The sequence below is a fragment of the Grampus griseus genome (assembly GCF_964374135.1).
Source record: "Grampus griseus genome assembly, chromosome: 7".
In the NCBI taxonomy this organism is placed as follows: Eukaryota; Metazoa; Chordata; class Mammalia; order Artiodactyla; family Delphinidae; genus Grampus; species Grampus griseus.
The window spans coordinates 92,956,191-93,081,525 of record NC_139001.1 but is presented as its reverse complement, the minus strand read 5'-3'; the positions used below and the strand labels follow the sequence as shown (position 1 = coordinate 93,081,525).

The following is a 125,335-nucleotide window of genomic DNA, read 5'->3' as shown; positions in this document are numbered from 1 at the left end:
TATCAAGTAGAAGACAATCAACCCAATAAAAGAAACGAGCAAAAGATATGAAGACAGTTCACCAAAGAAGATATACAAATGGCCAATAAGGACATGAAAAGATGCTCAACATCATTAATCACAAGGGAAATGAAAATTAAAGCCACAATGAGATACTACTATACAACCACTAAAATAGCTTAAGTTAAAAAGACTGACATTTCTGGGACTTCCCTCATGGCGCAGTGGTTAAGAATCCACCTGCCAATGCAGGGACATGGGTTTGATCCCTGGTCCAGGAAGATCCCACATGCCACGGAGCAACTAAGCCCGTGTGCCACAACTACTGAGCCTGGGAGCCACAACTACTGAGCCTGCATGGCGCTACTGAAGCTTGTGCGATCTAGTGCCCGCGTGCTGCAACTACTGAAGCCTGCGTGCCTAGAGCCCGTGCTGCACAACAAGAAAACCCACCACAATGAGAAGCCTGTACACCACAACAAAGAGTAGCCCCTGCTCGCCACAACTAGAGAGAGCCTGCTCACAGCAGTGAAGACCCAATGCAGCCAAAAAAAAAAAAGACTGACATTTCTAAGTGTTGGTGATGATGTGGAGCAGCTTAAACTCTCATTCACTACTGGCAGAAATGTAAGATGCTACAGCTACTTTGGAAAATGTATGGCAGTATCTTATAAAGCTAAATATACCTTCTTATAGTTCGCAGAAATTTCACTCCTAGGTATCTACTTAATAGAAATGAAAACAGGCCTGCACAGACTTGCAAGCAAATGTTCATACCACCATTATTCACTACAGATTAAAAACTGGATGCTACTTATATGTATATCAACTGGTAAACAGATAAGCAAATTATGGCATATCCATCCTATGGAATACTACTGATCAATAAAAAGAAGTACACTATTAATATATGCAACAACATGGATGAATCTCAAAAACATCATGCTTAAAGAAAGAAGTCAAACACAAAAGACTATATATTGTTCCATTTATATGAAACTCTAGAAAAGATCTTTGTTGCCAGAGGTGGCAACTATAAAGATGCACTGTGGAGCTTTCTAGGGCAATGGAAATGTTCTGTAGTTTGATTAAGGTGGAGGTTACCTGACTATATAAAATTACCAAAATACATCAAACTACACACTTAAGATGAATGAATTTTGTTGTATATACTAGCAAGTCTAATTCAGTAGTACAGACACAAAATAAGACATCATAATCAAGTAGTATTTATTCCAGAAAAATAACAGGAATTTGTATTACTATCATCTGTCATATTCAAAACTAAAGGAAAAAAATTGCAGCAAATACAGAAAAAGTATTTGACAAACTCAAGACTCATTTTTTTTTTTTTTTTTTTTTTTTTTGCTGTACGCAGGCCTCTCACTGCTGTGGCCTCTCCTGTTGTGGAGCACAGGCCCCAGACGCGCAGGCCCAGCGGCCACGGCTCACAGGCCTAGCCACTCCACGGCATGTGGGATCCTCCTGGACTGGGGCACGAACCCGCATCCCCTGCATCGGCAGGCGGACTCTCAACCACTGCGCCACCAGGGAAGCCCTCAGGACTCATTCTTAACAGAAACTCTTTAACCTGATAAAGGGCACCATACACTGCAATGAAGAGTAGCCCCCGCTCGCTGCAACTAGAGAAAGCCCATGTGCAGCAACAAGACCCAACACAGCCAAAGAAAAAAAATAAATTAATAAAAGAACATGGATCCCAGCTTCAACTTAAAAAAAAAAAAATTCAGAAACAAGAAAAGCACACCCACATCACTGCTTTTATTCAACATTCTACTGAAGGGCTTAACTAATACAATAAGTAAATACGACACAAGAATTAGACAGGAAGAGCTAAAGCTGTCTTTATTTGCCAGACACTATTCTATGCGCCAGGTGTTGTTCTAAGAGTTTCATGCTTTTTAATTCCCACAGTAGTCCCATGAGATAGGATTATGAAAATAAGGAAAGTTGAGGATAAGCAAGTTACCCAAGGTTACATAGCTAGTAAACAGCAAAATCAGGATCTTAACCCTAACCCTAATCCAAGTAGTATAGCCACAGAATCCATACTTTTTACTACTATGCTATCCTTCCTCGCATCTGGTTGTCTACTTTGAAAATACAAGACACTCAATAGAAACTATAGAACTAGTAAGAGTTCAGGAATGTTGCTGCATAAAAAAGTAAATAAAAACTGATAACCGATAGTGTTCTTATGCCTAACAATTTAAAAAAGAGAAAAACAAGGTCCCATTTTCAATAGAAAAAAAATGGTAAGGTTTTCTAGCATAAACGAAAAATTAAAAAGTAATTTATTTAATTTAATTAAGTAATTTATTTTTGGCTGTGCAGCGCAGCTTGTGGGATTTTACTTCCCTGACCAGGGATCGAATCCGGGCCCTGGGCAGTGAGAGCATGGAGTCCTAACCACTGGACTGCCAGGGAATTTTCAATTAAAAAGTAATTTTGAAAGATATTAAAGAACATCACAATTAAAGAAAAAATAACAAAAAAGGAAGGAATATACCATGTTCACTCATTAGTAGACTGAATAGATGAAAATTCCAAGTCTTTTCAAATTATTTATAAATTCAAGGTAGCTCCATCAAAATCCCAGAATACACATATCAAATAAATCTGCAAAATACTAGACAATGTTTATAGAAACAAATATTTAGTTAAAATATAAAAACATGGAAAAGAGTTTTAAAAAACCCACTGAATTGATATAGTAGTTACACTAGGTAGGAAGGAATAGGATCAGGGTGGGTAAATGGGAAACCTTAACTGTATCCACTATTTTTTCTCTAAAAAAGAAAATAAAATATCTGAAGCAAATATGACAATGTTAAGATTTGATAAAGCCTGGTGGCAAGTATAGGGGTGTCCTTTTTATCATGCTCTAATCTGGTTGACATGTTTGAAATGCTTTATAAAAAAAAATTACATACAAAGATTACATCATTCTAAGATGTTATAAACCATTTATTTTGAAAGAAGCTATAATTCTATGAACTTGAGAAGAATAGCTCTAGGGCTGTTATTATTATACTATTTTGGGGCTTGGGGATTATGCAATACAGAAAAAAATAGGTATAGTTCATTTTATTCTTGGTGTAGCTTAAATGTATTTAACACTTCTGGGGTGCCTACCAAACTCAAGATACTTTGGTAGGTTATGAAAGAAAGATATAAAAATTGAGTCTCTACTCTCAAAGAGCTCATAATCTAGATGGTGAAATAAATTAACTTTAAAAAATAATGGGCAGGGCTGCCCTGGTGGCACAGTGGTTGACAGTCTGCCTGCCAATGCAGGGGACATGGGTTCGAGCCCTGGTCTGGGAAGATCCCACATGCCGCAGAGCAGCTAGGCCCATGAGCCACAATTACTGAGCCTGCACGTCTGGAGCCTGTGCTCTGCAACAAGAAAGGCCGCGATAGTGAGAGGCCCGCGCACTGCGATGAAGAGTGGCCCCCGTTTGCCGCAACTAGAGAAAGCCCTCGCAAAGAAACGAAGACCCAACACAGCCATAAATAAATAAATAAATAAATAAATAAATTTAAAAAATAAAAAAAATAATGGGCAGATATTTATGATCCAAGGATAATGTTCTACCTTTCTGAACCTCTTACTTTTTTCTGTATTATTTTTCCTTTTCCTGTAGGAAATATCTGCATTACATTATTTTGTTCCTCACCATTATGTGTGGTTCACCATAAAATTAACATCAGCATCAACATATTTAAAACTCTAGAGGAAAAGTGTTTCTAACTGTAATTCTTAAACAGAAATTTCATTTTGGGAGGGAAGTGGGAGTGCATTTCAGTGACATTCACGAAATGCCAGTACCAGTTAAAAACAAAAACAGAAAATTCTGCAATATTTTAAAAAAAAATTTTTTTTTTTGCGGTATGCGGGCCTCTCACTGTTGTGGCCTCTCCCGTTGCGGAGCACAGGCTCCGGACGCGCAGGCTCAGCGGCCATGGCTCACGGGCCTAGCCGCTCCGCAGCATGTGGGATCTTCCCGGACCGGGGCACGAACCCGTGTCCCCTGCATTGGCAGGCGGACTATCAACCACTGTGCCACCAGGGAAGCCCCTCTGCAGTATTTTTTAATCTATGTGAAATAAACTATTAAAGCAACCCAAGCTTTCAGCTTTAAGAACTGTATCCTTACACCCATCTGAATTTACCTCTTAATACATGTTATGCATATATCAGTTTTCATTTGCTTTTAATCATTTACATAAACGGGATGTCTATTTTTTTTCTTCTCCCAAATTATAAATGCCAAGAACCAGTTATAAAATCACATTGCCATGAAGTTACACAGAAACAACTATAATTAGCTTTAAAATTTTATTGAAATTCAGGTTTAGATTATTTAACAATGTATTATATTGTATATTTTCTAACCAGTATTCTCACCTGCTTTACATTTCTGAGCACAATTTTTAAGAATTGATATTTTCTGCCTAATTTTCCATGATATGCCAATTATACATTCATTAAAATCTCAGATACTCCCCTAAAATTCTTACCTCAACGTCAGAATTTAAAAAAATAAGACCAAATATTGAAAATGTAAGACATTAATATTGTAGCCACTGCAATATAGAAAAGAAAATTTACACAATATTAACTGTTTAAAATTGCTGTTAACATTTATTGTAGTAATGCAATATATGAACGTTTAACATAACAATATGAATTTTTCATTAAAATGTTCAACCATTTCCTACTGAAGCATGTCCAAAGTTATAAAAATCTTCTCTTTTAAAGTAACCTATACTGAATTAGTCCAAAAGTAATTGTGGCACTTTGGATAAGACATTTATTTTATTGCATATTTTAAGTACCTAAGGTACAGCCTGATTAATAGCAGGTACTGGAAAGAATAAAAAGCAACAGTTTCCTTAAGGAGTAAGTCGTTTGGGGTCACGTGGAAACATTGAGGTCTGACGAACATTGTGCAAGCCCAAAAACAGCATAGTCACTCGTTCCAACCCTGGAGAAAACAAAATAATCATTAATTCATTTTCTGAAAATCTCCCAGGGTCTTTACCTATTGAAAACTACCAAAATAATATCACTGATCAACAAAATGCTTTTCCTTGTTAGGAAGAAAAATGCCTTCTATTATTTTGAGTTTAAAATGGAATATTTTGGGTCTGATTCAGAAACAGATGATGCTGTATGTGGGAAGGACTAAATGAGATATTCTTAAGTTGTATGGATTCTGTGAAATGTGAACTACAAAAATCTATGTAAATATCCAAAATTTATGATCTAAACAAACAAAAAATATTTTATAAGCCTATTATTATGTTTTCAAATGAGACCAGATTTTAATTATGTAGTCCAGGCCATCAGTGTAAGACGAAAGTCATAAACTTGTTCACGGAAATTTGATTTAACAGAAGTTACCAGAAATTTATTATAATTCAATACACATGAAACATGATGGTTCCTAGCATAAAAGACTCTATAATACATTATTGTACTAAATGTTTTGAATGTAGAAGAGGCTGATTTTGACATGTGACTTAAATACTATATTACTGACAAGAATTAAGAACAAGTATCACCTGGGAAACACAGCAAAACTAGCAAATGAAACTTTTTGTGTGCAATATGATATATCTAGTTCACTGAATTGTAGCAGGCTAATACATCCCACAAAGAAGGCAAGGTCAAAGAATACTTTTATATATCAACAACTTTTAAGTTTAATACATTTGACATCTAAAAGTAATATAAATAAAAGAATTAATACTTATATTTCTATTCCTTACTCAAAAACATCTGCAGACGTAAATTTGAACCTTGTATTATAGTAACCTAACACTAATCAAAAAAAAAAGAAATCACCATATCCCATCTTCCACTCAAATATTAATTAACAAAAATAGGTAGTATTTTGATAACCATTCAAGTGTCTTTCTTCACAAGCACGATGAAAATTTACATAGTCAGTTACAAAAGTCTGTAAAATATCATGCAAAATGCGCATCATTCAATATTCTAAGAGAAAATAGCCATAAATTTCCCATTGAAATTTAAACTATGTATATATTCAATGTAGCATTGTTTGTAATAACAAAAGGCTGGTAATACCCTACATTTCTATCAATAGGAAGCTGATTAACAAGATTACCATGCACCCTTTCAATGGATTCTATGTAGTGATTAAAAATGAATGAAAAAGCTCAAGTATTGATAAGGAACAACGTACAAAATATAGTAAGTGAAAAATGCAAGGTATTGAACGGTTTATATAATATACTATAATTTGTATAAAAAATGTATTTTAAAAAGTACATGTAGCTTTGCATATTAAAGATTATCTTTGCAAAGGCAAAGAGGAAACTAGAAACAATAGTTTTCTGTAGGGAGGTGAATGTACACTCTTCTATATGCTTTGAATTTGAAATTTTTGTAAGTATATTACCTGTTTACCAAAAACCCCAAAACAAACAATAGAAAACTTAAGAGTTTTTGATACGGACATCCAAAAGTTAAGTTAAATATTTACTCATTTTCAATCACAGAGCAGCATCTTACATATACTCTAGAAGTGGTTCTAAAAGCCAATGAAATGTTACATTTCAACAAAAACATTTAGCAGCAATCTGAACTAACCTGAGGGAGAGCTTTAATCTGGGCTAACCTGAATGAACTCATGGGTACAGAAAGAAAAGAGGATACTCAAAATCAAATTTTCATTTAGTCGTAACTCACTTAAAAAATTCTTATAATTCAAATTTGTATTACACTTAGCACTTGTGAACTTATTTGTAAGCAATAACAATATACAGAATTTACTTTTTGGAGTCTAATGCTGAAGAAATTTCGTTAGAACTGAATGAACACTTTGACAAATGAAATCTGGGTTGGAAATATTGTCATAATACAAAGAAATATTACCAATGCCTCCACCAGCATGAGGAGGGGCTCCAAAGCGGAAGGAATCAATGTATGCCTTAATTTTCTCCAAATCTACAAAACAAACATAAAAAAAAACCCACATAATTTATCATCTTATTTAGCTTAAAAAAATTGCAAAAGCAATTACTGTACAATGAAGATTAAAACAAATGACTGTTTCTGAAAATTCTTTAAAGGGTTTTAAAATTTATTATTTTCAGAATATACATGGCCTTCCTCAATATATTTAAGTTGTTTACCAATTCCATGATGTAAGGCTCTCTCTGTTAGCAGCTGAGGATCATGTATTCTTTGAGCTCCTGACAGTATTTCTTCTCCTCTCATGAACATATCATAAGAGTTGGACAGTTTCTGCAGGAAAAACAAATAAAAAAATACCATTCAAGTGGCTATCACCCTATCACACATATGTGGAAAAACACCCTTTGTTGCATGAAGAGCAAGTCCATTTTTTCCTACAATTAATGATGGAACCTGCTCCAATAAACATGATTTGTTTCTCTAAAACAGGATTAAACTAGTGAGGGTTGAATAATAAGTTCTTCCTTGCCTCTATCAGATTTTATGTTCCCCTTCTCCCATACCTTCCAACAACAAATCAGAACATTATATCTTCTTTCAAGAAGTAGTGCTGATTCTTGTTTCACTTTATCATCTGAAATTTTTTAAGTGTGATATGATTTTGAGATCACTTTTGGAACTTCAAATTATCAACAGGTGTTAGTCTTTTTAACTTTTAAAACGCCATTATTTTAAGGAAAGTAAATTGAACATCAATTTACCATAGCTCAAACTATTCCTTATCAGGTTTTAACTTCTTTCCCCGTCTTTCAATAAACCAATGGTTCTCAAAGTGTGATTCCTGGACTGGTAGCTTCAGTATTACCTTATCAGAAATACCAATTATCAAGCCCCACCCCAGACCAACTAATCAGAAAGTCTGGTGATGGGGTCCATCAATCTGTGGTTTAAAAGCCCTCCAAGTGGTTCTGATGCCCACTAAAGTTGGGGAACCAGTGCAGAGGAAAAACAATGAAAAGCCACAAGACATTATTTAGATTAACTACCAGGATAGAATGTGAATTCTTAGTTCAAGGTCAATAATAAAATAATTTGGTAAAGTCTTCAAATCTATTAATAGTATTTGTTGTTTATATAGTGTTACTTCCTCATATATCTTTAAAAATGACATGAGGAACTTCCCTGGTGGCGCAGTGGTTAAGAATCCGCCTGTCAATGCAGGGGACACGGGTTCGAGCCCTGGTCCGGGAATATCCCACATGCTGCAGAGCAACTAAGCCTGTGTGCCACAACTACTGAGCACCTGCACCACAACTACTGAAGCCCACACGCCTAGAGCCTGTGTTCCGCAACAAGAGAAGCCACCACAATGAGAAGCCCACGCAGTGCCACAAAGAGTAACCCCTGCTCGCTGCAACTAGAGAAAAGCCTGCACACAGCAAAGAAGACCCAACACAGCCCCCCACAAAAATAATAATAATAAATTAAAAAAAGAAACACATGAAAATTATTTTTAATACAGGTTCTGTGGACTAATTTTCTAGAATATTCAAATTTCACAGTATCATTTTGATCTGACTGACAGAAACTAGTAGCAATACATATAAAAACGTGTCCATCAAAACTGCAAGTTACTAATGAAAACCATTATTCCCATTGTACAACTTGACACAGTGACAATAAAGTTTTCCCTCTTCCCCCAAACAGGTTATTTAAAATCAAATTACTTACAGGATTTCTTGGGTCAGGCATGGTATAGAAAGGTCTTACAGCCAATGGATATTTATCAAGAATATAAAAATCTGTATCATACTATAAAAAGAATAAATATGATTAAAACAGATTTTTAAGAAGTTTAATTAAAGTAAAAAGGCAACCATTTCAATTAACTGTCTTTTTTATACATGTTTTGTTCTTCAAAATTACTGTAATTACACTCTATATACAGTAACTATTCTGCTTCTTTCAAGTAACACCTGTATCCTACAGTATTTTGCCATGTTATAAATTCTTCCAATATACTTAATTTTTAGGAGTTGTTGACTATTCGATCATAGTTCAAATATGCATTTTTCGTTTTCTTTTTTTGGACTTGTAATATCTTTACAATTTCTCCTCCATTGAAAATTATGCTGTGATAAACTTCTTTGATTTTCATTTTTTTGCATTGCAATTCTAGCTCATTTAGTTTTTCAGATGCATTTTATAACTATTTTTGTTAAATTATCCCAAATCTCATTGGGTTTTACAAAAACTACATTAAATCTATAAATTATTTTGGGAAAAACTGACGTCTTTTACTATATTCATCTTAAAAAAACCTTGATTATTCCCCCCAGTAATTTAAATTTTCACTTAGATATCTAATATTTTAGATACTAATTTGGTAGTTTTCTTAGATGAAAACTACAATTGAAATAAATAACATTAACATGAAATTATGATACTTTTGTTAGAAAGAATATGTGACCTACATTTAGTTAAAAAGAAACCAGTCACGTTTCAACTGTTTTGATGTTAAACATTTTTCCTAAAACTGGAGCATAGAGAGAATGTCAACAGAGCTGACAAATTAGAAATGGCCCTACTGAAACATCATTTTAAAGGTATAAACTCAGTACTATGCAGTTTCACAAACAGGCTAGTTCCCCAGTCAGTTGAACAGTTTTGAGTGCAACCAGCAGGAGGAGCTCAAGGACTGTTTTTATTCAATTACACAATTTTCTTAATTTCTTTAAAGATCACACTAAGTTTAGTTTTTCTCTTCTTTGGAATTTTAGAAAATGAGATAGGAAAGTAGCTTTCATGTAAGAGGCATAAAGGAAATTCATTCACCCTCTACTCCCATGAATTAGCAAGGGTAGTGAGGGAAGACCATTTCTAAATAATTTAAAATCATCTTGAGGTCCTCTCTAACTAATCTGACAATCAGACCTAGACATCACTTTAGAGGTACCTCAGTACAACTTATACAAAAATCAAATACTGACCTAATCATACCATTTGGGCAAAGCCTGTCTGAGTACTTTTTATTTTCCTAAGAATTAAAAAAAATATATTATCCCCCTTGGTTTTTATTTATTCTGGAATATTACCATTCTAGGAAGATTAGCCCCCCTTACAACTGTTCTCTAGTTCCAGGGTATGTTTCAAATTTATAAAAAGAAATCCAGCATGTACAAGAGTCCTTACCTTTTCCTTTACCAAACGACCCAACAGTTTTTCATTTGGTGTACTGAAAAAGAAACAGGAAATCAGATGTTTGAAGATCAAACAGCAACTTAAAAGAGTTTTAAGTTAATAAGGAACCTCTTCTATTTGAAGTTCTCAAAGGATAAAAAATTTAGCCAAAATACATAGTTGTCTATTCTGCTCCTTTTTAAAAAGGCAACTACTACTGGAAACCAGTTATGAGTGCACCTGGTACAGTTAGTAGGTGCTGCTCAATAATATTTAAATAAATAGAATTTAGCAATTCACTGATTCACAAATAGCATGGATGAAGTAGTTTCCTACAATTACAGATAATGAAAGTTTACCATACCAACATAGGCTTTTCTTGCCATTAAATGGTTCTACTCCAAAATGGTCTCTCCTTTTTTACTCTTTATCAAAGATTTACAAAACAAAAATCAGTATTTCCAAGTAAAATGTTAACAGTGTATATATATAAACCAATTACATTTCTATAGCCAGGACTTTGCTACTTTAAGTTCTATCCTATTTAAGAAAAATTTCCAAAATACTTAAAAAAATATTATCCAACTTAAAGTAATTATAGGATTTATGGTTTTCCTTAAAATGTCATCTAGCAATGTACAGGATGATTAAAACAATATATATACATATGTGTACACACAAACACATATATATTTGTTAAACAAATAAAGGTAAATGAAGGGTTTTGGGTGAAATATGTTTTTAAAAAAACCCTAAAAAAAAAACCTTCCCTTCCTATATTGATATGAATTATTGTGTTGGCTTAAATATTTTAACTTAAGAACCCTTGAATAAAACATAAGTAGACAGAAATCTCTAATCTTTATTAAACTATATAATTAATTTCAAAATTATAAATTGTTTGATCTGAATTTAGATAATATAATACAGTTATATCAAAGATCAGTGACTTGTATAACTTTTAGAGATCTTTAAAAGTTTCATACCCTAATCCTGTATGGGGACAGATTTAGGCTGTTGTCTATACCCTCTAACACCACTGATTTAAAAAGAGAGTTCACGTATTAGATGATAAAATCACAGGCAAAAGGCCCTATATTTTCTTTAAAGCATTACAAATATGAAGCAGGGGGAAAAATGCACAAAAATGGTGTTTATAAACAAAAATACTGAAGCTTAGGCAAACCACATTAAACATAACATTTTTTTTTTTTGGCTGTACGTGGGCCTCTCACTGTTGTGGCCTCTCCCATTGCGGAGCACAGGCTGCGGACGCGCAGGCTCAGTGGCCATGGCTCACGGGCCCAGCTGCTCCGCGGCATGTGGGATCTTCCCGGACCGGGGCATGAACCCGTGTCCCCTGCATCGGCAGGTGGACTCTCAACCACTGCGCCACCAGGGAAGCCCTAAACATAACATTTTATTTCAGATCACACATTGAACAAAACAAGCATGATACTATATACCAAAATTAATAAAACTGAAGTTTATCAACTGGGTGAAAAAACCATCATTCATCAATATATTTATTCTTTTGTATCTTAAATCTAATTACTAAAGTTTTAAAAATCACAAAGACAAACAAACCTTAGATCATCTTCATCTCCCATTTCAATTCCAGCTTCCCTAAGCATAGCTAATGCTTCACAATACTCCAGTCTTAAAGTTGGCTCCAAAAATTTGAATGGCTCACATGGGAACTGTTTATTCACCGTCTGAATTTCAGTTTGAAACCTATTTGTACAATGATTAAGAGTTAATAAAAATGTGTGAAATAAATGTTTTCCCCACATGAGGTCACTGTGGCAATACATAAATGTAAAAAAATTTTTTAACCAATACTGGTGAAATAAGGAACATACAGCTTTTTTTCTTCCACACACTCAATACACATTTTTTTCTTAAACAAAGAAGCAACATTTTTAACATTTCATTGGAGTTATTATATGTGCAGTGATAAGGAAAGGACAACTTGAACAGGTTCTGGGGTAGAAACATGCCCTTTCCAGCTGAACCTGCTCATTGCCACAGATCTCCTAGCTGTCCCGGGAGCCTGTAGTCAAGCGGGCAGGTGACATGGACCCAAGAGCCTATATACTAGTAGTTCCACGGTTCCACTGATAACAATTTTGAATTCAGAGACAACTCAAAAGGAAATGCTTTTAGAGCAAAGCTCTTTCATGTAAAATCAGCCTCAGTATAGAAATTGCCTCAGGGACTTTTAGGCTCTTCAGTAGTAGAAACAGCAGCTAAGAAAAAATATCTGATAGGTATTGAATATCTGTTCATGTCACATAAAAATCATGCTTTGAAACAGTGTATGTACCAGAAAAAAACTGTTATCAAGAAATTAAGTTAAATAAGGAAATTTAAATACTTAAAAAATATTTAGCACCAATTCTCAATCTCATTTGTCATCACAGTGGCATTAAAGGATAAAAAACTTTTATAATTCATATCAGCTCACATTGTTAGAAACAAAAAATACCCATTTTATGAGGCATTAAAAAATCTGACTTTTTAATACTTTAATAACACTTGTTATCATCAAGGAAGACCAAATTAATGAACACTTATCTTCCCCCATTCCCACTATACCATAAGTTTGTTTAGGAGAGTGCCTATTTCTTTCTCATTTTAATAATCACTATAGTATGTTTATTGTCTACCTTCTAAACAAGAGGCACAAGACAAATGTTCACTGCACTAAACTGCTGCTGTGGAAGATGCTAAGATTGAAAAGGTATATTTTTACTAAAGTATTTATGGATGAAATGATAGCTGAGGTTTGCTTCAAAATAAGAGGGCAGGGGGGAAATGGGTAAAACAAAATTGGCCATGGACTGACAATGGTTGAATTGGGTGATGAGTATATGGGGTTTCATTAGGCTAGTCTATCTACTTTTGTAAGAGATCTAGAATTTTCCATGATTAACAGAATTGAAAAAAGTATGTTTACATTCTATGAAAACAGTAGAAATAAAAACACTACTACTTCCTGATTAGTCTTAAAGTTTTAATGGAAGTAATAAACTTTAGCCATTGATTTATTCAAATCTTGATATAAGTAGGGTTAAGATGACCCCAATAATTAATTTTTAAATTGCTTTGTTTTGGATATTAACCCCTATTCATGTTAATCAATGGTAATACAAAAATATGAATATCAATATTTTAACACATTATTGACTGGAGATGTATTAATACGTCTTTTGTTACCCATATGTCATTGACCAGAGAAGTATCAATATGTTTTTAGAGAGTGATACAATTAACATCACTGTGCGAAGTTGTTAGAGCTTAAAATTGATCAAGGACAGCTTATGATTGTCATTATCATTCACATTTTGCTCCATTAGGTTTTTGTTCCAACCTTGTGTATATTATAAATGCAAGTTTATTACCATAAAATTTTCAAAAATGATACATCACAAAATTTTGAGTGAAGAAGAATTTTTCAGTGAATTTTATGCAGATACTTTTTCTGACTATCCGAGCGACATATATACTAGTGTCTCAGAAGACGACAGTTCTTCAGAATGTAGTTCTGATTTAGATGACGTGAACATCAGACCAACAAAAAGACAAAAAACCTTAGTGATTGATCCTAATAAGGAAAGTGAAAATGAAACTCAAGGTGCTAGAGAATGCTCCTTTGCTTCTACAGAAGAGTGGATTGAAGACAACATTTCACAAAAATTATAACATTTTACAGATGTGTTAGATGTAACTATTAATGTAACAACACACAAAGTGTTAGTGAAATAACAGAATTAATTTTTGGTAACAACTTTTTCAAGCTGGTTGCTTCTCAAACAAACTTGTATCGTACACAGAATGAAAAATCATATAAAAAGTATGATAAGGCTTTAAAATGGACAGATGTAACCAATAGTGACATGATGAAGTTTCTTGGATTAATAATTTTGATGGGACAAATAAGAAAGTCACACTGGAAAGAATATTGGTTGACTGATCCCTTACTTGAAACACCTATCTTTCCAAAGATTATGACAAGAAGAAGGTTCGAACAAATAATGACATTTCTTCACTTTAACAATAACTCAGAAACTCTACTTCCTGCAGACAGAATTTCAAAAGTTAAAACTTTTTTGGATTATTTTCTACCAAAATTTCAATTGATCTATATACCCAAACAAGAGCTATCACTTGAGGAGGCAATGATAAAGTGGATAGGACGACTCAGATTCAAAACCTATAATCACGGAAAACTTACAAAATATGGAACTTTGGTCAGGATGGTTAGCAAAAGTGAAACTGGATATATATGCAACCTTGGATTTACATGGGTGAAGGAAAGAAACTGCAAGAAACTATTATTGGTCCTACAATCACCTTGGTTCATGGCACCATGTTTACCAAGACAATTATTAAAACAGTGTGTCCACATCTGAAATATTGTTGAAAAATAAAACCAGAGTTTGTGGGATTATAAGAGAGAATCGTGGTCTACCACACCAATTAAAGGAGAAATCTAAAAATCTACAGGGGGAGAAATGACATTCTTACGGACGGGAGAAGTGATTCTTCTTACGGAAAGACAAGAGGCTAGTCCACACAGTGACAACTATTCATGATGCCTACACAGCATCTACAGGAAAGGAAGACAGGAGGACTGGCCATTAGATAACTAAGCCCACCTGAATATTAGAGTATAATAAATATATTAAAGGAGTTGATCAATCTGGTCAGTATCTGGCAAACTTCAATATCCTCTGGAAAACTCAAAAATGGTATAAGAAAGTGGGTTTCTATTTGAGTAATTGTGGTTTATTCAATGCATTTAAAATTAACTGTAGCATTAATGCACAGAATAAAATGACTTACAAGCAATTTTTGTTAGCAGTAGGTAGAGAATGGGTAAGTGACCATTCTGGTGAATATAGTGGTAGTCCTGTACCTGGTCTTTCTGTGGCATTTCTAAAAGAGCCCCCCACAAAGATCCACCTTGTTGACTATCAGGTAAAAGCACATATTCTAAAGGAAATAATATGCACAGGACTAAAAATAAAAATGCCGCCAGAAAGTGTAGAGACTGCTCTTCCAGGGGAAAGTGCAGTGAAACACAGTATATTTGTAATACATGTTCTGTTCCCCTGCACAGAGTTGACTGCTATACTGCCTATCACACTCTAATGAAATATTAGAATGCTTTAGTAAGACATGTACAAAGTTTCAAATAAATACATTAAGTGCAGGGCTTCCCTGGTGGTAGAGTGGTTAAGAATGTGCCTGCCAATGCAGGGGACACGGGTTTGAACCCTGGTCCGGGAAGATCCCACACGCTGTGGAGCAACTAAGCCCGTGTGCCACAACTACTGAGCCTGCAAGCCACAGCTACTGAAGCCCGCACGCCTAGAGCCTATGTTCCGCAACAAGAGAAGCCACTGCAGTGAGGAGCCTGTGCACCACAACGAGGAGTAGCCCCCACTTGCTGCAACTAGAGGAAGCCCGCGTGCAGCAACAAAGACCCAACTCAGCCAAAAATAAACAAATAAATAAATAAATTTATTAAAAAAAATACATTAAGTGCAAAAAAAGTTGATATTTACTCAAACATGGGTGTTTCAATATTCACTTATATAACAAATCGCTGGCCACAGGCGTTCGTTTCTGCAGAAATCCCCGAGTCAATGATGTGTTAAAATACATTTGTATATTCTTCTGTGAGAGATAAGTACTAATGATAAACAGGAGAGGGATAGGACAAAAGCCAGATAACTCAGTTTACAACTGACATAGAAACTTAAAATTCCTAAATGCTATATAGAAGACAGAAAGAAGACTTTTATTTCCAAGTTGCCATGTTAAGTCTACTGAGAAAGCCCAGTGATAATGGTGTCTGAATCTCTAATTTGTAAGTAGAGAGTTGATTTTAATCCCAAGGGCCCAATTCATGCTTGGTCTGTTGTTACAAAAACCAAAGTGGAAATTTCATATTCCAATATTAAGTAGCAAAGATGTCAATACCTAAATTAATGAGTTTCACAAACCTCCTTGAATTATAAATGTAAAAAGAAAATGAGAAAAGCTCTATTCCTTCATTATAGTTTCGAAAGATATTTTGTTTTATAGGGAAACATCTGTCGTTCTGTTGACTATCTGAATGAAAAGTTGCTTAAAATAAACTCTATTGAAATGTTTCAGAGAACAAAGGTTAAAAGAAAAGGCTGGGAGGACTGGCCAAGATCGTAGAGTAGGAAGACCTTGAATTCACCTCCTCCCATGGGCACACCAAAATAACTATTTACAGAGCGACTATTGATGAGAACAACCAGAAGACTAGCAGAAGAGATCTTCTACAACCAAAGATATAAAGAAGGAACCACAAAGAGACGGGTAGGAAGGGCAGAGATGTGGCATAGTCCACAACCATACCCCCAACGTAGGCAACCAACAAATAGGAGGATAATCACAACTGCAGAAATTCCCCCCAAGGAGTGAGAGGTCTGAGTCCTATATCGGGTTCCCCAGGCTGCGGATCCTGCACCAGGAAGACAAGCCCGCTAGAATGTCTGGCTTTGAAGGCCAGTGGGGCTTGCATTTGGGAGAACTGAAGCCCCCACGGGAAACAGAAAATCCACTTAAAGGGTGCATGTAAAATCTCACATGCTCTGAGACCTGGGGCAGAAGTGGTAATCTGAAAGGAGACAGGGTCAGACCCACTTGCTGATCTTGGAGAGCCTCCTAAACAAGCAGAAGGCAACTGGGACTCACCCTGGGGACACAGATGTTAGCAGCAGCCTTTTTTGGGAGCTCATTCTATCGTGAGGACACTGGTGCTGGCAAGCGCCATTTTGGAATCCTCCCTCTAGCCTGTTAGCACATGGGCCAGGCCCAGCCACCAGCCAGTCAGCACTAGTCCTGGGAAGCCCCAGGCCAAGCAGCCAACCACACAAGGATAAAGCCTCATCTACCAGCAGGCCAGTAGTAGCTGTAGACCCCTTTCCTCCCAAGCCCCCAGCCACCCTAGGATCTGGCCCTGCCCACAAGAGGGCCCAGGGTTGGGCCCTGCCAAATAGTGGGCCAGCACCAGTCCTGGGACCTGTGCTGCCCACCAGTAACCAGCAGGCTCTGCACTAGGTAGCGCTTGGCAACCAACTGGGCTGGGGGCCAGCCAAGCCTACCAGCATGCCCACAGAAGTCAGCCCTGCCATAACAGAAGGGCCTACACAGCTCATACCGCAGGCACCCCCTAGAGCGTATCGCTCTGGTGAACAGAGGTGAGTGTGTTGCTGGGCCCTATACGATGTCTCCTACATAGGGCCACTTCTCCAAGATCAGGAAACATAATCGACCTACCTAATACATAGAAATAAAAACAGAGAATCAGGCAAAATAAGGTGACACTGGAATATTTTCAAAACAAAGGAACAAGATAAAACCCCAGAAGAAGAGCTAAGTGAAGTGGAGATAAGCAATTTACCCAATAAAGAGTTCAAGGTAGGGAATTCCCTGGTGGTGGTCCAATGGTTAGGACTTGGTGCTTTGACTGCGGGGGCCTGGGTTCAATCCCTGGTTGGGGAGCTAAGATCTCATAAGCCATGCAGCGTGACAAAAAAAAAAAAAAAATCAAGGTAATGGTCATAAAGATGCTCAATTCACTTGAGAGAAGAATGGATAAACACAATGAGAAGTTTAACAGAGTTATTAAATATAAAGAAGAACCAAACAGAGATGAAGAATATAGTAACAAATAAATACACTAGAAGGAACCAACAGTAGATTAGTTGATACAGAGCAACAATTCAGTGAACTGGAAGACAAAGTAGTCTAAACCACTCAAGTTGAACAGAAAAAAAGAAAGAATTTAAAAAAATGAGGACAGTTTAAGTGACCTCTGGGACAACATCAAGCAGACTAACATTCACATTATAGGGGTCCCAGAAGGAGAAAAAAGTGGCAGAGAATGCATTTGAAGACACAATAGCAGAAAACTTCCGTAACCTTGGAAAGGAAACAGATATCCAGGTCCATGAAGTACAGAGAGTCCCAAATAAGATCAACCCAAAGAGGTCCACACCAAGTCACAGTGTAATTAGGCAAAAATTAAAGATAGAGAATATTAAAAGCATCAAGGGAAAAGTAACTAGATACATACAAAGGAACTCCTATAAAACTGTCAGCTGACTTTTCAGCAGAAACTTTGTAGGCCAGAAGGGAATGGAACCATATATTTAAAGTAATTGAAGTTAATAAACCTACAATCAAGAATACTGTATCTGGCAAGGGAGGCTATCATTCAAATTTAAAGGAAAGACAAAATGTTTTACAGACAAGCAAAAGCTAAGAGTTCAGCACCACGAAACTGGCTTTGTAAGAAATGTTAAAGGGACTTCTCAAATGGGGAAAGAAAGGCCACAACTAGGGAATTCTCTGGCGGTCCAGTGGTTAAGACTCCACACTTCCACTGTGGGGGCCCGGGTTCAATCCCTGGTCAGGGAAGTAAGGTACTGCAAGCTGCGCAGAGCAGTCAAAAACAATCAAAAGGCCACAACTAGAAATAGGAAAATTACAAAGAAAAATTCTCATTGGTAAAGGCAAATATATGGTAGAGGTAGTAGATCAACCACATATAAGGCTAGCAGGAAGGTTAAAAGACAAAAGTAGTAAAATCATCTATATCCACAATAAGTAGTTAAGAAATACACAAAATAAAAAGACATAAAATATGTCAAAAACATTAAATGTGGGTGAGGAGAGTAAAAACACAGGGTTGTTGAAATGCATTTGAACTTGAGAGATCATCAACTTAAAATAATAATGTATGTACATAGGTTGCTATATATAAATCTGATGGTAACCATAAGCCAAAAATCTATAACAGATACACACACACAAAAGAGAAAGGAATTCATATTAACACTAAAGATAGTCATCAAATCACAGGGAAGAAGAAAGCAAAAAGAAGAAAGAACAAAATAGAAATACAAAAACAACCCGAAAACAAGTCACAAAAAGGCAGTAAGAACATACCTATCAATAATTACTTTGAATGTAAATGGACTAATGCTCCAATCAAAAGACACAGAGTGGCTGAATGGATAAAAAAACAAGACCCACAAATATGCTGCTTCCAAGACTCACTTCACATCTAAAGATACACTCAGACTGAAAGTGAGGGGATGGAAAAAAGTATTCCATGCAAATGGAAATGAGAAGGACATTACATAATGATAAAGGGATCAATCCAACAAGAAGATCTAACAATTATAAATATATATGCATCCAACATAGGAGCACCTAAATACATAAAGCAAGTATTAACAAACATAAGGGAGAAACTGACAATAATACAAAACAGTAGGGGACTTTAACACCCCACTTACATCACTAGACAGATCACCCAGACAGAAAATCAGTAAGGAAACACTGGCTTTAAAATGACACATTAGACCAAATGGACTTGATAACAGATGTATATATATATAGAACATTCCATCCAAAAGTAGCAGAATGCACATTATTTTCAAGTACACATGGAACATTCTCCAGGATAGATCACATGGTAGGCCACAAAACAAGTCTCAGAAAATTTAAGATTAAATTCCTATCAAGCATTTTTTCCGACCACATGCAATAAGACTAGAAATCAACTACAAGAAAAAAACCTGCAAAACCCACTAATACATAGAGGCTAAACAATATGGTTCTCAACAACCAATGGGTTACAGAAGATATGAAAGAGGAAATAAAAAAATACCTGGAGACAAATGAAAATGAAAACACATCAATCCAAAATCTACAGAATGCAGCCAAAGTAGTTCTAAGAGGGAAGTTTATAGCGATACAAGCCTACCTCAGGAAATAAGAAAAATCTCAAACAAGCTAAACTTACACATGAAGAAATTAGAAACAAGCAAAACCCAAGGTTACTATATGGAAAAAAGTAATAATGATCAGAGTGAAAAATAAATGAATTGGAGACTTAAAAAAAAAAGGAAAGATCAATGAAATTAAGAGACGGTTCTTTGAAAAGATAAAATTGATAAAACTTTAGCCAGACTCATCAAGAAAAAAAGAGAACCCAAATCAATATCATCAGAAATGAAAAAGAAGTTACAATCGACACCACAGAAATACAAAGGATCGTAAGAGATTACTACGAATAGCTATATGCCAATAAAATGAACAACCTAGAAGAAATGGACAAACTCCTAGAGATCCTATAAAATCTCCTATAAAATCTCCCAAGACTGAATCAGGAAGAAACAGAAAACATGAATGGACCAACTGACTATGATGATATTGAATCAGTAATAAAAAAAACTCCCAACAAACAAAAGTCCAAGACCAGATGGCTTCACAGGTGAATTCTATCAAACATTTAAAGAAGAATTAACACATATATTTCTCAACCTATTCAAAAAAAATTCCAGAGGAAGAAACACTTCCGAACTCATTATATAAGACAAGCATCACACTGACACCAAAACCAGACAAAAAAAGAAAATCATACGCCCATATCCCTGATAAACATAGATGCAAAAATCCTTAAAAACTAGCAAACTGAAGCCAACAATACATGGAAAGGATCATACATCACGATCAAGTGGGATTTATCCCAGGAATGCAAAGATGGTTCAACATCCACAAATCAATCAATGTGATACACCACACCAACAAATTGAGGAATAAAAATCATATTATCATCTCAACAGACACAGAAAACCTTCTGACAAAATTCAATATCCATTTATGATAAAAACTCTCAACAAAGTGTGTACAGAGGGAACATACCTCAACATAAGGCCATAATGACAAGCCCAAAGCTAATATCATATTCAATGGTGAAAAGCTAAAAGTATTTTCTCCAAGATCAGGAACAAGATAAAGGTGCCCACTCTTGCCACTTTAATTCAACACAGAATTGGAAGTCCTAGCCACAGCAATCAGACAAGAAAAAGGTATAAAAGGAATCCAAATTGGAAAGACAGAAGTAAAACTGTCACCGGTTCAGATGACATGATACTATACATAGAAAATCCTAAAGATGCCTCCAGAAAACTATTAGAACTCACCAATGAATTCAGTAAAGTTGCAGGGTACAAAATTAATATACAGAAATCTGTTGTGTTTCTATACAATAATATTTAACTATCAGAAAGAGGAATTAAGAAAACAATCCCATTTACAATTGCATTACAAAGATTAAAATATCTAGGAATAAATCTAACCAAGGAGGTAAAAGACCTGTACTCAGAACACTATAAGACGCTGATGAGAGAAAGTGAAGATGATACAAACAAACGGAAATATATACCATGTTCATGGATTGGAGGAATTAATATTGTTAAAATGACCATACTACTCTAGGCAATCTACAGATTCAATGCAATCCCTAGCAAAATAAAAGTGGCATTTTTTCCACAGAACTAGAACAAATAACTCTAAAAGTTGCATGGAAACAGAAAAGACCTGAACAGCCAAAACAACCTTGAATGAAGAACAAAGCTGGAGGTATCATGCTTCCTGACTCAAACTATACTACAAAGCTACCATCATCAAAACAGTATGGTACTGGTACAAAAACAGACACACAGACCAATGGAAGACAACAGAGAGCTCAGAAATTAACCCACACTTATATGGTCAATTAATCTACAACAAAGGAGGCAAGCATATACAATGGGGAAAAGACAGCCTCTTCAATAAATTGTGGTGGGAAAACTGGATACCTACTTGTCAAAGAATTAAACTGGACTTTCTCACACCATATACAAAAATAAACTCAAAATGCATTGAAGACCTAAATGTAAGACCTGAAGCCATAAAAGTCCTAGAAGAAAACATAGGCAGTACGTTCAATGACATTGGCCTTAGCAATATTTTTTTGGATCTGTCTCCTCAGGCAAGGGAAACAAAAGCAAAAATAAACAAATGGGACTACATTAAACTAAAAAGCTTTTGCACAGTGAAGGAAACTATTAACAAAATGGAAATGCTGCCCACTGAATGGGAGAAGATATTTGCAAATGATATATCTGATAAGGGGTTGATATCCAAAATATACAAATTACTCATACAACTCAACATCAAAAAACCAAAAAACCCAATTTAAACATGGGCAGAGTATCTGCCCATGGGAGCAGATATTTGCAAATGATATATCTGATAAGGGGTTGATATCCAAAATATACAAATTACTCATACAACTCAACATCAAAAAACCAAAAAACCCAATTTAAACATGGGCAGAGTATCTGAGTAGACATTTTTCCAAAGAAGACACACAGATGGGCAACAGACACATGGAAAGATGCTCAATGTTGCTAATCATCAGGGAAATACAAATCGAAACCGCAACGAGATATCACCTCACACCTGTCAGAATGACTATTATCAAAAAGACAACAAATAATAAGTTTTGGTGAGAATGTCGAGGAAAGGGAACCCTTGTGTACTGTTGGTAGGAATGTAAATTGATACAGCCATTATAGAGAACAGTATAGAGGTCACTCAAAAAATCAGAAATAGGTACGATCCAGCATTTCCAATTCTGGATATTTTTCTGAAGAAATAAAAACACCAATTCAAAAATATATATACACCCCTATGTTTACTCCAGCACTATGATTACAATAGCCAAGATATGGAAGCAACCTAAGTGTCCACTGACAGATGAATAAAGAAGATATAGTGTATATATACACAGTGGGATATTACTTAGCCATAAAAGGAATGAAATCTTGTCATCTGTGACAACATGGATGAATCTAGAGGGTATTATGCTAAACGAAGTAAGTCAGACAAAGACAAATACCATATGATTTCATTTATAAGGGGAATCTAAAAAACAAAAGAAATTAAGAAACATAACAAAACAGAAACAGACACCACAGAGAACTAGCAGACCACAGTGGAAGAAGGGGGTTTGGGGGATGACTGGAATAGGTAAGAGGGATTAAGAAGAATAAATTTCCAGTTCCAAAAAAAAAGTCATGGGGATAAAATCTACAGCATGAGGAATATAGTCAATTATATTGTAAAAGCTTTGTATGGTGACAGATAGTAACTAGACATATCATGGTGATCATTTTGTAATGTACAGAAATACGGAATCACTGTGTTGTGCACTGGAACTAACACAGTGATGTAGGTCAATTACACCTCAATTTTTAAAAATGCATCAAAATGTTAATGATGGTTATCTCTGGGGGGTGGGATTATGGGTGACTGTTAATCTTTACTTTATGCCTTTATTTCTAGCTGTCTGCAATAAATATGTATTGCTTGTATTAATAAAATCAGGAAGAAAACAATAAATGTCATTAGGGAAAAAAAAAGGCTGTCTACAATTAACTATTCATCAAAGGTACAACGCAATGAATAGAATGCCTGGAAAATACTGGTGCTATGCTACAGTATTTTTATAAGATCAATGATTAATTTCTATGTTCTTGAAATTACTCATTAGACTTGCAATGGCATAAAAAAGTTTCAAAATATTTTTGAACTCTTTAAGTATTAATGAAGCATATCCAAATACATCAACTAATAGTTAAATCAATGGTCTTCAAATAGAAATTTCAAATACAGTCCTTTGTCAGCTATCAAAGTGCTAGATAAATCTGTTATATCCAACTTAATACTGGCAGTACTGTCACAAGTATGGCAAAAAGAAAAAAAAAAAAAGAAAAGACTCTCTTGATCCCAGTTAACTTGCTTTCCATCTTCTTTTCTTATTTTCTCTATTGTAAACATTATCACAAGTGAACAACTTTCAATGTCCTTTTGAGCGAGAAACTATTCTGCCAGTTTAGAGGGTGTACCTGAAGTGAACATTTTACACAATTCAATTTTCTGAACACCCAGAACATGCCTAATAATTTTCTATAAATGTGTCAATTCACCAGGCCCAAATAAGCTGAAAGTCCCTTCAGTATACTAGTTTCTAATCTCTACTGAGCACTCATTGTAAATATTAATTGATCTAAGAATTAACATTCCTGACACAGGCTTAATTTACACAGATTCAGTAAAGATCAGAAACTGAAAGACTAAAGGGACTCTTGACCTCTGAGTTAAGTAGTAATATTATCGTCATTTAAAACAGCAGAGGAAACTGAGGCACAGAGTTAACTTGCACAATGCCCACAAAGATAATAGCAGAGTTGGGATTTGATCCCACAACCTGGATCTAGCTGAATCCAAGCTCTGAACCCCACACTACCTCCCAAATAATAAACTGCTATTAAAGTAACATATGCTCTATTTCTGAGAAATTCAGGATGTCAATATAGAGGAAAAAACAAATATAGTTAGGCAATTCACGATCTGGTAAACTTCTCCACGAAGATTAGGTTAACTAGCTGTAGTCCCAATTGGCTAGGATTCAGAAGTTACTATTTCGAGTGTGGATTTTTCCACTAATTAACTGATCAACCAACTGGCAAGTCTTTTTTTTCCTGTTCCCAATAAAAACTTAGTTTACATATTTCAGAATTGCTTTATTTTGAAGAACTTAAAGCTAATTTCTTCAAAATTTGAAGAAAATTTTGAAATTTATACCCATCTAAGGTTATAAAATATATATTTTTTACCTTTCTTGAAGTCCTTTGAATATTTGTACTAAAGTGTCAGCAATTTCTTCCACAACTTCATGGTAATGGTAATTAAAAGCCATTTCAATATCCAAGCCAACAAATTCAGTTAGATGTCTGTGGGTATTAGAGTCTTCAGCTCTGAATACTGTAACATTAATAAAAGAAATGCATAGTACATGTTGTTTAAAATTTTGGAGAAATTGGGATTCAAATATCAAATCCTATTTACTAGTACTCCAATGGCACTATTTTCATTATCATTATAGGGTTGGAAAAATCTTTGATAAGACATCTGTTTCAGTATTCTCATGGACGGCAAGATCATTACAAATTCCTACAGTCACGTAAAAGCTGTAACAAATGTAAATTAATAAATGAGGCTAGTGAAAATCCCAAGGGAATGCAAGGTCCTGAAGTGCCTTCTCAATAATTAAAATAGATTCAATATAGTGAGTTCTCAATTTTATTAAAACTGGACTCAAGCTAAATGAAATCTGTGCAAATGAAGTAACATTATACACACTCTAGCCATTACCTCAGTCCAGTTCTTATTATCCTCACTGCACCTTCCTCCTTTCCAGTCTTCCTGACTCTAGCTCTGCTCCATTTTTCATACCACTGCAAGACTGATATTCCTATAACACATCCTTCCTCAGTAACTTAACAAATGGTTCCCAAATGACTACTGTAATAAGACATAAAATGACAAAATGTCTAAAACCTTTATGCTTTCATAATTTAGTCCTACCCTGTATTTCCCATTTCTTAATATTAACTAGTCTTATTTTTATTTTCTCCCATGCACTTTACTCATCCTGCTTCCTCTGACTAGAATGTCATCTCCATTGTCTATATCTCCCACTCAGTCCTTAGAACCTACTTCAGTATGAATTCTCTTTTATGGTGACTCTAGCAAATTCCATCTTCTCCCTTTTTTTACACTATCTACACTATATAATTAACGCCAATCTGCTGATTGTACAGCACAATCTGATTTTTTGCTGTGAAAATCACTTGATTACTCCCTGTGAGTGCTCTATGTATGCATGTCTCATTCTGTCTTGGAAGCAGGGACAATGTTTATTCCCTTGTCACTCAAAGCATGGTCTGTCTGCAAATCAGCAGCATCAGCAGTACCTGGAAGCTTGTGAGAAATGCAGAATCTCAAGCCTCACCACAGACCTACTGGTCAGAATCTGCATTTTAACAAGATCCCCAGGTGATTCATGTGCACATTAACATTTGAGAAGTGCTGGTTGATTCTTCTCTTATGTACATGGAACCTAGAGCAAGGCTGTGTATGCAGCAGGTGTTCAACATATAATTGTTTAATGAATTCAGAAAATTAAGAAACTTAATGATCTCAGTTTCTCTATTAGCAGGTATTTAATTTTTATTAAGCTATCAAAAAACTTACATATATAAAGTAATTTGGTAAGTTTTAAAGAATGAGGTAAAGCTAGTTTTTGCTTATAATTAGCTTCATAAAAGAGTTTGCCGGACTTCCCTGGTGGCACAGTGGTTAAGAATCTGCCTGCCAATACAGGGGACACGAGTTCAAGCCCTAGTCTGGGAAAGTCCCACATGCCGCGGAGCAACTAAGCCCATGTGCCACAACTACTGAGCCTGCGTTCTAGAGCCCGCGAGCCACAACTACTGAAGCCCACACACCTACAGCCTGTGCTCTACAACAAAAGAAGCCACCGCAATGAGAAGCCCACGCACTTCAATGAAGAGTAGCCCCCCTTTGCCGCAACTAGAGAAAGCCCTCACGTAGCAACAAAGACCCAATGCAGCCAATAAATAAATTAATTAATTAAAAAAAAGAATCTGCCACATGATTATGTGTCCATGTTTGACTTGTAACAACTATATCTTAAAAAACATGTTAATATAATCTATTAAATATCAGACATTTGTAGTAATTTCTAATGGACTTTAGCATATTATCAATACTAAGAACAGTATAAACAGTAATAGTAAAACAGAACAGCTTTGCAATAAAATTGGTAGCGAAATAAACAGTGGCACATTTGTAAACTTACAACAGTAGTAAAGGAGCTATCAAGGACAACAAAATATATTATTTAGAATGTCTACCTAAGTACCTTGTCATTTTTACCTCAAAGTCTAGTGTTTATGTAGTCAGCATATAAAAGGATTTAAGCTTTCAAAATGTTTTTATGTAAAATGTGTTTCTAAAACCATTACTATAGTACAATTAATGAATTTTGAGAAAACCGTAACTGCCAAAAACCTTACCTGGTCCAATACAGAAAACCTTCTCAAAATCAGCACAAATACACATTTGCTTGTACAGCTGTGGAGACTGAGCCAGGTATGCATTATTTTTAAAATATGACACAGTAAATACATTGGCTCCTCCTTCACTGGCAGCTGAAATGCAAACACGTTATAATTAACCGTAAGCTTATCAACGCAAACTTCCAGTAAAAAGTTTATACTTCTGATTCAAGTACTTCACTAAAACAAAACAAAACAAAAAAACTGGAAAATCAAGAATTGCAGAGAAACCATAATCTATATATGTCTTATACCTGATTCTAAACAGTTTATATTTAGGACAGACTTACTTCTTTGGCTATATCTCCATTTTACTTCTTTGGATATATATGCTCTCTTTCTGCATCAATTTCAAATCTATTAAAGCTAATCTGGAGTTGTAAAAAAATTTTTTTAAACAAAAAAAGATATGATATTCTTAATAATTTTCTAATTATCAATAATGCAATGTTCAATTTTTAATTTATAATTAAATTATAACATACTTTTTCTTGTTATTTAAGTAACTCTAAAAAGGTTAAATGATTAAGAATGATTAATATAAGTTTCTCATGTAAGAATGAGAATTAATGAGATTTTCCCATCTGTAGTATTTAGTAATTTTACAATGTAGTTTATACAAAAAACAACTGCAATACCAATTAGAAAGAAACCTACATAAGGGAAGTAGTTTCTGGTGTACCTTACATTAATAGAAATACTGCTTCATGTGTTATTGCCTCATTTTATAATCATTATCACATAATGACTCCTGAAATAAGGGGATTTAGTATTACTGGTGTTAGTGATGTGTGATTGCTGCTATATAGCATAGTCTTCAAAATAGTCTCATGGCGATAAACCTCAAGGGACACTTGGGAGTCTCAAATTAAAAAAACACATCCAAAACCTAATATGAATCAACTTGGGGGAAAGCAATTTATTTTAAAAAACTAAGAGAAATATCTTAAAGCATACCTGAGATGATTTTAGGAGTTTGGATCTCCACAAAACCCTTGTTAATTAAAGTTTCTCGGAAAAGATGGCAGATGCCAGACTGGAAACGGAAGACTGCCTGACTAGTTGATGTCTATAAGACAATAAAAAAACCTAATTAAATCAATTTGACACATTAACTGAGATGGAGCATTTTCTAATCAGGTCACCTGCCTGGAAAGTTCAGAGAGAAAACAATTCACTATATGAGAGAAAAGTTAGGTTACATGACAATCAATATAAGGATATATCTTGGAATTTTTCATATTATAGAAGGAGAATGCAAATTTTGCCCTTTATTTCCAACCTCTCCAACTCTTGACTTTGCTAAACTGAGAGTCTATTAAAAAAACTGGTTTGGAGTTAAATTAGATAGTAGTTTAGACATAATCTAAGGTGTGTAAAAGATTTCAAGCTACTTATGTATAGAAGGCTTCCCAAAATGTAAAGTCAAAGTAGGGGTTAAAAAGGTGAATGCTTACAAGGGCCAGACAAATAAATGGAATGAATGAATGGTACTTCCTGGGTGGTGCAGGGCACGGTAGAGAACAGAATGCTCAATATAGAGTACTAGCTAATTTTGCTACATGGGTCCAGTATTGATGGGTTCACCTCCAACTTTTTGAGAAAAGCCATCTAGATTTAATGCGAAAACCCTCCGTTTTTCAATGATGGCAATGAATTTAAATTTAAAAAAAAATGTGGGTCAAAGAAAAATACTCTTCAGGCCAAATTCTAGAGGCACAACCAATAACTTGTGTGAGCAAATAGCAAATACAGTAGGATGTCTAAGTACTGTGGCCAAAATTATGAAAAACCTGAGGTTTCTAGGCAGTACCAAAAGGACTTGATTATTGCTAGCCTTTTCTATATACTATAAATTAAAATGGAAAAGGTAAAAGCAGACAAAAAGCAAATAATCAGGTGAAACATTGAGCGTACAACAAGGGCAGAAAGGTTGGAAAGAACTCAATGTGACAAAGCATTTAAGTTTTAGGTAGATTATTTAAGTAAAGGAGATGATATGGTCAAACATTAAGAAAGAGAGATGATATTGGTTTTACTACAATGATGAAACCACTGAACTCTTTCACTTGTTACCAAACCAGAAAGGGAAACAGAAGACCTATGAGATTACTATATAAACCACCAGGGCCAACTACTTCTTTGTTATTATTATTAACTCTGTGCTCAGATCAAATTCAAAGAGTTGAGGCATTAACTACTAATCTCTACCTGGTCATTCTAAAATGTACACATAACTTCTTTCACAATTTTGTAGTGATATTAATGGTTATGTTTTCACTTGCTGACTCCCTTGTTTGAAACAGGTACTACCTGGAAGCAAGACCATTATTAGCTTCATGTTCCTTTGTCATTTTAACATGAAGCAAGTCAGTATCTTGTGAACTATTACTCAACTCTCCTTGTTGCCTACAATTCTTTTTAGGGGAAGGGTCAGTCAGAAAGGTAAATTACTTCTTGTATTATCATATTACATACAGGCAAATGCCGATTTTTTCTATAAACCTGAGTCAGGTATGGTATCCTTGCCCACCTTGATGTCAGCACAATCATGTCACTAAATAAACAAATGAGGCATACCCTAAGATCAATGACTCTGTTGTCTAATCTTGTATCTTGGTTAACAGTAGCTCTTCCTTCCTAAAAAAAGATGAAAAAACAGATTTTACTAATTTTTTTAAGGACACAAACAACACTTGCAGAAGCCACGTTAATTTTTAAGTAAGAATAGGTGTGTTCACGTGTGTTCATGTTATACCCCCAAATCAAAGATCCAAGATACAAGAAGTGGAGCCAGAGAGAAGTTATTGTTAAAAGGAAGAGCTGGAAAGAAGAGAAATGAGAATGAATTGAGGTTAATGCTTTTTTTTCCACCTCCTGCCCCTAAACCCCTTGACTCATTATTGGGATATCAGAATAATTAACAATCGGCACCTTCATTGATCCCTGGATTTTGCCTGCTAGTTGAAGAGTGAAGGAACAGATAAAAGCTGACATAGTATGTTCAGGGCACCAGTGAAGGTACCCCATACACTTTCAGGGAGTCTGTTAAGTCACACTTATTTTTCATAATAATACCTTTTCACTCTCATTTTTTCCTGACTATACTGAGAAATTTTCCAAAGGCTTCATGATGTGTGCTATCACAACAGAATGAATGTAGAGGCAGATATGAAAATCTAATTGTTGTGTATTGAGCCAGATATTACCAACAATGTAGACATGTGACACAATGTCACTCTTGACACTAAATTATTTTTTGTTTTTGAAAATACTTTTCATAAAATGTTACTGCTGTTTTTATTATTTATATAGGAATACACAGACACATAATCTAATTATATTATTTTTAATAATGTCATAAATATTAAAAATTTTGTTTTAACTTCTAATACTGTAAATATTGATAGGTATACCTATAAAAACAAAAGCTTGTGGGGTCAATTATTTTTAAGAATGTAAAGGAATCCTGAGACCAAAAAGTTTGAGAATTGTTAATGTAAGAGTACATTTAAATAAAAATGAAGCTCAAATCAATTCATAGGTACCCTTCCTACAAAAGTAGCACATCAAGTTTTCAATGTTTTGCAAACTAAACATACAGAGGAAACACATTATTTCAAAAGTGTAATTTTCACCTCTTCTCCTTCCACCTCAGGACGAACGGCATCGTCCAGCTGCAGGGGCAGGCGGGGTTCAGCTGAACTGATCACATAAATCTGAAAGTGAGAGATTACCAAAAATATCAAAAAACACACAAAACCTGTTATCTTGTGTTTAAAAAAAATCTACAGTTGACTTAACATGAGAAACAATGTTTGCATACATCTTTAACTGAAACTACTTGCTAAAATCAAAGATGGTACATGTTTTTTCACCTATAAAATGGGGATAATATTTCTTGTGTACATCCCTGGGTTGCTGGAATAGTCAAATGAGATAACATAGGTACAAATACTTTGTAAACTCTAAGGTGCACACCAATGTCTTAAATAAGTAATAACTGGAGTCGAGGGGTCTGGCTTAAGGCCTCTCTTTGTCACATAAAAGCTGCTGTTAGGCAAATCACTTTACCTAGCGCTTCAACAGTCTTCTGTAAAATAAGGTCTGCGGTAAGAATCAAATGGAATAATGAATAAAAAAACACTTTGCTCGTTTGAAAGAGCCATTAACAAATAAGTTATTATAATTGTTAACAGCATCTGGCCGTTTCTACCACTAGGACCAAAGTCAGCTCAATTCTGCTGTACCTCTCTTTCCTTTACTCATTCGTTTTCTAAATATCCCTCAATGCTTTCTTTCATCAAGTATGTTATAGCTCATTTCCTGCTGCTCTCCTGGTTGGGAGCTGCTGTAGAAAGTGTTCCTTTATGGTGTTAAAATCCCTAACTCACACTAACTGGACATTTTAGTGCTAAAAAGCAGTTAGGGGGCTTCCCTGGTGGCGCAGTGGTTGAGAGTCCGCCTGCCGATGCAGGGGACACGGGTTCGTGCCCCGGTTCGGGACGATCCCACATGCCGCGAAGCGGCTGGGCCCGTGAGCCATGGCCGCTGAGCCTGCGCGTCCGGAGCCTGTGCTCCGCAACGGGAGAGGCCACAAGAGTGAGAGGCCCGCGTACCAAAAAAAAAAAAAAAAAAAAGCAGTTAGGTCATAAAGAATGAGCTTGGGTTTTTTTAGCCACTCTTAAAAAAACATGTTACCCTATTAGTTATTCCCAACTATGCCTGGAAAACCTGCTAAAGCACAAGAGGGAAAGAGACCTTATTTAGTTAATTCCAGAAAGGAAATTATATTCTTCCAGCTGGTAAATCACATTTAGCATTCAGCTCAGACACTTGAAGAAAAGGTGTCAGAAGGATACTCCAGTCCTCTTCATAGCATTAAAATAGAATTATTTGTCACCACCCCCTATACCTAAGTTGTCATGCTTCCCTTTGATGAGTTAACAGAAACTTGATCTCCAATGCAAAGTTGGAGAACTGGACAGCTACCTCTTTCATTTTTCTAACTACTGGAAATTCATCATCTCCTTCATTAGGTCGTGAGCGCTTTCATCCCCAGAACTTCACATAGTGCTTGGCACAAAGTATACACTCAGTAACTGCTGGCTGAATAAATGATAAAAGAGAGTCACTGCTTATTATAAAATTCTATTTAGTATACAATATTTTATGCTTTGTGAGATACTTTATAATTATTTTTATTCAGGCAAAATTTGTGGGTTAGCTCTTTAGGCTTTATATTTAACATTTATTAAGGTTGAACCAAACACTAGATAATTAGAATATTTTAAAAATACATTTACTTGGGCTTCCCTGGTGGCGCAGTGGTTGAGAATCTGCCTGCTAATGCAGGGGACATGGGTTCGAGCCCTGGTCTGGGAAGACCCCACATGCCGCGGAGCAACTAGGCCCGTGAGCCACAACTACTGAGCCTTTGCGTCTGGAGCCTGTGCTCCACAACAAGAGAGGCCGCGATAGTGAGAGGCCCACGCACCGCGATGAAGAGTGGCCCCCGCTTGCCACAACTAGAGAAAGCCCTTGCACAGAATTGAAGACCCAACACAGCAAAAATAAATAAATTAATTAATAAACTCCTACCCCTAACATCTAAAAAAAAAATACATTTACTTGCTCTACTCACTAAAATCTTATTTATTCAAGTGTTGAAAAACATGTTATTCGAAGATAGGCTTTGTTTTTTTGGTCAGCACACCTTTAGGTCAGTTTGCCTTTATTACGTTGCAGACTTCATGGTGGGGTTAGTTTGAAATAAGACTTACACAAAGAGAACAAAGTAATTTGGCAAGTTAGGTTAGTAAAAAATACAAGATTTTCTAAGTCTTGAAGAGTTCCAAGACAGTCAATTTCAATTAAATACAACCTTACTCCCAAATTACTGTGTATGGATGAATCTGTCTTTCTGCATCTGTCTGTTTGTTCTATCCCATATATGTGTGCTCGCTCATGCGCGTGCCTAAACACACACACACACACACACACACACACACACACACACACACACACACACACACGGGTAAGGGTGGGAAAGGACTACTCTGTAAGAGAAATTCAATGATGAATACTGTAGATATAAACTAGACCTGGATCTGAGACTGCAGGTTCAAAATTGCAGGATTATTTCAATAGTATTAAATACATGTGAGTTCACTTATAAGATTTTAAAGGTCAATGATGGTGAGCATTTTTAGTTTCTATGTCTAAGAAAATGATGTGGGATAAATCTTGTATGAAAAAGTTATTGCTGGAATGTAAGTCCAATATAGTATTGTCTCTTGACTTCTTTATACTATAAAATATTAGAAATACAATGATTATAAGGAAATATAATGATTAAGAGTTAGTATAACTAATCAACCTTCAAAAGTACATCATTAAAAGTAAGTTCACAGCAAAATAGGTTCATAATAGTGAATAAAGCTTTTTAGATGTGTTTTATACTTTTCTGTATGTGACTATGGTAGATGTACCATGTCAACAAGCCTGGGCAAGCCTGCTGGATGAGGAGAGGCCACGGGGAGATGTCCCAGAAATATCAGTGACCCCAGGCAATGTCATGTGGTGCAGATGAGCCATCCCAGATAGGCTGACCCTCATTCCCAAACTGCACAGAATCATGAGCAAATAAATGTTTTTGTTGTTTTAAGTCGTTAAGTATTGAGGTGGTTTGTTATATAACAAAAGCTAACTGAGTCAGTAATCAATTTATAAATCTCAATATTTTACATCAACTCTAATTATTAAGAACATATAGGGATTTCCCTGGTGGTACAGTGATTAAGAATCCTCCTGCCAATGCAGGGGACACAGGTTCGAGCCCTGATCCCAGAAGATCCCACATGCCACGGAGCAACTAAGCCCGTGTGCCACAACTACTGAGCCTGCGCTCTAGAGCCCGCAAACCACAACTACTGAGCCCACGTGCCACAACTACTGAAGCCTGCACGCCTAGACTAGAGCCCGTGTTCCACAACAAGAGAAGCCCCCACAATGAGAAGCCCATGTACCACAACGAAGAATAGCCCCTGCTCACCGCAACTAGAGAAAGCCTGCGCACAGCAACAAAGACCCAATGCAGCCAAAAATTAATTAAAAAAAAAGAACATATAGACTTGATGTGACTAGTGATAAGAACTAGTTCATCTATTTCTGTATACAATTTTATATTTTGAAAAAAATTACCTTTTGAACATGTAACTCTACATCTTGCTGCGTACAGCTTCCAATTTTCTGATTCACTTTTCTCACAACACCTTCCACATCTATGATGCTCTCTTTGTTAATGCTGTCGAAAGAAAAAAATGTCCAACTTTAATCATCTCATCAGAGGTGTCAGAATTCATTTGGTGTTGCAACAGTGAAGCTGAATATATTAAACTCTTCTTTAACATAGTAAGCCACTTGAGATAAAGCCAGTCTCTTTAACCTATTTACAATAAGCTACTATGTAGCACACCTTGTGAGATTTCTTGAGGAGATGATTTTCCAGATTCCATAATTTAGTTACCATGTATAAAATACTCTAGACATCAGAGGTAACAGGACCAGCACTGAACTGTGAAAAAGTCTTTCAATTATTTATTTTATTATTTATTTATTTTATTTTAATTTTAATATTTATTTATTTTATTTGGCTGCGCCGGGTCTTAGTTGCAGCACGCAGGACCTTCGTTGCCATGTGTGGGATCTTAGTTGTGGCATGTAGACTCTTAGTTGCGGCATGCATGCGGGATCTAGTTCCCTGACCAGGGAACGAGCCCAGGCCCCCTGCATTGGGAGCTTGGAGTCTTAACTGCTGGACCACCAGGGAAGTCCTCAATTATTTATTAAAGAACATTTCCCTGCCTATAGTTGAAATTTACTAAGATCAGCATTTCCTATAAGGAGAAACACTGGCTTCAGTAAATACAATTACTGGTATGTAATGGAATTAAATAATAGAAGGTCAACTGAAAAGATTTCAAGGTAATAAGAGGACATTAGGGTGCTGCGATTAAATCCTCATTGCCTGTAGTTTCTGAGTACACACTGTCATTGGATTTGTGACAGATAGCCTATTGGATTGTGCAATTCTAGTTAAGAATATCTATATGAAGCTTAATATATACTAAGAATAAAATAAATGCATCTCCTGACCAGTTTAATTCTATAACAAACTTGAATTTTGAACACCAGACACTCAAATTCTGAGATAATTTATTATTTGTGTCATAGTACATTTGTGGAAAAGGATAAGATTTAACTTTCAGATCTTGGAGAGTGATGTCGGTATGATGGCAGCTCAATAGGCCAAAGGCAATTCCCCATGTAAAACTATTAATTAAAACTCGCAGGGGCTTCCCTGGTGGCACAGTGGTTAAGAATCCGCCTGCCAATGCAGGGGACACGGGTTGGAGCCCTGGTCCAGGAAGTCCCACATGCCACAGAGCAACTAAGCCCGTGTGCCACAAATACTGAGCCTGCGTGCCACGACTAATGAAGCTCATGCGCCTAGAGCCTGGGCTCTGCAACAAGAGAAGCCACCGCAATGAGAAGCCTGCACACCACAACGAAGACCCAACGCAGCCATAAATAAACAAATAAATAAATAAATTTACTAAAAACAAAAACCTCTCAGGTGGTAACTGGAGCTGTAGAAGTGAGTTGAAAAGAGAAGGAAGGAAGAAAAATGCCAAAGTGACAACTGGGAGAGAGTGGACTTCCTGCGGCAGCTGACGTAACAGAAAGGGCAAAAATGGATTAGGAAAATCTGTCCTGGACTCCCTGTTTACCTGCTGTCATAAGGCCCAGTTAACTTTTGTGTTATGGTCTCATGGCTCAAGTCCCTACTTAAAATCCTGCAAGATGGATGACCAGAATCTAAACAAAGCAAAGCAACAACAAGATATAACTTTCCTAAGAAAAAGTCTATTCATTCTGAAAAGGAACTGGGTCCTTAGTAGTTGTGGTGCGATTTGACAAGATTCCAGAAATCTAACAATACTTATTTTACACAGGAGAACACTACAATCCATTTCAACAAACATTTGGGTTGGAAAAGGATCATAATGAAGATAATAGGTGAAAAATGGTGAACTAAGACAAAAATTTTCACTTTGCTACACTGCCTGGAGTTCTATAATGTCTGTTACCAACTACCTTAAAAAAAAAAATCAACAGTACACATACCTCTTGCACGCTCATAAATCTTCTGCACTAAACCTATCACCTAATATCTAGCTAAAAATCTTGTGTACTGAAGAAACTCAAAATTTATTATGATAAAAGAGGTGGTTGGTGAACTAAAATAAGACTCCTCTGAGACATGAGGGGATCAAGAGGCTTCAGTTTATTGATAAAAGGGCCTTCTAATACTGGGAATCTTTCTTCAGTATGACTGCCACCTACCATTGCTTCATCTGTTTGCGTGGGTAAGCTTAATACCTGAGTATATAATTCAGATCTTGTGAGAATTCTGCTGCTTATCTCACATGTTTCTATGAGGAAGGTTTTCTCTTCCTTACTGATCAGTGTATTGCTTCATGGAGTAATCTGACCTGCCCCTACTAGAGCCCCACCCTGAGACAGTCCAGCTATGTCCCTGACTCACTTGGTTCTCTTATCTCACCCCCTTGGACTCGCTAGTAAGAGGCCTTCCATTATCAGGAAGTTTTCTTCAAGCCAACTTCACGTTAAACACATCTACTCTTAAGGATTGAGCACTAAGCGAGTGTCCTTCCAAAAAGAAGCTGGAATGTGGTCAAATACACTGCCCAAGGCTAGCTAACAGTCCAATCAAAGAAAACAAAATTTTCTTTTCTTCTTCTCTCAAAAGTAACCAGATGACGCCTTTTATCCAGAACCTGAAACTTGAAACTAAGACTACCTTTAGTTCATTAATTCAATATTATATGCTAAAATACTTCATCAGCTAGACTAGAAAACTACCACTAGTTTAAACATTGTTTCCAGTACTAAACAACTGACAAAAGAACTTCTGAAAACCTGACATATTTCTAAGCTAGGGCCAAAGCTAAACTTCTGCTATCACAAATTGCTCTACTGCATAAATCAGAAAGAATGTAGGCTTTAACTAGATATAGAAGATTCCTATAATTAATTTTTTTGCCCTTCCAATCTCAGTATTTTTCCATATTATTTCTAGCAGCTATATACTATTAATAGAATAGCAGACTTAGATCTTGGTAAAATAATTTAGTTCTAATATCTCTATCTCTATATCCTCATCTATATCTATCTATCCCTATTGTTGATGTGAATGAATTCAGAAGAAAAAACATTAAGACAAAATTAAAGAGTCAAATTTATGAAAAAGGGTCAGACTAGAACTTGTTAGTTAAAACTAGTAAAAGATTATGTGGTCTTTATGTGTATACGTGTGTGTATAATTAGACTCAATACAAGAGATATTGGAATACTTGAATAAGCTAACTGCCAATAGAAGGATAAAATTACACGTTGTAGAAAAAGTCTAACATGATTTTAACTGACACTGTGTGTTAAGATGGCTTAATACTATATTGTGTATAGACTACAGCTTGACTGCTGCCATAAAAAGATCCTATTAAAGTCTGTTTTACATTTTGAAACAAATATGTCACTATGTCTTGTTATGTATAACAGGCAACTAAAAGCCTTCGGTTTTTATAGACCATATGGCAGGAAAAAAAAAAAATCCATGGTAGAAGCTCCTGGGAGCTTCCTGGGAACTACTTTATAGTAGGAGAAATGGATGAAGTAAATTAAACATATCTTTTCAAGAGCTGAGTCAGCTATTTTTATTATTACCAACACCTCCCAAAACACACTGTCACAGCGTTTTTTTATACCTCTTTCATTTTCCAAACACCCTTTTACCCCCTGCATATAAGGAACCACTCTACAAATAAAATTAGTAGAGCCTTGATATTAAAAATGCCTTAATAAGCACAAAAGATTTTATGTTATCTATTAGGAACTGTCAACCGTTCAATTTCATTTGTTTACTTTGAACGTAAACTGCCTTTAGAAAAAAAATGTAAAAATCACCATTCTTTATATAAAGTATATTATAAAAATATTTTGAGTGGGCTATCAAGTTTGTGGGCTTTTTCAATTTTTAAACAAATGATATAATGTATGAATTACTGAAGCAATTATAAAACACGCAACTTGGGGCTTCCCTGGTGGCGCAGTGGTTGAGAATATGCCTGCCAATGCAGGGGACATGGGTTCGAGCCCTGGTCTGGGAATATCTCACATGCCGCGGAGCAACCAGGCCCGTGAGCCACAACTACTGAGCCTGCGCGTCTGGAGCCTGTGCTCCATAACAAGAGAGGCCGCGACAGTGAGAGGCCCGCGCATGGCAATGAAGAGTGGCCCCCGCTCGCCGCAACTAGAGAAAGCCCTCGCACAGAAATGAAGACTCAACACAGCCCAAAATAAATAAAATAAATTTTAAAAAAACAACAAAAAACCCCACGCCACTTGGGGAAAAAAACAAACAGTACTCAGTTATCTGAAGGAATAAAATACCATCTTTCCAACATGAGTGCCATACGGTTTACTATTTAGGGCCTCCCTAATAACCACAGGGATACTTCTGTTATCTGTAGTTTTATCAATCTTGATTGTAAGTTTTCATGTCTATATTACATAAGAAGCGACAAACTAAACAAAAGTTTGTTGGAACTATTAGAAGTAGGCACAACTGTTATATTAAGTAACAGCTGACTGCTGAAGAATATATATTAAAAAACAAAGCAAAACAAACAAAAACATGAAAGTGGCAAACAACACATTATAATCTAGCACAGTAACAGACGTTCACAATAGTGGCCTTGTGCCATTAAGAAAAAGGAAGAATGTAAAAAAACAGGCTTCAAAGATTCTGTTAAAGTTGTCAAAATAGTTTCAGTACTTGAAGGAAGTAAGCTTCACAGTCTAAAATAATGCACTACTGCGTACTGCCTTATTCTTTAATGTGGTATATCATCACATACACACTGCAAACCTACAGTGGGTATTATGCATTGTAAAGAGATTTTAAAAAAACAGATACACAAAATTTGACTATGAAACATTAGGGTTGATTTCTAATCAAATACAGCAGAATTTATCCATTTCTTATCAAATACAGCAGAATTTATCCAATACTGGCCTCTTCAAATTGACTACTCAAGGTAAGGACGTAGGGGTTATAAACACATTTCAAAATCAGCACTGCCTAAAACAGTCTTAAAACAACTTATCTGGAATTACTTCTTGGTTTTGTCACACAAATCAGTTTTTTGGGGGCAAATCTCACTTATACCTATTGTTTACTATCCTTCAGAAATGCTGAAGATCATGACAGAACTCTAGATGGGAGAGAAGAAGAGACTTAAAAAAAAAACCCAAAAAACTAAATGAATGGCATTAGAGGTCCAAGGAAGTAACATGTTTCAAAAAGGAGAGAATACTTAAATATATAAACTATAGGGTTAATAGACAGACATTAACCTCATATATACGCTTAATAATGACAGCTATAGATAGTTAATATATCAACTATAGGGTTGAGCAGCTATCTACAAACTTTTTTTTTTTTTTTTTTTGCGGTATGCGGGGCTCTCACTGTTGTGGCCTCTCCCATTGCGGAGCACAGGCTCCGGACGCACAGGCTCAGCGGCCATGGCTCACGGGCCCAGCCACTCCACGGCATGTGGGATCTTCCCGGACCGGGGCACGAACCCATGTCCCCTGCATCGGCAGGCAGACTCTCAACCACTGCGCCACCAGGGAAGCCATACAAACATTTTTGATAATTTGATTTACTTTACCAGTAAAAAAAAAATGGGGAGTATGCACCTCAATATGTATATATTTATTTTAAAATTATATACATGTAAATATTAGCTTTAGGCAAATATAAACTTGGGGAGAGATTCATAATTAGCAATAATGATCCATAATTAGCAATAGCAAATCCATACTTCACACAGTTTTCCTGATAATTTCTATCTAGCTAGGGGAGTACTGAAATCTTGTCAGATCTGATTGGATTATCATTAAAACACCACCACCACCACCACCACTACCACTTCATAATATGGCTGATACAAAGATCCCACACTGTAAGTGTCAGTGTTAACATTTTCTTGTTGTCCGTATGTTTTAAGTTTTATCTTCATTCTATAGTCTCTTGATAGAAATCCTTTGTCCATTTTCTGAGGGTCAGTCTGTTATTTTAATAAATATAATCCCCCCAAACCAGTTAGCCAGGCACGGTAAACTTCAATTGGCTACAATATGCTGAAAGTGAACCAGAGAGTTGGGGTACCAGTGTTAGCTCCTTTGTGTTACTGGAATCCTGCAGTCTTCCTTCAGAGGCCTCACATGCTATAGGTGACATGTGACCTTCTGAGATGCAATCCAAGTGATAGGCCCAGTGTTTATCTATAAATTAACTATTAGAAAAACTCAAATTTTTGCTTACACTTTTAGATCAAAAAGAAAGGAAGGAAAGGAAAGAAACAAGTTTAATTATTTTCTTTCCTTCAGTGGGTAATCTTGAGCAAATCACACTTTGGAGAACACTGGGATAGGGCATAAGAATCACAATGACTGAGAAAAGGCCGTTGGTGCGGGTAGCTGATTTATAGGTGAAAAGGAATTTAACAGTATGGGACTCTAGTCAAAGTGGTCACCATCTTGCATACAAATGGTGGAGAAACAGATCTGGGAAAGAAGTACTTCATCTATTTTTTTGTCACTGGGTCCCAGTGGGAGGTTCTGACTCTGACAAGTCCTCTTGGAGAACAAAGAATAATCACCCCCAATTCACACTACCCCTCACCAGTGAGGGATGGAAAATGGCAAGGTTTGTTCTTATATTTTTAAGTTATTTTTTAAACAGTGTTTTCTAAACATTATTTCAAAAACTTATTTTTTATTGTAAAAGAATATACTTTTTTATTGTTAACAATTCCAATGTTAAATAACGTGTAAATTTAAAATTTTAAGTTCCCCATCATATACCCAACCCCCTCTTCCTATAATCACTGTTTACCATACTCCTCCACATTTTTTCTCATTTGCAAAAAATATGGAATGCATCATAAATTTTGTGTCATTCTTCTACATTAGTTTTGTTCATGTTCTCCGTATTTAAGGTTGAAGAAGCAGTTTTATTTTTACAGCTCAAACGAAATTGATCTTAATAGATACGAATACCTAAAGTATTATTATTCCCATGTCACTTTGGCAATTTCCTTTTATGTTCCAGTTCCTGTGTGAAGGTAGGTGCTACTAACAATTTATAGTTGAAAAAACTGAGACTCTGAAAGGTCAAGTAATTAGCCCAAGATCACACAGCTAGTAAGATCATGTACTGATTACTGCACTCGACAGTTCTGTTACAGACTCACAAATTAGCACCAAATTTTAAATACTCCAGAATGCAACATCAGCTCACTTTGAAATAATGCATTCTCATTTTTAGAAGCTCATGAGCTGCCAGATTCCTTTATAGCTTATGTGAAAGAAACTGAAAATAACAGGCCCTTCACAAATAGTTTTCAAAATGCCCAAGAATCATACTGCCTTCTCTGGTAACGCTGATGTATCTTGATGTTCTGTTGTTGCCAGCCTCAACATATATACATCAGAATCTTTGCATAAAAGAGAATAAAGTTATTACTTAAAGTTATATTTAGCTTAGAAGAATTAATCCCATAAACTAGGAACTTTTGACACCAGATTTTAGACCTACTTTTTTTTTTGCGGTACACGGGCCTCTCACTCTTGTGGCCTCTCCCGTTGCGGAGCACAGGCTCCGGACGCGCAGGCTCAGCGGCCATGGCTCACGGGCCCAGCCGCTCCGCGGCATGTGGGATCTTCCCGGACCGGGGCATGAACCCGTGTCCCCTGCATCGGCAGGCGGACTCTCAACCACTGTGCCACCAGAGAAGCCCCCAAGACCTACTTTTAAAGCACATATTTATCAAAGTTTTCAATACAAATGTTGAACTGGACAGGGCCAATATAGTTCTGTTTCTGATCCAATAGATAAGTACCTCATTCCAACAAAGAGGTATAAACTATCTAGGTACAGTTGTTCAAAGAGCTGCAATCCAGAACAATATAATAACCTCGCCTATGTTCACCAACTTATCCACATGATGCTCAAGGGGAACCCAAATGCCCACCACCCTCTGGGCCTCAATTGTGGATGATATATACATATACTTCCATCATAGGACCTGTAACATGCCTCTGCATGCAGTTGTTTATTTTTGTCCTGTCCCCAAATTAAGTTCCTTATGTGATATACAGAGTCACTGAATACCCGAGCCTAGCAGAGTGTCTAGACTGGAGCAGGTGCTAATAAAAGTTTTCTAAATCAATGAACCTTCTTCTGAGTATTATTTTGATATTTACAGTTCTAAAAATTAACGTATAAACTGAAAATTTAACCTACCAAGTAAGTAAAATAGTTATTTTCAGGTGAAAGATCTAGAAAGGAAAGAAAATAAACTTGTATGTAGCTAGGTGACTCATTAGAGAATGAGAAACATACTTGTGACTCACAAGGACCAATAAATAACCTAACCACAATGACTAATATGAAGAAAAAGAAAATAAAATACATACATATACAAATATTACAGCCTGAGTAAGCCTTTTATTCAGAATCCGAACATCGCTATGCTAGGGGTGGGAGATGTTACATAAGCACGAATAGCAAAATTCAGTTTTTAACACCTGCACTTCAAACGAACTGTAGCCTTTTACAACACTTTAATTTTAAACTTAAAAACCTGCGTTTACATTCACTATAGTGAATACAGTTTACATTCACTATAGTCCTTAATAGCAGTCAATACAAAAAGGCCTACAGGGCCACCTTTAAAAAAACTTGTCTTGGGCTTCCCTGGTGGCGCAGTGGTTGAGAGTCCGCCTGCCGAGGCAGGGGACACGGGTTCGTGCCCGGGTCCGGGAAGATCCCACATGCCGTGGAGCGAGTAGGCCCGTGAGCCATGGATGCTGAGCTTGTGCATCCGGAGCCTGTGCTCCATAATGGGAGAGGCCACAACAGTTAGAGGCCCATGTACTGCAAAAAAAAAAAAACACTTGTCTTTTCAAGGCTCAACCATAACTAACACAAACTACTCTGCTCATTATTTTTAAATGGCACTAAATAAACAATAATTTTAAAAGGAAAAAAGGGATGACTTCTTGCCTCAGCTCAAACACCAGCTACTAAACATTAGAACATTAATGTCAACAAAAGATGGGGATCCACAAACACTGGCCTGGATAGGTATCCCATCTTCCTGCTTCCAGACAAATTTCATTTAAAGACCTCAAACCATTTCAGAGAATACAATTAAGAATCCGTTCTTAAAGATCTCTAGGGAATGAGATGTGCCAACCTTCCCATGTAACTCATTTAGTTGTTTCATTTCTGTATGCATTTAACCATAAGAAAATTGATCTTTCCAACAAACTGATTAAAATAATGTGTTGAAGAGTCCTGTGGCACTTAAATCCAATTAGTGAGTCAACTTTTCGGATTAGTATTTTGATGAATTGGTTTTTCCTAGGAAAGATAATTTTGGGAAAACTGACCCCATATTAAGCTTTAATGTAGCTCTTAAGGAAAATACTAAAAAGCTAGAAACTGCTAGTGGTACAATCTAGTCAGTAAGGGAAAGATAAACACCTCAGATTTAATATCTAAAGTAAATGCTAAGATAGTTATCTATTTAAGATATTAAAAGTGACCTCATAGTTTGCCTCTTAAATGATTAGGAAACCCCAGCTGGAACTATCTGATTTGATATTTTTAATAGTGGAGTCCTTGCTTTTTTCCACCTGGTATATGGCCAGAGGGAATAGAGTTAAACGTAGGGCCTCGTGGAATTAACATATAAATACCATTATTTCTCCCACTTTTTTGTGTAGGAGTTCACACGTTTTAAATGTCCAGCCTCTTTGGGTTGCCCTTCAAGACGGAAATACCTTGAGAATAAATAAACAGTCCTTAGGCACTCCCCTAGCACTAAAGATAATGACAAGCATTTAATATAAAAAAAGATCTAAGACAGTATGAAAATTAAATGAGGATTAGAAATGGCCTTTTCCTCATGAACGTATTTCTAGCTATGCTGTTTCCTAAACCAAAGATTCTAGCAGAATGGTTAGTTGGCTTACTAACTAAACTGCTAGCCTCCCAAAGTGAATGTGTTACTAAATATTCATTTGAATTATCTCATGTTTCACTGATCCTCAAATTTCTAAAGTAAGCTAAAAACATCTATAAGTAAGAATTTTTGCTTTATTTAATAAGTAATAGAAGCCACTAGCATTTATATGTTGCTGTTCATATGCTGGGTTTTTTTTGTTTTGTTTTTGCTGTACGTGGGCCTCTCACTGTTGTGGCCTCTCCCATTGCGGAGCACAGGCTCCAGACGCGCAGGCTCAGCGGCCATGGCTCACAGGCCCAGCTGCTCCGCGGCATGTGGGATCCTCCCGGACCGGGGCACGAACCCGTGTCCCCTGCAACGGCAGGCGGACTCTCAACCACTGCGCCACCAGGGAAGCCCCCATATGCTGCTTTTAATCATAATAGAAGGCTGATAATATATTAAGCAATGAAACTCACAGAATTTTCCAAATTTTTATTTTCTTATTATAATTATACTCAGAAACTAAGGGATAAAGAGGAATGAGATCCTGAAGAGTTCAGTGAAACAATGAAAAGAGGTGGCCTATAAACCTCTATTTTCATTACAAAAGTGGAATATATTCTACTGGTCCCAGCTGAGGAATAAAAATCAACTGTTCTGCCACAAATACACAATACACTCTTTAAGCTTGGTGTTAGATTATGGGATCAAGAGTATATGGGGCAGGGAGTTAGTAGGGCATTTGCAGGGCAAAAGAAACAAAGAGACAGAGAACAGTGGATAAGGATGCAGTGAGAGTAGTTGTAGGAATGGAACTGGTGTTGTGTGAGGTCAAAAGGGGACAGACAAAACTAGGAGAAAATGGGGAGGTTGATAAAAAAAATACAAGCCTTGATGAGGTCCAACAGAAGATTAGGAGGCATTAGAGGTAGAAAGGTGGAAATTATGGTTAGAGAGAATGGCTACTGGAGTTTAAAATGAAATTCTAAGGGGCAAAATCCAAGCTGTGGCCACAGGAGTGAGCTGTCAAAGTGAAGCAATGGTGAAGACAGGGGAGGAAAAGTAAGGAATTTTAAGGCCAACTTGTTCCATATAGTCACTTGAGAACATTTAGAATGAGAGGATGACTCGGAAGAGGAGGAGCAGAATCCTATCAGCCAGAAAAATAAAATGGTTTCAGTAAAACAACCTATTTCAATCTTTGGGCTTTTCATGAACTCAAAAGGTTGGAACTTCTCTCCAATTTACTCAAAATAGTAAGCAAGTTTAGGAGATACTACAGCTGTCTATCCAAATCCCTCTCCCCTTCTTCATTGCTAACAGAACCCCACCCCTGTTCAGTATCCACACTTTCCCTGGCCAAGTGCTCTAAGGGAAGCTGAGCCCATCCAGCTCCAGAGAGTGAATTGTGTTTAGTCCCAGCCCATCCTGGGAATTTACTACAGATTGATGGTATCTTTTCCACAGAGTTTCTCGAACTAGAAACTCTGAAGTCATTTTCCACCTCTTTCTTTTCCTCACCTCCACACATAAGCAGTCAGCAAACAGATAAGACTCTTATATTTGGACCCACTCACTGCACAAGCATCATTATCTCTTTTAAGAGTATAGTTTTGCTTTAACACTTGTTTTGAAAATGTGAATTAATCCCAACACAATTGATATATTAGGTATCAATCTGAGCATAATGAGAATTTTGTGTTTGCCTATACCAGATTTCACCTGTGAGAAACACTAGGTCAATGCAGACAACTGTACTCAGGTGAACTTAGCCACACAGGAATACATAAAACACACACCCCTCAAACATCTACCTGCGTTACAAGCCACACCCATCCCCATCTGGTGGTCCAACTTTCCTTCCAATTTCAGACAGCCTTCCTTGTAGCACTTGATAATAATTTCCAAGCTGCAACTCTTCTGATACCCACTTCCACTCAGAAACAGTATGTCTTTGTAAAGATAGTGAGAGATTTATTGTATTCATGCATTTCTCCACCATTCAATATGTATAAAACTATTCTATGTTTTTAATAAAATTAGGTTCTTTTTATAAAACTATGTCACTGATGAAGGTTGTTTTTGTTTTTGGCTGCACAGTGTGGCACGTGGGATCTTAGTTCCGCGACCAGGGATCAAACCCATGTCACCTGAATTGGGAGTGCAAAGTCTTAACCACTGGACCGCCAGGTAAGTCCCTGAACTTTTTGACTGTTGTGCTATTTACCTATTTTCTGCACTAACCTTAAGGTTTTTATTTCATACTTTTGCATAGCACAGTATTTTTTTAGGAATGCATTTATTACAATAACAGAATTGACTGAATATTAGCACCACTCTACAAAAAGTTAACCCAAAAGGGCACCCATACCTCAATGTCTAAGATCTCCTCCTTTGCTGACAACAGAGCAATTCTAGCAGACAGAAGTTTAGTTTGTACAAGTGTGTTACAAAGAGCGTGATATGTTAAGGAACAGTATCAGTTATCCATACAGCCAAGCTCTTTCATTTCCTTCCTGAGTCCAGAATCTTGGTAAAGGATAAATTCCTATTTTAAATTCTGAGTGTGGTCTTATTTCCACATCACTTGCATACACCACACAGCTGCTTTGTTGAGTGACTTTGTGTTTTACTTCTCACAGCAAGAGCGATAAGAATATGTATAAGATGCACTGTGTGGCAGTGCTGATGATGATAAGGAAAAGGCAACAGATTAAGCAAAAGAAGATGTAAACTTGCCTAGTGAGCTTTAGGTTTCATATTTATAATTATAGCTATCAAATATTTTTATATTAAAATTATTCAAGAAAAATAACTGTCTTTGCAAACATGAAACTCTACTTTCTAACTACCTTCCCCCCACCCCACTGTTTTTATTGCATGCTTTTTAACAATGGGGTGATTCCTTAGGAAGGCAACTACTGCTTTATGCTAGAGGAGACAAGCTCATTAGCATTACTGATGGTTAGAAAAACATTTCATTCCTTCTTTGGAACTGTTTTTAGCATCAATTTATGACAACACAAAAATCTTTTTTTATTACTTTATTATCAGCTATACTTTTTAAAACCAAAATTATTATTTTTCACCAGTTTCGTTCTCAAAAACTTGGGGACAGTATTTAAAAGTCATTATCACCCTCAAGAAAAAAAATAGCTATCTACTCCTTGAGGATATATACCAGAATAAACTGCACACTCTAGAAAAGATATTTTTGAGGCAAAAAGCAACAGGGTTTCCCTTTTCCAGTCACCAACGTATTTCAATGACATTAAGGTTGTATTCTAAGTGAGCTACATATAATGTGGAGGGCTTTGAACTAATATCCTTATGTAATCTTAGAGAGGCAGGATGACACAGAAGCATGAGCCTAGAGTCAAAGAGACCTTAGTATTTTAAGTATCAACGTTCTTATCTGTAAAAAATGAATAGACAAGAAAAAAAAAAAAAGACAAAATGGTATCCACACCTCACAGTACTGCTATGAGGACCAAGGGGGAAAATGCAAGTATGGCACTCTGCAGCTCCATACTTAGTATACAGTAATAGTTAGCTATTATTGCTGCTACTGTTACAATCAAATCTGTTATTTCCCCTGTACATGAGATAGGGAAGCTACTGGTGACCACTGCACTGAACCTTTACTGGGGTGCACCCCATAAATATAAAAATTCATGGTAGATACTGGAAAGCTTGGCAAGATAAAGTAAGGGCAATCATCATACTAAATTTTAATTGTAGATTAAGTTTCTTAAATATTAAAAATAATTATTTCACATGCAATAAAAGTCCAAGTGTAGGTGTGTATGGGGGAGCTTTTTTCCATGGCCTTTCATTTAAAAAATATAAGGTCACTGAAGAGTACCCCATCATAATTTATATAATCTACTCAATATACACAAGATAATGATGGGAGGTTAGCAGCATACGCTTTGTATGAATAGTGTTTTTACCTTTTATTTTACATTGTTTTAGGCACCACAGTTTTAAGCCCCTCAAAGTGCTTTTTTATACTAGATTGTCACAATAAAGGCCTAAAATATGTAAGAAATCCTATTCTATATTGATATATGCTGACTGTTATTATTAATAGTACAGATAAACTTGAGAGTTGGTGAAAGCTAGGTGATGACCAAAATTATAATTTTAGGCAGTCAATAGCTCATATATTTCAAAATGATTTCCATTTGATTCTTATTTACCCCCTTCTCCTCTCCCCCTCAAAAATGAATAATGGTGAAAAAGACATATTCTAAGCTTTTCTTTCTTATATTTACATATTCTAATAGCAACAAAAACTATTAAAATTTAAACACAGAAACTTGAGTATTAAAAGTTTTCAGCAAAACTGGCAACAAATTTATTAGGTTTCTGGTTGTTAGAAATAATCTGTTGAATATTACTGTACTCAATGAGAAATGAGCTCCACAGATCTACATAGCTACCCATATTCAAATTAATAATTTTAAAATCCTGGGCAAGGTATAATAAAAGATTAGTTGAAAAGAGGACAGGCTATAAAGTTGCTACATACTAGTTTTTCAAGTAACGTACCAACATAAAATGCTTTGATGATATAAACTAACAATTCATTGGGGCAAAGAACTCAAAATGCCCAAACATGAGAAACCATATATTTGCCAGTTAAATCAAAACAGCACCCGTAAAACATCAATTGTGTAAATATTTTTTGAAATAATAAACCACCTTTTCACAATAAAAATCTGTATTCCAATTCCGAGACAGGCACAAACTTGGTTTATATGTCAAGTAACTTCTTTCAATTACAGTGAATTAGTGCCACACCTAATCTCAGGCTTTAATATTTCCCAGGCAAGTAGAAATAAAAATGTTCAAAGAAGGGTCTTAGCTGTAAAGAATGAAGAAAGACTAACATACAGTAAACAATTTATGAAGTCATGTGCCTAGTCAGTGAGGAGCTGAGTCTCTGGGCCACTCTTACATTCCATTGCCCATTGGCACGTTGTAGAAGTTAAAGGTTTAAATCATCCTAGTAGTTCTATGATGACTTATTTTGTGAACCCAGTTTTCTTCACCAAAACCCCAAGAATTTTAAGTTCAAAATAAGCTTGGTAAGAATTAAGCACAACTAAATATGGCATAGATCAGTGGCCTCTCTTGGCAATACCAGGGACCCTCAGTAAACACTTAAATTAGTTTTATCATGTTACTTAAATACCTACAAGTATAAAACTAGTAGAAATAAATGCCTTATGGTTATAGCCCTTAACTTGAAATCAAAGCGAATTTTTACAGTCTTTTTTTTTTTCCTGGGCCATGCTGCTCACCTTGTGGGATCTTAGTTCCCAGACCAGGGATAGAACCCGGGCTCACGGCAGTAAAAGTGTGGAGTCCTAACCTATGGACAGCCAGGGAACTCTCCTCAAAGCGAATTTTTAAAGAAAATTGAAACAAATATTAAAAACAACAAAATTCAAATCAACAATATTAATTTAAGGTTTGTTAAAACTAAATTGCTGACATTTGGTTTACTATATAAAGCTGTAGCCTCATATCCAGTTCTAGATTTAATTTTCTGTATTTTTATTTTAATACTAGTAATATGAAGAATGCTTGCTCATAATTCCATAAAACATTAACTTTGAAGTTGACTCAGGATAATTTGGCCTCATAATTAACCAAAGTTCTGCAAAGAGCAACCAAGAATGACAATTTAAATAAAATATCAGCTGATAATTTTATAAAACTATCTTATTCCAGTGAAAGTTAATAATGTAGTATTGTTAATTGAAATTTGAATCAAATGGGTATCTAATCTGATAAATACTAGAACTGGAAATAGAAACATTTTTCCTTATATGGAAACTATTGTACTATTAGTTATATGCTGCCCCTATATAGATGAAAATAGGATTCAATAAATGTGCTTGAGCGGCACAGGCTTTTAAAGTTCATAATACTTCTTAACTACCAAGTACCACCTAGTAACCCAACTTGTCAGCATGTCACTATTCAAACTACAGTGAAATCTTCATTTGTACAGAACATGGATATCATCGGCTTCAGTTGGCATGAACACAATTTACACAGCAGTTCTCTGCTGTAAGTTAGCCTATAAAATGATATGGCATAGTATCCTTATGGAACTTTAAGATAATCACCAAAATGTACACTAAAATTTAAAAAAATATAGAAAACTTCCAATCTCCCAAGAACACATTTGTGGACCCCAGAGAAATGAAAAGAGAAACCAATCAGTGAGGATCATGAAGAACATGGGCTTAATAATAAGCTAAGTGACAAAGAATGAGGATTTAATGAGTAAAACTAAAGCCTTTAAAATAAGAAGTAAAATTAGAAAAGAGGTCATTGTAGACATGGAGAGATTGTCCAATCTGAAGCACGTATATTGAGAAATAGTGGGAAATAACAGGGGGAACCAGCAGGTAGAATTAATATTGAACATGGTTGGAAATAGGAAGCCATTAAAGATTTTAGATAAAAATAGCACTTAGAAAGAAACTTCTGGCAAGTATGGACTTTTTTTTTTTTTTTGCGGTACGCGGGCCTCTCACTGTTGTGGCCTCTCCCATTGCAGAGCACAGGCTCTGGACGCACAGGCTCAGCGGCCATGGCTCACGGGCCCAGCCGCTCCACGCCATGTGGGATCTTCCCAGACCGGGGTATGAACCCGTGTCCCGAACCTGTGTCCCCTGCATCGGCAGGTGGACTCTCAACCACTGCGCCACCAGGGAAGCCCAAGTATGGACTTTTTAAGAAAAGGATTTTGAAGGATGAAGAAAAAAACCAACACATCTTTTTCCTAAAAGTTCTGAAAGTTCTTTAGAATTTATACTACAATTTCACTTGATTTATTATTATTTATAAATAGAGCAGGTAATTTTCAAAGTAAAATTTTTCTGCTCTTGATTTTCTTCTTTAAAAATTGGTACTTTGAATATAAGATCATACTACTGCCTTTCTAACAGAAAGGACATGTGCTTTAGACTTGTTACCAAGGAAGATCAGGATTTCTGAACTACCTAGAAGTAGAGCAAAATCACATAAAGACAAGCTGACTGACATACCAGGACCAACAAATCATGTTCCTAAGAAAATTATCTTATCAACCAGCCACAAAAATTAAAAACTCATCATTTTTCACCATAGGGAGTCATGAGAATTTTCCTTTTTCACAAGGTAGCAAAAACTATTATACATTTATTGTTAATAACTCAGGACAGATACCTTAACATATGAGTAGTGCCAAAAGTTAAATAATTGTAACTTAAGTTCTACATGTTAAACCTATTGTATAAAATTGGGTCCATTTTGGGGGCTTCCTTGGTGGCGCAGTGGTTCAGAGTCCGCCTGCCGATGCAGGGGACACGGGTTTGTGCCCCGGTCCGGGAGGATCCCACATGCCGCGGAGCAGCTGGGCCCGTGAGCCATGGCCGCTGAGCCTGCGCGTCCGGAGCCTGTGCTCTGCAACGGGAGAGGCCACAACAGTGAGAGGCCCGCGTACCCCCCCCCCACCCGCCACACACACACACTGGGTCCATTCGCCTGTATATAACCAGTCAAAGGCTTTATAATATGCAACAGCTCTATTATGAAACCATCGTTTCCCACACACTACTAATTATATAAAGTCCAGTTTTTTAAATGAACTAAAAATAGCTACATTGTTCTTTGCTTTAAAAAAGAAATCAAAGTCACAACTTAATTGTTAAACCTGAATTAAGATTAAAATCAGATCTCAGGAATCCCCTGGCAGTCCAGTGGTTAGGAATTGGCTCTTTCACTGCCGGGGCCTGGGTTCAATCCCTCGTTGGGGAGCTAAGATCCCACACGCCAAGTGACGCAGCCAAAAACAAAAACAAAACAAAGAGATTAAAATCAGATCTAGATCTTGATTGAGTTCCATCCACTTCAAGATTATTAAATCCAGGTTAAATTATCTAAATTCTTCCCTTATTCTAAAAAAAAGATCATGCATACACTATCCCTTTTAGATAAAAGCCATTCTTTAACATATATTATAAGGGCATTAGTGAACTAAGTTCTGTGAGCAAGTATCTTTTCCAGCTGGTAAGTTTGGTTGACATCTGATATGGTCAACTGCTGTCAGTCAAGTCCCAGGAGTTTCTGAGAAGATCCAAAATAAGAAATAACTATTTGTGGACTACTTTAACGTGTCTGCCTCTAGAGATATCAAATGAATTGACTGTTCTCTTGATAGTAGAATGCCTCTTAGTGATTAAGGGTAAATGGGATTTCCAAAAGACTTTCAGACGATAATCCTTTAAGAATGTAATACGGAGGTTATAATGCAGTTGAACAAAAAAATATATTCTATATGAACTATCAGCTTCATATATTAGTTTTCAGAACCAATTTAATATATAAAAGACAGAAGCCATAAAGTTTGTTGACTCGAAGTTGACTTTTCCTCAGTATTTTCCAGTACATTGAATATAATTTAGCATATATGTCTGTGGTTTTCAGGGGCTCTCTGTGTAGACAAAGTTTATTTCTAGGGACCACATTTACTATGTCCCACTTCATAGGATACAGATTGACCTGAAAAGGCTAGGTGACAAATGCACCCCACAAGCATATACCCTTAAGGACTAGGTATTAAAACAGCAAACCTAATCACCAAATGATACAGGTAGAAGAAATGAAAGTGACAGTCTCTGGGCAGCAGGACTGGGAGATAGGGAGAGGTAGGGCTAATGGTACTGAGACCTCTGAGCACATCAGTAAATTGATGTAATTCATGGCACTGGAGTCTTTAAACCAGAGGGCAGGTATTGCTATGATACAATAAAACTAAATTGGATAAATAAATCTGTTAACCAAAACCAGTTGCTAAGCATCCATTATATGTAAACTACTGTGCTGAGGGAGTCAGGGAAGGCCCAACCATAAATTAAGATATTAAATTAGATGAGTTTTTACTCTCCTTCTAGTTCTAAAATTGATAATTCTATCTATATTAACTCATCTTTGAAAGCATATATATATATAAATAACAGAGATAAAAATCAATAGAAAATAGGGAGGGTGGGAGGGAGATGCAAGAGGGAGGAGATACAGGGATATATGTATATGTATAGCTGATTCACTTTGTGATACAGCATGAAACTAACACATCATTGTAAAGCAATTATACTCCAATAAAGATGTTAAAAAAAATCAATAGAAAAAATGTAACATTTACTCAACTGAATTTCTTTTAAAAAATATTTATGCCTATGAAGTACTCTACTACTTAAAATTTTCCATTTTTCTGAGTCTTCTCTGATCATCATGGAAATAAAATTTCAATTAAATTGAGAAAAACATGCAAATAAAACTAGCCACATCACCAACTCTTATAACTTTAGAGCTCCAGCAGGCACAACCACTACACTATCTCTGTATCCTGCCCCTTGTAAATTGAACAAAACAATAAGCTTCTATAGGAACCCTGAGCCAGACAATAATACTTTTATGGGGGGAAAAAAGCAAACTTTACTTTTTTTTTTTTTAACCTTTTTGGTGTCAAAGTTAAAAGCTGTAACATGTTAGCGCATTTGTTTTACTTCTTCAGGATGGAATCATTTGCAAAATCACATTCTTTTATTTTAAACACTTCTATTATTTAGTTAGAAAACTTGTTGCTTAACATGCAAATCTCAAACTAGGGGAGGGAGGGAGGAAATGAAGCTCAACACACACCACAAAATAAAGTTGCTTTGCAGTGTTGACGCTGCCAGGCTTTCTGTAACTCTACTTGAAAGTAAATGTGACTTGTCTGTATAGAGTGCTGCTTCAGCAGTTCCAAATGAATTTCAAGTCTGTGCTCCATATTTTCTCTTTTATAACTTTAATGTATTCAGCAACACTGAACTGACAATTTAAATAACTACATTTTTAAACAAAGGAAGCGTTGATGTTAATGCATGAAAATGGTCCAAAGCCCTGGGAGCCCCGGTTCCCACCACTGTTTATTCTGACAACAGGATATAATTGCTTACTTACTTGGCAGCAAATTTAACCATCTGCTTGCTTGCGTGGTCTCCCACGGCTGCAAGAGCCTGGACATTAAACTGCTGCTGACGTAGGACTAAGAAGCACTGCTTCCCTGAAGAAGACAGAAAGTACATAAGGGTATTAAGGACATGCTACTTCAGGTTTTACAAAGAAGAAAAATGCTTCTCTACTTTACAATTGGGCCCAAATCTACATCCCCAACAGGGACATACACATAGGTATCTGGCTTTGACAGCCAAAATTCCCATACTCAGTTAACAAGCTTTAAAGAAACCCAAGTTTCTCCTAGGCTTTTAAAATGCTTGTTATGAGGGTGTAGGCAAAGCACAAATTTCAAAAAATATTATCAACCAAGAAAATTATTTTGTCATTGTAGGGACTTATTAAACAAATTTCAAGTAACTTCAGATCACTTTCAACATTCATTCAATAGCTAGTATACTCTACAGGCAAAGGTACTATGCTAACCATCATAAGAGCCTCAATGATGCAACCATAAAAGTAGTAATAAAGTGCTTAGTCACAAGAACATAAACATTCTACGGGGGTGGTTCATTTTACTTCCTACCAAAGTACATTTCAATGAGCATTTAGAATAACAGGCTAGCTTATTTCCTGTTCTATTTTTCTCATTTTTCCTTTATCGTCTTCCTAATTCTTCATCCTTTATAACAGTTCCACTTTTTTTTTTTTACTCCAAGTAGGTTTTTTTTTTTAATTTAAAAAAATTTTTTATGTTTTTGGCTGTGTTGGGTCTTCGTTGCTGCGCAGGGGCTTTCTCTAGTTGCAGCAAGCGGGGACTACTCTTTGTTGCGGTACGCGGGCTTCTCATTTTAGTGGCTTCTCTTGTTGTGCAGCATGGGCTCTAGGCACGCGGACTTCAGTAGTTGTGGCACACGGGCTCAGTAGTTGTGGCTTGTGGGCTCTAGAGCGCAGGCTCAGTAGTTGTGGCACACAGGCTTAGCTGCTCCGCAGCATGTGGGATCTTCCCAGATCAGGGCTCGAACCCGTGTCCCCTGCACTGGCAGGCGGATTCTTAACCACTGCACCACCAGGGAAGCCCTACTCCAAGTAGTTTACTTTGTCTATAAAAGATCATTCTCTTTATGCCCTATAACTAGTTTAATTTCTACATAATACTGGGCCTCTTGACTCCCCCTCCTTTCATAAGCAACTGTCATTCCTTATTCTTAACCTTTTGAAAAATAATATTCATAACAGATCCAGTCACTCACCATCTTTGTGACAGGTCTTTTCTCCAAAGTATATCCTTTTTAAAAGTCTCTGATCAAGTTTTAGGAAACTACTTCCTCATAAAACAAGTTAAATCTTTTCCAGACCACTTTTTTCATCAGATTGTCTTTCAAAACGTCAAAAGGTTTTGTTGTTTAAACTGAGAATTATTTTTACACTGAGAATTAGCTTTGCCTCCCCTGGTCCCACCAAAAAAAAGCAAAAACGTAAGCAAACTTATAGTTAATACTTTCAACATACAGTTTTGAAATGCAAATCTGAGAGCAACTGTGAGGTTAAAAAAAGGTTGCAAACAGAGTGCCAAGACAGACACAATCTATGGACTTCCAAGTCATATATGATTGACATATTTTTACCACTAAATAGATTTTATTTTCCCTTTCCTTTGGAGTATGATCCAGTCGCTAAGTAAAATCTTAAAAAAGAAAGTTACATGAACTGAACAAGTTCAAAGGGATTTTAAGATGCTGAATGGATAGAGAAATCTGCAAATGAATCAAATGACATTATCCCAAGAACTACTGAAACCACAGCCAGATATTAGCCCACTTAGAACAGAATGTTAGCATGAAATGGAAGGTAACGTGCATGATTTAGTAAGTACTTTAGCTGCTCTAATAGTGCAGACAGAGGAAGCACTGACCTGGCTGCACTACAAAGCAATCTTGTGATGAACTCCAGTGCTACACAAAGAACTTGAGAGAGAATGGAGGGCTCTATAGTACTTATAAAGGGTGAGCACAGGAAAATATCTTTAGGTCAGCACTAAGGGGTGACATTTAGTGTAAGGGTTTGGTAAAGAGTAAAATCTTTTTAATCAAAAGACATAGGATCATATCCTATCATTTCCTATGAAGGGGCCTACTGGAAAATATTAAACTAATTATGTCTCAGTTCTTCATCTGCAAAATGGGAGAAAATAACAGTATATTACTCATGGAGTTTTCTTGAGTTTTCATTTATAATCTTGAAGATTATATAAGTAATAAGTTTAGAGTTGTGACAGATACCCAATTAATGTTAACTGTGAATTAATGTTATTAATATTAATCGTTATTACTATTACTAATAGGACCACTGCCACTGCCACCTACTTATCTGAAGACTGATGACCATTTCTGTTTCACAGCTGAATTACTATGTCCAAAAACTATGGTGGGTGCTGGGAACACAAAGTAAATATTTGTGACACTCATGATAGACTATTATGTGAAAATAGTGATAAAGCCATACAAAGAGTACAATCATAACTTTTTATAAGAAAGATATTAAAATTGACTGTGTAAGAAAAAAACCATCAAAATGTGAAGTTGATGGTATAGGAAGAAAAACACCAAAATGTGGCTACTAATGGATGGGGAAATCACAGGGAATTATTCTGTTCTTCATATTTTCTGAACATTCTACAATAACCATGTACTACTTTCCAAATCAGAAAAACTATTTTTTAAGAGAACAATACAAAGAGGTAGGTACAAAAGAAACATAAGGGTTGAAGGAAAATCGTGGCCATGTTCCAGATTCAACACAAGCAGTGAGTAGAACCTGGGAAGTTCAAGAGGCTAAACATAGAAGCAAATGCACTCCTAAGACCTGACATGCCTGCTAGGGAAAAGAAATCATGAAATCAATGGTTATGGGTAAAGTAAAGAATGTTCACTGTTCTCTTTTAATGTTTAATGTGTTTATTGTACGTAATTCTAAAAATTAAACCTTATTTTTTAAAAAAGCCAATAGATGGGAGGAAAAGGGTGGAGAGGTGAGACCTCAGCATATTATATTATAAACCTACAGTAAGTAAAAATGTACAGAAACAGCCAGATTAATGCAGCATAAGAAGTGAGAACAGACCCTATTAGAGCAAAGAGATTCTAATTCTAGATGGCATTCAGGAGATAAACTAAAAAACTGAGTAAAAACTGGAACTGAATATCAAACTGTACAATAGAAAAGGGGAGAACTTTCTAAGTAGAGCAAAAAAACCACTCTGGGAAAAATATATATAATTGCTGAATGACACATAACCTATATGAGTTAATATCTTTAATACATAAAGATCTTAAAGATGTATGAGTAAAGAACACTGAGATCCCAATAGATAAATGCGTAATGGACTAGAACAAATACTCTAAAAGAAAAAGAAAAAAACCTAGTAAGTAAACATAAGGAGAAAAATATTACTGGAAACCAAAGTAATGCAAGTTGAAGCAAACAATGATGATGACACATTATACCGCTCATACTAGTAAAGATTTAAAAATATACAATATCATACAATGCTTGGAAGAATTAAGTGAAAACCGTTCCTTCATAACTTGTTGATAACAAGGTAAACTTGTACAATGCTTTCAGAGATCAATTTGGCAGTGGGCATTAAAAATGGGCTTAAAATGTTCTCTGATTCAAGAAATACATTTCTTAGAATATATGTTAAGGAAATTAAGTATGGAAAGTCTTAGTGACAAAGATGTTCATAAAAGAACTATTTAAATAAAAGAACTGAGGTTCTATTATTACTCTCTATTTATGTAGTCTTCAGTACTGCAACAGATGTGAACTCTAGTGCTATGGTCCCAAGTTTTCCGTGTTCAAAGCACTTCTAAATACTAGAACCTTGAGATTTCCCTGGTGGCACAGTGATTAAGAATCCGCCTGCCAATGCAGGGGACATGGGTTCGAGCCCTGGTCCGGGAAAATACCGTGGAGCAACTAAGCCCGTATGCCACAACTACTGAACCTGTGCTCTAGAGCCCGTGCACCTAGAGCCGGTGCTCCGTAACAAGAGAAGCCACCGCAGTGAGTAGCCCCCGCTCACCACAACTAGAGAAAGCCTGTGCGCAGCAATGAAGATCCAACGCAGCCAAAAATAAATAAATTTATTAAGAATAAATAAATAAATAAATACTAGAACCTCGATGGTACACTCAGAAAGACTTTTAAAAGACTTAAAAAATTAGTACTGGTTTCCTGGTAAACAGAGCTGTCCACTCAGACTACCTCTTATCAAGTATTTTTGACACCAAGATCCTGAAAGGTGTTAGTAAACAAAATTGTTCTTTGTCTCTGGTCAGTGATACACTGCAATTCAATGTCTTGCAAGGCATTTTCTTACAGACATTGGTGAGTGATAACAAGGGGCAATGTGTGTGTGTGTGTGTGTGTGTGTGTGTGTGTGTGAGAGTGAGAGTGAGAGAGAGAGAGAGAGAGAGAGAGAGAGAGAGAGATCCCTTTTATGTAAATTTAAAAAACAAAGGATATGCTCATATTTGTAAATGCACTTTTTCCTAAAAGAATACACAAGAAACAACAGTGGCTATTTTGGGGGGAAACAGATTGTGATCTGACAGAGGAGCTAGATTTGTGAGACTTCCATTTGTCCTCTTTTTTTTTAAATTGAAGCATAGTTGATTTACAACACTGTATTAATTTCAGGTGTACAGCAAACTGATTCAGTTATATGTATGTATTTTCAGATTATTTTCCATTATAGGTTATATATAAGATATTGACTATTGTTTCCTGTGCTATACAGTAAATTGTTGTTGTTTATTTTATATATAGTAGTGTGTATCTGTTAATCCCATGCTCCTAATTTATCCCGCCTCTCATTTCCCCTTTAGTAACTGTTAAGTTTGTTTTCTATGTCTGTGAGTCTGTTTCTGTTTTGTAAATAAATTCATTTGTATTTTTTTTTAGATTCCACATATAAGTGATATAATATTTGCCTTTCTCTGTCTGACTTCACTTAGTATGATAACCTCTAGGCCCATCCATGTTGCTGCAAATGGCAATACTTTATTCTTTTTTTATGGCTGAGTACTATTTCATTGTGTGTGTGTGTGTGTGTGTGTGTGTGTGTGTGTGTATGTATTGATATATACATATGTATTGGCACATCTTCTTTATCCATTCATCTGCTAATGGACACTTACGTTGCTTCCATGTCTTGGCTACTGTAAACAGTACTGCTATGAACATCGGGGTGCATGTATCTTTGCGAATTAGTTTTCATCTTTTCTGGATATATGTCCAGGAGTGGGATTGCTGGATCACAATGTAGCTCTATTTTTCATTTTATATGTTTCTATATATAGGAAGTTAATTTTTACTATAGCCATATATTGTTTTTTATTCTAAGAAGCAATTATGTAATTTCTCAGTTTAGCAAAGAGTTCTCACTGCTTAAGTTAGTAAAGGAACTTTATAAGACATGTTAATCATCTGCTACGTATTATTCATCTTTCTTCATGGAACTCCCCAATCAGGAGAGAGTTTATAGAAAAGAAATGAAACTCAATGTTCAAAACAGCTGAATGAATTCACTGCTTTTAGGTATCTTAAATTTAAATCCTTAGCAGTTAAAAATTTGTGTTGCATTTTGAGTCGTTTTTAAAGAGGCAGTTTATTTCTTAAATTTACGCAAGAGGTCTGTTTTAGAAAAATGTAAAGTTGGAAACCTTCCTTTACAGCACCAGGTGCAATCTTTATTTCTAAGCTGAAGAACAAACATGGTAGGTTGCCAGAACAAAAAAGTTTACTCTCATCTCCATTTTGGTGATGGCTCAGTAAGGAAGTAAGCCTTGGTGGGAGAACTAGTTATCAAAGATGTGAGGCAATCTTATGTTTTCATCTCTTCCTACTGTCTTTTAGCTTGCCAAGCTCCTGAATTTATTATTTAGATAATGTACCTTCACTTCCTAATAACCAAGATTAACATTTTCCTTCATCGCTTATGTTAATCAGTTATGGAATAAACAGCAAAGACCTAAATGTTTTAAAGTAGTTTCCATTTGTTATTTTCCCTGAAATATTCTTGTATGGCTATAAGTTGATGTTCTGACCTTTGGTATTTAAAATCCTATACTATCTGACTACCTAAATAAAGTAGCTATTTTGGAAGTACATGTTAAGTTTTTAGGAAGAATAGTATTGAAATAGAATTATCTTGTGCCAATGACTTCCATGTAGTATGTATAAAATTTGAAAGGAACCGTAGATGTTTCAATTACTTTTTCAATATGCTCATAAGCTTTCACAATCGAAAGAAACTAATGTTAAGGTATCATTAAGAGTTAAAAATTTCTCCTTGCTCCTATATAAAACTCTTGATTTTATGGGTGTGAAGCATAAACCTATTGTAAGAAATCTGATTTTTAATCTTTAAAAATGTGTAAAACACTGCCCTTAATTTGAGGAGAAATATACAGATATTTGTTATATAAACAGACTAGGTTTTGTTTTTTTTGCTTAACAGGATTCTAGTTGTCATACTTTTGACACTATGATTTTGACACTTTCATTTCCTTATTCATGGTTTTTTCAGAACTTTGCTTTACTTGAAATTGCCAGCATAGGTTGTCTGTCCAAGTCCAATTTTAATGTGATACTACTTCTGGAGTTAGAACACATGAATGATTCCAAATAAGTCATATTTATTGGTATAATTTTTTCCATGTAAGGAAGAAGGGAGTAGCAGCAATCAGTGTTCTGCAAACTCAAAGATTTTATTCATTTTTTCAGATAATCTTCTTTGGCAGAAATAAAAAACATTGACAATCATTACTGGCAAGAATGTGGAGAAAGTGGTACTGTCACATACTTGTGGGAGTATCATTGAGTATAGCTTTTTTGGCGGGTAATCTGGTATTGGAAAATTTTAATATGCATATGCCCACCCTTCAACCCAGCAATTTCACTTCTAGATATCTATCTTACAGAAACACTGCCTTATGTAGATCTATAACTAATATCATGGAAGTATCTCCAAGAAACACTGTTAATTGAAAATAAAAAAAGTTGCAGAGTAACATGTAAAAATACGGTATCATCTACATAAAATAAGACAAAACACACACAAAACAAAGAACCTTTATGTATTTGTGTGTGTGTGTGTGTGTGTGTGTGTGTGTGTGCGTGCACATATGTGCATTAAAAAGAAAGATTTTTGGAAAGACAACGAACAAATTATTAAGAATTAATAGAAAAGGCTGGGACAAAGATAGGCAGTAGAGAAGAAAAAGGAATATAATTTCTGTACTCTGAAAAATTCATGTGAAAATACTTTGTATTACTTGGGTAACTTACAACTTAAACACACATACACATACATACAAACTTAAAAACAAAGTAGAATTTTCCAAGTAAAAATTATGAAAACCAGATTAATGCAAAATTCCAAAAAAAACATATTATTGAAACTTAGCTAAAAGAATACTACCCACACCTTTACCAAATTCAGTTTATTCCAAGAATCCAAAAATGGTTCAATGTTAAGAAATCCATTATTGTAAACCACTAGAATTACATACAGTTGATTCTTGCTATTTGTGGTAGTTATGTTTTATAAAGTCACCAGAACAATAAATTAGCAAATATTGAGCCATTGCTCCTAGGGGAAATATAGGGTGAGGTTTCTGTGAATGTCTGGTTATAATATTTTCATCAGTCCATCAATACACAAATTTGTTCTGTATGTATTTCTGTTTAAAGACACCTTATTTAAAATATATATAGTTGATTCATTAACATAGAACTCACAGCCAACAGCACTATAACTCATGCTTGGACAAAACTTAGCTAACAACTAGTATTTTCTCCATAATGCATATTATGACTCTCTTGCATTTAGGAACACTAGAAAACAATTCAGCACTATGCTTGGGGGCCATTTTAAACAGTCAAATCACCAACAAAAAGCACAAGGCTGTGAAGAACGTGGCATTAAATAGACTGTGAAAAGGACACTTGTTTATGAGAGCTGATACAAGGCAGAGCTTCACTGTTTTTAATCTCAGCTGAAAATGTGTGCACTGGGAGACTCAAATTTCTTACCACTCTGCTCATGCGAATGTCTGGCATGTCTGTGAATGACAGTGAAATCACTGCAAGTACTGATTTTGGGGTTACAAATACATGTTAGCAAGTAGGTGAATTTGCAAATATACAATCCGTGAATAATGAAGATCAACTGTATTTTAAATTTTTTATTATGTGGAAAATTTCAAACAAACACAAAAGCAAAGAGAATCGTATAATGAATCTCTGTATAAATATATTCAGCATGATTTTTTTTTTTCCAGCATGATATTTTGAGGGAAATAATTTCTGGAAAAGGTCTGATAAAATTTAATACCTGCTTCTGATAATAGAAAACTTGGACTAGAAGAAAACTTCTTTTGACCTACTTTTTAAACTTTGGCATTGTTTTGTAATGACATTTTATGCAGAACACCTAAAGTCATGAAATAACTCAGCAGGAATTTATATCTCCACTGTTTAAAAAATTCCTCATTGTGAGAATCCCTGCAATACTGGAGAATCCACTGATTATTGCAGAGAAACAAGAAATAAGATAAACATTTGAAAGAAAAGGACAAAATGATCGTTATTTGTAAATGATATCAACACCTACCTACAATCCTCACGTACCTCAACAGTTATCAATTCATGGCCATTCTTGTTTCAGCTTTGCTCCAATCCACTCATTCCTCAACTTCTGCCCCAATCCACTTATCCCTCAATTCCTGTACTATTTTGAAGCAAACCCCTGCAAACCCTCTATTATTTCATCCATACATAATTCAGTAAGGATCCCTAAGAGAGAAGATCTTTTTAAAAATAATGTTACAACAGTACTATTATTTCAACTGAAAAAAAAAATTTTTAACACCAAATATCCAGTCAATGTTCAAATATCCAAGTCTCAGTGTCTTTTTTTTTTACTGTAGATTTAAATTAGGATCCAAATAAGTGATTGGTTGAGAGACATCTTAAATCTGTTTTAATCCATAGGTACCCCCTTCCCTTTCAATTTATTTCTTGAAGAGACCAGGTCGTTTTTGCCTAGTAGTTTACTACTAGACTGTGCTGATTGCACCTCCATTGTCATTTAACATGTTCCTTTGTCTTGTAAATTGCTGGTTATTGCTAAAGGCTTAATGAGATTCAGGAACAATTCTTTGGGCAAGACTACTTCATTGGGTGGTATTGTGTTCTTTCATAAATAGACATAAAATATTTCTGGTTGTCTCTCTATTATGTCGTTAGCAATCACTGATGATCAATGTCTAGATAATTCACTGGGGGCAAAATGATGATGTTCCAATATTCTTCATTTTATTAGCTGGACACTTCTCTAAAGAGACACTTCCCCGTATCTACCATTTGGTTAGCCAGTGATATACAATTCATACAGAAATGATACTTCCACTTTAGTATTTACCAGATTTGAAAATAATGAGCTTGTTCCATTGATGACCAACTAGGTTTTCTGTTTGTTTGCCTTAGCATTGTTATAAACTTAAGGATTTAAACATATCTGATGTGTCTCAACTCACTGCAGTTGTCCTTACTCATATTCAAACTGTTCCATTTTTTGGATGAGTGTGAAGGGAAGTATTTTTGGTTCAGGCTTACATGTAGCGTGCATTCTATCTTTTAATTTGCTAAATAATTATGTTTAGGAAACAAGGTGCCAGTTTGGAGAGCATTCTATCTTTTAATTTGCTAAATAACTATGTTTAGGAAACAAGGTGCCAGTTTGGAGAACAAAGGTTCCTAATCCAATGGGAGAAAGACAAGTAAATGAAGGATTACAGTACAATGTGATTATCTATTGGTCAAATAAATGGCCCAACCTTTCAGGAAGGCAAATCAACTAGCATTCTTCTCAAAGTCCAACAGTATTCATCTATTTGGGGGAGGATACTGGAAGAATAGATAAACTCTTTTTTTTTTTTTTTTGCCACGCCATGTGGCTTGTGGGATTTTAGTTCCCTGACCAGGGATTGAACCTGGGCCCTTGGCAGTGAAAGTGCAGAGTCCTGGGACTTCCCCAGTGGTCCAGTGGTTAAGACTCTGCACTCCCAATGCAGAGGGCCCAGGTTCAATCCCTGGTCAGGGAACTAGATCCCACATGCTGCAACTAAAAGATCCCGCACGGCAACAAAGATCCCACGTGCTGCAACTAAGAACTGGCATAGCATGCGTGAAAGAAAGAAAGAAAAGAAAGGAAGGAAGGGAGGGAGGGAGGAAGGAAGGAAGGAAGGGAAGAAGAAGAAAAAGAAAAAGAAAAAGAAAGAAGAAAAAGGAAAGTGCAGAGTCCTAACCACTGGACTGCCAGGGAATTCCCGATAAACTCTTAATAGTAGTGATCCTGAGAGAGTAAGATATATATGTATAAAATGTTGGAATTTAAAAAATAATGGGCCTGTATTAATTCTATAATAAATATTTTAAAACACAGAGTAAGAAATGCTGTACCACAGAATGCAGTAAATAGTACAGAAGTAATTAACTCTGCTAGGGAGACAGAAGGTGTCCTAAAAAGCTTCTGAATTCTTTTCATATTCCACCAATTACTATGAGAGTTTGGGCAAGGAGCTTTATCATTCTGAGCCTTAGTCTCCTCATTTATAAAGTGGAATAACAGTGCCTATTCTGCCTACTTCACAAATTTGTGGGGATGATCGAGTGTGAAAAACTGTGTGAAAAGTATAAAGTTATAAACCAATATAAGTGTCACTAATACTTTCAGACAATTTGGAACACTAGGCTAGGACAATTTTCCATAAGGAACTGAGGTTTGTCTAAACTCCCCTAATATTTCTCCTTTGTTGTTAATGCTAAATTCTTAGTACTGTCCAAGAGAACTTTCTACAATGATAAAAATATTTTGTGGGCTTCCCTGGTGGCGCAGTGGTTGAGGGTCCGCCTGCTGATGCAGGGGACATGGGTTCGTGCCCTGGTCCAGGAGGATCCCACGTGCTGCGGAGCGGCTGGGCCTGTAAGCCATGGCCGCTGGGCCTGCGCGTCCGGAGCCTCCGCAATGGGAGAGGCCACAGCAGTGAGAGGCCCGCATACTGCCAAAAAAAAAAAAAAAAAAAAAAAAATGTTGTATTTGTCCTTTCTGTCCAATACAGGAGCCACCAGCACTCAAAATACAGCTGGTGACTGAGATATAGAATTTTAATTTTAATTTAAATAGCTAAATGTAGCCAGTGAGAACTAGACAACCCAGTCTTAGCCTTATCTTTCTCCTAACTCTCTCCCTATCTAAATATTACAAATGTAAGAATATTAACAAATGAAAAACTTCTGAAAAAACACTCTTTACTTCAAAAAATTAAACTTTTGAGAGGTGCTAGAAAAGTACCTTAGAGTCTTAGATTTCATCTGAGTTTTAAGGCTAAATTGTTTTTAAGGATGTCTTATAAGAACCTAAAATTAACTAACCATGGACTAATAGTTTATAGTGATTTAAGAAGGAAAACAGGTGTTTTTGTTTTGTTTTTAAAGATTTACTTTGATCTGTGAGAAATCTGCAAAACAAAAAATTCAATGATTACCAAAAAAGCTGTAATCATTTAATCAATCTTACCTTTAGCTCTGCTTGTATGAACCCTTGCACGCACCCAAACAACTTCATCAGCTTTTTGTACTGTCAAGTCACTAATTCGAACCAAAACTCGATCTGCAGCAAATAAATGAAACAATCTTGTAATTCAGAATTTACAAAGAGATCAAGATCAAAATTATTTTGATTTGATAGCTAGCATAGTACTTGGTATTATCTTAAGTGATTCTCAATATCTAGCAACACTTTTTTCTTTTGCTTTTCTTTTTAATTGGTTTATAACATTGGTTTATAACATCACGTAAGTTTCATGTTTATAACATTGTATTTCAACATCTATACACATTACAGCATGCTCACCACCAAAAGTTTACTTTCCATCCATTACAATACAGTTGACCCTGTTACCCATTTCACCCTCCCCCCATGCTCCTTCCCCTCTGGTAACCACTACTCTGCTCTTTATCTATGTGTTTGTTGTTTGGTTTAGTTTGTTCATTTATTTATTTACTTACTTTTACATTCCAAATATGAGTGAAATCATACAGTATTTGTCTTTCTCTGTCTGACTTATTTCACTTAGCATTATACCCTTAAGGTCCATCCATGTTGTTGCGAATGGCAAGATTTCATCTTTTTTTTTATGGCTGAGTAGTACCCATTAAATATATAGACCACATCTTCTATATCTATTAATCTGTTGATAGGCACCTAGGTTGTTTTCATATTTTGGCTATTGTAAATAATGCTGCAGTGAACATAAGGGTGCACATATATTTTCAAATTAGCAAAAGCCTTCTAACTGGCAATCCCCTGACCCCCTAATTCAGTCTACATTGGAGTCAAAGAGATAATTTCAAAATGCCAATCTCCTGAACACTTCAATGACTTATAAAGCCAAATACAGCCTGTGTTGAACTGCCTGTGCCTAAGTGGACATGGTATTTTTGCTTGCCTGCCATAGTATGTAAGTCAGCTAGCCACATGGGGGAATTCTCTGCCAGGCCTGGACAGTCACAGTACCTCGTTCCCCAGGACACACTGACTCATCCAGAGAAGGGCATGTTACTCAAACTGAGCTAATCAAAGTCCTTCTCTGGTACTTAATATACAGATAATGGGAATGAACCTGTCTTCCCTGGGGTCGCTGAGCTGAGATGGTGTAAGCCCAGGGCTGCAGCCACCATCTTTCCTACTACCTGAATTTGCAGGATGAGAGAATGAGGTCAACAGCCTAATGGATGCAAAGCCAAGAAGTAGACAGAAAGCCCCACAGATAATGCTCAAACCTCTAAATCCTATCATGCCTTATGCCATCTCACACTTTGTTTCCTACAGGTATGTGAACCAATAAATTCCCCTTCTGGCTATCGGTGAACCCCAACAATTATGCCCCCCAATGCTAATAACAAAGTACTACATCTATCTAGCATCCCCCAAACAGGAAAACTGTGAAAAACTACGATGTGAAGATAGTGATACAAGGCAATCATGATCCCAAAATGATCCAGAAATTATTCTATTATTGTTCTAAATATGCAATAATTTGAATATTAAAGAAAAAGATATAAGTATTAATTTTAAATATTTTAATAGAAATGATACTACAACATCATGAATGATAAAAGACCACTATTCTCAAGGGTTATGGTGCCTAATTGTAACCAAATTTGTCAGTATGACATGTAGTAAATCCTAGTTACTATAATACTAAAAATACCTTTGTGGGGGATATTATAATGAAATCAAATTATAAATATATTTTACCTACTTTGTCTAAATGTATTTATAATTTGTCTCTTGAAGTAAAGATGTAGCTTAGAGAGACCCTGATTTACAGGAGAATACTATAGATTTCATCACCAAAAGCAAAGAGAGTGAATGAGAAATTTTGAAGCATTAGGCATCACAAGAGGATTTCTGCAAAACTCTGTCCATGGACCTTATGAGTTAAGCCAACTTCCATGTCTGCTGTGTAAACTCAGACAAAACCAAGTGTGAAAGAGAAAAGACAGACAAAGCAATTTTAAAAGACAGATCTGAAAATGCCAAGATTGAAAAAGCAAACGACTTACTAGGCAATCAAAACTCAAAACCAAACAAAACAGAAAAACATAAGTCTAAAAGAATAGACTTATAAATAAGTGGCATGATTATGGTAATTTTAATAGTACTTTGGAAAAGAAAGAGTAATGGCCCTTCTTTCATGTGTCATTCCAATTAATTAGCATAGGGGTTCTCAATCTTTAACATATCCACACATACCTGAGGCGCATGTCACACTCCCACCAGTATGACTGGCCGAGGCAAAGATCAGTGGCAGTAGGGTTTCAGTTTGAAAAACTACTACCTCCTCCATGGTTAAGTCACTGGTATTAGAATGAAAGAATGTGGAGAAATGGAAGCAGACAGGAAAGAAAACTTTATGTTGAACAATGTATTATGATTTTAACAGAGGTAAAACTAAGCACAGAATTTTACTGTTAGTTAATGTAATCAGATTACGTAGGTAGTTTATCCTCCTTTTGGTGGAGAGAGCTTGTAACTGGAAGACTCTAAGTAGTCTGGATTTGCTAGCTAAATGGGAATAGTAATCATGGCAAAGGGTGACTGGGGCTTATGTAAGAGACAAATTCCAATAAGATTTTTTTGCATTAGAGATCAAGGAAGTCCAGTTCAGGAAGACAGTTAAGCCGAAAAAGAGTCTCATATGACCCCTCCTGCTTGTTCTGGCAGGGGTAGTCCTCTCCTATACTATATTGCTTGTATCCCATTTTATACTCAATTACTTTACTTCACTATCTTTATCTTTCGAAATGGTTTATTCTTAGCAACCTATTTTGCCCTTTCACTGCACACTTTTCCAACAAAGTTGGGAAGGAAAAGTGGTTTTGTGATCACGCAATAAATTAAATCCAAAAATAACAATTAAATTTGACTTGGGGTATATTATTTTCAAAGCATCAAATTCACAGGCAGGCATCTAAATTAGAAGTACTTAGTGCTTCCAATGGGCCAGAGCTTAAAGGTCTGCAGTTGTACCAAAGTTTGAAAGACATAATTTGGGGTGTCTAACAAAAGAAAAATGATCGTTAAATAGTTGAGTAGGATAACTTTGTTGAAATCGCATATATAAAATAGAAACAAAAGGAAGACAAATGTTTACAAATAGAAAACCTACAGGTCTGAGAGAAACAATTAACAAGTCAATTTCAAAGAAATATAATAAAGTCAAGGAGGAAAGTAAAGGAGGTAGCTTCACAAAGCGTGCAAAAAAGGTTGCATATGATGAAGGCAGCTACTATCTATCTTTTATCTCCTAGGCCAGAGTCAAATCTTTTACATGACTACCTAGGAATACCTTTGTAATATAATTTACCATTTAAAATATACTAAAAATAAATAAATAAAATAAAATAAAATATACTGATTTAACATATTTTCTTCCTTATCGAGATTAGGGACCCTAAATTGACAAGGTCTGTGCAGGGTTATGGCATATGCTTGGCATTTAAGCTTTTCAGAACTATGCCTTCAGTTATGTCAACCTTACTTAAAACTTCATAAAGAACTTTCCTGGAATTAAAAAGAAAAAAAAACTTTTTTTATCACGTAACTACTAACCTGGTTTTTCTTGTGATTGTATCATTGAAGATACTCCATATCTTTCTTTTGCATAATCCTACAAAAAACATTTTTACATTATGACTTTTTATTTAAACACTAATAGCATAGTAAACACAGAAATACAAATAACAGAAATAGATGAATTCATTTAAACTTTCAGGACCATTTTATCAATTCAGAGTAGTAGTTTTAAAGTGTGGAAATCTGTCATATCATTTACATATGCACTCCACAGACCCAGCTTCTGGTTAATTTGTTTTGGAGATCACCACTCCTGGATCGATATACCATACAAAATAGCACTCTCAAATAAAATTTACACACATGTACAACACATCTTAACTACTTTCTTCAAAAAGGAGATTATAAACTACTTCAAAGCAGAGTTATAAATTTCCTCTGTGAAGGGAGAAGGATGAGGTACCACAGTTTTATTAACTTCCTATTACAGGAAGAGATGTTCAAAGAGAACAAACATTTAGGGGTAGGCTTTCTGAGTACCAGATGTCCAGTTTTTAGAAATCAGAGATGCTGGATATAAGCTAACTACAACTTTCCTTTTGTAAAACATCAACAAAAAAATTCACCAGCTTCCTGTTTCTAAAAACCATCTTCATGATTTCAGGTTTAAGTGGTTCAACACTGACAGTATGACACCAAAATTCTTGTTACAGATTTTAAGTCAGGAACAGGAGAAAGGAGACCTAGAGTCCAGATTGTTATTAACAAACTATACTTATTAAATTGGTAAGTGGCCTTTTATTTTAATCTTACTTTATCTAGAAAATGATCTCTTAAGATCCTTCTAGCTATAAAGTTATATAACTCTGCCACAATGTCTACCTTATACATAGACCTACACTATCTGCAAAGGTGGTTTATATAACTAATCAGATCAAGAATACACAAAAATGGTTTCCTTAAAATTTACAAGGTAACTTAGGATGTGGATGAAACAATTAGTTTCTGTCACTACAGCTATTTGTTGGAATCCTCTCCTTTAGATTTGGAAGATATTAGATTTTGTGTTTATACCAAAACAAACCAGACAACATGTTAAGGTGTTTAATGAAGTTTTTTCATTTTTTTGCGAAATAAAAAAAATACACCTTAAAGACGAAGATAACTCCAGCCCTAACAGAAAGATACAGTCACACAATGTAGCAGGAGGGCAGCATAAATAGGTTACAGCAGGTGAACAGAAAAAAGGGGGTCGCTTATTAGTACTGTTCATATTTCAGCATCCCTTATTCCATCTAATGTTCTTAAAATGGCCTTACGCAGTTTATCACAAATTCATATTTCCTCAAAAGAAAAATAAGGAGCCAGGTAGGGATCCCAATTTCACTAAGAGCACACATAACTTGTAGAATGGTTTCAAACTTTCACTTCCGAAAAGCACTGAAGGACCGCAGGGTATTATGAATTACATAGATGATTTTGGGTCACATCATCTCAAAGACTTCAAACGCATTCTCTGCAAACTTCCCTACCTACCTTACTTGGGTTACTTAGGGGAAGAAAGAAAATAAAAATGACAAGTGTTCTTTAAAGCTGTCACATGGAAAATGGTCATTAAAACATGCTGGCAGATCGTTTTACGAAGTACTGTCATTACTTGAAAAACATTAGCAACACGAGGGCAGAGCAAAAATCGATTACTAGTGGACATTAAAAATTTCCGGGGAAGAGATGGATTACTCGAAGGACGTGCCTAACTCAGGGAGGTTAAATGTCACCCCGCCGCTCCTACTTCCGGGGCAGTTGGTACTTTACGGCGCCCCCCCCCCCCCGCCATCCCCCAGTCCCGGGACACGCTTCCTGCAGGCCAGGTCTCCCAGGGGCCCCAGTGAGAAATGCGATCCGGAGTGGGTCTGGCCACGCTGCTCAGACAAGGGCCCTGGAGGCCCGGTGAGGGCTCTGGGCGCCCGGATCCCAGGCTCGCGGCCTGCACGCAAAGTGCTGACAGGGATCCAGAGGCTAAGGCCCCGCTCACCATACTCCCTCCCTCAGCGCGGTCTGGCCCAGGGGTCTGTCCTCCCAGGCCCAAGGAAGGAGGAAACCCACTTCCGCCGCGTCCATGATCTCCCGCGGCTTCTCCTGACTCTTGCGGCAGGCGCTGGCGCTGGGCATCTGGGCAACTGGACTACGCAGCGAACGCCGCCCTCCCTCGCAGGCTTCCGTAGAGCAGGCCAAAGGGGATTCTCCCTCCCGCAGAGTCAGAACCCTCCCTGCCCTCCCGTTTCGGCACACGCACTCGGAATCCTTGTGGAGGGTCGGCTCCGGAAAGATCGCGAGAACCGCAGTTCTCTCGAGATCCCGGAGTGCTGTAAAGCGGACGGCTGCGCGCCGACGTCTCTCTTCTTTCCCCGCCCCTACGGGTGTTTGCCTGGAGTTAAGAGGGAATCCCCGGGAATTATAGTCTCGCGGGATTGACTCTGAGGCAACGGGTCCCACGGTACCAGGAGGCGCGCCCTTGTAAGCCTTCACTTTTCAGCCCTGTCATACCTGCGAAGTCTACTGTGTTGTCTTTCAGCCCTATTATTTACTCCTCCGTGCTTTAAGAGCGGCTTGTTCACTAAAACATCCACCCATGCTCAGAACTCGACTTTTCCTCCCTTGAACTTCTCCGCCTTCAAGACTCCCCAGTGACAGTGTAGCTGCCTGGACTCATGGCAGACCTCGTCGCAAAAAGCTGCTATGTACTGGGACACAGGAGTGCTGAGTTATAGGCAGTTGGCTTGCTAAGGTAGGTTTGGGTACTGGTACCCAAGTGATAGGTGTAAACACAATGGCGGAAACCCACACATAATTGCTCTGATTGCCTGGACCTGTTGCACAGTTAGAGGCGATGCAAAATGTTGGTTGTCCAGTGGATGAATCTCCCCAAGTTAGGCTTAAAAAAAAAATTGCCATCCATGAGCCTCTTATTGCAACTAAAAGTAATTTGGGGGCTTGGTTAAATACTATTTCCTCTGCTATGCTTCTTTGCACTTTGTCAAGTTTTAACTATACTAGTAGTCTTAGCCTGGCACAAAGTGGCACACTTTATACTTGTTCAGGAGTGCAGATAGAGCCTAGTGCAAATGAAAGGGCTCTGGAGGCTACTGCATTCAGGTCCTGGGATAGAATAGTGAGAAGACAGGCATGGTCCCTGTACTTGTGTAGCTTATCATCTAATTGCAGGTATGAAGTAGAGGTACCAAGTGCTATGAAAGTTTCTTTTAGGGCATTCACCTCAGGCTTCTCTGAGGAAGTGATGCTTCATCTAAACTCTAAAGTAGGAGTAGGGGTCAGCCAAATGAAGAGGGGCCTAAAGAATATTTAAGCCAGAGGGAGTTAGGGAGAGAAAGGCCATGGCTCAGTTTTGGATGTAGTGCATATGAGATGCCCTTGAGACCTTCAAGGGGAGAATATCCAGGTGACCTCTGGCTTTGTGGGATCTGGAGCATAGAAGAGAGGTCTGGGTTCCAGATAAAGATGGGCAAGACACTGGCGGGTAGGTGGTAGTTGAAGCCCTGGACTAGGAAAGAGAATGTTCTAAGAAGAGAGTGTTAACATTGTCAACTGCTGCCTAGACCTTAAGTAAGATGATGACTGAAAAATAGTTGGATTTAGCAACATAGACGTCATTGGTGTTCTTAGTAAACACTTCATGGTGAAGTGATGGGATCAGAATGGGCTGAAAAGTGAGTGAAAGTGAAGAAATAAAAGTAAAAGGAATATAGCAAACCTTTATATAGTGCTTACTGTGCCAAGCACTGTTGTCGGTGTTTCACATATATCAATACTAACTCATTTAATGCTTACACCAGAGAGATGATATTATAATCTTTTTGCATATGGGGAAATTGAGGCAGAGGGAGGTGAAGTAACTTGCCCATGGTCGCAGAGCCATTAAACAATGTGTTTCAGATCAATTAGTGTGGTGCCAGGATCCATGTTCTTAACCACTATACCTCAATGCTTTTCCTCTCTTCAGGAGATAATGAGAAGACTGGATGAGAGGGGAAGGAATAATATAGGTTGTAGCTAATGGGGAATAAGTCAAGTGAAGCTTTTTGTAAGAGAAGACTTGAGTGCATTTAAAATTAATGGGGGGGGGCGGGGCTTCCCTGGTGGCGCAGTGGTTGAGAGTCCGCCTCCCAAAGCAGGGGACACAGCTTCGTGTCCCGGTCCGGGAAGATCCCACATGCCGCGGAGCGGCTGGGCCCGTGAGCCATGGCCACTGAGCCTGCGCGTCCGGAGCCTGTGCTCCGCAACGGGAGAGGCCACAACAGTGAGAGGCCTGCGTACCGCACAAAACAAAACAAAACAACTAATAGGGGAACTTCCCTGGAGGTGCAGTGGTTAAGACCTCTCCTTCCAATGCAGGGGGTGTGGGTTCAATCCCTGGTCAGGGAGCTAGGATCCCACATGCCTCGGGGCCAAAAAAAAAAAACAAAAACAAAAAACAAAACGTAAAACAGAAGCAATATCGTAACAAATTCAATAAAGACTTTAAAAATGGTCCACATCAAAAAAATCTTAAAAAAAAAAAAAACTAATGGGAAGGATTCATGAAAAAGTAGATGAATATGCGAGAGAGAAGGATTGAGAGATGGTGTAAGTTTTTTTTTATAAGGGAGAGTTAGGATTCAAAACAGGAGGTGGGACAAGGGGAGGAGGGACGCTTCCTCTATCACAACTGGAGGTGAGGATAGGATATTGTAGATACTTGTTTTTAGGAATATGAGAGAACTCCCATGTGATGACTTCTGTTTTCCCTGGAGGAGGCTAAGTTATGAATGTTGGGGTTAGGGGTTCGAGGGGAGGGAGAAAAGGAAGATCGGTGATTTGAGGAGAACGGGAAAGGTTAGAATTGCCCTGGAGGTTGTTTGGTATTTGGTATTATTTCTGGGCATTTTAAGGACCCATTTAGGAAGAACCCATGAACTGGTAATGGAACTGAGACTTCTGCAGTAGCACGTGGCCGGTATGGTACAGTCACAAAGAGGCAGACAGTTACTTCAGTCAGTGTGGGGATTTTGGTGCTGACACTGCTCAGCAGAAGGGAGCCCAGAAGAGATCTGCCATACAAATGCCATACATATCCCAGGCAAATGAGAAGGAAATTTTTACCTGTAGGTTTTTGAAAGGCCAACATTGGGCATATCATTTATTCTTAAATCAGGATGGAGGAAAGGACAGAGATGCAAATAGTTGAATGTGGCTATGCAGATAGATAGGTGGCCCTGAAATTTGAGGAGTGAAGTTTAAAGAAAAGGAGTAAATTTTATTCCCCTTTTAATTGATCAATGATTATTTATAAGCATCTACTTTGTGCCAACCATTATGCCAGGTTCTGGCAATAAAAAGATAAATTAGGATCCTGATTCTCAATAATACATATTCCACTTAGACAGTGTGTAACTAATGATAAAGAAATGTGAAAATCGTTGTAATATTGGTAAGTATGTGCATTCCCAGAAAGAGCCCTAAGACTCACTTTGAATGGGCCAGTTAAGGGCACGTGTCCACTACTGACCTAATCCTTATGGTCAGGGAAATGGAATGTTCTGATTGGTTTAGCCTAGGTAGAATTTCCCCTGGAGCTTGGGACAGAGTTAGCTTTACTGGAATCATGTGGAAACCACTGTCAGAAGCTATGGGACAGGGAAATGGATCCTGGAAAGGCAACTACAAATGTCCACTGCAAAGGCCAAGAAGATCTGGGCTTTGGGCAGATAAGCAGACTCTAAGGGAGAGCCTCCTCTTATCTGGTCAGGATTGCTTAGACATGCTGTGTTAGTTACTAACAGACTGACGCCCAAATCTCAGCAACTTAAAACAAAACCTATTTATTGCTCATGTTATGTCTGTAGCAGGTTAGCAAAGGGGCTGTGCTCCTGTAGTCACTTAGGGATCTAGGTTGATAGATGCTCCGTCTTGACACATGCTTCCGTGATCACAGAGATAGGTGAAAGAGAACCTAGCTCTTAAAGTGGCTGCCTGAAGGTGACATATTTCACATTCTACTTCTATTTCATTGGCCACACAAGTCACATGGCCATTCTTGAGTTCAACAGGGCAGGATAATTTACTCACTCCTCAGGGAGCAGCGCTGAACCTTTGTGATCAAGGAAACATTCTATCATACTCATGAGATTCCAACATAGAAGGAGGTCTATGAAGCTGTTCCATTTTAGGATTTTTTTTAAAGCTTTTATTCCCTCCATTAGGTATAGTCCTAATATATGAACTGATGGTCAGAAATTTGAGTAAAACTCCCATATAGTGTCCCTTAGCTAGGGTAGGAATCTTAACTTTCCATCTTTCCATTGCCCGTGAAGCCTCTATGTGAATTTCTTCCTTACCTTGATCCCCTTACCTTGATAGATTATTCTTATTTAGAACATAGCCCTGGGGCAATACTCTTGCTTCTGGCTCCCTTCCTGATAGTGATGGGAGCAAAAAATTTGCCAGATCAGTGGCCACATATCATAAGGTCTTGTGAATCTACTCTAGTGAAGATACAACTGCAACTAAAGCTGCGACTTGGTTGAATTTGCAGTAGTCAACTGTCAACCTCCTGGATTGGTCTGCTTTTTGCCAGAGCCAGACTGGTGAAAACAGGAATATGATGGGGACTATCAGCTATCAGGTCTTCAAGGGTTGCACTCAGAGACTGCCATTCCCCCTGGGGATGTGATACTCTATGATTTACTGTCCTGGCTGGGGACAGGGGAAGCAGACTGAAGAGTTTTCCTATTAGCTTTCTGCAATATGATACCCTTAACCCACAGGCCAAGGAGGTGTAAGGGAACAGTTCTGCCTTGTCACCTGACCTCCCTGCAGGTATCCAAATAAGCCACATAGGCAAGGGCTGACTTGAAGTGCAGCTAATCTGTCTTGGAAAAACACCTTGTGATCCTCCTATAACAAGGGGATGAGAAGCCGTCTCCCACTGGCTTCCCTGTCTCCTCTGGGAGGCTGTCTGATCAAGTATGGGACTTTCAGCCACCCGCCTCTCACCAGTGGAGCTACACAGTGTAAAACTCCATAGCTGAAGTCCAGCCTCCTCAGCAACAGGGTGTCCCATGAGTCACGTTGCAATCATCTGGTCCCTTTTGTTTCAGTGTTATCCTTTTTTGGTGTGTAGGACAAGGACCAAGCTGGGGTGGCACCTTTGGCTATTCTTTTTACTGTAAGTAAGTAGCAAACTGTTTAAATATAAAAGTGGTTGTCATACCTTTACTGAGCAAATCCGTCAGGGTTTGAACTTGGCCTTGCTTGTCTTGTGTGTTCCTGTGTTGTCAGGAACCAGTGTGGGCTTCTGCCAGCTACCAAATGTGTCCATTCCAAACTATGCACTTAGGGACCAGGAAAATGACCATGGGACCCATGGACCCATTCTAGGTGTTGCTGTTAAAAGGTTTCAAGCACCACTGTGATTCCTAATCCTTTGTATGTGATGCTTTTTCCCCTGGGAAAAAGAAGTTTGCAGGATATCTGCTATGTAAATTACCACTGGTCCTTTGCTTTGTTCCTAATTCTCTGGAATTTCACAATGTGTACCATCCTGTGGGTCTAAGTTCAACATTGTGCTGGACACTCAGCAGGCTTTTCAATCTGAACAGTCACTTACTTAGTTCTGGGGCATTTTCTTGAAAATTTTCTTTGATGATTCTCTCCCTTTCATTTCCTCTCTGCTCTCTTTCTTGACTTCTTATTATTCAAATATTGACCTTTTTGAGCTGGTCATCTTATTTTCTTATCATTTTTCTCCATTTTCCATCTCCTTGCCTTTTTGAACTGCTTTTGGGGAGCTTTCTTCAGCTTTATCTTCTAATCTTTCAGTTGAGATTTTCTCATTTCTGCCATCATGTATATAATTTCCCCAAGTACCATTTTGTTCTCTGAAATTGTTTTAAAAGAATAGAATCCTGATCTTTTTACCTGAATGCAATATCTCATCTTTCTGAGCATATTAATAAGGTGATTTTGGGGGGTAAGTTTTAAAGTATTCTCTCTGCATAGCCCATGTCTTACAAATTGCTTTCTGTTTGTTTTTGGTCTCTATCTTCCATGTTAGAGACCCACGTTAGCTGTCTGGTGAATCCTTATTTCTTTTAATTTGTATGTCCTGTATATTGTGATGTTGTAACATCCGTCCATTCATTCACTCATTTGTTTATGGGTGAATCTTTGATTGTCAGTTCATGTTAAAAGTGGGGACTAAAAAGCTAATTAGAAGCTCTGAGCATTTGACTGGGGTTTGCCATTTTCAGGTTTTACTGTGTAATGATCTGGTTGGGCCATTTAATCGGTGACCCTAGGTGTCAGTATCTTTAGATCTTTCCCCCTCTCTGGTCAGATTGTTCAGGATAAAACTCTTCTAATCTCCTGCCTGAAGAGTAAAGGTCTGCCAATGTTCTGGGAATATTCAGCATTCGACATGCATGTGGTCACTGAATCCCCCTAGTTTTGGTGCAGCACCCAGTTCCTAAAGTCCAAGGACCTACTCTTTCACCCTCTCTAGAGAATACATCATGTCAGAGTGGAAGAGAACTGTTGCCAAAAGAGTGGAGTTAGGAGGGATATAGGAATCATACTTCTCATGTAGTTTTCCTTATTGTAACTTCTCCTCCCCACCTACATTTGCAGAGGTAGTTGGTGCTGCTTGTCCTGAGTCTTCTGAGGTTTCTTTGATATAAATTAGGTTGATTCTCAGCTATCCTGACTACTACCTTAGGATTCAGCTTTTCACATCTGCAAAGTTGTTTACCACTGCTCTGTCTGCTCTCCAGCTTCCTGAATTTTGGGGGCATGGTTTCCCCTTCTGTCTTCCCATCCTTTTGATTCTAGTTTCTGTAGGACTAGGGGCAGGAGCAGAACTGGATCTGCCATCTTAGCACAGAAGTCATTTTTCACATTTTATTTTATAAACTCAATGCATATAACACTTTTAGCCGATGACTAATGTTCATTCGTTCTCTCAACAAATAGTTGTTGAGTGCCAACTATGTGCTAGGCATTAGTCTAGGCATTTGGGATACATCAGGGAACAAAGTAATATAAAGATCCCAGGTTTTGTAGATCTTACCTTTTAGAGGAGAGAGGCAGACAATAAAAAATAATTATAAAAAGTAAGTTCTATAACATGTTAGAAAGTGATAATAAGAAAGAAGGAGGAGCTTCCCTGGTGGCACAGTGGTTAAGAATCTCCCTGCCTATGCAGTGAACATGGGTTTGAGCCCTGACCCGGGAAGATACCACATGCTGCAGAGCAACTAAGCCTGTGTGCCACAACTACTGAGCCTAGAGCCCACGAGCCACAACTACTGAGCCTGCATGCCACAACTACTGAAACCCGTGCACCTAGAACCCATACTCCACAATGAGAAGCCACTGCAATGAGAAGCCCACGCACCACAACGAAGAGTAGCCCCCGCTCGCCGCAACTAGAGAAAGCCTGTGTGCAGCAATGAAGACCTAACACAGCCAAAAATAAATAAATAAATAATAAATTTTTTTAAAAAAAGAAAGAAAAAGTAGAGAAGGTAAGGGAAATGGGAGTGCTGAGGGGTGGGAGGATGCGGTGGGTTGCAATATTAAATATGGTGGTCATGGTAGGCTTCATTGAGAAAGTGACATTTGAAGATTTGAAGGCAATGAGAGATGTGGCCATGAACATTATCTGGGGAAAGAGCATTCTAGGCATGGAAACAGCCAGTGGGATTTAAGGAAAGAGGAACAATGCCAGTGTTCTATACAACAGAGTAATGTCTTCAGGGCCTCTGAAGTGTGGCCTAAATGACTCCAGTTTGCTAAGCTGTTTTTAAAAATTGTGATTAAAAAAACCACATAATGTAAAATTTACCCTCTAAACCTTTTGAAAGTGTACTGTTCAGTAGTGTTAACTATATTCACATTGTTGCATAATGGATCTGTAGAGCTTTTTCATCTTGTAAAACTGAAACTCTATGCTCATCAGCAAACAACTCACCATTTCCCCTTCCCCAATTCCCTGGAAACCATCTTGCTAGTCTCTGTTTTCATGATTTTAACTATTAATATTTTAGGTGTTTCATATAAGTGGAATCATGCAATATTTGTCCTTTTGTGAATTGCCAAGCTTTTTGAGTTCTTGTATTGCAAATTTATTCTGGCTCCAGCCTTGCTGTCCTTCTTTCTGCTATTACTTCTCTCATGACTACATGTAATTCAAATCTTAGCACCCCTCTTTCCCACCTGAATCAGATAGGATGCCTTTAGCTGCAAGGAAGAGAAACCTGACTCAGGCTGTTTCCAACGGTAAGGAACATATTGCTCATATAGTACAGAGTTTAGAGGAAGGGAGAGCTCAGGTTTGGTTGATCCAGCCACTCAGCAATGTCATCAAGGACTGAGCAGTTCTTTCTTTTTCTCAGTTCTGCAGGTCTCATCCTTAGCCTGGTGGCAGGATGGCTGCAGCTAATTCAGGCATCACATCCAGTCATGACAGCATCGGATTTCGTACTCTCTTAAACACGGAAACCTTTCCTCAAAATCCCTGCATGAAACTTTCCTTCACATCTAATTGGCCAAAATTAGATTACATGCCTGAACCAGTTACTGGGTTGGATTGGGAGTGTTGCCTCCGTGGAAGCACATGGATAGATGGGAGAGAGATGGATACTAAACAAAATCAGATTCTGTTAGAAAGGAGGAAATGGAGAATGCATGCTGAGTAGACAGCTGTCATATTGTGACAGAGTAAGAAATATGTATTTGATCTTCATCTTTGGTTCCTGGCACAGAACTACTAATATCCTTGGAATTTCCTGAGTGATAGAGGTGATAGGAGTGTCTTTTGTTATTCATAGCAAGCCCCTTTCAACCACACCTGAGTGTATGTTAATGAGGTGATTGGTGGCTGAAAGCCCCTAGGTAGTTCCAGGATGGGGGCTGGTTGCCAGGGGAACCAACAAGATGATTAGAGGGTTGGAACTTCCAGCCTCACTTTCACCCCCCATCCCGGACCTCTGGGGAGGGGAGAGGGTCTGGGGATTGAGTTAATCACAAACTGCCAGTGATTTAATCAATCATGCCTACTAATGGAACCTCCATAAAAATCCTAAATGAAGGGGTCTGGATAGCTTCAGGGTTGGTGAACACATCCATGTGCCAGGAGGGTGGTGCAACCCAACTCCATGGGGACAGAAGCACCTGTGCTCAGGATCCTTCTGGACCTTGCCCTCTGGACTGCTTCATCCGGTTCTGTTCAATTGGATCCTTTATAATATCCTCTAATAAAACAGTAATAGTAAGTAAAATGCTTCCCTGAGTTCTGTGAGCCATTACAGCAAATTATCAGAACTGGGGAGGAGGTGGGCTTCCCTGGTGGCGCAGTGGTTAGGAATTCGCCTGCCAGCGCAGGGGACATGGGTTCAAGCCCTGGTCTGGGAAGATCCCACATGCTGCAGAGCAGCTAAGCCTGTGCACCACAGGTACTGAGCCTGCACTCTAGAGCCCGAGAGGCACAACTACTGAGCTCACGTGCCACAACTACTGAAGCCCACATGCCTAGAGCCCGTGCTCCACAACAAGAGAAGCCACCGCAGTGAGAAGCCCACGCACCGCAACGAAGAGTAGCCCCTGCTCACCGCAACTAGAGGTAAAAAAAAAAAAAAGCCTGCATGCAGCAACGAAGACCAATGCAGCCAAAATAATAATAAACTTAAAAATATATAAAATGTGAAGGGTAATTTCAAAAACAAAAACTGAAGAGGGGGTCATAGGAACCACTGATTTGTAGCCGTGAGACAGAAGTGTGGGTAACCTGGGAACCCACTACTTACAACTGGTATCTGAAGTAGGGGGCAGCCTTGTGGAACTGAGCCCTTAACTTGTGCTAACTCCAGATAGTGTCAGAATTGAATTGAATTGCAGGACACCCAACTGATGTCTTCAGGAAGTTGCTTGGTATGGCAAACCTATACATTTGGTGTCAGAAGTGTTGTGAGTAGGAACAGATCATAGTAGTAATAGTACAGGCAATAGTGTCCACTACACCAGCTGTGTGATTTGAGGAAAGTCATTTAACATCTCTAATTCTCAGTTTTCTCCAGAAAATGAGGATAATGGTGTTTCTCTCACATGAGGTTTTACTTCTTCTTTTCCAATTTGTATTGCTTTTATTTCTTTTTGTTCTCTGATTGCCGTGGCTAGGACTTCCAAAGCTATGTTGAATAATAGTGGCGAGAGTGGACATCCTTGTCTTGTTCCTGATCTGAGAGGAAATGGTTTCAGTTTTTCACCATTGAGAACGATGTTGGCTGTGGGTTTGTCATATATGGCTTTTATTATGTTGACGTAGGTTCCCTCTATGCCTACTTTCTGGAGAGCTTTTATCATAAATGGGTTTTGAATTTTGTCAAAAGCTTTTCCTGCATCTATTGAGATTATCATATGGTTTTTACCCTTCAATTTGTTAATATGGTGTATCACATTGATTGATTTGCATATATTGAAGAATCCTTGCATTCCTGGGGTAAACCCCACTTGATCATGGTGTATGATCCTTTTAATGTGCTGTTGGATTCTGTTTGCTAGTATTTTGTTGAGGATTTTTGCATCTATGTTCATCAGTGATATTGGCCTGTAGTTTTCTTTCTTTGTGACATCTTTGTCTGGTTTTGGTATCAGGGTGATGGTGGCCTTATAGAATGAGTTTGGGAGTATTCTTCCCTCTGCTATATTTTGGAAGAGTTTGAGAAGGATAGGTGTTAGCTCTTCTCTAAATGTTTGATAGAATTCGCCTGTGAAGCCATCTGGTCCTGGGCTTTTGTTTGTTGGAAGATTTTTCATCACAGTTTCAATTTCAGTGTTTGTGATTGGTCTGTTCATATTTTCTATTTCTTCCTGGTTCAGTCCTGGAAGGTTGTGCTTTTCTAAGAATTTGTCCATTTCTTCCAGGTTGTCCATTTTATTGGCATATATTTGCTTGTAGTAATCTCTCATGATCCTTTGTATTTCTGAAGTGTCAGTCAGTTGTTACTTCTTTTTTATTTCTAATTCTATTGATTTGAGTCTTCTCCCTTTTTTCTTTTTTTTTTTTTGCGGTACGTGGGCTTCTCACTGTTGTGGCCTCTCCCGTGTGGAGCACAGGCTCCAGACACGCAGGCCCAGTGGCCATGGCTCACAGGCCCAGCCGCTCCGTGGCATGTGGGATCTTCCTGGACTGGGGCTCAAACCCACGTCCCCTGCATCGGCAGGCGGACTCTCAACCGCTGTGCCACCAGAGAAGCCCCCCTTTTTTTCTTGATGAGTCTGGCTAATGGTTTATCAATTTTGTTTATCTTCTTAAAGAACCAGCTTTTAGTTTTATTGATCTTTGCTATTGTTACCTTCATTTCTTTTTCATTTAATTCTGATCTGCTTTTTATGATTTCTTTCCTTTTACTGACTTTGGGTATTTTTGTTCTTCCTTCTTATTTCCTTTAGGTTTAAGGTTAAGTCGTTTATTTGAGATGTTTCTTGTTTCCTGAGGTAGGATTGTATTGCTATAAACTTCCCTCTTAGAACTGCTTTTGCTTCATCCCATTGGTTTTGACAATGTTTTCATTGTCATTTGTTTTTAGGTATTTTTTGATTTCCTCTTTGATTTATTCAGTGATCTCTTGGTTATTTAGTAATGTATTATTTAGCCTTCGTGTGTTTGTATTTTTTACAGTTTTTTTTCCTGTAATTGATATCTAGTCTCATAGCATTGTAGTTAGAAAAGATACTTAATATGATTTCAATTTTCTTAAATTTACCAAGGCTTGATTTGTGACCCAAGATATGGTCTATCCTGGAGAATGTTCCATTAGCACTTGAGAAGAAAGTGTATTCTGTTGTTTTTGGACGGAATGTCCTATAAATGTCAATTAAGTACGTCTTGTTTAATGTGTCATTTAAAGCTTGTGTTTCCTTATTTATTTTCATTTTGGATGATCTGTCCATTAGTGAAAGTGGGGTGTTAAAGTTCCCTACTATTATTGTGTTGCTGTCGATTTCCCCTTCTATGGCTGTTAGCATTTGCCTTATGCATTGAGGTGCTCCTATGCTGGGTGCATAAATATTTACAGTTGTTATATCTTCTTCTTGGATTGATCCCTTGATCATTATGTAGTGTTCTTCTTTGTCTCTTGTAATAGTCTTTATTTTGAAGTCTATTTTGTCTGATATGAGAATTGCTACTCCAGCTTTCTTTTGATTTCCATTTGCATGGAATATCTTTTTCCATCCCCTCACTTTCAGTCTGTATGTGTCCCTAGGTCTGAAGTGGGTCTCTTGTAGACAGCATATATACAGGTCTTGTTTTTGTGTCTATTCAGCCAGTCTGTGTCTTTTGGTTGGAGCATTTAATCCATTTACATTAAGGTAATTATTGATATGTGTGTTCCTGTTACCATTTTCTTAATTGTTTTGGGTGTGTTTTTGTAGGTCTTTTCCTTCTCTTGTGTTTCCTGCCTAGAGAAGTTCCTTTAGCGTTTGTTGTAAAGCTGGTTTGGTGGTGCTGAATTCTCTTAACTTTTGCTTGTCTGTAAAGGTTTTAATTTCTCCGTCAAATCTGAATGAGATCCTTGCTGGGTAGAGTAATCTTGGTTGTAGGTTTTTCCCTTTTATCACTTTAAATATGTCCTTCCACTCCCTTCTGGCTTGCATAGTTTCTGCTGAAAGATCAGCTGTTAACCTTATGAGGATTCCCTTTATGTTATTTGTTGCTTTTCCCTTGCTGCTTTTAGTATTTTTTCTTTGTATTTAATTTTTGATAGTTTGATTAATATGTGTCTCGGCGTGTTTCTCTTTGGGTTTATCCTGTATGGGACTCTCTGTGCTTCCTGGACTTGATTGACTATTTCCATTCCCATGTTAGGGAAGTTTTTGACTATAATCTCTTCACATATTTTCTCAGGCCCTTTCTTTTACTCTTCTTCTTCTGGGACCCCTATAATTTGAATGTTGGTGTGTTTAATGTTGTCCCAGAGGTCTCTGACTCTGTCCTCAGTTCTTTTCATTCTTTTTTCTTCATTCTGCTCCCTGGCAGTTATTTCAACCATTTTATCTTCCAGCTCACTTATCCTTTCTTCTGCCTCAGTTATTCTGCTATTGATTCCTTCTAGAGTATTTTAATTTCAGGTATTGTGTTGTTCATCACTGTTTGTTTGCTCTTTAGTTCTGTTAGATCCTTGTTAAATGTTTCTTGTATTTTCTCCATTCTGTTTCTGAGATTTTGGATCATCTTTACTATGATTACTCTGAATTCTTTTTCAGGTAGTTTGCCTATTTCATCTTCATTTATTTTGGTCTTGAAAGTTTTTACCTTGCTCCTTCCTCTGTAACATATTTTTTTTTCGTTTCATTGTTCTTTTTTTTTTTGATGGGTGGGGCTGTAATCCTGTCTTACTGGTTGTTTGGCTTGAGGCGTCCAGCACTGGAGTTTGCAGGCAGTTGGTTAGAGCCAGGTCTTAGTGCTGAAATTAGGACCTCTGGGAGGCCTCAGTCCGATTAATATTCCCTGGTGTCTGAGGTTCTCTGCTAGTCCAGTGGTTGGGACTTAGAGCTCCCACCACAGGAGCTCAGGCCCAACCTCTGGCCTGGGAACCAAGATCCTGCAAGCCAGTCGCTGGGGATTCCTCCCGTCCTCTTAGGTGTCTGTGGTCCCCCACCAGTGCCTGGTGCCTGGTAGGTGCCCTAGTTGTGCGGAGACACGAGTTCCATGTCCTCCTAGTCCGCTGTCTTCTAAAGTTTTGTTTTTTAAGCCACCCAGTTTGTGGTACTTTGTTTTGTCAGCCCAAGCTAACTAATATACCTGGGAACTTGTTAGATATGTAGTCTCTGGCCCTGTCTCAGACCTTCTAACATCAGAAACTCTGAGGGTGGAGGTCAGCACTCTGTGTTTTTTTTTTTTTTTTAGATGTTGGGGGTAGGAGTTTATTAATTAATTAATTAATTTTTGCTGTGTTGGGTCTTTGTTTCTGTGCAAGGGCTTTCTCTAGTTGTGGCAAGCAGGGGCCACTCTGCATCACAGTGCATGGGCCTCTCACTATCGCAGCCTCTCTTGTTGCGGAGCACAGGCTCCAGACGCGCAGGCTCAGTAGTTGTGGCTCATGGGCCTAGTTGCTCCGTGGCATGTGGGATCTTCCCAGGCCAGGGCTCGAACCCGTGTCCCCTGCATTAGCAGGCAGATTCTCAACCACTGCGCCACCAGGGAAGCCCTGAATCTCATTTTAAATGGTTGGGTTTGGAAAAAGATGCTAGCCAAGCTTATTGGAATTATTTGTATAGTGAGGACCTGAGGACTCCCTTGAGTAAAGTTGAATACTCCCACCCCCAGTTTGGCTGCTTGAAACCCTTTTTTTCTTACTTACTGGTTTATGATTATGATGTGAAAAACATAGATGGTGCCAAGTTCTTTGGAGTTTATGCAAATAATACATAGCACACATTGTTATGTTTCTCTTCATCCTCTATGAAGGCCCACTGTCATCAATTTTATATCCTGTTCCCATGAGAACTTTACCTTTTTCTCTTCTTTGCATTCTGTTCTTGATGGATTGTCTAGTTTCTCACTTAGACAACTTATCCCTTTTCCCTGACGGCCCATTTCAAACTACCTTCTATTAAAAAAAATTTTTTTTTTCCATTGAGGCATCTAGATACACATTTCCCTTGTTTTTCATTTGTCTTCTGAGATGATTCCAATTGTTTTACGGTGTGCAGCTGTCACTAGATACTAATGATATTTTCACTGGGTGAATTGCATTTCCCCACCTTGTTTCTGTATATTTCATTGTCTTCTGTATTTTATGTGAGTTGTAAATACATTGCGTAGAAACAACTCAATAAATGACAAACAGTAAAATGAATAATAAAAAGTTATAGTCCCATATAAAGAGAATGAGTGGGAGCCCTTTCCCAAATAGAAGTAAGCCAGGGATATCAGTATGTTCTGAAAATGCTGCCTAGCTGCTACTTTGCCTTAAAATATTCTTTCAGTCGCGAACTTTTTTTTTTTTTTTTCTGTATGCGGGCCTCTCACTGTTGTGGCCTCTCCCATTGCGGAGCACAGGCTCTGGACGTGCAGGCTTAGCGGCCATGGCTCACGGGTCCAGCCACTCCGCGGCATGTGGGATCTTCCCAGACTGGGGCACAAACCCGTGTCCCCTGCATCGGCAGGCGTTCTCTCAACCACTGCGCCACCAGGGAAGCCCCGCAAACTTATTTTTGTAATCTTCCCCTGCAATACACAATCCACTTTCCCTTCTATTTTCCTTTTTAATCACTCTAGGAAACATAGCCATTCATTTATTGTCTGGCCCCAAATCTTGGTGCCATTCCTTATTGTTTTCTCTTCTCCCCAACACTGAAAAATCTACCAAAATCTTTCTGCTGTTACCTTTTCCACATTATCCATTATCAAATTATCTCAAAGACCAGACTTTGTACAATTGTGGGGAACTGGAGAGTTCAGGGTAAATAATAATTCATTTGGCTAGATTATCTCCAATCTATTTTGTAATTCCATGTTTGACTGTAGCAATATCCAGAAATTCTATAAAGGCCTTAAACTCCCTCCCTGCAATAAAGTGAAATGTAAAATACAAAGCAAATATAAAGTATATTACACTTTTAAAAGAACTGTACATGAGGTAGGAGGTGGGGAAACAATCAAATTCTCAGTAATAGCAATTATAGAATTCTCGTGGGCCTCTTGCTCTTTGTTCCTGTTCATTATTCAGGTGCCCTTGCTTTCTGCTTTGTTCACTTTAACATAATACAGTTTTTCACTATAAGTTCACTATTGTCACTATTCAGGGAGCATGTGGTTTTATCATCTACCTCTTCTTTAAGTAAAATATTTTTTCTTTTAAAAATGTTCTTCACTGATAATTATGTTTTCTAGCCTAATGTCCTTTATCTATTCTCATTAATGTTTCTGAATATGACTTTAGACCCAAAGGAACTTTAAGTAGCTTATAAACAAGTTACACTAAATTAAAACACTTAATTCCATTTACTTCTCCTTTCAATGGGTAACTCTGATCCAAACTCAGACTGCTCTTCCTAATTGAGTCACTCAGTCCAAACGTTGTTAAGAAAATCTAGTTGCTATTCCCTGAGCTGTGGTAGGTCCTGTTTCTGAAGATGGCAGCAACAATATCTCTCATCCCATATGTTCTTTTGCAGTATGACTGTGCTACTTACTCCCTTATGAAGAAGTAGAGGTTATTTTCACTCCCTGTGAATCTAGACTGGCCAGTGATTTATTCTGACCAATAGGATACAGCAGAAATGATGCTGTGCAACCTCCAAGGCTGGGCCTTAAGAAATCTGCAGGTTCTACCTTCATGGCTTGGAATGTTCATTCTTGGAACCAGCTGCCATGCTGTGAGGAAGCCCAAGAAGCCATGAGACGAGGCTTCCTGGAGGAAAACCAAAGACATTGACCAAAAACCCTTGCTGAGTTACCAGTTGGGATGTGAATGAGGCCATTTTGGACATTCCAGACATCTCAGGACCCTAGCCAACACTCTGAACTAGAACTGCCTGATCAACCCATAGAAACATGAGAAATAATAAATTGTTCCTTTTTTAAACCACAGTATTTTTGGGTGGTTTGTAATGCAGCAGTACCTAACTGGACCACTGGGGCTCTAACCACCTTGTTTTAAGGCCTTGCACCAAGTTCATTTGCTTACCTCACCACCTTCAGACCTTTGAAAGAAGTATAACTTACTTTCTGGGTCTTCACAATCTCCTTTTGGCTCTATGGACAAAATAGTTCACCCTTCATTGATTACGAAAATGGCCAAATGATAATCATAATAGTCATAGCACTTTTTGAATACTTATCATGTGCCAGGAACTGTCTTAAGTATAATATATTTATTAATATATTTAACCTCCAGAAAACTTTTTGATCCGGGTGCTATTATTATCTCCATTTTACAGATAGGAAAAGCAAGACACAGAGAGGTGAAGTAAGTTGTACAAAGTCCAACAGCAAGTGATGGAATCACCAGCAGAACCCAAGCATCAGATTCCAGAGCCACATACTTAGCCACTGTGATATACTGCCTCCCACAAATGATGCCTCAAGCTCATCAGGTTATCCCTAAAGTGACTTAGGTGAGTGGAGTTTCTTTCACTTATGTTACTTGATCCTTGTACTTTAATTAAGAAAATCCATTCAGGCTTTGATTGCCTCACTCACTTATAATAGACTCTGGGCTGTGCCCCATGCTGCCACTTACACTTGGAAAAGCGTAATGTTAGAAAAGTCTAAATGCTTGACTATTTCTACATTCGCAATTTAGGGTAGGATAGCCTATTTGCTCAGTTTTCACAGGTTCCTCATCCCCATGTGGCCACCAGAGAGGGCAGCAGAGTGACAGGCAGGCAGCAGCGACCCTGAGGAGATGGCAGAGAAGCAGAGCTGGCAGGGAGGACCTAGGCGGTGCCGGCGTGGGGCGGAGCTCTTTACAGTCGGATGGGGAGAGCCGCATGGGAGTGCAGCACAGAGTCCTTCAGCACCCTTCAGAGTGAAGGAGGGAACAGCTACTTCTTCTTATAACAGAGGCCAGGGGCAGCCAAAGCCGTGCCAGCCAGACTTAAAGTGGGAAGAAGCTTCTGAGTTTCTTATGTGACTGCAGCCTTAGGATGAGGTCCCAGTGCCACTTTCCAACTGGACGACCGCCTTCAGGTTCTTCCTAGGCAGCCATTCTAGAGATGGCACTGCAAGGAAGGGGTGTGGTTTTGCTTCAAGTAGCCTTAAAGTCCTTCTCCTCCCTGTCTGCCTGATAACTGCCTCAAGAACTCTGAGGGAAATAAAAAAGCTAATTATAAAATTGGGTAGGCCTGTGATCTCATGCCATATTCAGAGGAAGGCCTTTGGAGACACAGTTTCTGGAGCCAGAGCCTCGTCTCTGCTGCTTAATTGCTGTGTGGCTTTGGGAAAGTTTGCTTTCTTCTCTGAGCATCAATGTCCTTAGCTGTAGAATGGATTAGTGATATTTACCTTGTGTGGTTGTTGTGAGGAATAAATAAGTCCCATAGGCAAAGTTCTTGGCTTCATGTATACCAAGCAACCATCAGGGTACCTATTATTTCCATACACCGTATATACAGACATCTGGATAACCATGAACTACCATGCGACCTTAGAATGGAGTATAAGCTGCAAAGATTGGAGCTGGTGTTTCATGCTCTGCTATACAGTGTTCACTCAGGAAAAAGACAACTGCCACAATTTATTTTAGAAAAGTGGTTATGAAATGTATGGTTATGAAACTAACTTCTATAAGTTTAAAAAGTATCTCAGTCTCGATCACATGTTCTTAATCTAAGGTTTCCTGGTCTCCAAGAGTCCATGACCCCCTTGAAATGGTATGCAACATTTTGTGTGTCTACACGTATGTGCACTTCTGGGAGGGAAATGATTCATAATTATCAACAGACTCTCAGAAGGGTCCATGCTTAGACAAAAGACTAAAAAACTCTAATATAGAAACAGGCTTTTAAATCTTTTCTTCTACTGAAAGTAACTTGGAGGCCTTCCCTGACTTAAGACAAAGCAGGCACAGCTCTGGAAAGCACTGGAAATGGATCCCGTCTTTCAGCCAGTCTCTTTTCCCCAGTGTGTCCCTAACAGAGTGGGAGGCTGGCTGCTCCCGCTGCCACAGGTAATGCCGTAAAGACAGGACCATGTGGATGAAGAGGTGTTGCCTTCTCTAATTAGAGCTGACAAAGACCAAAGGCTAACCTCAGCTGCACCTTCTGTCTCTGGGAAGTCACTTATGGAGTAGACCTATAATGAGGATTTGCTACCTGCAATGTAATTCTCAAGATGACGAATATCTAAATTACGTCCCCAGACACATACCTGACGCAAAGCCCTAAGGGCTGATGCCCACAAGGGGTGTGTGTGGCATTCTTCACTCAGTGGGGATTAATAAATCCCCGATATCACTCAGAATCTCAGAAGGGGCAGGTGTCCAACAGGCCCTTTTGGCTTCTGCAATGAGGCCTGACAGCTCGTGTGCTGGGCTCTGTAATTTATGCCTCCGGCACAGAATCCACACAATGCAGAGATGGCCACATCAGCATTTGGGGATTTAAGGCCAGCTTCTCTTATCTGCAGACCCTCCCCCCTAAACTGTGAGGAGGATTCTGCTCATTGATAACACTATTTTTTTTAATACAGAAAGCGTCAACATTTTACTATTAAGTTAAATGTTTGCTCGTTTCTTGTAATATGTCCTAATTTTCAAAAAAAATTTTATTGGAGTTGACTTACAATGTTGTGTTAGTTTCAGGTGTACAGCAAAATGATTCAGTTATATATATATATATGTATATATATATGGCTGAATATATATATTCTTTTTCAGATTCTTTTCTACTAGAGGTTATTACAAGATATTGAGTATAGTTCCCTGATTCTACTTTAGTTTTTAAAGAAAATGAGTGTTGGTGTATAAAGTAAATGAAAATACAGTCCTGGGGGAGGGGATTTAAAGTAATTTAAGAGTTCAATGGATGATGACTAATTTTGCAACTGTTATTATTACATCTCTTTAATTAACAGATAATCCATGAATTATGGAGTATGCAACAGACTATGTTAGGGAAGCATTTTTTGATCTGTGTAAATAAGTTGAGATAAATAGTGGGTGCACCTGTTCCTAGTGTGTCCGGGGAATATATGAAACTCTGGCACAGGATGAATGTCTGTTGGTGTCAGTGTGACAATAACAAAACAAAGCTGGCACTGGGGTCAGGAAGTCTTTGGTGGGCAGGGAGCTACCGTCTGCAACCAGAGCCCAGTACGGCTGTGTGTTCTGATGCCCATCAACCAGGAAAGGGAATCTAAGGTTTCCAAATGATTTTCCCCTTTCACAAAGCTGTTGTAGAATAAAATACAAATCCTTCCTGAATGTTCCTAGCTTTCCTTCCTTTAGGAAGTTTTCGGTCAATGGGAAACAAAGCCTTATTCAAAGGATTAAAGCCATAGTCATTCTATTGTTTACAGCTTCAATAATGTGGCTTTCCTTCCATGGACAACATTTTCAATTCACAAATCATCTAAAAAACAGGAAATTTGGGGGAAACACGTGCTTATGATAACAAGAGATCTATCGTATGGTATAGAAGTTTACGCAAAGAGGCATCCGATTTTATTTAAGTTTTTTTTTGTTTTTTTTTTTTACTGTGCTGTACTTCTGTATGCATTCGAGGAAGATTATTCCTTAAAAGAAAAAGCCATATGGCTTATAACATAAAACTACTCAGTTCCCGCCCCTGCGGGAGAGCGGGAGCGGTGGGGAAGAGGGGAAGCAGATTCTGACTGTTATTTCCAAGGCTACACAGCAGGCAGTCCTGTAGAGGCAACAGGCATCTTCAGTACCCTCTTCTCCCTGCTGTCCTTAGTCCTCTGCTTCCCCTCTCACCCCAGCCAAGTCCTGGGTCCTTTCCAAGCGGATGGAGGGAGAAGGGCTGGCAACACTGGTTAGCAGGGTTGGAGAGAATGTGGCAGGCAGCTGTGAGCTCTGGCTGTGGGCGGTAGTCACGGGGAGCCGCAGAACATTGCAGAGGCAGTGGAAACTGTCACTACTTTTGCAAGCAGGGGGATAGCAGGGCTGTTGGGGGCCTAGGATGGAGCAGCAGCACGCAGCTTGGGCAAACTCATTCTGGAAATCTATTCTAGCTGCTTCTAAATAAACTACCAAGAGAATTCGTATTTTATCTAGATTCTTTATTTTGGTGACAGTCTTTTACACTTTTTATCTGTACACAGTAGATCCTTCTGAATAATTTTTAGTGTCTGGAATTCCCCAACATCATGATTTTTCCTCAGTTCCCCATCTCCTACCATTCCCTTTAACTTTCATCCATACTCCCAGGGAAAATACCACTTCTCCCTCAATGAAGGGTGACAGAACCTATTTACTTCATAACATTTTCTTCTGTGCTCTTGCTATGCAAGGTGCGGTCTGGATTCCAGCAGCAGTAACAGCAGCAGCTAGCTTGGTAGAAATGCAGACTCTTAGGCCCTACCCTATGACTACTGAGTCAGAGTCTGCATTTAAGGGGATCTTCAGTGATTTGCATGCAAATTAAAATTTGGGAAGGGCTGGTCTGTATCACACTACAGACCTGACTTAATTCATGCCACCAAGGCCTGAAGGATCCTACATTCTCTAGCCCGCCTGCTCCTCCAGTCTCCTCCCACTTTACTGATCATTCACTAGTTCTGGCCTCTGAGCTTTGGCACCCACTGTCCCCTCTGCCTGGAGTGCTCTTGCCCCCTCTTAGTATGTGGTTAACTCCTTTATTTCATTGCTGTGTCAGCTTAAATGTTACTTCCTTAGAGGAGGCTTCCCCAGCTACTCTATATGAAGTACCACCCTCAACCCAGCCACTCTCTATCCCATTACCCTGTTTTACATTTTTATTGGCACTTATTGTTATCTGGAATCATTTTATTAATTCATGTTTGGATCTGTTTTGTTGAGGGTTGTATTTTCAGCGCCAAAACAACGCCTGGCACATCAAAGGTGTTCAGTAAATATTTACTTATTTTGTTTTAATTTATTTTTTTAAAATCTTATTTTTTGGCTGTGCCACATGGCTTGCAGTATCTTACTTTCCCAACCAGGGATCGAACCCGGGCCCTGGCAGTGGAAGTGCCTAGTCCTAACCACTGGACTGCCAGGGAATTCCCCTAAATATTTATTAATGAATAAAGTTTTGGGGATCATGAACAGTGAGCACCTATGCCCAGACAATTCTAAGGTAAGAGGAGGAAGCCTCCGAACCAACTCAACAGCTATGTTTTTGAGTTCCAGATCACTGGTTCTCAAATCTGGTCCCCGTACCAGCAGTATCAGCATCCCCCTGGGAACTTGATAGAAAGACAGATTCTAAGGCCCCACCCCAGACATACTGAATTAGAAACCCTGATTCAGCAACTTACAATTAAATTGTTAAATCCAGCAATCTGTCTTAACAAGGCCTCCAGGTGATTCTGATGCACCGCCCCAGAAAATACCAACATCTTACCTGTATAGAGAACCTGCAATGTTCAAAGCCCTTTCACATATATCACCATATTTCTGGACTTCAATAAAGCCCTGAGAAGTAGACAAGGCAGGTGTCATTGCCATTTTATAGATTTTATAGGTGAGGAAACTGAGCCCTAAGAAATGATTCTGTTTGCCTGTGGTTTTATCAGAATCATCTGGGGAACTTGTTAAAATTGCAGATACCTGGGCTCTACCCCAGACCTACTGAATGAGAATCACTGGGGCTGAAGCTCTGAAATCCCGAATTAAAAAAAGAAAAAAACTTCCTAGGAGAATCTGAAACTCCGAATAGTTTGATAACCGATTATGCTAGAGAATAGAGGAATGGGAGTTAGAATACATAGCCCCTCATTTCTAATGTGCTGCTGTTATAGAGTCTTGAGAAGAGTAATTGCAAATGGTTAGTCTTTAGTGAAAATAGTTAAACCAAAGTCTCAATAATTATGTCACTTTTATTAGACCCTAACTCTATTTGCTACCCTTATAAGCTAGGGAGAATCAAATCCAATGACAATGGGCTGTTTTTGGTATATGATTTAGTTGTGATTATTATGGAATTAGCTAAATGGACCATCAATTAAGGTTTGGTGGGTTTTTTTACTTTGAGATTCAGGAATTAAAAAATAATTCTTTTTTGCTGAGGGTGTTGTAAGGTATATGACCTATTTGGTGTACTCCTGCAGTCCTTTACCAACTGCTCTGCTTCCTTTCCTTTCCTTGCATCTTCTAATTAAGAAGAAAATTTTAGAAAAAGAACAATTTTCAAGCCCAAAGCTACAGCTGTTTAAGCAATCTTTTTCAACCTCAGACATCATTTATTTACCTGGCTAGCCTAGAAAAGATGAACTTCTCCAAATTGTCAGGTAACTCCCAAATCTTTCTCTCCTGCCCAACCAACTCCACAAACTCCAGACTCCTAAATTCAACTGCCTGTGGAATAATTCTGTTCTGAATGTCCTGCAGACTCCTCAGACTTGGAGTGTCCAAAACCAAATTCATTACCACGTCACCCATTCTTCCTCCTGGACACAGTCTATGTCCCAGCCAAAAATCTAAGCATTGCCTCTGGATCCTCCTTGAAGGAAGGGAACATGTCTTATCAACATTTGAATCACCACCTTGTGGCACAGAACCTGGTCAGTCAGACAAACAAACATACGTTCAATGAATACCTGGCTAGATTTCTGGATTCCAAACATGGCTGAGGGTAAGAGGAACTGAAATGTATTGAGCAACTATTATGTGTAAAGAGCTTTTAACACCCATTATTTATCTAGTTTTTAAAGATAATACTTTGAAGTAAATGTTATTCTAATTATGTACATGTTGAAACTCAAGTCTCTAAGAAATTAAATTACTTGCTTGAGGTCTCAGTTAGTAAATGATAGTGCTTGGAGTTGAATTCAGGCTTTTCTAACTCCAAACTCTATGTTCTTCTACCTATCCCATGTGGTCCCTAGAGTTACACTAGCATAAGCCATAGGTTTTAGAATGACTTCTCACTCTTTGTTTGCAAAATATTAAAACATTTATCTCTGAAGAGTAGTGGTGATATCATGTGTGGTAGGTAGTCTCCAAAGATGGTCCCCAATGAGCCCTGCCTCCTGGTATTCATGCCCTTTTATAATCCACCTCCCATGTATCTAGGCTGGTCCTATGTAGCCAGTAACATGTAGCAGAAGTTGGTTCATAAGAAGCCTCACAATGTCCACCTGAAATATTTGTTCGGGGGGGTAGCCAGCTGCCATGTAAGAGATCTGACTCCCTGGAACCACCAGGTTGTGAGAAGCCCAGCCTGTCCTCATGGAGAGAAAGAGATGTTTGACCAGCCCCAGCTTTCCCTGCCATCTCAGTTCAGGTACCAGACGTGTGAGTAAGGAAGCCTTCTTAGGTGTCCGGCCCCGGTCACCATCTGATGGCAACAGCACCAAACACCCCAAGTGGGAACTGCCTAGAGGAGCCAAGCGTTGTTCTCTCTCACGGAACCATGACAGATAATAGTACATTGTTCTTTGAAGCCACTCAGTTTTGTGGTGGTTTGTTAGGCAGCGATAGGAAACTAGAGCACCATGACCTTTTTTTTTTTTAAAGAAAATAACTTAATATTTATAAGCACAGCTTTTTAAGCTTTTTTTGTTGTTGTTATTTTTCCTTTATAGACTACACTCTGTAATATAAGTAGATTTCTAGGTCAGTTCTTAACAAGGTTTTTGACCTTGAGCAAGTCTCTTTATAGTAATGTCACAGAGCTTCACGTGCCTCAGTTCTAAAATGAAGGGTTGGACTAGTTAATCACTAAAGTCCATTCTACTTCCAAAACTGTATCATTCCCTTCAGTCTGTCAGAGAACAATCGAATCTTCATCTGACAAGTTTTTAACTTGCAGTAAAATTTTATAGGCATAAGAATTTTCAGCAAAGCAATGAAGGCCAGGGAAGTACTGACTCAGCACAATGCCGTCTGTTAGCAGGAAGAAAAAAAGTCAGGAGCTACTATAAATCTCCTTTCAATGCTTCTCCCCGAAGCAAAATTCAAAAATATGATTATCTGTGACAAAAGACTTGAAAGTGAATTCTTTCAACACCCCCCCCCCCACCACCACCCCAAGCTGAGAAATCTGTTACTCAAGTCTGCAAGTAACTTCGGGACCTTTGGCAGAATACTCAGTGTTGCAGAGTTGAATCAGTCTCCGGAAGATCCCTGCGCACAAATGCTAAGTTTAGGGCCAGTGAACGAGGTGATTCCTAGAGGAAATAAACTCTCGCCTGAGAACAACAGCTGAAGTAAAATCCCATAAGCCAGGAAAACAGCCACACAATCACAGTAACAGGTGGTCGGTTTCAAAACACATTTCAAGGTCCGACTCTCTCGGCACCTGCTCTAGAACCACAGACGGCGGTGTAACTCTGTCTGGGTCTGAGTTAGTCAGCCCTGCCATGCTAGGAGGAAGATTAACTACCTTTGTTAGTTGAGCTGAGTCATGGTAGGTTAGATGACTGCCTCTCTGTGGTAGTAACTCTTCTATTCCCTGCCAGAAGGGCAGAGGGAATGAGAGAATTTGGGAACCAGAAGGGAACTTGGAGATTAAGTAGTTCTACCCCCTTGATAGCTGAGCAAAGTGAAGCCAAGACAGTGAAGTAGAAACTAGCTCAAGGTCACACGACCTGTGGAAGCAGAACATCCCCACCCCAACCCCTCCGCCCCAAGTTTTGTTATGAAAAATTTCAAACACACAGCAAAGTTGGAAGAATTTTTACAGGGAATACCCATATACCCGTTACCTAGATTCTACCTTTACCATTTTATTAAGCTTGTTTATCATGTATCTCTTCATCTATCCATCCCTCTATCATTCTACCTTATTTTTTGGATGCATTTTAAAGTCAACTGCAGACAGCTATACTCTTCCCTTAAATTAGCATTATGCTTTATCATTATTTGTTTAACTATTTGATACCCCAATTTTATACACATTATGGAACCAGAAAAATTTACCAAAAAAATCACTGGACACAATAAATGTAAATTAGCATCAGCTAGCCTGAAAGGGAACCCAGCTTCTTAACTCCAAGGCCCTTGAGGATTCTTATTAGGAGCAAATTCAGAGAAGGCAAAAATATTGGTCAATGCACAGCACTGCTTATGCTGTTCCCTTTACCTGGAATCCCTATCTTTCCCCTTCCTGTTGAAATCCTCCCCATTTTCCCGAGAATGATCTCAGACGTCTACAAGTTAACACAGCCTACCGTTGGACATGTATTCCTATTTTAGGAAAAAAAGTTATTCAAATCTGAAATGCCACCTCCTTCCCAAAGCCTTTCCTGAACTCTGAGTTTTAATCTTTCTAATTTGAATGCTCACAGGCCTTCCTTGGCACTTTCCCTACCTCATTCTACCCTGTTACAATTTAATGTGTATTTGTTTATCTATCACTACTACTGCCACTGCTACTGCTACCACTATTACCACTACTACTTTTGTGGTTAATTCCTCTTTGTAAGGGCCTGTACCTTAAGACATTTCTGTATCTTCTGCAGTTCCTCGCATAGAGTCATCATTGAATGTTAAGTAACTTCAAATTTCAAATCAACAAAATTATGTTTGGGCAGCTCTGTGAAACTCAGCTCTTGAGGCCCTCCTGTATCAGAGCCACCTGAGAGACTTGTTTAATGTGAAGGTTCCTGGACCTCCTACCCTCAGAAATGCCGATTCAGTAGGTTCGGGGTGGGGTCCAGGAAGCTACAACTTCAGCAAGTGCCTCCCGATGATTTCAGTGTGGGCAGCACAAGGATTGTACTTGGAGAAATCTGCTCACAGGTCCAAATAACCAATCTTATTTTATGTCAGGCCTGTAATCATTTTAAAACCAGTAAACCAAATCTGCCTATCCCTTTGATAGATCCCAGATAAAGGTGTGGCAAAGAAGGTGCCTGACATGGTGGGGTGTGACAGTCAAGGCATCACCCCTCACCACATCGTGTGCTGCCAGTCACCACTTCTGCTGTTGCCACTCACCCCCAAGTTTCCCTTTGTCACTTCCCTTAGCCATCACCAACTGCCACTACCCCTCGGGCTGCTCCCCCTCTGAGGCTGAGTCAGATCCATTGTGGAGCCCTTGAGGAAGCACATGGGGAAGCACATTTTGGAAGACAGGTTGAGGACGTTCTCGTTCTACATTCACATCCCAACTCTGGGAGCAAATGAACACGTACTTCTGACCCTGGCTTCTTGAGGAGCTCTGCAGACCTGGTTAGAAAGTTGGACCCGTGGTTTGAATTTCCTTCTGCCTTTGATTTTACAATGAGTGGAAACTGAAGTTGAGTAACAGATCTCTTGCCCAAGCATTGAGGGCCACCACAAAGCATAGAGCAATGGGACAGGAGCTGGATGAGATGTGGTTGCTTCCCTCCTTCAGGCCAAGTGTTTCTCTGTAAAGAATGTCATCTGCAGTCATTTCCACTGTCAGGTCTTACAGAGTGTTTTTCACATGTGCCGAAAATAATACCTAGATAAATTATCGACCAGAGAGTTGTTTCATAAAGCGTAACCTGAAGCTTTGAGTTGAATATTCTTGAAGTCAGTTTCCCTAAGACATTCACAACATGGTCATTTTTAGTTCAACATATTTCTGTATTGTGGTGGTTCCCAAACAGGCATCAGATTCACCTGGAGGGCTGGACCTCATTCACAGAGTTTCTGATTCTCTAGGTCTGGGGAGGAACTGAGAATTTGCATTTCTAACAAGTTGCAGGATGATGCTGAGGCTGCCATCCTGAGACCAGGCTTTGAGAAGCACTGCTCTGAGAGAAAACAAAATGGTCCTACGGATTAGACCTCTTGCCGATCTGCCTGCCTGCCTTCTTGTATCACAATGGCTTATAGCAGTGATTCTCAGCCCTAGCTGTCCATTACAATCACCTGTGAAAACTTTAAAACATAGGGTCTGGGTAGGATGACCAAATGAATCCACAGCTCTGGCATGGGGCCTGGGTAGTTTTGAAAAAGATCCCGAGGTTACTGTGGTGGAAATCCAGGGTTGAGAACCACAGGCATGTCGCAAACTCTGTCTCTATTCTGTGTTCACATATGATTCTCTTTTGACATATATTTATCGACCACCCTGTATATACCATAGAAAATGATAAAGTGTCAGAGAAATGGTCCCTGACCTCAAGCAGAGATAGATCACATACCCAGACATTTAAACAGAAAACTGGTGTGTGGCGAGTGCCAATTAGAAGAATAAACCATTACCGAAAACAGAAGGCTGGATGATTCAAGGTAAATCAATGCTGCAGTGGAGCCTCACATTGTTTGTGATAAGTTATGTATGCCTTTGCTACCCAGGAAACATATCCCTTTGGTGGGGGAAATTGCTCATTTACTGGTTCATTGACGATGCTCCATCTGATTCACCATGGTAGGCGTGATTGAACCATGGAAATGATGGAACATGAAATCAATAGCTGGTCAGCTGGCAACTATTCCTTTGCTAAGTATGCTATTAAGATTCCCTTTCAGAAACCCTGTGCTCAACAGAGGTGAATCTTTTCAGTGGAAAAATAAAACATACATTGTTTAGAAACTAATTCAGTATTCCTTAAATATGTAAAATAATCCGAATTTATTTGTGAATCAAAAGATAAGTACCTTAAAAATATGTATGTACTTACATCCACTGGAATACAAAATAATTCAGTGATTCAGTTACAGCTGACCCACAAAGGGGAAAGTTTCTAGAAAGGAGAAAATATCCTCCTCAGGTGTTACTTATGTATTAAAAGCATTGTTTAATTCATTGTGCTATTTAATTTGGTGATATCTTTTTTGAGATTTTTTTTTGTGTGTGGAGGAGTTTTTCCAAGAATAAGAGATCCCAATGACAACAAAAGAAAATTGTTTTCAAGAAAAGGAAATACTTTTTAAGCTGTTACATTTATTTCCATTTGAAAATAGTGGAGGCAGATTTTAGGCATTGTGGGAGAACCTGAATATGACCAAGTAACTTGCTCTCAAGGAAGCTTATAACCTAGTAGAAGGGAAAGATAAGTACCTATATGAAGCAAAATATGATACATGCCTTTAGAGAAGAATAAATTTGAATGAGGCTTCAAAGAGCTGGAAGCAAAGGAGGTCAAGGTTCAAAGAGCCTAAGATAAGGCGTACAACTGGGGCCGTGGTGCAGTGCATTATTTCATGGCCAATTTTCAAAGGCCAGCTGTTCACAGTCAGATGAAGACAGAAGATGGGGGTAGATGCAATCAATGTGAAAATCAGGGCGCCCTCCCTTATTTTCCAGGCAGTGTAGTTTCGAGATCAATAAGTTTTACAATCTCATTTTAGGAAGCAAAATGAAAATGAATCTGATGCATTCTTTTTAGTTCACTTCTTACTAATAAAATCCAATTTAAAGGATTTTATATGTTGGCTATGTGGCCACTAATATTTGGTAAAAATATTTAGCCTCATTAGTGATTAAAAAGATGAAAATTTGAACAGTACTACAATAACTGTTTTTGGCTTATCAAATTGATAAAGATTTTAAATGGCTCCCAAGTGTTGGGGAGGATGGCAGGAACAGGCCTTTTCCTTCTGCCTGTGAAGTACTTCTTGGTTCATCATAGCTGGAGGACAGTCCATGTGCTACAGCTCATCAATACTTCTAGGAATATATTCTAAGGAAACAGTACAGATATGTGCAAATACTCATGTACCAAAATATTCCTCAGTTCTTTGTTTACTATTGGGAAGAACCAGTAAAGAAATAAATGCCCCTAAACAGGGTAATATATATAAAAGATATTGCATTATAGTAGGAAGGTAATAATGGTGGTCCACTCACCTGGAAACCTAGAAACCATGGTCTGGAAAAAATCTTCCTGAGTGTAAGTTGGTCTCCCCAAGGTCAATCCCTTTCCCTTCATTTCCTCCTCTTCCGATATTCTGTACACCTGCCAAACAGGGCCACTTGCTTTTTGTGCCCCGAACTGACCCTGTATACTTTCTTGCCTCCCTGCCATTGCTCATGCCTTTCACACTGTCTGAGGACCTTTCCTTAATCTCTGAGGTTTCACATGTTGAAGACTCAGTTTTGTAAGCTGCCTTACGTGATGTTACAATGATGTTCTCCTGCATCACTCAGACGGAGGATTTATTCCCTTCTCTGTACCCTCATGGCAATTTGGTTATCTTGCTATAGGTGGCCCTTCTTACCCTCTGTCCTGTATTAGAATGATCTGAATATAAATTTTATTTTCCCCATTAGATTTCGAACAGCTTGAGGACAGGGTCCAGTCTTCTTCAGATTTATATCCCCCATAGTTATAAAGCATGGTGGGTATGGTTGTTGAATGAATGACTAAGTGAGTGAGTGAATGCAGAAGTGCACTTGGAGCTGATTCTAATGATCTCCACAGGCATGGGATGAACTTGGCAAGTGCAAAAGATGCTCTTTGGTGCCTCCCTTTTTGTGGCAGGGGGCTGATGTCTTCCATCTGAGCCACGTTGATGAGAATAGTAAAGACCAGGACTGAAAGGAAAGGTCTGAGAGGGGAGTCAAGGATGAAGAAGCAAACTGCAATTTCCCACCCATCCTCACACATACGCCCCTGCCCCCCCCATTTAGTGGAAGAAGGGGAATCGATGAAGACCTTTGCAAAGGAAAGTAAGCACTTCTGATCAGTTATCAGTTCCTTTACCATCCCCAATAACATCTGTTTTAATCAGCAGGTCTTAAAGACAGCACATTTGCAACAAAATGAAGTGATGAGGATTATCCAGATAATTGAGGGGAAAAATAAAAATAAAATAATTTCAGTGGGAGAAAAATGAATTTGAGTTTTAGTGATGCACATTTATTTATACATTCCCAGACTCAATAGATAGCATAAATGCCATTCATGTTGATGGTGAAAGTGCCTTGACACTGTTAGTGAGGAAGTTAATAAGCTGAGCAGCTGAACTACTGTTCAAAATAGTCAAAATTAAGTCTTGCTAAGGCATTTTCTGTCCCCACCTGGTACAACCCGTACCTACATGTTATATTGTATTAATACTTACCAATACACCTGCTGGCTTTTGTGGGCCTTCAGGAAATGCCTTTACTTCCTGAAGAACGCAACAAACTACAACCCAAAACACCACTGCAGTCAGCTGACACCAAACTGTGAACTGTGGTTCCCTTTGTGTCAAGGATTAGGTACTTGGGTGATTAGTATTTGCTGGTTATGCTACAGCCAAGTTCATAAAAGAAATTCTTATATAAAAAAAATCTATTTAAAAAATTATTTATTTATTTGGTTGCACTGGGTCTTAGTTGTGGCAGGTGGGCTCCTTAGTTGCAGCAGGCAGGCTCCTTAGTTGTGGCTCACTGGCTCCTTAGTTGTGGCTTGCCGGCTCCTTAGTTGTGGCATGTGAACTCTTAGTTGCGGCATGCATGTGGGATCTAGCTCCCTGACCAGGGATCGAACCCTGGCCCCCTGCAGTGGAAGCATGGAGTCTTAACCACTGCACCACAAGGGAAGTCCCAAAAAATTCTTATAAATATGGAGAATCCATGTAGTATGGATTCTACCGTATAGGTATGTATGAATCCATGCATGTGTATATGTATGTATTTATAGTTTTGGGGGGGACCATTACTCTTTTTTTTTTAACTTCCTAGTGTGGCAAAATTAAGCCTCACTGAATTATTTTTATCAGTAAACAACAACAAAAACTACCTTTCACCAAACAAAGGTCCTCTCCCTCTGCCAAGTAGCAGTGATTTACAGACCTAACATGTGAGCAAATGGGAAATACTATATTTCCAGACTTGGGTAATGAATAACCTCTGAGGGCTTGAACTCTTCTCCGTTCCCACAGACTGCATCCACAGAGCAGTGCTCTTGCCCTGAAAGGAAGGATTTGCCCGGTTTGGAAGGAAGTGGAATAAATAGAACTGGAAGTGGCAAGGTCATCTTTAATATCCTATGAACTGCCTCTTAACAAGCTTCACAATTGCTTTGTTTCTTCCTCCTGCAGTGCTATAAACAGGCAAAGTCGAAGCAAACTCTTAGAGCACGCACGGTGTGGCGGAGGAAGCTCCCAGAGCCGTGAGGAAGGGGAGGCTGCAGGCTGCACGGGGCCCATCCCACACGCTAGGGTTACAATTGTATTATGGTGTGGTGGCCAGAAGGGAAAACTGCTTGTTTATAAAGGAAGGGGTTATATTGTCCTAAATTCCTGTGTATAAAATACAGGACAAACAAGTTACAGTGGGAATATTTAATTGGAGTATATGGAATGTATGGCATATTTGCCTTTCATTTGGCATTTCCCTACTAACTTTAAGTATCACATGGTAGTTGCATAAATACAAACATGTTATTTTAAAAATCCCTCTCCCGAGGACCCTGTTCAGTTGGCATTCCAAACACAGTGCAAGCTCTTTACTGACATCCTGCTTCACAGAGAAATTTTTCTTCTTTCCAAGCTCCTTCAGGCACATGCATACCTCTGTCTCGGCTGTTTCCCAGCACTTCTTTTTGAATGTCTGCCTCCTGAGGGGAGGGGAGAAAATCTAGGAGGTATGGAAAAGGCCCTAACAGGTTGGGATGCCAGAGGGTTCCAACCCTGGTTGGGTTCCAGACAGGACTGGAATTTCAGCGAACTGGCTTTCAGTAATTCTTAGATAGTCCAATATATGTCATCTTGGAAGACCAATTATGTGGGCAGCACTGCCATTATCAGAACAGAACAGAATGATTCAGACTGGGCTTCGAGTCTAAGAGAGGGAGCCTCACATGGCTTAAATGCAGCTGGTCAAAGGGAGCATGAACCAACCCAAAGCGAGCTGGTACTTTGTAAATTGTTACTTACCCCTCTGTGTGGACTCTCCACATTTGGCAAAGTTGTCCAGGAAAACCTCTTCCCTCATATTTTGAAAGTGCCGTAGAGCTATGAACAGTTATAATTTCAGAAAAGTGTGATTAAAGGGATATAAGAAAGATACAGTAAAAGTCTCTAAGGGGTAGAAAGAGAAACCCAAAGGGCAGTCTCTGTCTAATCTGAATTTTGACTACTTCTTCACAATTCCGAGATCAGATGAGTTATTGGCATTGCATATAATGGGTCAGAGCTGAGATGTTGTGAAAACTGCTAGATGGAGCTAGAGCTGTTGCGTGGCCAAATACTTTGATCTGTGGATAGCACTGAATATCTAGAGATCCTGATCTCTGGTAGGGTTCTTAAATTAAGTGTCTGGGGAGAAGACATTGAGGCACTAGTCCAGAAATTCTAACAGCTGTGCTCTACTAAAATGCTATGCTAGAATGGACCTGACCAGGCTAATCATCCTCTCAAGTGCCTCCTGCACTGTAATGGCTAGGAGACATTTTCTCCTCGCCTGTAGGGGGGTGGGGTGGGGGATGAGCTCTTTGTCCTCTGACCACCTGGAACAGCATGGCTGATTTGCTTTGTCTAGCAAATAAGAATCCTCACAACATATTCAACTGTGAGGTTGGGTGCATGCACGTGCACACACACACACGCCCGCTCACATTCACTTTGTACATTCACCTTTTTCAGCTTTTCTAAAATATGAAAGTGGTGAATCCAGATTGAAACTCACCACGCTTTTCAGTCAGACATTCCCTTTCCTCCCAGGACAGCAGAACCTCATCCAAATGTGTTAGCTGTGCAGTTGTGCTGTTCTTTCTTTCCAGATGACAGAATAGCCACACATATTATGATGATGAAACCCAGTTTTATTTTTTCTTTTCCCTTGTAGGTCTTTTCCCTTGTAGGTCCCTTGTAGGTCTGTCTGACACCATTTACTCTTTGGACAGAAAGTCCCGCAAGTCTGAACTATGAGATTGTGTGAGCCCTGCTCCCTGTTCATTAAAACTGCCCCCTCTGAAACGGAATTGATGAGTTTTCAGTGGCCATTTGTAGCATTTGAGATCCATAGGTATCAGGGTTTGATGCATGGCCCTCATCTCCGTGGGCTCCTGTGCAATGATTCTCATCTGTCTTGGTTACAAAGTGAATTAATCTTGACCTTGGCCCCTGGGGTGTGGTTCTCTGTCCTCTCACACATCTTCAACTCACTTCTTTAACAGAAGCACTTCTTGTTTCAGGCCCAGGCTCCACTAATTTCAATCAAATCTAACCTTTTGTCTTTCAATTACATTGCTCTGATTTTAAACAAAACCTGTATTTCTATTATTATATATTATATTTCTAGAAAGTTCTCATTCTGAGTTATAATTTAATTATATGGATCATTAAAGCTTTGAAGGATGCTAAAGGGCAGAAAGGAATTAACAAAATGAAAGTTATTATTAGGAATTACAAATCACTTAGCGTTTCAACATCACACGTCGGATGTGGGCATTTTGTTGAAAGAGACAGTGACAGTGCAGAAGACCTACGATAGAAACGTGCTTCCAACTTGAATTCTATTGTTACAGCACACATAGGAGATTATCAATTATATTTTATATTAATAAGGTAATAGATTTAGAAATATTACTAGCAGAAAATTTGATGTATTAGCCAGAACTACACCACCTCCGGCCAACCACTCAACTGGATTTATTTCATCCATACTTTCTTTGGATGTAAATGAAATTGGTGTTTCACAATGAAAGTAGAATTGCTGGATATTCTTGTTTATGCCTTTGGTGGGCTGAAGAGTTAAACCACAGTGACAGCACTGTTGGTTAGGAAGGTAATGAAAACTCCAGGCAGTTTAGGATCACTCTTATTCGCAAGCATTAGCTAAAAGCTAGATTTAGGAAGAAATTATTTTAAGAATGTTAAAATTAGGAAGTTAAATTGAGTACTTATCCAAGTATTAAAAATACTCGAACCATGCCATGCCGCAGAAGGTTAATAGTGAAACATTGTATGACTACACTAATATTTCTACCAAATTTCATTGGGTTTACATATTCAATTTTTGTGCCTTGAAAATACTGCTTGTTTGAAATCAGGGAGAGAAAAAATGTTTCAGGTACGCAGAAAGTAGACAAGGCTGGAAAATCACAGATAAGTGGTTAGTTATTCATGCCGGGTTTAAAGCTGTCAGGTTCTGCTGACAGGCCATGCAGAGCAAATGAGAGAAAGAGAACAGTTTCTAATATGAACATTTACCACTGCTGCGCCACCCCCCAGCCATTCCCACTCAGTGTGCCCTCATTTGATAGGCCCCCTTCATCCAGGCCACTGCAGGGAGGGGTGCCGAACAGTGAGGAGAGCACGCTCACCACTCTCTGGCCTTCACACTGGCCATCAGTTCCATTTGATATGGCTGTAAATTGATATGGCTATATTTTTGAAAACAATGGGGATTACGGAGATGGTTCATGCTGAGTTGCAAACCGTTGGCAGTGTTTTCCAAGAAATGACCAAGTTCTGTGATAACATATCCACAGAGAGGAAAGAATATGGGTAGATGTAACAACATAGAAAAACACCCTCAGCTTGTCCTTTCGATTTTGTACCATCCAGGCATGTAAGGGGGAGAAAGAAGATAAACTGTGGTGGTGGGAAAACATGCAGACAGGGAGAAGTAGAGAAAGAAAAGAATTTGGGAGGTGCCAGTAAAAAAGAGCAGAAGAGGGAAGCACAACCAAACACCAAAGAGTAAGTGGAATTGCTGTCAGAAGAGATTTTCCTTTGAATAAAACACTGAGGTACCTTCTAAGTATAAAAGAAATAAGAAAAGAGAAACAAACAAAAACATATTGAGAGGTGCAGTTATCCAAAAACAGAGGCGGAAGGTAGAAAGAGGCAAAGTGTGTAAAGACTGTAGCGAGTAACTTTTGATGTAGTAGAAGGTTTATTTTATTTCTTATGACTTATCCTTTAAAAAAGATACCTGCTTTATCAGTTCAGTGACCAAGGAGCTAATTATAGATAGCTACCTCAGAGAAGACTTGAAGTAAAGGGCATCTTCCCTTTTAGAACTTAACACGTTATTTAAAGATTGCTCCAGAGTGCATAAATTCCCCTAAATTCCAAATTCTGTTAAACTACTTCGAGGAACTGAGAGTTATATTTTTATGTAATCCACACACCAGAGTAATTTGTGGAGCCCTGGAAGGGAAATGTGAGTTCTGATGGTATCTCAGCTTGAAACACACAAAGCAGAACCTGAGGTCACACTCATAACCTATCAGGAATTAGAGGAAGTGATTCCACTTGAAAGACCCTAATGCATGTCAAGACTGGAGGAGATAGGTCCCTCTCCGGAGAGGGGAGAAAGGGAGAATAAAGATGGAGAGATGACCAAGAGAGAAAACAGTTACATGCATTGTGCCTGGGGAAGTGATTATCCTGTTGTGTCCTAAATTCTGAATCTGGATGTCATTGATATCCTGTTCAGGCTTCCTCTGAATCCCTTAAACCATTGAAGCCTCTGCTCAGTTCCTGCACCAAGCTCACAGTATAGGTTAATATGTGTTTTTATTGGATTGGGATGTCTGTGGCTACCAAGGCTGAAAAGAGCAAGATGAGGGAAGGTGAGACTGACTTCAGGCTGACTCTAACCCCTGGAGAGCACTGGGCTGCATCTGCCACATAGACCTTCCCAGCAAATTCTTCATCAGCAGCAAGTGCTTGCTTTTGGTTATTACTTTGAAGAGCACAGGCTGGGTTTAGAACTAGTTGTCCCGCCTCTTCTTCCTTAGATTCTGTGCATACCTCTCTGATCACTTCTCATAGCTTATTAGAAGGTGGTTACCCAAGTACTTAATTAAGAGTATGGTTTCTGGACATAGACCACCTGTGTTCACATACAGGTCCACCCTGTACTAGATGTGTGCAAGTTACTTAACCTCTCGGAGCCTCAGTTTCCACATATACAGAATGGAGACAGTCATAATATCTACCTGCTAGAATTGTTGGAATCAATAAATTAGTAGTATAACATTTTTTAGAACACTGACTAAAATGTTAGCTGTTAATGTTATTATAAATCTACTTTTTCTACTAGAATATAAGGTCCTAAAAGGCAGGGCAAATTTGTATATCCAACCCCTAGCATAATAGAATATTCAATGTTTATTGAATGTTGCAGGGTAGCTTAGGTAGATTTGGTTTTAGAGATATGATCCATATTTACTATCCATTCACTTAGTCACTCAACAAATGTTTCTTGAACTTCTACTAAGTGCCAGGGATCTTGCTAAGTGTTGGGTGAACCAGAGGGGGGAAGGTCTCTTCCCTTGGGGAGTTTAGTGGTCGAAACTATCATAAAAGAATAAACACAGGGCTTCCCTGGTGGTGCAGTGGTTGAGAGTACGCCTGCCGATGCAGGGGACACAGCTTCGTGCCCCAGTCCGGGAAGATCCCACATGCCGCGGAGCGGCTGGGCCCATGAGCCGTGGCCGCTGAGCCTGTGCGTCCGGAGCCTATGCTCCGCAACAGGAGACGCCACAACAGTGAGAGGCCTGCGTACTGCCCCCCCCAAAAAAAAAAAAAAAAAAAAAAGAATAAACACAAAAATAAATTTATAAATTTGTCTTAAGTGCTTTGAAGGAAAGGACTAGAGAGCTATGAAAGAGAAGAACCTTTTGTTGTCTTCAAGTCCCTGATCTGCAATACAGTGGGAAAAATACCAGAAGATGGAAAAATATGTGTATATAGTGTTAATAAATATGGGTGATCAAGGTAGAGACATCTGTGTAACTGATCTTTTGCTGGTTCTTCTTATGCTTTGTCTTAATCAACACATAATGCTCTCTGATGTCCATGCCTGGTTAGCTCATTTGGTTATCTAATGAGGTCAAGGTCAGAGGCCAGCATGGGTCAGTGAGCTTTTCTCCTTTCTGTGGCCAGATTGCACTCTTAACCTTAGTCATCTTTCAAAAGTGTGTATTTGGTCACAGGAAGGCTGTGTCAAGAGAATGTGGGTAGAGGAGTCCTAAAACTGCCCCAAATGCAAGCCTCACCGATAGTAGGTCTCTTGGCATTTTCTTATACTACCGATAGCATGCTGTATTTTATTGTTCTCTGACACTAGCGAGGGTCTTAGTCCCATTAGTGACAGATGTAGCCAATAATTTCTACAACTTTTTTCCCAGAAAACTGCCCTTTCAAAATAAGCAAACCACTTTTAAACATCACTTCTACTGGATGGGTTCTGTAGACTAGAGCAGTGCTTCTCCACTGGTCATAAGAATCACCTGGGTTATGGATAAAATGCAGATTCTGGTGCAGTCGGTCTGGGTGGCACTTGAGATTCTGCATTTCTATCAAGCTCTTAAGTGGTGCTGTTGCTGCTGATCCATGGATCACACTGCGAAGAGCATGGGGCTAAACAGGCATGAATCAAAGCTAAGTCTAGATTTTAAAAGTACAGCAAATACTAAACACAGTGAGCTCAACCACTGGTACAATTTGTTGGAACTGTTTACTGTTGAAGGCACTTCATTGTTTACAGATAAGTTCTCCCCAAACAATGTTTCCTTTCAGCTTTTTTTTTTTTCCCCAGTGTGTTCTAATTTCCTGGGGCGGGGGGTGGGGTTAAATATAAGACAGAATTCAAAATTCTTTGTTTTAGACAATATATTTATATAAATATGCAAACCTCAAAGGGCTGGAGCTGGGGCTAATTCCATGTTATGCAACATAAAATGCCTTTGAAACACACACAAAGCCTTTTATTTTTTGGAGGAGACTTTAGTTCCATCTTCAACTTACTCCACCATATGCGACAAGTGTAGTGAAAATCTTTTGTGTCTTCTGTATTTATTTTTGGTAATAAAAGGAGACAGCTCCTTTTTCCCACTGCCCAGAAGAGGCCTATTGCCCTGCTGACATCTCAGAATTCCCATTGATACTAAGATGATCGTGAGCATGGAACTGCCAAAGAAACTGCTTCTCTGAGGAAATTTCCATGGGTGTGAAATCATGGGAATCAAAATTAATGGGAAAGTCCCTCCAAACTTGTGAAAATTGCCAGGATTCTTATAGGAAAAGAGCCTAGAAATACCATGATTATCTCCTTTACCATTTGGTGAGATGCATTTCTGTTACCTTTGGAGAAAACGGTCAAGATCTGCTCAGTGCCAAATGCTTCATGTTTTTCTTCAGATGCTTTGGGTGGATATACATTTGTAAAATTTGAATGTTTATACCTTAGATTATTTAATCCAGCCTCAGTGTTGAACAGGCAAGGACACCAAGTACAGAGTAACTAAATGACCTTTCTAAGGTGTTACATCCAAGCTAGAGGCGGAGCCCAAGTCTCCCTGTCCTTTCGTTTGCGCCTCCCTGCCTTGGTGTCTTCAGATAGTCCCAAGGGCAGAAACTCTAGGGCCCAAGGCCCTAGGCCCACTGATATGAAGAAAATAGTCCCAAGAACACACTGATTTAAAGAAAAGTTTAGGATTTGCACATACCCTGGTTCCTCAGTTTATTTAAGCAGTCAACCAATAAATATTCAATTAGCTTCTACTCTGTGCCCAGGACTGCTTTAATATTTATTTATTCACTCAGATTTTCTGTCAGTAAACTACTCTGAGGTGAGTTCAGCACTGTGAGTTGCTGAGTTAACTCTTGGAACCCACTCGAGAGCTGTTGATTATAACAAACCTCGGCAAATTTGAAACCTCCATCACTTTTTACTCCTTCGTCTCATATCCCCCACATAAATCAGTGGCTAAGATTCTTTCCCAAGTGCCTCTTACATCACTTCTTTCCTTTCTTCATCTACTTGTCTTGAAGGCCCTGTTACACAACTGCCACCTCTAGCCTGTGGTTGAGGCTTGGGCCCGAGGCCCCTCCTCCCAGAGCTCCTTCATACCCCTGACATCCCTTTTCTTTTTTTCTTCAAAACATGCTTATCCTATATTTGTTCTCCTGAATTTGCTAGGTAACTGAAGCTAGTTTACTCCATCACCCTGGTTTCCTTCTTACAGCCTTTGACTTAGGTTCTTCCAAACTTCTCCTACCCAGTGACCTTGATTGCCTCATTTTTTCCCTCCTATTTGTCCTGCACATAGCTACTAAATCCAGGTTTCTAAAGTGTGGTCATCTGTATGAGTGACTGTATTGCCTGGAACCATACCTGAAACACTGCAGGCAATTAATAAGTGTCTCCCTCTTCTTTTTCTGGAGAAAGAAGTACCTCATAATTCTTTATATTTCATGTATGTAAAATGGGGAGAATAATAGTACCAATAACTTCATAGGGCTGTTGTAAAAATTTAGCTATTATTATTACTAAGAAAAATTCCAAGCTATGAATAGTTAATTTTATTGTCTTCTATCAATTGGTATCATTTCATGTATGCTAGTTTCATTTTTTTCAAACCAAATAATGAATAACTGGAGGGAAAGACAATGCTTTGCCTTTTGGAACTCCCCTCACCCCCCACTCAGTTGCTTGGCATGGATTTGTGATCCTCGTGGGTGTCAGCAGTAGTGTTCAGTGGCTTCATACCCATGCAGGCTACTGGCCAGGGTCCATGCTCATTGCTAGGGCGTCTGTTCTGATGGGTCAGTGCTTGTGCCACATCAGTTGACAAATAGTTGCACATCATCCCTGCTTGATTAACTTATGGTAGCTGAAGTTTGACATCCAACTGAAAAAGTTAAAATATATTAAAGACATACAGGTTTTTGCTCTCTCCCTTCCACCCCCATAATATGAATTCTGTATTAAAAGTAAGTTGTAGGGCTTCCCTGGTGGCGCAGTGGTTGAGAGTCCGCCTGCCGATGCAGGGGACGCGGGTTCGTGCCCCGGTCCGGGAAGATCCCACATGCCGTGGAGCGGCTGGGCCCGTGAGCCATGGCCGCTGAGCCTGCGCGCCCGGAACCTGTGCTCCGCAACGGGAGAGGCCACAACAGTGACAGGCCCGCGTACCGCAAAAAAAAAAAAAAAAAAAAAAAAGTAAGTTGTAACTGTATAGGTTGAATCCCTCTCATGACTTACCTTATTTCGTTGTGCCTGGGTCTTAGCAAAATATTATGGGGAAGGGAGTGGGAATAATGAGAGAAACACAAAGATGTCCGGAGGGTGCAGGTGCAAGGTACATCTGGATCCCCACACTGTCATTAACCAGTGTGCTGAGATTTAGGACAAGTGCCTGCCTCCACTCCTGACCTGGGAAGGTGCTGCGGAAGGGACCCTAGGGTTAATTGGGAACCCTAGCTGAACAACAGGCATTTCACACAGTAGTATTAAAAAAAGCTGGAAAGGTTAGCGTTACCTTCATGCACTTCTCCCTCAGCAACTAAGAGTTGGTATTAAATAGCTAATGAGATGCACTTTGTCCATCTTACACTGTTGAGGAAAAATAAATTCATATCTTGGAATGTTCTTCCTTTGGAGGAGACCCCTTCCAGCTTTTACATGCAATTGCTCCTAAGCGTGACTTAAAATTTCTCTTCCCCATTCACCACCGAATTTTGGATCCGGGAATAGAGGCAGTGAATTAAACGTTAACTCTCTTCAGACTGTAGCACAGGGGAGCGTTGGCAAATCCCAAGGACTCAGCACTGACTTAAGCCTCTGAAGTTTGGAGAGTTTGGCAGACAGCAGAGAAAAGCTCCCTTCATCTCTTAAATTGAGTGCCATGGCAACAGCAGCCTCAAGAACTTGAGAGAGAGGAATGGGGGCGTGGGGAGATGGTTGAGAAAGAGAGAAGAGTAGAGGACCAAATAGGCCTGGGATTTTTATATGCGACGCTTAACTTGAGTGAGAAGGAAGCGAGTGGTGAGGAATGCCCAAGACCGCCGCTGGAGTGATGTCATGCCAGCCAAAAGGCAAACGAGAGCCTGGCCGCCAGCTGAAAGGAACAAAGGCGGTCGGTGGGCGGATGTGGCGAAGGGAGGGAGGGAGACAACTCGCCCACGCTCGCGAAGCGCTTCAGCCTGCGAGTGACAGGCGTGGAGTTCTGGCATCGGGAGGGGACGCATCCCAGCCCACAAAGGCTGTGGTCCAAAGAATGGCCTGGCGCGTAATTTAATGCAAGCCCCGTGACTATACTGGAGTTGTAGTCTTTTGTGTTCGCTACAACAATGGAGAAGGAGAAATCAGGCCACAGGCTCGCGGCGCAGACGGGCTAGTGTGGATGTGTCTCGGCCCTGGCGGCAACGTGTGCTGCCGTTCTGGCCGTTGCCCGGCAACCGGACGCCGCCCGCCTGTGCCTGCGGAGCCCATTGAAAGAGCCGGCAGCCGGGTGAAAAGGAGAGACGCGCTGTTCACAGGCCAGGCTTGTGGAAGAGGAAACAAAGGACAGGGAGCTGGGGCAGGGATTGCGTGGGAGGAGGCCTCACACCATACGAGGGGGAACACTGGGAGCCTGCTTTTTTTTTTTTTTTTTTTTGCGGTACGCGGGCCTCTCACTGCTGTGGCCTCCCCCGCCGCGGAGCACAGGCTCCAGACACGCAGGCTCAGCGGCCATGGCTCACGGGCCCAGCCGCTCTGTGGCATGTGGGATCTTCCCGGGCACGAACCCGTGTCCCCTGCATCGTCAGGCGGACTCTCAACCACTGCGCCACCAGGAAAGCCCTGGGAGCCTGCTTTTTGAGGGGCCAGAGTTAGTACCCTGCCTTGCCCCAGCACATGGACCGCGTGAACAAATATAGCTCTTCCTCCACCTTGGAGTTCACAGCTTTCCTAGCCCAGATGTTGCATTAAATTGTCTGCCTATTGTGTAAAGCATGTAGGCAATCCCAAACAAACAACAAAAACAAACAGTGGCCAGCTGAAATCCATTTGTTAGGCCGGAATATTTTCCAAAGTAGGATCATGCACCTGGTGGGTAAAGAGACGCTCACTATTAAAAAGTGTTTGCTAAATGCAGTGTGGTATCCTGGATTGCATTGTGAAACATTAGTGGAAGAACTAGTGATTAAAAGTCTGTGGTTTATTTAATAGTAATGTAACAATGTTAATTTCTTAGATCTGACCAAGAGTCAGCAAACTTTTCTGTAAAAGATCAGAAAGTAAAACTTTGAGCTTTGAGGGTTCTCTGGTCTCCTGTTGCAACCAGTTAACTCTGCCCTAATAGTGGTAAAGGTCTATAAACAATATGTACAAGAATGGGCGTGGCTGTGTTCCCATAAAATTTTATTTATGGACACTAAATTTTGAATTTCATATACTTTTCATGTGTCATGGAATGTTATTCTTCCTTTGATTTTTTCAACATTTAAAAATATAAAAACTCTTCTTTGCTTGCAGGCCCTACAAAAACAGGCAGCAGGCTGGATTTGGCCAGCAGGCTGCTACAGTTTGTCATCCCCTGGTTTAGACAGATGGACCAAGGTTATGAAAGATGTTAACTTTAGGAAAAATTGATGAAGGGTATATGAGAATTCTCTGTAGTTTCTTTGAAACTTTTCTATAAATCTAAGATTATTCCAAAATAAAAAGTTTACTTATTTATTTATTTATTGCGGTACACGGGCCTCTCACTGTTGTGGCCTCTCCCGTTGCAGAGCACAGGCTCCGGACGCGCAGGCTCAGCGGCCATGGCTCACAGGCCCAGCTGCTCCGCGGCATGTGGGATCTTCCCGGACCGGGGCATGAACCCGTGTCCCCTGCATCGGCAGGCGGACTCTCAACCACTGTGCCGCCAGGGAAACCCTAAAAGTTTATTTAGACATATTTAAATGGCAAGCTTTTTAGATGGAATGTTTGGAAAGGGATTTGTTATGGTGGGGGGAGTAAATCAGAGTTGGTAGAGTGTGTGTGTGTGTGCGCGCGTGTATAGGAGACATAAAGGAATATTTTTCTTAGTATTTATTGACATATGGTACTAAGATTTCCAAAATGAAAATCCTTGCTACACCACCATATTGGCAATCAAGCCGTTAACATAAAACAGCCTGAAAACAAAATAGCATTCCAGTAACAGAGAACTCTGACCCTGAGGGTTGGGTGAAAAATATTTTCGACTCCCATTGAACCAAGATGGGAGACACCAGGACAAAGAATCAAATCTATTTTGCTCTAATACGAAACTAGAAAATTCTTGGCAAGCTCATTTTTTTTTTTTTTTTGGCAAGCTCATTTTTAACTGAACACCCACGTATATACACACACACTTCTTTTTTTTTCTTTCCTAGTATGACTAACATCTATACCTAATAGAGCACACACAAAACTTTGCTTTACACACCAGAGCTGTATTTCTGTCCTGATTTTACTAGTTATTCGACTACAGACTATTCTTTGTCTTTGTCTAAAAGTGGTATGATATTATGAGACCCTTTTCTTGTCTTCTTTCGAATTGAGATTTAAAACTTTCTGTCTCAGGTTGGGCACTACCGATTAAGAATGGATGATCAGAAAGTACAGGAGGGCATTTAACGTAAAGCACATATTCTTCCTGACTGCAGTACTAGAAGGGTGTGGGATGCAGTATAAAGATGATATAAAAGTCCACAGGTAGCTGATTGGTGTAACACCAGGCATGGTGAGCAGAGGGAAGCTCAGTAATGGGAATTGATGCTAAAAGTGAAGAAGAGACTTGCAGTAATGTTTCTTGGCAAAATATGGAGCAACTGGAAATTGACTTCAGGGATTTTCCATTACTCCTTTCATCTAATTTTTTTTCCTGGCCTCACACTCACAACTACTCCATATAAAAAATTTATTTGATGTTTGTTTTTCTCAACCAGAGATGTTTCAGGACTTATCTATTCAAAAACTTGTTTTTTTTAAAAAAAGATTTATTTATTTAAGTTATTTTTGGCTGCGTTGGGTCTTAGTTGAAGCACGCGGGATCTTTCCTTGCGATGCGCGGGCTCTTCCTTGAGGTGCGCAGGCTTCTCTCTAGTTGTGGCTTGCAGGCTCCAGGGTGCGTGGGCTCTGTAGTTGTGGCCCGCACGTTCCAGGGTGCATGGGCTCTGTAGTTTGTGGCACACAGTCTCTCTAGTTGAGGCGCGTGATTCAGTAGTTGTGGCGAGTGGGCTTAGTTGCCCCGCGACATGTGGGATCTTAGTTCCCTGACCAGGGATTGAACCCACGTCCCTTGCATTGTAAGGCGATTCTTTACCACTGGACCACCAGGGAAGTCTCTCAACAACTTTTTGAAACATGGATTTTCCCTGTGCCATGGATTGGCCCTGGATTGGTGCTGGGGATATGAAGAAGAATTAAAGATGGCTTCTAGACTCATTGTTAAGGGGCTTGGAGTGCAGACATGGCTGAGTTCTCCAGTGTTGTTGGTAGACACCAGCATCAGGATCACTAGGGAAGGTTTTTATTTACAGATGCAGTCTCCTGGGTCTCTCCTACACTTACTGATTCAAAAATCTCTGCATAGGGCTTCCCTGGTGGGGCAGTGGTTGGGAATCTGCCTGCCGATGCAGGGGACACGGGTTCATGCCCCGGGCCGGGAGGATCCCACATGCCGTGAAGCGGCTGGGCCCGTGGGCCATGGCTGCTGAGCTTGCGCGTCCAGAGCCTGTGCTCTGCAATGGGAGAGGCCACGGCAGTGAGAGGCCTGCATACCACACACACACACACACAAATCTCTGCATAGAGCAAGGGAATCTGTATTTTTAGCAAATTCCTCAAGTGAATATTTTGCGCACTAAACTTTTGATATCCACTGGAAATATGAATAGACGGGAAAATGGCCTATATAGAATGATGCTGATATTAACTGGTTGTCATAGAAGCACAGAAAAAGGGTGAGAGTAGGGTCATAGGGAAGTTCCCTAAAAATGGGACCTGAGCCTAATCTTAAAGAAAGGAAGACAAAAGTGGGATTGATGGTGAGGAAGAGCGTGATAAAGGGAAAGAGGCCAGGAAACAGAATCCCAAGTGTGAAAAACCACACTTCCTTATGTAGCTGGAGTGTAATTAGCAAGGAGGATGGATGGCTAATGGTGGGCTTTGAGATAGATACTGGAAAACCTATTGGAGCACAGGACCCACATTTATGTCGCTCAGCCTAAATATAAGTTCAAGTCCATTCCTCCCAAAAGAATATATGGGTTTTGGTAAAGGCTTGGCTTTTTCCCCTCACACTATATTCTCTGCAACACAGGCACATAGTGTTCTATGTGAAGGGTGATAACAGATAGGGACTTACTGGTCATTTAGACCACTGCTTCCAGACTCAAACATTCCTGGAAGTAGAGTTATCTTCCTTTTGATTAGAACAGGGCTATGAGCTCTGTAACCAAGGGAGGACATGGGTTATCCTTTAATGCTTTTAACAGAAGGCATGCAAATGCCTCTATTTGGGAGCATGGTTACGAAGTATCAATAGTTATGGGAAAAGAATGTGCTCTCCCTTGGCCCCCCCAACCTCTATTTCTAGTTTGGCCTATATCATTGTATCCTCATCAGCATTTCTTTCTTCTTCCAGTGTTTCTTTTTCTGGACTTTAGCAGGTGGCCTTGGCAGTGCAAGACTTTGATTCTTCTGAAAATGAGGTGATTGGGTGGTCAGCCTTATCTTCTTTCCCACAGTTTCATGTTTCCTTCCAGGTTAATCTGGTTTCTTTGACTACCCTATTTTAGGAATGAGGCATTTTGCTTGGTCAAGTGCATGAATTAATGTAGCTGGGGCAGCTAATCTAGACAAAAAAAACCCCAAACAAACAAAAAACAAAACACACAAACCTCCCAACAGCTGCAGAGACCATTATCCATGTTGTTTTTCTTCACCAGCTAGAGAAGAACCTCAATTCATCAAAAGAGTTGAAGACACTTGAAAAGTTAGCACAGACCATTTGGCTCCTGGAAGAGAGAAACATTTGTTTTGTGCTAAAAGTGACCCTTGGTGTCTTTCAGTTAGAAGCCATAGATTTTGGTGAAAGCTGAATGGTGACCAGTTACACAAAGGTAGAGAAGAGGGTTTTGAGGGATGGAGAAATAAGGGAGCAAATACATTCGTCTACCATCCTTACGTACCCACATCCATGCTCATCTCCATGGAGCAGTTGTGAGAAAAAGAAAACTCTAGTTCAGAGTATCTCGACTTAGGTACCATTAGGTATCGTGTTTTGGGCACGATAATTCTTTGCTGTGGAAGGGCTGTTCTGTGCTTTGTAGGATGTTTAGCAACATCTCTGGTCTCTACTCACTGGTTGCCAATAGCAACACCCACCCCAACCCCCCCAGGTTGTGACCCTTAAAAATGTTTCCAGGTATCGCCTAACGTCCCCGAGGAGGTAAAACCAGCCCCGTTTGAGAACCACTGCTGTAGTAGAATCACTTATCACTTTAATAAATCAAGCACTAATCCAAGTGTTTGTGGTAGTGATGGGAGGACAGAATGCTCCAGTGCCTGCATATTTGTGGTTGGCAGCTTTCATAGGCAGATCAAGCTTAAGTGGACATGGAGCATAGCTTCACCTCAAGAATGTGACAGTCACAGCTGTGAGTTGCAGGACAGTTGAAAGAAGCAAATCCTTTTGGATAGGATATCCTGTGAGCATAATATGTGACATTCATCAGTTTTCAGAAGTAGCTTAAAAGTTGTGTTTTTTTTTTCTTCTGAGTCTCTTTGCTGCTGCTGTCCTCAAGCATATAATTTCAATTCTTCACAGTTCATAGGAATTGCAGGAAAAACATTTTTTTTCTCCCTTCATGTAGTCTGTGAGTCTCTTTGACAATATACTGGTATCCATAAAAAAGAGAAATGCACCTGAACTTCTAACTTGCGGTATTTGATTTTACCCAGAGCTGGAGAATGTTCCATATCCCAGGTCCCATTAATCTTAGGGTGAAAATTAAGCTATAGACTGCTACATCCTTCAGTAGGAAATTCCCATGGTTCCAGGCCCCTAGGGTGGGTCCCTGTTCTGGAGGAAATCCATGCTGCCTTCTCCAAACTGTGTTAAGCCTTTCCTTTGCTCTTATCAGGCTTGCCCTGCCTTTTAATACAATAAGGTCCAAACAATGAAAAAGTAATGGTGAGATTTAGACCAAAAAATCACAAAGGAAGGAAACTTTGAATTACTGTTTTCACTCAGGCTCTCATTCAACGGGTGCCTGTGTTATCAAAAGAACAGGGAATCATATTATACATCCCACAGCATATAATTATCTACAAATACACTGTTATAGGCTTAGAATCTTAAAATATCTCAATCCCTGTATGGTTACGTAAAAAATTCCAGAGTACTAGCCAGGATGTCTTGGAGATCTTGGAAATAAATTATGAGTTCAACTGTAATTAAACTTAACAGAATGCGGTTAAGACTGGTAGTTACAGTATCTTTGATCTTCGATCAGATTTGGTCTAGACTTTAATGCCATGCTTAGATATCCTGACCTTCTTCCATTTTTATATTGTCATCATAGTCAGATAGATATGCATTGACATACTGACATGAATACGCAGGGATCGAGTTGCTTTCATCTCTCCAGTACTGACGTTAGTTATGTCTCCTTTAAAGCAGCCGTTTAAGTCTGTGGAGATTTTTTATTGTAAGTCAGTTGTCAGTCAGTGATTGTAGTTTCACTCTGTTCTCTTGGGTGTAAGTTAACACTGTTGGCTTTACCTTGGCATGTGAGATAGTCATAATAACATAAAACTTCAAAATCTCTAGGACAAAATCGAGAGTTTGAGTTTCCCTAACTCTATGCAAAGCTGTAACTTAGCTGGAAAATTACATTTCAAGTGAACATTCTATAATGCTCTGAGGTACTGTAGTAAATGAGTGTGAAAATGCTGAGCACATCCCATCCTGGCACTTCTTATTAAGCATATAACATTCTCGAGTGAAAGTAATGTCAGAGAGTAATTTGGTTATTAAGGCAATAATAGCATATCTTGCCTCGGTGATAAAGTTACCTTTTGTTAACAATTTCTCTCCCCCATTTTAATAGGTTCATTAAGAAAGATATATGATGAATTTTCTTTGGAAAGACTCCCTGTTCCACATTGTTTTCTTCTATTCGATTCTACTACTGTGTCTAAGGCTGGGTGACAAAGTCCCATCCTTAAGGCTAGTAAATTCAAAGATTTCTCATAGATAACTGATAAGCTAAAGACTTCTTAAAACAGACCTAGCAGGATATTTTCCAAGTACTAATTCATAGGTGACAGGGTTATAGGTGATTTGTTAGATTTTTAAATAAATAATAAAAGCTACATTTTCAAAAATTACAATTATCATATATTATTGTGTATTTTAAAAGCTTTATTGTAAGTGGGTTTAATGGATCCAGTTTCCTAGCTGTTTCAAATTATTCAACCATAGAAATTCTGTAAAAATTTTTTTCATCCCATGAAAATTTTTTTTTTTTTTTTTGCGGTACGCGGGCCTCTCACTGTTCTGGCCTCTCGCGTTGCGGAGCACAGGCTCCGGACGCACAGGCTCAGCGGCCATGGCTCACAGGCCCAGCTGCTCCGCGGCATGTGGGATCTTCCCGGACTGGGGCACGAACCCATGTCCCCTGCATGGGCAGGCGGACTCTCAACCACTGCGCCACCAGGGAAGCCCCCATGAAGATATTTTGATTGCTTAAAAATGCATAAAGGCAATACTTCCACTCCTAAAGCTTGTTTAACACAGAAAGGAACAAGTCATTCTTTTTTTTTTTTTCGTGAGATTATCCAGTTATTCCAGCTCCACTTTTTTTTTTTTAAATTGGGGTGTAGTTGTTTTACAATGTTGTGTTAGTTTCTACTGTACAGTCAAGTGGAGTTCCCTGTGCTATACAGCAGGTTCTTATTAGTTATCTGTTTTATACATGTTAGTGTATATATGTCAATCCCAATCTCCCAATTCATCCCACCCTCCACCCCCCACCCCGTGCTTTCCCCCCTTGGTGTCCGTACATTTGTTCTCTACGTCTGTGCCTTGCAAACAGGTTCATCTGTACCATTTTTCTAGATTCCACATATATGCGTTAATATACGATATTTGTTTTTCTTTTTCTGGGGAGCAAGACACTCTTAGCTTTTGGTTTAGGATATTCCTAGGGAGAAGTGAGTATATTATGTATCCATTTAAGCATCTCAGGTAGATCAAATTGAAACAAATGAAAGATTTCATTATGAATTCAATTGACTTGCTTTTTTAGGATAAATGATGCTTAGAATGTATTCAGATACATTCCTGATAAATGTTTTTAATTTGGTTAAATATGATTTAAGAAGGTCACATCTGTACACACAAGAGCAGCCTTGTATTGTAAAGGTATGAAAAAGTGAGCACAGCTACCTGCCGTGCAATTTGCTACAAATTTTCATGTTCTTTCTGTGCATCTATTCTTACTATTAGAAAGAAAAAGAAAAAGAAAAAAGTATTAGGAAGCAAAAATGCATTTTAGTCAACAATGTATGTTGAGTACTTACTATATGCAAGTCATTGTCCTGAGGGCTGTGGAGAGTTCAAAGCCATGTAAATTTTCTACCCTCACAGAACCCGACACATAATAGGTGGTTAATAAACATTTGTTTTGAGTGGATGCATGAATTCACAAAAGACAAATTGTGATAATGAATAAATGAGTGTAGAAATTCAGAGAAAGGAACCCTGACTGTGGTTTGGGACCACAAAGTGGGACCACTTTTCCATTGAGAAGGTGGAACTTCAGCTTGGCCTTGAAATATGGCAGGGAATAGATGCCTCAACTTTAAGGCCCTAGATTCACAGAGATGAGATCTCTCCTGAGTAGGAGGGGAGGTTGTACATAGGAAGAGAAATAGAAGGAGGTCAGATACGAGAAGAACTGTTCAGCTGCAGAGAGGAACCCAGACCTGCTCGTTCTACCTCTGTTTTAGATGGACCCCAATTATATCTTGAGGAGACACTTGGTCTGGCCTTCAGGGAGATGGTTGAGGTCTCTGGCCTTCTATTTAGTTTCTAGTTCTTGTCTAACTTCTCAACTCCTCACGGATGTAACTCACTTCTGCCCAGCTGGGCTAACAGTTTAGGACACATGACACCTACCTGGCTACAGGGTCCTTCTGTCGGGTATGAGTTCAGACTCATTGCTGCTCAGAGCTTAATGAAAACTGAGTGGAGAAAACAATCCAGAGGGAATGTTGTCTGAAGAATTCCTCTAACTAGTATATTTATGAAAAAACACATAGTGACTCTAAGACAATTATATATATCATGATGTCATAGATGTATATAATAGTCACTATGCTATATATATGTAACATATATTTATATACATATACAAACATATATCTTATTTATTACATTGTTATATTTATTTCATATAATAATATGTGTATATTCAAAAATTTACCCTGAAGAATACTTACTCTAATTCCATATACTTAAAACTTGGGTCACTCTGATATATTCTAGTCTGTTCTACTTTGTATTTCATTTTAAAAAACATTTATCATGGCTTGCTGAATTCATACCCTGTAACGTGTCTACACATAGATTGAAAAGCTTGGCTCGAGTCAGAGGTTCTCAAACATCAGTGTGCATCAGAATTACTTGGGAAGCTCTGTAGAGTGTGTTTCTCCCAAGGCTGTTCTTGCCTTTTGAGACAGACCACATTCTGTCTATGGAATGTGCGTCTCTCTAAATAAATCCACTTCTTAGATATCAAAAAAAAAAAAAAAAGAATTACTTGGGAAGTTTTTCAAAAAAATTAAATTCCTGAGGCCCCTTCCCGAAAGATTGTGATTCATTACATCTTGGGGGAGGTCCAGGAGTCTACATTTTTATGAAGTACCCCAGTTTATATTGATGGTATATAGGTCATATTTTGGGGAACATGACATCTAGAGATTAAAAAAAATCCATCCCCAAATTAAGACAGACTAGCCAAAAACACATCCTGTTGCTTTGGACCTTCTCACTGCCATTATTTTCACTAATTTTGACTTTTTTCCTCCTGTGTTATACCAATGCTTATATTACTAGATGTTTTTACTCTAAGAATATTGTTAAGGACAGTTATTGCTCACCAAAGAGCAAGCATAGTATCTTCTGTCTACAGACCTCAAAGAGAAATTTTTCTCTGTTCTTGGTATCAGAAACTATTGGGCTTATCCTGAGAAATTGTGTGTTTTTCTATCTTTATTTTTTACCTTTATTTGCACAATGATTCAAGTATCCAACTGTGTCCTCCTCACAGCATGCATTTTGTATAACAAATTTACCCTTAGCTTTATCTTATTTTCTAACCATAATCATTCCTTTGTTCCAATTTTGTGACCAACTTATTTTAAATTTTATGTCATCCTGCATGAAGTTTTGTAAACTCCCTGAAATTCTATTTTGGAAGAAGAAGAAGTAAACTCCCTGAAATTCTATTTTGGAAGAAGAGAGATATATAAGTAAAAAATAAAAATAACAGAGAAAAAATACTTAGGACTCAACTAATGGATGTTGTGTTTCCATTATCAAGCCTTCTGCCCATGGTTGTCCTTTCTCCCTGAACTGCTTCCATTCCGGTCCATCTTAATCTCACAGCTGAACAGCTTCAATCTTTACCTACTATTTGCCTTAACTAGAGGCAAATTAGTCTTTTTGCCTCTAGTTTGTCCTGAATTTATTCATCCTATATCATTCTATCAGGTAATTCTTCCTGATAACGGTCTTTCATTTTGTCTTACTCCTGCTTAAAGACCTTTAATGGTTCCCTATCCTGTCCAAGCCCCTTGGCCTTGCACCGGGAGGCCCTCTTGAATCTAACCTCATTCAACTTCTGTGATGACCTGACATATCCTTGTATTTCCTGCAGATCTAGCACTGTACTAGGCATCAAGGGGGCAGTGCTCCATACATGTTGGTGTAAGATGATATAATCTGCTCAAATTCTACTGTCCCTTTTATATGTAACCTCTGAAGAAGATTTTTTTAAAGTAACAATACTAAGTGTTAGATATGTTCAATCTCGAGACTCAAAGAGGCAGATACAGTCTCTTCAGTTAACTTATAATTTTTGTTGGGGAGAAATGATCTATGCATGAAAAATTAGAACTAACGATGCTGAGTACACTCTGATACAGTCCACGTGAGAGGTTCCAACAACACGTTAAATCCAAGTTCAGAGTGAAGAGTGTTCACTGTGATAGACAGAATCTACAAGGCTGTAATTGTACCTCTCAGTGGACACTCATTTCAGAGGTGCCAAGAAAGAAAAGCCAACTCATGGAAGAGAGAAACGAAGAAGCTGGTTCTTTGGAGAGATGCTATTCATGTTACCTGTAAGAACAGAAACTTTTACAAGCATAGCTTTATTTAGTATCGTCACCTTATTTACTAAGTATTTATAAAAATATATTAATCTTCCTTCTCAGTGTAGTAGTGTAGACTTAAATATGATTAACTCAATGTTATGTACAGGTGACAGGCTGAAGCAAGTTAAATGCTTGGTAAACCCTTTGGTCGAGAATCCCATAATGAAAGAGGTCATCAACAGATCTCCAGGGAAAACCTGCAAAGGAACTTAGGTCTGCCATGAAAGCAAGTAAAGGTCCACATGCCCAGAATCTAAAACATAGTTACACAAAGTGAACCTCATGATATTCAGATAGTGTCTTAGAGAATGGGTAATATTTGCTCGTTTGCTTTTTTTAGAGCCCTAGAAGGCCTCACTTGTTTTAAGCAGCTGCAAAACAACTAAACAGATTTTAGTGTGCTGTCTTTCGTATAAGAAGATAATGTTCCTGACCTACCATCATTTATTTTGAGACTCTTCTTTCCACATACTCTTACCTTGCTACCCTCACAGCCGAGCACATATTTGCTTGCTGAAAGAATAATTCATGGAACAAAACAGAATGAGATGGGCTGCAATGAAGTTGGTTTATCATTTATGCTCTTAGATTTCAGTGATTTGTGATAGCCAGGTGAACTAACCAGTAAAAGACACTTAGAAAACTCCATGCTTCCAGTGCAGGGGCTTTGGGTTCGATCCCTGATGGGAGATCTAAGATCCTACGTGCCGCGCAGCGCGGCCAAAAAAAAAAAAAAAAAAAAGACACTTAGATTAGAAAATGCCTTAATCTGGTTCAGGGCAAAAGAAATAATTACATTATGTGAATTCAGTTTTTCCCGAACCTTTGCATTATATACATTTTAAAAACAGCTTTCTTGAGGTATAATTGACATATAATAAACTGCGCATATTTAAATATAAAATTTAATAAGTTTTGACTTAGGTATACACCCATGTAACCACTGCCACAGTCAAGATAATGAACATATTCCCTATTTATTACTCCCAAAAGTTTCTCCCTGCACCCTCCTACCCAACATCACCTGATAACTACTGATTTGCTTTCTGTCGCTCTAAATTAGTTGGCATTCTCTAGTATTTTACATCAAGTTACCGTACAATATGCGGTCTTGTTTTGTCTAGCTTCTTTTACTTAGGAATTATTTTGAGACTTACACAGA

The 125,335-nt window shown here is 38.5% G+C and overlaps 1 protein-coding gene across 3 annotated transcripts; it reads right to left on the bottom strand.

Annotated features, from left to right (window-relative positions):
• Positions 1-4,366: 4,366 nt before the first annotated feature.
• Positions 4,367-71,802, bottom strand: DARS1 (aspartyl-tRNA synthetase 1). 3 transcript variants are annotated; one of them, XM_082658335.1, is made up of 16 exons: positions 71,711-71,802; positions 69,451-69,508; positions 65,851-65,943; positions 54,207-54,309; positions 34,228-34,330; positions 30,663-30,743; positions 29,605-29,664; positions 27,982-28,093; positions 26,983-27,117; positions 24,718-24,865; positions 11,741-11,887; positions 10,166-10,208; positions 8,705-8,785; positions 7,192-7,303; positions 6,932-7,003; positions 4,367-5,012 (listed from the first exon to the last, which is right to left on the bottom strand). In XM_082658335.1, the coding sequence occupies exons 2-16, from the start codon at positions 69,473-69,475 to the stop codon at positions 4,921-4,923; spliced, it is 1,407 nt and encodes a 468-aa protein (XP_082514461.1). In that variant the 5' UTR covers positions 69,476-69,508; positions 71,711-71,802; the 3' UTR covers positions 4,367-4,920. The 3 variants fall into 3 exon arrangements, with proteins under 3 accessions (XP_082514461.1, XP_082514459.1, XP_082514460.1); XM_082658333.1 differs by having other exon boundaries at positions 71,521-71,763; XM_082658334.1 differs by lacking the exon at positions 71,711-71,802 and adding an exon at positions 71,450-71,569.
• Between the last annotated feature and the right edge of the window lie 53,533 nt (positions 71,803-125,335).

What these genes read in the sequence shown, in the direction of transcription:
- DARS1 (XM_082658333.1), bottom strand. Translation starts at nt 71,586, where the DNA reads ATGCCCAGCGCCAGCGCCTGCCGCAAGAGTCAGGAGAAGCCGCGGGAG. An exon ending in TAGAGTTACATGTTCAAAAG is followed by an intron (nt 30,744 to 34,227) that starts GTAATTTTTTTC and finishes TCTCACTTTCAG; the next exon opens with ATTTATGTGATCAGTTCAGC. An exon ending in AGCCTTACATCATGGAATTG is followed by an intron (nt 7,004 to 7,191) that starts GTAAACAACTTA and finishes TTTGTTTTGTAG; the next exon opens with ATTTGGAGAAAATTAAGGCA.